Source organism: Chanos chanos, chromosome 4 (assembly GCF_902362185.1).
Source record: "Chanos chanos chromosome 4, fChaCha1.1, whole genome shotgun sequence".
NCBI lineage: Eukaryota > Metazoa > Chordata > Actinopteri > Gonorynchiformes > Chanidae > Chanos > Chanos chanos.
In genome coordinates, this window is record NC_044498.1 from 24,792,063 (window position 1) to 24,928,360 (window position 136,298).

A 136,298-nucleotide genomic window follows, 5' to 3' on the forward strand; every position below is an offset into this window, starting at 1 on the left:
ATACAGCTAAAATAACTTGAGTGTGATATTTCAGTGAGAATATCTTAAAACTTAAGTAACTAATACTGACTGTTAAGTGGAGTCATCAAAAATGAACAATAATTTAAAAAAAAAAACCCTTGCTGATGTATTGCAATTTTTATTTCATTCACTCAAACAAAACAATGTTAGCATGTAAGAAAATTGTAATTAACGTGAGAACAATATGGTACAATGTGAACGTTAAGAGAACAGAAAGAAAAAAAAATGAATAATTGCATTTCATGGCCATTCAGCTGACTTTGACCAGCACACAGATGAACAATTCACCTCACTTCCTCACCAGTAGATGGTAGAGTCAGCCCAAGGGTGCAGACAACAGTCAACTTGCAGTTCACTTATCAATCTGATTTCATTATTTAACTGATTCCCACTGGAATCTGCCATATATTCTTTAGATTTTCCAACACCAATGACTTCACCTTGTAACAGAAAACCATACTCTAACACCATAGCAAAGGGCATTATGAAAACTAAAATAAATGCATTTGTTTAAACAAACATTTCAAAAAATCTCCCTTTGAAATTCACTAAAGCAACGATGCAAACAAAATCATGACTGAAGTTATGATAGGACCTAGAATTATAATTAATCATTTTTTAAAATCTTTGACATATTTTTAATGCAACTTCAGAACAAGGCACAAACCATTAAGATCACAAACAGGTTTATCCATATATGAACGAATCAACCCTGATCAAAATGTTTCACTTCCCCAACCAGCGGACTCTCTCTCTCTGTCTTTTTTTCCTTTACTCCAAATGATGATGAAACAAAAGTGGCGTAGAAGAGTGTGATGTGTAGGACCTTGACTGTTTGACTTTGGTGAAACTGCCACATTCCCTGGCGAAAACTGCTTCTTGTAAGCAGTATAATAATCGTTTCAGTTTCTATGGGTTATTAAAGTGCGATCAATGCTGTAAACACACATAAAAACGTTCAGATTCTTTCAGAGATGACCATGGATGATCAAGAATGAGGAATATATCTGTGTGGTATGACACCTAGGGAAAAAAAGACTTCTAAATGTATTGATAAGGACTTAGCATTACAAAAACCCTGCCTGAAGAAACCCTAGATACATAAAACCACATACACAGAGTTTCAACAATGTATGTTTACATGGTTTATAATTCATTACACCAGCCTCATCTTGCTGTCATTGTTTCCCATCATTGATTGTACATAGACAATTTTAAGTTTTATAGGACCAATAAAAAACATCTTCATCGAAGTAACTTCTCACAAAATGAAACCTCTGTGAGAGAACACAAGCTGACAAAGAAAATGTCTCAGAAAAAAAGAAAGTCCAGAAAGGAAAGCAATGCAACAATACTTTGTCAGTTACCACATGTAAGAAAACACTCTAAATGGCACAAACTAGTCATGCTGTCTCTAATCCTTATGCTTGGGTATTTCTCAGTAAATGATCACTTTTGCCTTGGCTATCAGCAGGTGAACTTCAAACGGAGAGGCAGAAACATTATGGAAGCTATACTGAGAATGAACAAAATATTGTCCAAAAAACCTCATAAAAGGACCATTGATCAAGTTGTTGCTTCTATAAAGTCATTATGACTATAACAAAGTGGGGGTCATCGCATGGCTCATTAGTTGATTCTAGTGTGTGGGTGCAGTGAGGGAATTAGTTATCCTCTCTGTTAAGGGGAAGGCCCATTAAGGAGAGGGGGAAAAAAAATCAAATGTGGCAATGCTACACTTATTGCTTATAGAAAATGAAAATCAATTTTTAATTTCGTGGCAGCCTTGTGTCCCTCACAACAGGAAATAAGATACACACCAAAACCACACAGAAGAAAGAGCCTTGAACTGAGTTGAAGAGAAATTTGGAGTTCCAGAGAGAGAGAGCACTATCTACAGATGTGGTCTTGGTAATATTGGTGGTTACCCATCCGTTTGACTGACAGCAGGTTTTGGTAAAGAGCTACACTGATTGACAGTAGAAAGGCATAGTCCCTCATCACTGCTCCACACAGTTTGCAAATAACACACAAAACAGACAAAGGAAATACAAGACAGTCTCTCAGAGGAGTCAGGCTTTTGAGGGTTCATCTCTGAAAAGAAAAGATATTGGACATTGATCTAAACTGACCCGGAGACTCACTGTCCCAGGATTACTGGATGATTAAGATTACATACCTGATATGGGCATGGTGTACAGAGTAGACATGATCGGACAACTTGCAGATCTATATTTTTCTCTTATTCTTTAAATGTACATATTCAGATTAAAATAGTATTTAAGGAAGACAAGCTTTACAGATTCCTGCAGCAATAGACAGTACCCATTCTTAATGTTAGTCACTCAGCTAGACTCAAAGACCCTCTCCATTTTCACATGACAAAATCAAGCCCTACACATCTTAAAACTACCTCCTCTACATTCCCCCATAAACTCAACCTTGGCCAAAAGAAATTTCACAAGTGTGCCAACAATTCTGAATGAATATCATCTGACTTGATTTTACAGTAGCACTCCTAAATGGTTAGAACAGTATGATGATCCATAATTGTGTGTGTGTGTGTGTGTTTCTTTTCTTGCTTTTCTTTTTTTTTTGATGCTTTTGTGGAGAGAGCTATCCTTTTGCATACCGATGGTCACTTTTCTTTAAGACTGTGTCCTGTCCTTAGTGTGGTGCTTGGGGGGGGTATGGGGGGGCGTTGTACTGGCCTCAGTGGCATCACTAGCTCCTTGCTCCTTGTTTTGCATCTGACCACTGCTGCAGTGCCCACGCTTCAAATGTTGTTATTACCATTTTAAGCTCATTTGTTTGTTGTTGGATTTTTTTTTTTCTTTTTTGTAAATTTCCATTCTCAATGCTTCCAAAACAGTGTCAGGATTGAAGGATGACCTGACGTGACAGGCCTTGTGTGTGAGAGATTGCACAGGGTTGAATGATTCTCCTATGCAGAGTTTGATTTACCCAGTTCCTCCCTGATCGCTGTGGACAAACAAACAAACAAACAGGTAAGAAAACAGCTAAAGAAATCTGAGCTTCAAATACTACATAGCAGAGCATGGTTCATTATTGTATTATAATACTTCCCTGATAGTATGACAATCAGTTGAATAAGACGTGTAAAATTAGATGATAAATCTAATGCTAATAAAATGGCTTGGAAAATGAATTGACACACTCAGGATATTCATTATATGCACACTAATGATATCAAATAACAAACATAAGTAAGTAAAGGAAAAAGTACCATCGATGAGTTCCTCTTTCAGCTTTGACAGTTCCTTTCTCATCTCCTCCATTATGTCCTATAACCGCAAGAAATGAAAGTTTAAGTCTCATTAATCTATGAATTTCATAACGAAGAACTCTGTGTGTGTGTGTGTGTGTGTGTGTGTGTGGATAAATAGATAGATGGAAGCACTCTATTTCACGGATTAATCAATTCTCATTTTTTATTACAGCTCAGCACCAAAGATGGAGAAAAGTGTGACTTTCACTGAACTTTTCACAGGGATCCTTCCAGCTGACAGCGTTGACTGACACCATAGTTCTCATCCAGTATAAATGTAACCTCACCGATCAACCTGGTACATAACCACATTTATGTAACGCTTACCCTGGTCTACCACACACAGAATGACAAACACTCGAGAGAAAAGGACAGGCAGACAGAGAGGGAGCCACTGTGTCGACAGATAGGGCGTGTGTGTGTGTGTGTGTGTGTGTGTGTGTGGGGACTCCACTTATCTACCTAATTCATTCAGTTTGGAGAGGGGAGGGTTTGTGTCTGTGTGTAACACTGACTATAGACACACCCTCTCTACAGCACGAGTGTGTACAGAGCAGACATCTTATTCACACTGCTGTGCTGAACAACAGAGTCAGGTTTCTTTCTCTAGAGACTCTTCCAAAGGGTTGCCCTGATCCTGAAACTGATCCAGAGTCAGTTTCCCCTTCTATAACAACAAACATTACCACTATGCATTACTACAGACTAACCGATCCAAGATCTGCATTTTAACATCAGGGGCAGTTTCCTCTGACCTAAATTTACTGTAATTGAGTAAATTCTGGCCCTCAAATAAATGAAAGTCCTTTTGTATTTAATTCGGGGCTTTCAGTTAAGTATTGATATTTAACTACGAAGCCCAGAGATACAACAGAGGAGTAAAAACAAAGAACCACCACTGCAAACTTCAGTACTTTACCTGCTTCAACCTGTCATAATCGAGAGCTTCTGTTGGCACCCCATTGGCACTTAGAGATCCAGTGGGTGTGGGTGTGGACTTTGGTCTGCAGAGGAAAGCAGTGTAAAATGGTAACAGTAAGACAATTTAGATCTATAGAGAGAAAAGCATGAAGCTGCAACGGTCACAGCTGTAACGTGACAATTCATCATTAAAACTGCCACCAATCAAAACATCACACTTCAGAGATGGTTTAAACAATGTTAACTGAGAAAAAACAACCTGAAAACAAGTTGAAAGAAAGTGCAACGAAACCCCAAAAGTGTTTTTTTTTTTTTTTAGATTTCCAAGAACTCAAATGGAGCCAAAAGAAGCTTCATTTGAAAATGAGTACAGAGAACAAAAATAAAATAATAATTGCTAAATATTCAATTCCAAAGCACCTACTCATGTTAGTACATAATTCAAAAAACTGATCCATTAGATTAGGTGTTCACTGTAGAAACTGTAAAGGGAAAAAAGACTGCTACATTAAAATCTACATAGTCATTTTATTCCTTCAAGACTCTGACAAGTTTATGTCACTCAAAGCTTTACTTATGGTTGCATGAAACCTTAAACCAGACACAAAATCAAGATTTTTTTTTCATTTGCAAATCTCATCAGATGGATACAGTGCTTCATTCAGAATTCAGTTTGAATTACATTTATATTGGGCACTTTCATGAACTTGTGTTGTTAGTTTCCTCAATACATTACCCGTTAAAACAGTCGCAACCATTTACGTTACGGAAAACTCAAACAACTCCGAATCTGTTTAGTAGTGAATCAGTGTTTCTGAAATCCATTCCCCAGACCATAGCCCCCGCAAGACAGACACATGCACACGCACACATAAAAAAGGAGGTGAAAACATTGGCTGGTAAAAGGCATCTTCGAAACTCTCCAAACCACAACTTTACAAACAGCCAACAGCTTGCTTGCCCCGCTTAGTTAAACCATGCACACAGTAAATGCACACACACGCACACACGCACGCACACGAATCTGAGGACACAGGAAACCATTGCCAACAACGTAATCGCTAAAGGCTACGACAAATCAAAGAGGGGAAATGATGCTTTATCTGACAATCTGATGAGAAATGCAGGCCAGGAGGAGAAGAGAGCTAGGACATGCCTCTAACAGCTAGTTCATCCTTTTAGTCTTTCTGGAATTTCATAAAATATTTTACATGAGCAGTACTGGTCTGCATTCTTTGTAAGCGAATGTTTGAGGGCCCATTGGGTCAGCAGCAGTTTTAGATTTACACTGAGACAAATACAACATTCTCTGTAATGAGGAGAAATGAACTACGCCCATATGTGCTCTGACACGGGGGGGGGGGGACCTGGCGCTATCTCTGAGGTCCGGCTGTGAGAGCTGGCATGAACTCGCTTGACACTCTCTGATAATCCGCGGCTCTTTAGACCATAGACAAACATTATAAAAAGGAAATTTGACGTCAATATTTTCTGGGTTGGAAACGGAGCTGTGCTACAGTGACGACATGAAGGAATCCCCCTCAGCAATCTCTTTCTGTTGTAACATGGTGGAAAATTTACATGATTCCATGTGTTATATAAAATAAATCATATATACATATATATATATATATATATATATATACACACACACACACACACACATATATATATATGTACACACACATATATATACGTACACACACACATATATATACGTACACACACACATATATATACACACACACACACACACACACACACACACACATATATATATATATATATATATATACACACACACACACACACACACACACACATATTTTTTATTCCTTTTCTTGCGCAGTTCTACAGTATGATACCGTGGTGATTACGTTATTGGCAAATGAAGTATGTGGATGAATATGACCTGGGTGGAGACACTCAATGCACCAATCCTGTCCCCAAAATGAGCACTCTTCAGCACACAGAAGTCTAATAAAGGTACACTACACAGGGTTCCCAAACCCTACAGGCTCCTGTACCTGTTTACGGGATCATAATACTTGTTCTCAATACTCGTCTGTCTCCAGGGTGAGTCTCGTCTGTGAGAATAAAGACACTAGCTGGTCAAAGGTCAAATGCATTACTGACTCCACGAAAAATACACAACAGATAACATGGGCTGTCTCCTGGATGATTTGATACCAGTCCTGGGAAATCAACAGTGAGTCCTGAAACTAAATGATGCAGAACAAAACTGTTCTCTTGAAGAGAGGCTCAGTTATAAAGCTTTGGCTCCACCCGCAGTGTTCTTGTAGGGATGTGCTGCATATTCTACGGAGAGCAATGAAGTTTTTCTAAAGCTCCACTTTACTCACAATAGAATAAACACATAAACAAATGAGGGCTCAGTAACTGTAGCAGCAACAAGGCTTTTGCATTCAAAGACATGACCGACGACCAAATGCTAATGATCATAGACAGATTGGCTGAGCAATAAGCATAGACATCACTATGCTTTAGTCATGTTATTCATTGCTGAATGAGTAAGCCAAGAGACCCCCCCCCGCCAAAACCCTTCACCCCTGACCCCACCTGTCCACCCCCACCCCCGATCTGTCATGCTATGCTGTGGAAGCTCTCAGCAAACATGTGATGTCAAGCGACATGAGGAATCTGTAATTCAAACGAACACGGAGACCTTACAGATCTACGCTGAAGTTTCTGATCTCAAAGCCTGCAGCCACATCATACAGAAAGCCTCTTCCCAAAAGGCATTAAACAAACAGACAAGTGGGGACACGAAACAGCGTAATTACCTTCCAATGACCGGTGATTTGCTACCATTCATAGTGTTTGTCCTCTCCCAAGGCTTTCTGGGCATGTCTGGAAGACACAATAACGACAGTTATCTTGTAATTCAGTACAATGATACAAATACAAATGATACAAATACAATACAAATAATCTCAATACCAATTCAAACTGTACGAGTGGATATTTCTGTTTTCTCACAGCCAGGTAAGAGGATGTGTGTGTGTGTGTGTGTGTGTGTGTGTGTGTCTCACCCGGTGTGCTACAGGCCGACACTTTTGGGGTTACAGTCACCTCAGACTCATCCTATTGAAGAAACACAGCGTTCACACATATCACTGCAGCTCCAGGTCTCATCTCTCAGATGTAAAGAACATGTCAGAAGCATTTAATTTAATGCCAAATGACTGGTTTTTAAACACACTGCTACTCACGGCTTTTTGCTCAGGCTCTGGTGATGATCCCTTTTCAGCAATTCTTCTCCTGCATCAGACAAGAAATGGTTTTAGTTTCCAAGGCTTCAACATTAATCTAGATTTCTAGGTTTATAATCTCAGGAGTTGAGAAGGGTAATGGCATAAAGCCATATACATATATGAATATGTTGCTACTCATTGACACAACAGCTACTGTTACAACTGGGAGTTCTACTGGCTGATTCACTCAAAGGAGGTGAGGGAGAGAGAGAGAGAGAGAGAGAGAGAGAGTGAGAGTGAGAGAGTGAGAGTGAGAGAGACTGATTGCTATTCTTTCTATTGACCCCACATGAGGCCCCTCTTGGATATCTATCCTCTTGCCATAATCTGTCCATTATTAATCTAAAACACCTGACTCAGTTTATCATGCCCCTTTGGACCACTGTATGGACCACTCATAACCAAACTCATGTCAGATGAGGTTTAGAGCCATACTGCAGAAAGAAGTCAGCTGACTTCTCATGAACTTTTGAAGAATCACATGGAAACACTAGATTGCAATTTCACCTTCTGGCCAGCAGAGCACTCATCTCCTCCATCAATCCTCCACCTCCAGGTAGAGGGCCATTTCCTCGTGGTGCCTCTGCTTTGCCGCCAACCACACCTCCAACAGCAGCACCACCTGAGGCTTCATCGGCCTGAAGGAACAACAGCAACAGTCTTTCAGCACACTGACAGTGAACTGGTCACTTATTCAGACTCCAGGCTACAGCAAGGCCACAGAGCCAGCCAGCCAAACAGACAAAGATTAGGTGACATATTGTATACAATAAAACAGTTCAGTAGAGATCTTTTCACAGATTTAATGAAAAAATGTTTGAAAGCATCAACACATGCACCAACTAAATTTGAGAGTCGATATGCACACGGACAGTGGACCCTGGACATGTGACATGGTCTGTCACTCATACTTCAGATGCTTACATAATCCTACATCACACACCAGTCATATTTGGATGTCTGAATTGCTGCCTAACTAACTAGCTGGCCTAAGTCAGAAAATAATAAGAAACAGGAGAAGAATACATAAAAAGACATGCTATATATTGATGAACTGAAGGTAAAATCAGCTTAATTAAATCCTGTATTTGGTCACCACAAATCAAAAATATTTCACAAAACAACATCCATTGAGAAAGGCTGCTCTGAATTTTTCAGAACAGAAAAAATTACAGCACATGTAAATATAAAGAGAAGTGTTCTCTCACTAGAACTACACCAGCCTTCTATTAGCATTTTAGCACAAACTTACAAACTTATGATAATGACCAGTAGGAGGAAAAATTTGGACCCATTCTACTATATAAACCTGACATGATAGCATCTTTACTTATCACACTAACTGATGAGTCTTGACTCCTCTCAGTCCATCTTGTATCGAGTACTGAGGACTGTAAAGCATGATGTGTGGGTTTCAGACTCTCACCCGTGGCACCTTCCGTAGTTTGGCCCCAGCGAGGGCTGCTGCCAGGCCAGACAGGGGCCGGTTCTCATCCGTGGTAGGCGATGGGGTGAACAGGCCAGAGGGCAGAGGCGGCGCAGGAGGCGGGGGTGGTGCAGGTGGGGGGACCTGCCCTGACAGTGGGGGTGGGGGGACCTGCCCTGACAGTGGGGGTGGGGGCCCAGGGGGAGGGGGCGGGCCAGTTGGGGTTAGCGTGGGTGGGAGGGGCGGAGGAGGCGGGGGAGGGGGCCCTGGTGGTGCTGGGGGGCCAGCAGTGGCTGTGGGGGGGGTCACAGTGGAGCCTGGAGGAAGAGGAGGAGGGGGTGGAGGTGTGGGTAGAGTTTGTGCAGCATCTGCAAAGAGAAGACAAAATTCTTTGTTTTGGTTTTCTCTTCATTCATTCGGACATACACCACTGTACCTCTCTTCTTCTTAGGTTTATGAATTTGTATTTCTTTCCGTTTTGCTAAAGATTTAGACTATAATACTTAATGCTGCAGCAGAGATTATTCTTCAGACACAAAGGTCTAGTACACTCAGATACCAAAAAATGAGCTATCACCAGAACTACATCATTTGCATATTTTGGCATGTACAATATGACCAGAATGTCAGAAAGAGGAACCTATCTTTTAACTAAATCACACAGACACACACAAAACAAGTTCCATGGAAAGCTCAGAGTCAAGTTAAGTTTTACTTTAAAACAGTTTCATGAATATCTGACCTTCAGTAGCTTACACAACACCTCTTGTCTCTGTCCTTGTGTTTCTTATGCAGGAGTTGATTAGTGAGTGTTCAAAGCTCATTCAGAGAAGCACACAGGCCGATGACCAGATCAGCACATGATGGGATGAGAGCATATTGACCATTCATTACTGAGCTGTGAACGGACCTTCTACTGCTGGGAAAGGACAACATACTAATGCTAGCAGACTGGACCAGCCTAGTGTTGCTATCTGTACTACTGATCCTTCTTTCCACTGTAAATTAGACTGTACTGTGAAGTCTCCTGCTTCTATGTCTGCTCTCAGCAAGTATGCAGATGTTATAATCATCTATCTGGCTCTATGACAGCTGACTGGCTAACTTTTGAGGACAATGCTGATATTATTGTCCACTGTTCCAAAGAATTATGTGGACTAGACTAGAATTCTGACTGTTCATGTAAAACATGCAATTGTGTTGCTAATATTAGTATGGAAAATACCGCTCATTGACTTCGTTTTGTGTAAACATCATAAAACGAAGACAAAGGAGGTCAAAACCTTGTAAATAATTCAGATTCACAAGTATAAATTAGTCTATTTATTTTTTCCATGGTTCTCTTCTTTTGAAGCATTCCTTGTGCACTGCCCAACACCAGCTTAAATAAACCAGATGAAATGGCTTTAGGATGAAATGGCCCCAAAGGACTATGACAGACAGAAATACTGTTTTGTTGAATGAGAGGCATGCGGTGGAGAAGCTTTGAACACGGTCATTATTTTGTCTTTAAAGCCTGTTTTAAATGGATGGTGACTTGAGTCAAATCACAACAGAGAACAAATCCATGGACCAGAAGGTTCCACATCAACCAGTGTGAACCATGTATAAAAGCTAACTGTGACAAACTCACAGTGTTCTTGTGTTTTTACATGGAAACGAACAATGGCTGAACTACAGGGGATGGTTTCGTGATAGCAAAAACAAACCATAAATGAGTGATACCGCTCTGGTAAACCAAACAAAAGAAAATGACTCAGGACAAAATCAAAAGTGGCCTCAAACTGTCAGTGGCAAGCTGTGAACTTCAGAGATGTAACTGCCACACCACAAAGTCCAGATGAATGGGAGCGTATCACAACCTCAGTGGAGCCCATGCCAAACAAATCCAGACTCAAACAAACTCAAAAGTCATGAGCATCATCATGTATGTATGCATTCAGCACACACATACACACAAATCAACAAACATTAGAGCAAGCACTGACACACACACACAAGCCAACAATCTCCTCCTAGATTTCAAATCAACCAGAGATCAGACTCAGCTACAGCCAATGGAAGCCCCATTCTCTTCAGTGGCCCAGGCCGGCGCCTGTTTCCAGACCCCCATTAGTCGGGTTAGTGGAGGCAGAGACAGACAGAGGAGGCCTTACCCGGCTGGCTGGGGCAGCAGTCAGCAGGCTGAGAGGCCGGCGACGGAGGCTCTGGAGCAGAGGAGCAGTAGTCTCCCAGCACAGAGTTTGAGGAGTGCTCAGCAGAGGCAGGGCAGACTGTGGAGGGAGAAGGCAGAACGGCAGCCCGGGGTGAGGGACAGGACACAAGGGGAGGCGTGGGAGGGGTGGAAGAGGTGGGCGATGAAGGGATGGCAAATGGGTAAAGATGCAGAGGTGGGGGTGGGGGAGTCGGGGGTGGTGGCATGGGCTGACCCAGCACCGGGGATGGAGTATGGATGTGGGAGGGGCCAGATGGCCCATTATGGGAAGTGGGAGAGTGCAGTTTCTGGGTGAGGGGGCTGGGGGCAGGGATGGCGATGACTGGACGAGGGCCAGTGGCTTTGCCCGGTGGACTGCTGATCATAACAGGGGGAGAGGGCGGAAGTGGACTGAAATTAGTGGCAGACCAGACCACAGATTTGGAGGGTGGAGCTGGTGGAGGGACAGGAGCCGGTGCGGGTGCCGGGGGCGTGGGCAAGGGTGAGGCTGGCTGTCGCCGGGGAACTGTGGCATAATGAGGCAGGACAGGTTGAAAGGCGGAGCCCAGCGACGTGGCGAATCGGGAGGCAGAATGACGCAGGGGCGGGGTGGGGGGAGTGGCTGTGGAGAGGGATGAGGTGGACTGAGCGTAGTTGGGGGCTGATGGAGATGAGATGGTGGTCTTGTTGCTGTCTGAGGGTGATGGGGTACAGAGGGTACTTTCAAATGCTGAACACACCAGATGATAGGACAGGAGGGAAGAAGCAGCAACCGTGCAAAGGGAAAGAACACATAAGACAGAGAGAGAGAGAGAGAGAGAGAGAGAGTGAGAGAGAGAGGAAGAGAAGAGAAAAAAGAAAGAGGAGAGAAGGGGGCAAATGAAGCAGGAAAAACAGCACAGACCTACATCTCCTTTCACATTTGTGTTTTTTGTTTTTGTTTTTTTGGTTTTTTTTTAATTAATTAATTGATTAAATTTTTTTTTAGTAAAAATGGTTAGCTGTTGTCAAAACCAGAAATATATTTTGTCATCAAAGAGTTCATGGTGGGAATAACGTTACTGAGAATGGCTGAGAATGGAAAAAACAAATGATCCCACAGTTCAGCAGTAATCTTAGGAGTCAGGACTCTGGTAAAGACTCAAGTCCTGACTCCTGGATGCACACAACACACTCTGGTTAGTATCTGTGGAGTCCATATACTCGTCAGTTACGGGTTAGTCATTCACTCTCTTCATGCCACAACCATACCAACATGTCAAGTACAAGCACTACAGAACAAGCCTTTGGTATATTTTCATACACAGTTACGCTCCACAGAAAGTACTGCTTTTTGGAACTTGAAGAAAAAAAATCAGTCTTTGTTTACCATTTGTGTTAGTTTTAATATCTTAGAAGCAAGACAACGTGATTTCTAGGAGTGACTAAAACAAATCACTTTAATACGCTGCAGTAATACACTGTGTCAACACCAACATCATATTGACACTGTTTCTGTCCTTATCCACGCATGAGTTTGGTCTAATTAACAGATATTCTCATATGAGGAAAAAAAAAAAAAAACTTAACCAATGACTAAGATATAATTCCCCCACAAGTGAGAGCTACCATCTTGCAGAGACAACTGTTTTTATATCTAAAACAAATAAATGAATAAATAAATGTAATACACTCAATAATTCAAAGTTATTTTCTTACCAAGTTATCTACACACTAGACGCTATCACAGAGAGAGAACCAAGAACAACTTTTGACTGAAGTTACAGTAAAGATATGAGATTTTACTGATGAATTAAGTTAATAAGAAAGGCTGAGACAGATTTTGGCCTCCAGCATCAGACCTAGATAGGGATACACACTTTACATTGTGGTGCCTTTAGACAGGCACATTGAGCGGCTGCTCTAACATGGCCATATTGTTAGAGCTGCTAGCTTTGCCATATGTTGACTGAGGGGCTTGGTGCTAAAGTCTTTCTGCTTCAGTGATTCTCTGAGACAGCCTCTAGACACCACAGCTCTTGCTACTGCGCTCCAATCACCTCTCACATTTCACACACACACACACGCGCGCACACAAGCATGCACCCCAGGGCTCGTGTGTGTCACGAGCACATTGTAATTCCCATTTTCTAACACACATACATACACACACACACACACACACATATATGCATGGCTGGGCAACGATCTTGTCTTACATTAGAAATGTTCTCTTCTCTCTGTTTATCAGTTTATCAAACTCTGATTACCTTTCCATATATGACTGATTCTATCTTTCCTCATGACTTCTACCAGGTCCTCTTGTCACCCCCCTATCCTGTTCTCTGACCCCCCTCCCCCCGTCCCCACCCCCACCGGGCTGATCACATGACCCAGGCAGTAACTGTGCTCTTCTGCTTCAAGAGTGAATCCTAATGAGATTCTACAGTTGCATGAGCAGACGAGGAGCGTGAGTGAATGAGTAAGAGAGACAAACAGAGAGCATTTCCCATATCCAAACTACTGGATAAGCTGGATGAGTTTTTAAGCTAACACACTGTCAAAAGCCCAGAGTGCCAAACCGGAGAAAAGAATATGAATATGCCTTCTGGGCAATCAGGGTTTTTCTTAAGGGAACTGTTATGAAGCTAGCTGGTTGAGAGGTTTCATTTGGTCAAACAGCCCTGTGCTCTTTTAGAAATCATACTGCTCCAGCACAGAACACAACACGCCGCACTCTGTGACAGAATACTCACAGAGCACGCACTCAGGATGACATCCTCAGAGCTCAGTCATTCAGAATTCAGCACCAGCAGGTGTTCACAGAAACAATTCAAGGCAAAACTTGGGTTTGATTAGAATTATCTTGCGGCAATAATTTTACTCTCTCACCGGACCAGAGACAGTGGACAAAACTTCCATACAAAACACAAACCCACAAGGACCACATCCAAATTGAAAATTTCACTGGGCCTGATACTCTCAAATGATATTTTCTTTTGCGTATGCCTAGAATCTTGATTTTGAAAAGGGTGCTTACAAAGGTGAGCTCCTCTCGCCAGTTAAAAAGTGACATGCAGGTTTTGGAGGTACCAAAAACCAGGGAGGAGTTTGATTTTGGCACTCAGTCTGTAATTCACCACTAGGGAGTGACTATGAGGGAAACCACTGGACACAACAGGGAAACAACAGGACCTGATCATCAAATTCAGAATTTCTGCCCATATGACTACGGTCACTTCTTCCCTTCAGATTTGACTACATATGTGGCTAATACATGACTGACTGTTCTATTGGCTTACTGGAACATTCAGGTTCCTAGCTTTTATAAACCAATACACATCCAAATGGAAAACACCCACCCCACCCCCCCCCAATGACTCAAGCTATACTCAAAAGATTAGTGGGGCGCAGCATTAAATGTCACACAACATGTTACAGATGGCATCCACAAAACAATAAAGAGATTTTTAACAGCGCTATTGAGATACACTACGGGTGCATTATTTTGAAGGCAAGTATCGGTATAATTTCTGATTTCTTACCTGACTTGAAATGAAAATCTCGCTCATGCAAATGTGAAGCTCAACCCTATCATATGCTGCATTTGTGGTATACACAAGATCCCAGCACTAAAGACCAAAGCGCAAATAACAACACCTATCTCTGTTTTTTTTCCCCCTCCACTCAGCCAGCCTGGTCATCGCCAGAGTGAGTCGACCACAGAGCACAGCATGAAAGAATGCGGTTAGTCGGTCCCATCATCTCTCAGTCTCATTATCTCTCACGCTGTTTTCATCCAGCCTTTCAAATATCTCAGCAGATGGTTACACCAGCAGGAAAAGTCTTAGCGTAGCGTACCTCGGTCATAAGACAGAGGGTACCATAAGAGAGCAGTGGCCAGTGATGGCACAGTTCACACAAACAACTGTAAAAGTTGTAACTACAGCCACACACAAAAACACAGCTAAAAAAAGCATTACTGTTTTGAAAAAAGTGATCAGCTTGCTGCAATCAGTCACAAGCAAAGGGGACATTCCCAAGGTACAGGTATAAATTCATTACTGTTATGCAGTCTTCAGGAAAAATGAGAGCCTAACCCACATTTTTTCACCAATGTTTCATCAGAACCTGCTACAGTGATCATGTTTAAAGCTCATATCTTTAAAGGTCAAATGTCATGCAACTCATTTGTAATCACAGGGCAGAAAATAAAAGCTCTGATTAAGTCAGTGTTAAACATTGTCTTGCACCTGTTGGGTCCTCTTGACTACGCTTTACTACGGTATAGTTTTTAGAGCTAAACCAAAGAAAGAGAGGCCAAAAGATGCTCACCGGCATTGGAGATGCGTCTCCCTCTTTCCCAGTCCATCTGCTCTCTGTCCAGCTGCTCCTGGTGCTCCCTTTCCTGTTTCTCCATCCTCTCTCTCTCCATCACCTCTCGCTCCGCACGCTCTCTTTCCTGCCTCTCTCTCTCTCGCTGCTCCTGCTCCTGTCTTTCCCGCTCCAGCCGTTCCTGCTCGGCACGTTCCTGCTCGGCACGTTCCCTCTCAAGACGTTCCCTTTCCTGACGCTCCCGCTCCCGCTCCAGCATCTCCCGCTCCACGCGTTCACGCTCCAGTCGCTCTCGCTCCTGCTCCTTCTGACGCTGAAGCTCCTGCAGCTGCCTGAGGGTCGGAGAGAGACGGAGAGACAGAGACACAGAGGACCATATGAACACGAATTTGACCAGATGAGCCCTCGACTCTGTGTGATGTCAGTGGGTGAGTTTTGAATTCCAGGGCAGCCAAGCATTCAAATTTATGTAGTGAGGCATCACCATTACATAACTGCCCAGTTACAGATTTAATACTTATTATCTGGTTACCAGAACAAAGCTGGAAACAAAAATCATATTTAGATGAAGAAGCTTTGGCTAAAATTCAAAGGTGTGTCAATATTCATGTGATGGATATTCACTGGTCTAGTTGAAAATTGAATGCTTTACACACTGCACTGATAAACAACACATTTTATAACAGGGTGAGCTTATATCCATTTAAACTAGCAAACAATGCATCTTCTTGAGAATTGAGGATTGATCAAAGCCGCTTACAGTTAAACACTAGAGGGCAGCATCCTCATGCCCTGGATAATGACGAAAGGGGAAACTCAGTGAGTGAAAATGACCATGGCTTTGCACCGGTTTTGTAAGAGCCTGGGGTACAGCTAAGGTCTTGAGTCTTTAACAGCCATCTATGCTTTCAGAGAATCACCCACGCAGCCTCCCTACTAGCCTCATCTCCTGGGTAGACATTAGGAATGGCGACTCAAACAGACTCCGACTTTACTGTACTCTACTGATGATACAGAGATTACATGTAGCGGCTTCTAGATTGTACCCTAGCATAGTATGTCATCCTTTGGTCTGTTTGTAAGAGCAAAAGAATGTATGGCACTATGTGTTTACAAGTAATCCCATCGTAATATGACATTAGCAAGTTACAGTCAGATCCTTGAGTGACCTCACATTTAGCCATGAGTGATCTCACACTTAAACAACATTCTATCTTAAATAAAAATGACCCATTGTATCTCAGGAAACCATTGTATCACTTGCAACTCATCCAGTAAATAGTGACATTGAGAAATGAGAATTGAGACATTTCAGTTATAGTTTGCAACTTGTGCACAACATGAAGTCCCTTTGTCACATGTAGCCCATGATGATCAGAGCATCCTGAGGCACAAAGAGGTGGTTTTAGCTATGGGTGGAACAATGAAATCTTTATGTGATAGCTGGGCCCATGTAACCCCTCACTCTGAATCAGTGCCCAGTCATAAACACCATCCTCTCGCTCCATCTGCTCAGGAGCTACACACACCTTTCTCCACGCACAAAGGGGCGGACATGAAGTCAGTTCCTGGGACCCTGCCAGGCACACCTACCACCCCCGCCGCCCATCCATCATCCTCACAACGGGCGAGCCAGGTGGGGTGCTAGCAGCATGCCTCAGCACGTTCTCAGGAGCACGGCTGGGACGGATGGGAAAAACACACCCCTCCGTGTCACACGCTCTCATGGGGAAAATGACTTCATCGCGCCTGGGGCTACGCCCCTCCACAGATACACCTGCTGTGACAGACCGTTTTGCCTGAGTCCTGTCTCATGACAGAGACAGCCAGTACCTCAGGATCTGTGATGTTGGTTCTCATGCAAAGTTTCAATCAGATCAAATCTAAGATCAAGGTTAAAGACCAGATTAACTTGATTAGGTTAGCTGCGTCCTATACGTGTGTATTTGCTCGTGCCTTAATCCAGTACACCTGATCTTGCGATTCAGATGCTTGTTAAAGCTGTAATCTGCTGAATGCAGCACAACTGTATGAGGTTGAGTGAAGGAAAGGCCTGCATGTGATGTCTTTGCAGCAACAAGGTTGCTAAAGCCTGATTTGGACTCCAGGGGGTTTTACAGTCTTACACACATGAGAAAACTCCATTCGACATCCTGGAGTGCTTGCAAAGCACTTTTTCTACTCGACTAAGTCCAAGTCTGGAAGCAATCTCTCCATCTTAAGATTCAGCTGTTCCAAAAATCCCTTCACACTATTAGATTTAAAATGCCAAATCAGGAGGTTTTTTTTTTTTTGGTCCTAGTCCTGTTTCTGGTCAAATCTCCACTCCCTGTTTAAAGATGTTTACACTTCAGTGGTTTTAGTACTTCATGCATTGAACACATCATCCCAATATACATCTGTATGGATAAACCAATAACTTGATTAAACTGCAAATGTTGTTCTTTCAAGGCTACATCAAACCTACATCAGCTAATTTAACATTTTCAAACAAATTACATGCATTAAGAAATCCACGATCCCTTTTCACTAAGTGTTGGGTGTCCATGAGAAAGACTTGGCTGCAGGCTTTCTCCAGTAGGCTTTCCCTTGGCCTATTCCACTGCCCTCATTCTCCACATGTACTCTTTATAGCTGACTGACACAGGAGGAGTCCCCCCACCTGGGCTCCCAGAGGATCTCCTCAATGTAGGAGTATTCCATTATAATAGCTGGTTTAGAGCAGGGAGTGCCAAGAGCGCGTCCCAGTTTCCAGATTACCCAGGTCTCAGGCTCACTCAGAGAGGTAATTAAAGAGCACAGGGTCCCTCCTTACTTACTTACTTAAGTCTCTGAAAGACTCAGAGAGAGGGATCTAGAGGAATAAAACAAAGCAGATGATCTTATCATAGAGTGAGTAATGGAACCGAGTCGATAGAGTGGATGGGGTGTTTAGTTTCACTCAAATTAATGGAAGCTCTGGCTTCCAGTGTTGTGCGTCACTCCCTTGACACTCTTAGTATATCCTCTCCTTAAGACATTGTGCTTTAAGAAGAAAGATGGGTGCTTAGTGGATGGGAAGGATATAACACTCCAAGGTACAAACAAGTCATAGTGAAGTAAGCCATAGGCCTGGAGCACGAATTACAAACCTCCAAACCATAGAACAGAATTTTGAAACACCACAACAGAAAATCCCAAGACTATATGCATCAATGCATCAGCCAGTGCTAACCATACATATATACATATCAGTGTTGTTGATGCATATATATATATATATATATATATATATATATATATATATATATATATATATATATATATATATATATATATACATACATACATACATACACACACATGTAAGAGGTTATGATGCAATTTTGAAGCAACCCTGAAAAGTCTAGAAGGCTAACAACCATAGCACTGTTGATGGATGGGCCAAAGAGGCCAGAGGAATACATGAGGATTTACGTATGTCAGGTTGTCAACTCAAGATAAAAATACCAATCTAGAATAGCCAGACACGATACTAAAAACCGATGGTGCCTGCTGAGATCAGGATGCGCTAGTCTCTGGTTTCTTTTAAAAAGGGTGACACACCGAATCTGTCTGCCAGGGGCAACTCACGCCATTTCCACTGAGGGCTTTATTTGGTGTGAGGCATTATCTGACATGAACACAGGAATGATCTTTGGCATACTAGATCATAACATCCCAGAACAAGCATGCAATGCAAACAATTACAATTAGAAGTTTCCCCAGTCCTGTCAGGAGAAAGAATGGTGAAACCAGAGCTGTGAAGCTGAAGATTCTGTTCTCCAAGCAAGAGAATCAAAGCAGAGAAGATCATCCTTGGAGAAGGTACCCGATTTCCTTTCATTAACTGACTGCACTGTAAGAGACTGCAAGCTCAAAGTAATGGTTGAACCAGGACTTTTTGATATTTGTCATTATTTTGAGATAGTCCTGAGAACCCAATCTTCTCATGCTGAATGAATCTGAATTGCTGAGTTTGCTCAAACATCATCAGTGGCCAAAAGTGAAGTTGCCACGCAAAGCAATAAAGTATAGGGGTCTACATCGGAGCAGGACTGAGATGGAGTTGCTTTGAATGTTCTAGTCCATTTACAAAGGTAAACAGTGGAAGACAGACATCTTAAATTTGTCTTGACATGTAAGTTAAGGACAAACAAAACAGAACTTTTTTACATTGGTCCAGGACTTTCAGATCAATGTAAAACATACAGACAACAAACAGACTAGGATTTGCTCCTGTGCATCTTTCTTTACCCACACACATGGGCAAGAGGATTTCAAAGATGTGAAACATGCAGCCAATCCATTTACTGGAGTTTTAATTCCTGACAGTCGTTGCCTGGGAAACAGTTGCTAAGAGAGAGTAGGCGGCACACAGCCTGAATCGGAATGTCTTCCAGCAACTTACTACTATTGATTCAAAGGCGTGGAATGACTTAATTTTCTTTAGAATAAGCCTTTCTTTCTTTTTTGAGGTCCAGGAGTCTCAAAGGCAAAAGGCTCATCGTCTTAATGAAAAACACAAAGAGCCATCCAGTGCTACACATGAAAAAGATAAAAAAAAAAATCAATAATTCTAATAACAGGGTGCCAAGAAATCACATACATAATTGGAGCCAAGATTAAGAGAGGTTTAACTAAGACATAAAACCATGCCTGATTCTAGATCGTTGTTGAAAGCAGTTAATCAGCCCTCTAGACTGGCAAACCCAAACTTGCATCTATATGTATTTCACTGTAGTAAAAAATACCTTTCTACAAATACTGAAATTTAAAATCAAATGTAAACTGTGAAACCTTGTTTTGTTTCTGCAATTCCTAGATACCAAATTCTTTTGTATGTGGGCATGTGAGTGGGCTAAGTAATATATAACTTGGACTGGTGTACTTAATGTTGCGTATTGATATGGTGTAAGCCGAGGCAAAAGAATTAAAATAATCACAGAAGAAATATCACGGCTCAAGTCCATTTGGTCAAAGTACCCTTCCCACTGGTAGTGGGGGGCTACAGCACAGAAGGTCCATATGGCAAGCCCCTAGTCTCCACAGTTTTTGAACAAATGCACTGCTTTTCTGTCACACAGGTCCTAGCATGACATCAAAATGACTACTGACTTATTCCATAACAGATCCTATGAAGACATGCATAGATAGACACTGTAGAAGAAAAAACAAAAACCCACATCCAGGAGTATTTCACAAATATACAACTGAAACACAATTTGGCAGAATTGTAATTCAATTTACAAGACATTGTTTTGTTGATACAGCATAGAGAACAACACTGACAAAACCACTCATCCTCAAATAATCCTGTCAGTTGGTTAACAAATTAGCACCCCTACCTTGCTATCCATCTCCTCTGGAGACTGGTGTTGAAATGGGCCAGCATCTTTCCACCTGGCACATGTGCCCAAGGCAAGTAGACTGGCAAACCTGAACAAACCTCCAATCAGCTATTTATATCCAGCCCATTATGCTGCTCTACGTCTATTTAATCAAATAGTAATTCTGGATGATTCTATTTTTGGAGCAATGATTAAAAGGCCTTTCATTCCCCCCAGAGCTCTGGCTGCCTGGTCGGAGGAGAGGATAGGATCTGAAAGTCTGATGAAGCAGAGGGAAGAGTCATAGAATAAAACAAAGCCAAACAAAGCAAAACAAAACAGAAACCTGTCACACCCGTCTCTCTCTCTCTCTGTAATGTGTCTGGAAACCTTAACACCCAAACATCCTAACAATGACAGGATCATTCAAGGTTTTATTTTCCCATAGCAAATCTGTGAGGAGGTCTAACGAGTGCCAAACAAAACAAAATCATGAATAAGTGTAATTCAAGTGAAATTTAAAAGAGTCAGAATCAAAGTATTTACTTATTTATTTCAGTTATTCTCTTTCTCTTATGGGTGACCAGGTGCCAAAATAAATAATAAATAAATGTCAGTATTAAGGGCCTTACACTGATTTTGTGCAGGAGTGTACAGCCTTCTCATCTACTCTTGTCGACTGATACGGCTGTGATGGTGGGGAAATTTTAACATCAGACTGAAGAAGCCTTTCAATTTATTCTTAACTCTGTTGGTATTACTCAAAACCTGGTAGGACCCACACTTTGCTGTAATGTGATACTAACCTATATTATTTGTGTTAAGAAACGTAACAATTTTTCCTAAGAATCCTGTTATCTCTCCCATTATTAATACCTTATTTCCAATGAAATATAGCCCGGCCAATGTGCTGTAAGGATTTCTAAATGTTGCGTTAGTCACACTGTAAGTTCATCTACTGCTGTAGACTGACAAACTCCCAGACTTGTTCTCATGTATAGATGAGCCATCTGGTGTACTCTGTGTGATTACTCAAGGCTCACATGCTGCTTAACATGAGCTCACAGGATACGGGTGCTAAATGCTTTACATGAGAAGAACATGGATTGGGGTTGCACCATAGGGACAAAGGAGTTAGGTCGAAGAAGTGTACATGCTGTTACACTTACTGTAATGGACCTAAGAAAAATTACAAACTTAAGACCAATAGATATAGAGATAGACGGTGTTGAGATATTGCCATAATTTCTATGGAGAAAGTTTTCAAATTACAGGCAAATACTCAGTACCACTATGTTAGTATATCTGCCCTGTCTGATAGAAAATGAATATAATAAACTCAGGTTACTATTTAAGAAAGTCTCATAACAATCATGAAGTAAAAAGATTTGTGTCTCTGGAGGAAAAAAAAAGAAAAATCACTGAAAAAACTCACAGCTCTTTATCATCTAATAACAAAGTTCATTGTGTTAACCACTGTCACTAAGAACTCTATTCTTTTAGTTGTATGCATGGTTTGGTGTCACATCCTGGAAGCCATTCAGATATTGGCTTCATACCACTCCCACAAAGGATTTTAAAGAATCCTAACCCTCATTCAACAGAAACCACTGTTGAGTATGATAGGTTTACCTCAAAACCCTGTATATTTACCCAGATTTCTCTAAGCGATGGTTATCAAACCTCTGATGAAGAAACCAAATCTAGAACCAAGTGGGTTGTCCAATTTCAGGCCCATTCCTAGCCTATTTCCAGTCTTAGAGAAAACTGTACTCATCCCATCAGGGGCCCATTGTCTAGGGCCCCTAACACAAATAAAGCATACGTGACCTGTCAGTCATAGCTTGACGATCCATTTGCCAAAATGATTATCTCACCTTCAATCCTGAAATGACCTCTTTGACCCCGCATGCCAGCCAGTCTTCCTGGCCGCCTGTTCTATGCCTCCCTACCTCTAGCTCTCCCATCCCAAAACCACCCTGACCTGTTGACGTTTCCAAACACAAGCCCTGTCTGACCTCCTGTCAAAATATCTGATGAACTCTAACCCTCATTGACTCTGCACTTACACAAGCAATGTCCCTAAGATGCATCTCAATCCTCCAAGATTTTTATGTCTGTTCTAGATTTTCTGCATCCTCCCTCCTAAAATGAAACTAATGACTACAACTTCCCCATTTTGAATATTGGTTTCTCTAAATGTTTCTTCCTATTTCAGCCAAAAGGAGTTTTTCCATGCCACTGTGACCTTAGACTGGCCCTCTGAGGTCCAGTATCCTATAAAGTAGCGTTATGACAATTTTCATTGTAACAAGCCCCATGTAAATAAAATCAAATGGAATCCAATTAAGAAGACTCAATGCAATGGCCAATCTAACAATTTAACTGAACCTATTGTACATTTTCTTTAAAATGCAAGGAAAAAGCAACACAGCAGTGGCATTTCAAGATCACAGATCTACAACTGACCATTCAGTCAACTTGTGGTTGTAACTTAAAATGAACCGCCACACAAGCAGCTAGTGATAGTGCTTATTGTCCAAGTGTATGGTCCACCCTGTAAATACGGTAATACAGTTTTGTTCATTGGGGAGAGAACAGGAGCAGAATAATAAAATCTGGTCCAGTCACGTTCTGATCTATATCTGTGACTGAAATGCATAGACAGAATTCTAATTTGGACACATTTTAATATGATGCGTAACCAAGGTCTAATATGGCCACTTTCAGGCACTGCAGGAGACATACAGAAAAGTCCGGAAAACTTCTGTCATTTAGTGCCACAGTCCCACAGAGTACGAGAACCCCAAATCTGGCAAGGTGCCCAAAAAGCTTGTTCTGCTAATGTGCTGTCAAGGAGGAACTGAAGCATTTCATCATCCGTGTGAATCATAGGCACAAAATAACTGTGACCTCTGGAAACACTTCTCTTATTTTTGACAGGGTTAATGATGGATCATGTGAGGTTCAGTCCATATCCAACAGCTAATTATAGCACCTTTACAAAAGCCCTCAGCATAAACAAATCCCTGGCCCCGACGGCCTCCAGATACCGTGGTAAGTCCTTGATTTGCCATTTGTGAAGTGTGTGAACAACCTGGCTGCATTCCCCTCCTCTTCTCTCTCTGAAACTGACGTTAAAACACCTCAGCAGGATTGGCCAGAACAGAACTGTGAACCAAGCCTGCATCGCAGGATGACATCAGTCTCTAAGCATCCCATTCCATTCACTGCAATATCTAAATATGGAAGTGATGTAGGGGAGTGCTGGTAAAGGCTTTAGGCCAGCTCCATTACATACACTCTGAGGCATTCTTTCAGGGGATCTAAGCCCAAGCACATTTTGGCAGATCCTTCGGAGATTTAGTAAGATATCCTTAAAAGGGACCTTAGTTTTATGTACAGTGGCTAAGGAGCAGAGGCAGTTATTGCATCCACAAGTGACACATATTGTGCTCCTCTATGATGACATGTTGTTTTGAGGGGTTTCCTGCCAGATGGATGTGCCTGAGGCTTCCATGAGTCAGAACAGTCATTTTTCCCAAAAAGACAAGAGGTCAGCTTCATTCTGTAAAGGGATCTCTCTGCGTCTGTAGCAAACCATAAAAAGATGCGATGTGTGTTGATCAATCCTGGTGCTAAGTACGGCAAAAACAACTTACTTAGCTGTTTAATAAGAAGATGATCATTAATCTGTTGTACTACTAAAATATTTATGATCTAACTGGCTCTATTGAAGCTAAATACTGGCACCAGCACAGTCTCACTCACGCTAACGATAAGAATCATAAAAATTGTTGAAAATCATAAGCAACATTTTGACGTCAAGTCACTTGATCTAATTAAACAATTCAACTAAAAAACATCAACTCAATTCAAAATATAATAGACCCATCTTAATTTGTGAACAACCCCTCCAAGACTGTCATTCTGACAGCCTAAATGATAAGTAACAGATCAGCTTTTTTGAGAATACAATCAGGGCCTCTATCCACTGTAAATTAGCGTATGGCTAATTTAACTTGTGAATGTCTACTTTGTCTCTATCACCAGAGACATCAGCCCTTTCTAAGCAGTTGTGTGGTTCTATTATGGTCCTGATCCTGTGATCTCATCGCTCTTTGGTAGCCTACTATTTTGTTTTTGTTGTTGTTTCTTTTTTCAGACCCATATTGTCACTCAGCCATTTAAAGGGGACATTTATCCTTGTTGACACACAGGCTCATTTTTGCAACTGCCTCTTTGTAATTAAATCGTTGTTACAGTTTTTTTCTGACAAGTTATCTCTGCAGATCGGATTTACTGAATTCTGATTGCCGACTGTATGAAAATAGCTCTACATTCTGTTTGAAACCAAATAAGAGATGCTGCTATATTGAGCCTCCTGTGACATAGAATGAGAAAAGTATCACCAAAATTACACATCGCCAATCAAACCCTCACAGGTGATAAACGGGGCTTTTTTTTTTTTTTTAAACAAGCATTTGAAATTTTAGAAACCACACATTTTCTAAATCTCAAACTGTTTTGTGGAATATCTGCTAGAGCTGACATCATTATTACAGTGTTTTTACTCAAACATTTTGTTAGTAACAGTTTTGTGGTCCGTTAACTATTCTACTTCAACCTGGTGTGGGTTCAGTTTCCGAGGCACATATGTATTCACCTTCACAATCTAATGAAGAACATTTGGCTTTAATTGTTTACATAAAATGAAAAAGGTCCTTCATTTGAAAACCATAAAATCTCTCCCTGTTAAACGTTCTATTTTAATCTTATTTCCACAAGATTGATTTAAGAGTTTTACATTTATTTCCTATCCCAAACAGGAACAGCTTAAACTTAATAAGGGCATAGGTAATTTGTTATACACTTTATATGAAAATGACATGCCCTGGAGGGCACCAGGAAGTTTCAAATTATTCAAATCTTCCTGCTTATTCCCCTGATTGCCCAACATGAGGTGTCAGTTAGTATGACTAAGTTTAGAGTGGTTAAGGGGAGTAACTATACCCGCTTGATACTCTGGAAGTGCTTTGCATGATTTACCTGGCCAAAGCTAGAACCAACTCAGGAGACAGGGCACGTTTCTCTGGCTGTTTCTATCTAACTAATGCCAGCTAATGCCAACTTCCTACACAGTAGAATCTTTTATCTTCTGCAGCTGCCAGGCTTGAACAAAAATTGATTGTGACATCTAGTCTGAGAAAGTGACTGCCATTTTCAAGCTGACTCAGTTTTCGATAGAAGGCATCTAATGAATGCATCACTGGGACTATGACACTGCACTGTAAATTTAATGGGGGAATGAATTGAATGAATTTTGCAAAAGTGCTAATAAGTAATAATCAGTGAAAATAAAATAAAATAAAAACTACCCACCACACTCGAAGTCAAAGAAGCTAGACTGTGATCCAGGGTAAGCAAAGAAGCAGTTTCATCTTCCCCTGAGTACAGCTTTTGTGTAACAGTGGGCCGTTAAATGTGGATGCCGTAAGAATGCTCATAATTACAGAAATTGCGTTCTGTTTTAGTGCTTAAACATGCTCTCCTAAGAGAAATACAGACTAGGGAAAAATCATTAACAAGACCTCAGTGAGTATTAGCTTTGAAGTTTTTAAAAAAAAGAAAAAAAAAAAAAAGAGAGAGAGAGAGAGAGAGAGAGAGAGAGAGAGAGAGAGAGAACAATCCCAAACCACTATGGTCAGAATTCACACTGATGCTAGGAAGGTTTCCTGGCTTCAAAGAAGGTGATGGATTTGACCACAGTCCAAAAGACTTTAATAGTACGTTCAGGCCTGGAGATGAGGAATCTGTGTTTTATTGCACTCTGTAAGAATTCAGCTGTTTCACATTCCCACCTCTACTGTGTCTCACACCCAGAGGTAAGTCCGCTCTGGCAGATAACACCAGATCTGTTTCAATAAACAGCTGGACCTCACATAGCCTACCAACATCTCAGTGGTTGTATTTAAGACAATCATTAGCAGCTAAAAAGGCAGTGATGAAAACTCCTTGTGTGTTTAATAGTAATACATGTGTTAGCAGCAGTTAGCTTAATGCTTACCTTCTCTGCATCTCCAGCTCCTCTGGCGATGGACCATTCTGCACCTGATTCTGTCTTGGCAACGTGGGGCCTGCAGGGGAAGAAATCAGGGAGATTAATGATCTCTGACCATTCAAAGAGTTTCCAACTCAGTCATGGACAATTTTTAACCTGAAGTGTAAGATTGTCAGTTTGAGCTTATAAATGCATTCACTTCAGTTAGTGTATCTAAACATAAACAAACAGGATGGACAAAGAGAAACAAAGACATGCCTTCACAAAGACATTTAGACATGCAAAGACCACGAGACCATAAATGGAGGGTCTTACAAATGAAATCAGCCAGTCAACAGCATTGAGTCAAAAGCCTGTTCAAAGACCATTAAAAATCAGTTCAGAGACAGAACAGTTTGAACTGAACTGCCACAAATAAAATCATTCACAAATGCTATCTTGAAGTATTAATCTCTTACAGACTGTCCTTGGACACGAAGATCAGCTGTGTCCATTACAAAGAAAACGAGTTCTCTTTTTTACTTTCTTTGATCTCGATGTCAAATTCAATCTCATCTAGCTGAGGTCATGACCTAATGTCTTCTTAATAAAGCACCAATCCTCATGCTGTCTCACAGATCACTGACATTTCCCTCGATCAAACAGCCCAACTGCACCTTGATACCGCCAGAGAAAACAAACGTCCCCCCTGGACCAATTCAATTACACAATTCACCAAGAAATACAACTCTTTCGACTTTTGTTCTTGTTCTCACCAAAAAACAACAACAACAAAAAACGGGTGAACAATATGCCCTAAAGGAAGAGAGTGACATCAACAGACAACAGAAGAATTTGACCAGTCTGCCCAACATTCCTACAGATTCAGCAAAAACGACTCAGTGACAGGTGGCTGGAATATTCTCAATTCTTAATGACAAATTATTATGAATAATGCAGAGAATGAAAGTCAGAGTTTCCTGGGTTTGATGGCTGACATCTCTCTCTGATCTTTTGTGTCAAACAGGATTGACAGAAAACCCGGAATCTCAGGCACAGCGGAGGCTTTTATCTGAAACCAGAACCGTCAGCACAATGTCCGACTTTACAAAGGGCTCTCTGGTAAGGACACGAACAGGACAGGCTCTGTCTACATCTAGGGCTTCCTCCAAACCAGCACAGCCAGAGCACAGAGATATTTTCTCTGCTCAGAGAAGATAAGGCATGAGCTTGCTTCTTCATAATGGTAGAGACTCGGGGGGAACTGATAAGGAACGACTTGAATGGGTTCTCAACGCCTGGGAGTGTCACTATCAGAGATCCCATAACTTTATGTGCCTTTAGCACAGCAAAATTAAATAAATAAATAAATAAATAATTAAAAAAGGGTGAAAAAAAAGAACAATTTAACCTTGACATTTCTGTCTGAAATGCAACCTCACATCCAGTATGGAATCGCTCACTCAAAGGCAGGGAGAGCATGCTGGAAAAAGAGCCAGAGGACAGAGATGGCGGACGGGAGGTCTAATAAAAGCCAACCACAAACACAGGATGGCTCTGCACTGCACTCCCACACAAGTTGTGGATCAATGCAGCATTCAGCAGGTGAGAAAGGTCTGTTTACCAACCATACTTTCTTACCACGCCACCATTTAGCCCTCTGACATTTCCTGTTTATTCTCTTCAACCAGCAGGTCACCCATACAATTCCCCAGAAGGAGGTGTCACAGCAGCCAGCAACCCCCACCCAGACACTTCCCACTGACTCTGACCGCTTCATAACTGGAGCACAATGACCCAGTGTGTGCTTACAGCTATGCACAGAGAGAGAGAGATGACAGAGATGGTCATTTTTCATACAAAGAAATGACATGGAGGCAACTCATCAGTTTATTTTCACCAAAGCCAGTCAAAAAGACAGGAGAGGCTGATCAACAGGCCTAATACTGAACTACTGTCTATAGTAATAGAGCACACAGGCTGTAAAGGTTTCTACAACACACACTTCTATGTTTCAACAAACCAAACAAACTCCTGTGTGTGTGCATGTGCGTGTGCGTGTGCGTGTGCGTGTGCGTGTGCGTGTGCGTGTACGTGTACGTGTGCGTGTGCGTGTGCATGCGGTTCAGTTTGGTTTCACAGATTAAGAAAGACTATAGAGCGCATATCTTTTACAAGTCACAACACAAGTTAGACTGGACAGAAAACACGACCAAATCCAACACAGATTCCTCAACAATGAGAGTACTTATGAGATAAAATGAGAGGTTAGGCAGTAATCAAGTCTTAGCTGTCAAGCTGGATGCAAGCAGGCTCTGCCCAGTCCACTGCATGCCGTGCCTGCATGTGTTTAGATCAGAAAACAATGGGCAGGCCTCTAATCTACAGAGCATACCCTGCGGACCCGTGTACAAAAGAACTGCTGCTATCACAGATAAATATTTAACACCTTCCCATCACATGAAAAACAGAGGCAGCATGTTTTTGTTTCCATTGTGGGATAAAACCTCACAAAGCAGAAGGCAGATATGAGGACTTACTATGTTTTCCAAAGCAGGGCCAATCGTGCTTTTGTTGAAAGTTTTTAATTAAACAACAGATGCCAAAGCAGAAAAGTGCATCTAAACCAGAATAATCAACTTGAATGTTTGTGTTTATAATATGTATTATACAAGCAAAAGGGCATTTATTTATTTTTTAAACCCTAAAACATATGCAATCGTTACTCCCACAGTCAAAGTTTCCATGGTGGGGTAGCTGCTAATTATTGGGTCCATTAGCAAACAGGAAACAGGCAATTAGTTAGCAGAATTAGCTATGTGGGCCATAGCCCTTTCTACTTATTGACTGCCAAAGACTAAAAAAATGTGGCCAGACTGACTGTCTCTCAATGCAAAGTCTGGATTTGTCTCGGAGACGAACTGAGAAAAGACGTCTACCTGTCATGCAGCTTTGAAGACATGTACCCCATGAACTGGCTCTTTGTGAACTGACACAACGTGGCCATACAAAAGCACTCTGAGATTGGCCTGGCTCCAGAAGCACTCAGTGTCGACTCTAATATGGACTGCATTTCCATCAAGTTAATGTGGTAATACACACCCATTAGGTCATAGAGATATCCAGATGTCCAGCCTTGTGGTTTGCACAGCCTACATCTTTATCCAGTAATCTTGCAGTACAAACCACAAGAAAAAAATTCCTCTTTCTTAATTCAATGAAAAATTCCCCAAATCACATTTAACACAAATAATCGCCACAACAGACATTTTCATTGTGGAATAACTATTTCATCAACAATTCACAAAATACCCACACACCCAGATATTCTGAGCAATATTTTGACCAAAACATCAACTCCATGTTCACCTGCATCCGAACAGAGACCAATAAGCATCTCATGCGCTTCAAGGCAAAGCGAGGAGCGTGAATGTATCTGTCAGTCTAAGAACAGAAATACAGCGAGAACAAGAGAGAAAGAGAGAGAGAGAGAGAGAGAGAGAGAACCTACATGAGAGCAGTGGTATTCGGAGCCTCTTCGGACAGCAGATGTACTGAAACAGTCCATCCCGGCAGCCTTTGGAAGCTCCAGTCGCTAGCGTGGTAGTGCTGTTAGCATTAGCACAAACGCTAACCCCTAAACCCCCCTTGATGCCATCCGGGGGCTTCAGAGAGAGAAGCATGTCGCCCAAGGCTGCCTGGAGGACCGAGACTCGTCTGGTGGGCAGACCCTGGCACACAGAGGCACGCGTACAGAGCCCTGATGTTCCGGAGGGTTAACAGAGAGTTTACAGTGCAGGACACGGTCTGCTCATCTCCCTGGACAACATTGATTATTCGTCTGTGGACAGATGAAGGGCACAGCCCTGCCGTCCTTCACATCATCCGATGGGTGGGGTGGAGTATGGGGGGGGGGGTAGAGAGAAGAATTCTCTCCTCTCATAATGCTACTCCAGACATGTTTTCAGGTCTGCAACCCATCAGTGAAAAAAAGACTAGTTTACTTCTTGCAAACTGGTCCGTGAAACATGTTGGTTTGTTTAGACTCTATCAAAGAGGATGCAAAGGAAAGAGATTGCTTTGGATATAAATTTTCTCTTTGTGTGAAACGAAACATGTTTTGTGTTTCAGTGCGCAAATGCCTTTTTCCCACGCAGGTTGAAAATTCTCCCTGAGAAAGTATTGTTTGAAGGTCATGTGAATGCCACTCACCATCACACCAACCACAGAGCCGATCAAGACTCGTTTTTTGTTGTTCTTCTCAGTAAAACACAAACAAACTAACAAAAAAACACAGCCATGTTTTAAACCTGGAAGCCTGAAGCTTTCAAATAGTGAATTAAGGGCCTTTCTTATTTTTTCCATCTGCCTAATAGTCTCACTAATGATGAATAATGAAGACAAGGAACACTAGGATTTGAAACGACACCCAACCGAAAGGACACGTTCCATAAGACTTACTGCTCAATCATTTTAGGGGCTTAGACCCTAGACCGCTTTCCCATTGACTGTTCAAAGAGTACTTTTCTGCACTTACCCACTGACTGTTCAAAGAGCACTTTTCTCCACTTAAGAGGCAGTTACTGATGGAATTTACATGCCCTATCTATTATACATATACATTCATATATATATGTATGTATATGAGTGTGTGCGTGTGTGTATATATATATAAATTCCCCCTCGCCTCTGTGGGCGGTCTTCTTTCCCCTCCAAGCTTGGGTCCTCTACCAGAGGCCCGGGAGCTTGGGGGTCCTGCGCAGTATCTTAGCTGTTCCTAGGACTGCGCTCGTCTGGACAGAGATCTTGGATGTTCTTCCTGGGATCTGCTGGAGCCACTCTCCCAGTTTGGTGGTCACAGCTCCGAGTGTTCCGATTACCACGGGGACAAATCTTACCTTCACCATCCACATCTTTTCTAGCTCTTCTTTCAGCCCTTGGTATTTCTCGAGCTTCTCATATTCCTGCTTCCTGATGTTGCTGTCGCTTGGGACTGCTATGTCTATCACTACGGCTTTCTACTTCTGCTTGTCTAGTACAAACACACACACACACACACACACACACATATATATATATATATATATACACACACACATATAGATAGATAGATATGTGTGTGTATACACATACATACACACATGTATATGTGTGTGTGTGTGTGTGTGTGTGTGTGTGTGTATATATATATATATATATATATATACACACACGTGTGTGTGTGTGTGTGTGTGTGTGTAAAATCACATTTTATACTCCAGGTCCTACTATCACATTAATATTTAAAATGTCTAATCAGATTTGTTCTACTTAAAGTGATTATTTGGTTTTTTTGCCTCACTTAATGGTTAGCATGTAACCATGACAACAAAACAATGACAACAACAACAACAACAACAAAAATAATGCTCCTGTCAGTTCTATGAATCGAATATCTGTCCTTGTCCTGTGATGCTAACACAACAGGTTAAGTTAGTTAAGCCTATAATTGAGGCCCATGATTATGCTCAATTAAGTTCATTTCAGCAGCTGAATTCCCAATTAATGCCATCACATCTCAGCACCACTCAAACATCTTACATCTGAGACTCCACGTGGCTGGCAGACATGGTGTGATTTGTGGCAACTTACACACACACACACACACACACACACGCACACACACACACACACACGCACACACACGCACACACACGCACACACAAAGTGTTAATTCTCTGGAAGTGTTACGCTGACATTATCAGGGCATTTACTAACACCCACTGGCACTGTGTCACATTACCTCACCTATCGTGTTGTCACGCCGAATGTGCAACACGAAAATGACTCCCTAATCATTCACAAAAGTCCCCCATCTCAATGCTCTCCTTTCCGCCTTCTAGGTCTTTTTCTGTGAGCTGTGACAGTTGTGACTTCCGCTGCTGTGAATGGGTAACACGTCGGTACAGAACCGCTGAATCCGACAGGAAACAGAAAAATGACTGCATTACACTCTGAAAGATTACCCTGCAGTTCAGCAGAGCAAACAAATGGGCTAGGATGGGCTGTCTGCAGAAACACACCACACAGAGAAACTGCTATGAGAGAAAATATGCGAAGGGCTGACGTCAAAAACCTTGTTTTCCATAACATCAACGAACCAGAGAGTGTGTTTAAAGAGCCTGGTTGTCTGCATTTACAGACATGCAGTGACGCAGAAGCTATCAATACCCTGTCTCTCTGTCTCTCTCTCACACACACACACTCTTAACCTCCTCAGACCTAATGTAACCCTGAGTCTTTAAACTGGGGCAGCAGGGGAGACACAGAGTCTGGGGCACATCTAGGACAAATAAATGACCACACATTTCATCCATGAAAAAGCGGATCTCCCAGTCAAAAGTTATTCAGAACCAGTGCACTCCTCACCTGTCAGGACATTAAACACTCAACCGGACAGCTAAGCATCAGATCAGATGCTGGGGGAGGGGTTAAAGGTTACTAGTTCTGCCTGTCAGAGCTCAGGTTCTCCATCACCCGAGGAATGCTTCATAACACGGTCCAATGGTGAGCGAGATCTGGGTCTGTGGGGAGGCAAGATTCCTAATAAAAGACACACTGATGCCATAACTGGACACCCTCTGATGGGAAGAGAAACATTTTATTTTTGGGGTCCAAAAGCGCTCCACAGAAGGCTTTCCAGCACCTGTGGCTGACCACAAAAATGGCCATCCACGCTTCATGTAAGACTGTCATCACTCAGGGAGAACAGTTTTCACATGTCAACAGCAGAATATAAATATCCACTGTGGTATAATGCTCTAACCTATTTTTCTTGCTAACGTTTACAATGCTTCTACTGGTAAGTTTTTCTTTTGCAAACTCACCTACATTTTAAGTTCAGCATTAAAGGAGAACATGCATCGGTAAAGTGTTCTGTTCCAGTTGTGCAATGGAGAACTATGAATTCTTAACATTTACAGCCCTTTTTCCAGTTCTGCTCTTATTTCTACATGAGGACAATGCATTCTACATGACAAAATCTTGAATGAATGCATGAAATAAAAAAAAAAAAACACTGCAAGAACTGTGTGTCTAGAGCATGTGTCAGAGAGTACACAAGGTCAAAGTGCAGACAGCTACGCTCCTGTTCCTAGGAATGGAAGGAAACAGGAAAAAGGCAAAAATCTACTGAGTTAGCACAACTGAAACAGAACTGAAGAGAACAGAGACAATGACTCAGCTATCAGTCATGGACATACACATTTAAGGCAATAAACAGAGATCACAAAACACACTAAACAACAACAGCAACAGAGGGAAACACACTGACAACCAATAAGACAAGAGGGAGGAATATGATAGAAAGTACTATAATGCAAGAAATGCAAAACACACAGAGAACACATAGATGTACATCAAGAAGATGTACAATAAGTGTGTCACTGATTTGAGAGAAGTCAGGGTGTTCAGGGCAACACAGAAAACAGATCTACCAATCAGAGCACTCCAGCACAAATTCACTTGGCCTTCCTAAACTCAGCACCCAGACAGAACAGAACAGTCTAAAGTTAAGAGAACACAGTCTAAAGTTAACAGAACATGGTCTAAAACCACACTCATAGATAATTCATAGAGAAACATATATAATAAATATGCGTATATGGGTCTGAAGATACATATGTTTGTCTCAGCCTCTGTGTAAATAAAGGGCAAACACACACACACACACACACACACACACACACACGCATGCGCGCGCACACAGATGTGGTTAGCTGACATAAGCAGATATAAACAGGCGTAGTTAGTAAAGGTTATGATGAAAAGGGAAGGGCCATAAGCCGTCGTGTTTAGCAGAGCCCATCACACATTGGTTTGTCCCTTTTGTCACCTCAATGTGACTCAGAGGTTAAAACAGACCAACCCTTGCCTTAAGACATACTCAACCTCTATCAAAATAACACCTGTTTTACAACACAGTTTATCTGGGCTGAATATGACAGATCTAGCTGACTTGAGAGATACACCCGCACCCTTATTGGTTTAAAACGTACTGCATTAAACTGTAGACACTGACAAGGATTTCCATATACCAGTTTAATAAACCCTTAATGAGAACTTAAAAACCAACAGCCAATTTATGTACTGTGTTAGTTTTCATATTACGTGAATCTGACCTTTCCAGTCAGCACCATCCCTGCCCACCCCTCCCTTCCTCTCCCGCCCAGACTCACTCCTCAAGAGGATCTCCGCACGACTGATCTTCTGCTGTGGAAACCTGCTCACTCTGGGGGCCGGCATGATGGATGATACACCTGGTGACCTGGTGTCTGCACCAATCCTCTCTCACAGAGAAATGAGGGGGGAAGAAAAGACAGCAAGGCCACAACCTCTCTGCTACGGCAAACTGTTACTGTGGTGACTTGATCCTTCTCTGCAGTGCAGACCACTTTAGTCCGAGTCCAGTCCCACAACAGGGACCACCTCAATCACAAAGTCCAGTTCTGTTGCAGAATGATCCACAGTCCAGTTTCGATGAAAGGGACGCCCTCAGCAAGTCCAGCTCTGCAGAGGGGACCACTGCAATTCAATCAAGTTCTTCAGTGCACCTGAATGTTTCTCTGTCTTCCTCTTAGTAAAATACACCTCCACGACGTAGACCAGTCCTAAATATACTAGCACCTGCAGGGTGCAGGGTGCAAAACTGGAGACAATTTTATGGCAGGGACCAGCTCCATGACATAGCCGTAAAAGTGACACCTCCTTTCTATCGCTCAATCTCTCTCTCACTTTCTCTCGCTCTCTCTTTCTCAGCTCAGTTGCCTTGTGTTTGGGTAGTGGAGGAAGCCTTCTCAGCAGCCAGCACATTCATGCTCTGGTGCCAGGGAGGGTGAGCTTTCAATAAAAGAGGGCCAAGAGACAGACGAAACATCGCCCACCCTCATCTTAACTGAGACGATGATGCAATTAAGGGCATGCTGGTCACGAGATGTCACAAGTCAAGAATTAAAAAACATACCAGGGACGTGCCAACCTTCCAAAAAAAAAAAAAAAAAATCCAAAAACAAACCCCAACAAAACTAACCGCAGTATCTGGAGGTAGTTAAAGAAAGCTCCTTCTGGCTCAGGAATGCATTGGGTTTCTATGAAAGACATCCTTTGGGAGAAACCAGGTCTCAAGGCGCCGTTGGCCAGAAAACACTTCAACACCTGTCCTGACACCTCATAAGATCTCGAAATGAAGAATGACCTTCAAATAGCGCCCTAGACGCCAACACAGCAGGTGCCAAGAAAAGCAGTGAGGTTGTCACAGAGCTGGGGTGATCAGCTTTGTTCTGACAAGGATGAGGTCATCTAATCTCACACATTTGACCAGTGTACACCTCTGTCAACATGCCATCACAACAAAGTATTTATACCTCCAAAAGGATATAACTTTGACCTGACAAGTGACAGGCTCGGCTGTATGTCTCCGATGGACAGTCACACAGAACTGGGGGTCTATACAGGACCCACTAACCCCTCTTCTTAAAATAAGACCCCCCCCCCCCCCGTGTTGCTATGCTGTACATTCAGCTGTACAGTTTCACTCCCCTACACAATCTTTCAACAGTGGCAGACGAACAGACAGCACTGCCAGGCCTTGCTGCCAGACACCCAAACCTCCTCTTTCTCCTTCTAGCCATACATGGCTCTATTTCTCTCCACTTCTCAATTCCATTCACTCTTTTCATTTTACCCTCTCGCTGGTGTTGAAAGCTTACAAAGGAACTGGAACGCCAAATTGGATGGGGTTTCTTTTTTTGGCCATTTTAGGAAAAGAGAGGTGAGGCTGAAGGCATTAGCCCTATTGGATGTGTGAGAACAGAAAACAGACGAGTAAGGGAGTGTCTATCAGTGACTTCCTGTCTGAGAATTCAGCTCATTCACATCCTATTCAAAAGGAGCTTTTTTTTGTAAATAAGAAAAAAATAAGGACAGAAAACGACGAGGTGTTGTTTCTAACATTCTTCTTTTTGGGAGAGGACACAGATGTCTGTAGTATAACAAAGATACAGGGAGTGACTAATCCAGAATCTTCCAAATGACATTCACCATTAATAACACTGGTTTAATCTCTAATCTGCATGCCAGACCACAAACACCTGTTCATCTCCAAGGTGAATCTATCAGTCTTTTATACATGTTGTACATTCAATTCTACCTGTTTTCCAATGGGCAACACATAGACAATGGCTCTATTCAAGCTACCTGCCAGACACACACACGCACACACACACGCACACAAACGGACAGACACAATTAAAGCTCAGGTGTGCCTCAGAGGTTGTGTCTTTCTGGTTTCGGTGAGAACCAAACCCAGCTTTGACCATTAAAGGACAGAGAGTCAAACTCATGTAAGGCTTTTGCTCTGGCCACACTGAAAAACACAATGGATTCCCTATGACTAGAGTGGAGGCTGGGGAGTGCTGGATTAGGTCTGGAGCAAGCGCCTCTGTGTAAAACCTCTGAGGAAACCCTCCTGCATCTGGGCTCCAGGCCGTGAGACCGCGGTCACGCTGAGGAAACATCACCTTTCAACTGGAGCCAGCAGGAGACAGAGCCCCGCTGCTCTGCAGAGCAGACTGGTGACATGGCAGCAACAGCGTTTATTTTAAAAAACGCCAGAGAGCATCAAGTCTTGCTCTGCTGGTGACTCTAGTGTCAGCATTACATGCTACCATGTGACTCCAGAACACATTACACTCTGCTAAAATTAGGCAGACACACACGTAGACACACACACAAACACATACACACACACAGACAAAGACACATAAACATACACACACACACACACACCGGCACAGGCACTTTCAGGGTTTAAAGAAAAGAGAGGCCCTCAGCAACAACCCCCCTGGTCTGCACCCCTCTCCCCCATCCCAAGTGTCTAGAGAAATTCTGCATATAGAAAAACCAATCCTACTCTTTATTTTCCTCTCCTCCGTGTCCTTTTTCAGGGTCAGCTGACAGTGCCAACAGTAGGGGGTTTGATGACATTAGAGAAGCATATGCGGAAAGTGCCGGAAAGCCGTGCATTGTAGTAGGGTAACACAAACAGGCACCGCTCAGTCCCATGTGGACATGTAAACAATTCAGACGAGGTAAACACATCACTCAGATACACTCCAATGGTCACGTCCAATAACGCTATTCAAAGTATGAGATGAGAACACTGCTATGTTTCCTGTGACCACGATTAGAAACTGAGCGAGGAATAAAAAGAACATGGCAACAGACAGGTCTGATACTACAGTGTGCCACTAGATGAAAATTGAGAGAGGGAGGGGCTGAATGAAGCCACCATCAATGGCTCCACCAATCCTTATTCCCAACACCAGTGCAGCAGTTCTTCAGTCAGCCAACAGGGGGAGTCAGAGAGAGAGAGAGAGATTTCATCCTTGATTACTGGTCAAGGCACTTTTGTAAACTGTTGAGGTAGAGAAATCAGTTTTTTTTAATTATTACTTTATTATTATTATTATTATTATTACTGCAGATCCATTCCATATTAGTATATAAAGTAAGACTACAGCTAATCAGTTTCTATAAGAACAGAGAAAACTTGAGAAAGAGAAGGAATGCTTTGTTGAAACCCTACGTATAGTTTGTCTTTAGTCAAATACTGTTGCAGTACTAAAGAAACTTGTTCAAAGTTCGATTAAGCCTTTGGAATAACTCCACAGCCGCAACAAGCTTTCATAGTCCATACTGCCAAAGCCGGCACTCCAGGGACAGCACGGCCTACATCTTTAACAGGCCTTTGATGATAACTTTGCAGACAAATTGCTGAACACACATCTTTTCAAAAGGAGAGGAAACGTAATGGGATTCCATACAATCTAAAAAATATCTCGCTTTTTGGGAGAAATTAGTGAGAATATGCATGAAAAAATCTTTCTTTGGAGGAGATTAAAGGCCATATTTAAAATAAAATATCTCTTCGGGACAACTTGGAGAGCATAAAAACTGTCTCTTTGGAAAAAATCAGTACGCACATATGAAGTGAAAGAACTTTACTTTACGTTGCACGTTACCTGTTAAATGTGTCATTATATTACACATCTTATTATAATTATATACATGAGCTTCCCCAGAAAAAAGTGATGTGAGTCTGTGTTTGTACATGTTTATGAGAGAGAGCAAGAGTGAGAGAGAGAGACTTTTGACTTTTACACTGCCTTTAATCCATCTTGATTTTGTATATGTTAAGTGATGCACCGCATCACCCCCAAACCCCTCCCCTACAGACTGAGAGAGAGGGGGGGGTAGAGACATAGGGAGAGAGAAAGACAGAGAGAGAGAGGGTAAGACAGAGAGAAAGAGAGAGATAGAGAGATAGAGAAAGAGAGAGAAAGACAGAGACAGAGAGAGAGAGATTCATTCTCTTTCTCTAAGAGCTTTTGGCCCAGAAGCAGCCTATAGAGGAGTTCAGATTAGCATGACGGTCAGCTGAGGACAAGGATTTCAGGCACAATAGAGAGGGAAATTTGGCCGCAGAGCAGCCGCAGCTGACCGGCCTGTTCCAGCGTGCACAGCACAGACTCATCAGGGCCTGTGTGCAGCTTAATGCTCACTGTGGAGTGACAGGAGGGCAGAGCCAATTAGGTTGCCTGCACGGAGCTCAAGCTCCCGGACACCTCACTGCTGCCAGCACGCCTGGACCAGTTAACGCTCCCTCTTCAAACGCATCCAGAACCATTATGCTAACTCAGCAGAGCTCAAATGGAGAGAAAGAAGGAAAACAGAAACAAAAGAGACAGAGAGAGAATGGGGGTAGGAGAGTGAGAGAAAGGAGAGGAAAAACAAAAAAAAAAAGAGCTTTAGAGGAGGAAAAGATAGGAGAAAAATCTTTAAGCTGAAATGTCATACAGACAACTGGAGATGTATCTTCCTCCCTGCTCTGACATGCCTTCCCCCAACCCCACCATCTCACCTCGACACAACCACAGAGAAACTCCACATTAAACCACAGCGTGAAAAAATGACACCAAACAGCTCAGCTCAGACGCTATGCATCTTATAAAGTATTTGAGGGGATTGTGTGAGTGTGCTATGATGGTGAGATAATCAAACACAGTGAGGGGGGTGGGTGGTGCACATAATTAACATTATTTACATCATGAAGCATGTTACTATCAGGTAATTAATGGATGGAACTAAGTAGGAATGGAAACTAGCGTATCCAGCAGTGCTATGTAGAGCGCAGCGGGGTGAGGAGTAATGGCCGCAGGGGGAGAAAACACAGAGAAACTGAACTGAAGGTCATAAGACACGGTACTTTGCCAACGGCCTTTTTTAAAAGAGCCCATAATCAACCTCCATGACTCAGCACAGACTAACTAGTCTCATGTCCTTGAAACAGCCCAAACAGAGCGGGGGGGGGGGAGTGAGAGAAGTTGAATTTGAAAGAGAGTTGTGCCTACACATAATCTAATTCAAAGCCAAAACCATTAACACTAGCCTGTTATGGCCAGCTGTACAGTCTGTGTCTGCTCTGATCAGAGCCATAGGGCTCATCCATATGAAAAAATCCACATAATGCTGCGATAAATCTGCTGGCTAACAGCCTCTCCTCCAGGACAACGCGTCATTGTTAGCCTCCGTCTCGTTCATGCTGGTTTCGTTTGAGGTTTAGTGTACAGCAAAACACAACCCAATCAGCTCTGGCATGTAGGTACCAACTAAAACCACTGAACACAAGTTCTTGTGAATGCTTAGCACTTCTTAAGAAAAAAAATCTGGTCAAAACTGTTCACAAATAATACAAGAAGCAACTTTAACAAACTACATCTGCTGAACCAGAAGAACGCTACAAAGATGGTTTCACAGAATACACGAGAGAAGCACTGCAGTCTTAATCTGTGAGGGTGTTACCAACTTGTCACATTTACTGTGAACAGGTAAGGTAGCAGCAGACGGACTGCCTGAATATGCAGAGGAGAGCGTGCTGATAATACAAGAGGTTTTTTGTTTGCATCTCACACTACCTCCAAACGAGAGTTTGAAGACTGTTCATACTTTTATCTCAGGTAAACGTAAGCCCTTAAAAAAAAAAAAAAAGGGAAGGGAAGAACATGAGCACTTCTGGGTCAGAGTTGAATAAGTCTGTGATAAAAAGAAACAGGAGGAGTGCATTCTGGAGAAACACAACCCCATCTGTTTCCACTAAAGCAGTAGCTTTACCATAGAGCTGCTGCTGAAGTGTGGTCAGCACAGAGAACTCTCCTTGGTGAGAGAAACCCCCTGCCACTGGTCTCAGGAACCAGAGAGCACAGACATGAGGTACACACACACACACACACACACAGGTACAATTTCCTCATCATGGAGGCTAAAACCAGAACACCGTACACACAAACAGTCTATTAACATAAACACACAACGCCCTAACACTCTCTCTCTCTCTCACACACACATAGAACCCAAAGCCCCAGTGTTTGGCCCCAGTGTGCTTAATTTTAAGTAATTGAGCATGCCATGCTAAGGCAGCAAAACAGCAAACACATGGCCTCACCAGAGACAAAGGAGTAATTCTACTGTGTAAAGAACACCCATGGAAAATCACAAAAACATTAACCAATCATTGAAAAAAAAAGTCAAATTTACAAGCTTGGTTTATTGAGATGCAAAAACGAGCAAAAAGAGAGAAAAGGGTCTTGATTATCCAGTTGATCTTAAACCACAATTCAGGCCCAGAATCAAAAATGTCACTGTGGCTCCTGCTGTTCAGTCAACAGATGCAGCTGAAACCACTGCTCCATCCACGGAGAGAGGCCGAACTTTTACTGCTCATCCTCCAGAAACACAGTTTACCACCCACCCCACATGCAGGGCCGTTTTAAAAAAGTCAAATCCAAAACATCTCACTTGGTTTAGAAGAACGTGACTGGCAAAACTGATTTAATAACAAATTGGAGTGCATTTAGCACCGGTAAACAGTTTTGGGAGGAATGCTCTAAACCAAGAGACTCAAGTGAGCCACTGACTGACACATAAGTAAAAATTCATCTCATGCGTTGTTCAGCAGACCTGACAGGAGGAAAAGGGGCGTCTTACCAGCGTCCTGAGAATTCAGCACCTCCAAGGCATGCATCATGGCACTGGCAAACACGTTGGCATCCTCTTTGCTGCCAAAGTTAAGGCCATACACCTGCCGGGCATCACGCCACTGATGGAACGTCTGTGTGGCCTGGTTGTATTTGAGCCCCTTCGGAATGGCACAGTTTATAACCACCTACAGGGAAACAACAGCGGACATCAGTAAACAGCAGGGCAATGCCCCGACACCCCGACAACAATACAAATGTACTCTCACTGCCTCGCCTTGTTTGTGCATTCTCTGTGTATCAGCTCGGATGACTGAGGAGAGAGAAATAATTATATCTGTTATTTTATTCTTACTTTCAATGTGTTTGTTCTTCCATATTCTTGTGCGTAACATGATATAAATGAAAAAAGGATGCACACTGTGTGTGAGCAAACATATTCTATTATTGTGGTAAAACACCCTCGACAATCTTAAATATTACTGGGCTTAAGTGAGTATTCTTAAAGTAAACGCTTTATTATTGGGAGAAACGGAGAGAAAACCGTCAACCAACATGTAGTGAGAGCAGTGGCATGGTGTTTCATCACTCTGACAAAACAGGTTAATGAAAAAAAGTTCTGGGAAAATGTCGTGTCTAAATCTTTAATTAACATTTGAGGTTTATAGAAACTCACAGAAATAAAAATTAAGACCTACAGCCCTAGTGCACTTATTAATCCACGGGTCCCTTGTCATCGCTGTACAAAAGACTATTATATTGGCGCAGAACTCGGTTCTAAACCATTCAGCACCACAGAAGACACATGAACAAAAGGGTAAAAGGTCTCTATAAACATTACCTGCATCACCCTAAGAAAAGGAAAAAAAAAAGACAGTCTGAGGTGCTGGCCAGATGTGTGCACAGAGTGCAAAAAAAAAAGTCCATTTCAATTCCAAAATGCCACGGTGTGCGTGGGGAAAGTGTGAATGGATTAGCAATGTTTGGAAAGGCACTCAACCTCAGGTTGCAGTAACACAGCTGTCTATGGATCTACAGGGCAGACAGCAGTAATAAGAACCTCATAATACTGCAATGAGTCATGTGCAATGTCACTAATGTGTGTGTGTGTGTGTGTGTGTGTGTGTGTGTGTTAGTCTAACGAGAGCTATCAGGCACTACAGTGTGGCTTGAAGGCTTTTAATTGCTCGACCTTAAGCCTATTTAGTTCCTTCAGCAGCATCCCCGTGTCTCAGTGCAGGGGAACATATGAGCTTGGAAACAGGGTGGGAAAAAATTCCTTTTACATCAAATCTAGTTTCATTTCACTTCATTTATTTAATTCGAATGGGATGCATTTAAAAAATAAATAAATAAATAATCCCATGAGGAGGAAACTGCAGGAGAGCGCCACCCGGAACTGTCTCACTAATTAAACTTAATTTATTGAGTGCGAAAGAAAACAAAAAGTATGTCAGTCAGCTGGGTTGGTTTGGGAGGGAAGGGGGGGGTTGCTCACAGGAATGAAATAATGAACACAAGCATTGGTAAACCTCCTCTGCGACACTTTCACCAGCACCTGGGGCCAGGACGCAGTGTGAGCGAGTGTGAGCAAGTGTGTAGTAAACTCTGGCTCTCAGCAGTACTCCCAAGTCTGGCTGAACCTCCAGTCCATATGGAGGATCCTCCTGATCTGTCAGTCACCAGTGACCCGGGCCAGATAGAACAGACTGCAGTCAGGGGAGACGGGAATGGAATATCAGCTACATCAGCTTTAAAGCAGTAAAAAGAAAAACACCCTAGACCTGAGCTATAATACAAACATACTGTCTGAAATATGATACTGCAGCATTTCTATGTACTCGTCATCTTATAAAATAACGTTCAAGGGAAGAGTTGGAGTATGAATCAGAACGTGACTATACCAAGCATTTCTGTAATGCAGTCGGGTTGGAAGGATGACATTTGATTCAGGCCAACCAAATACCAGCTGTAACCATGAACATTTTCATGCTTGTGTTTGAAAAATTATATTTAAAAAAAAAAAAAAAGAAAAAAAAAAAGAAAAGAAAATCATTATTTTAAAAAATTTCCCATAAAGTCTCTGGCTTTTTACAAGAGCTGCCAATCAAAATATGTTCAAACTAAAAAGCAGAGGAACAACGTGGACTTTTGAGGCTGTGTTTGATACTTACTCATTTGAGGAAATTAACACACATGTAATAAAAAACAACAAATGTGTCATTTTTTCCCCATTCGTTTGGTGAAAGGCATTTGACGATGATTTATCTTTTATTCCAAAGCCGTGATACAAGGGGTGGCTGGAAACTCTGGGGATTATGACTCAGATTATAATCTGACACAGCTGATCCTTGTCTATGAGAGTGTGAATTTCAGACTGTGTGTTTCCAGCGTGCTGCCAAAAATGTGGCCAAAGAAATTTTCCCCAGACCCATCCCAGGAGGAGTACCAGACAGCTCGGAGAATGCTGAGAAAGCACATGCGCTAAACCAAAAGAAAAGAAACGTTGTGGAACAGTACTGCGTCAACGTGCCTCCATCCACCATCTGACTATCCCTCTGGATATTACTGGAGTAAAACGAGCACTTGGAAAATCTCACAGATCAGTCCAGAGACAGAAACGCTTCTGATCTCTCACACTGTCCTAACAGTGGCAATGAACTCACTCCCCACAGTCTTTTCACATGGTCAGACGGCCAGCAGGGGTGTGGCAGCTTTGATTAAGTCTGAATGATAAAACTTTATATATGTGGTATGTGTTCACGTGTGTGTGTGTGTGTGTGTGTGTGTGTGTGTGTGTTTTTATGCCTTCCTGCCATATGCCTTATTTCTCTTTTATTTTGGGTCATATTTCGTTCAGGACAAGGAGAAGGCCAAGAACCAAATGAAAATTTATTCTGACAAAATACAGGAACACTTCTGGCAGGCTGTGTCCCTCCCCTCTGCAGCCCTGTATTATTTAGATTTCAACCCCTATGCCCCCCCCCCAAATGTCTGAGATCAGGAGCTTCTGGAAATCTTAACTGGACTCATGACCCCTTTTCCAACCTTGTCTTAGAACATAGTCACAGCCCCTCTCATTAAAGCAGGCACTCGAACAATACATCACCAGTCTCTTGATTTTACCTCCATAAATCTCTCACTAACACTGATTAATCACTGCTCATTGTGCCAAAGGTAAACTTGCATCCTTCAAAAGATGAAGAAAATTTTAAGTATTTCTGGACCATACCATGTGTGAATTGTGTATTATAATGATAAAAGTGTCTGAGACTTAGGCAGGCTGAGGGCTGGGATGACTGCAATGAGGCCTGAGGCTTTAGTTTCTCTTGGCCTGGAACTGTTTGGGATGTGCTGCTGGTAGCGGATCCATTCCAGGAAAGGGGATTGTAGATCTAAGGCCAGAGTTGTTTGTCAAACACTGGCCCATAAACGATCCACGCATTCCTTTTGAGTCTTTCCATCAAAAACACCTGGCTGCACGGCCTCTTGGGTATTTACACTGTTCAATAAGCCAATGGAGTCAGTTCCTGAACACAGATGGGACCAAAGCACAAAGTGTGTCGTCATAAAGCACAGAATGCACACTGAACACACTGAACGCTGGAGAAGTCCTGTCTCCGTTTCTCTGATTTAGTGTGTGCATGTGTTCAACCTTCCACTGCAGTCGTGGAATGCGAGAATTGGACCAAATCTTACACCATAGTTTTTAGCACTCAAAAACTCTGTCAATTTTGTTGGAAAAACAAGGTCTGTATAAAATGTAACCTAACTTCTAGCGTGGTCTGTAAATCCAGGCTGTTTTCTGTCTTATAACACAGCTGGAGTAAGTAATGATGAGATTCTCAGTCACTTCATAAAGGCAATATAAAGAATAGCTGAGAGAGAGAGAGAGAGAGAGAGAGAGAGAGAGAGAGATGTACCGCCACCAGAAAAACACCACCACAAGAACAGCTAACAAGGTCCTTAGCCTTGAGACAGAATCAAGTCACTCGTCTTCCTTCAAGGCAGGCATACTCTGTTTTTCAGCGGTTATTAATTTGCTCTTCAGCTCATTACTCTGGTGTATGTCCTCTCTCTCTCTCTCTCTCTGTACTGTAAGATGGGCTAATGCTGAGGCGAGAGTGTAATAAGACACCTCTTGACAGTGGAGGCCAGTGGGGCTCAATCACACAGGAAAGCTCCACTCCATCTGCCCAGAAACAAAATAACCAGTCAGAGTCATCCCTGCCTGAGACCCCCCCAACTCCGCTAGACTGTGACCACGCCCAACCCCGGCCCCACCTCCATTAGACTGAGACCCCCCCCAACCTCCGTTAGACTGAGACCCCCCCCAACCCCGCCCCCACCTCCGTGAGACGAACAGAGACGAGATCATGAGGGAGTCAGCGATGCTGACTTTCCCCAGGTTAGGCTTTTTTCCCAAGGAAACACACTCCCTAAATCAAACTCGTCTCAGTGAGGCTGGTTTCACTTCTAATGAGAATAGCAGGTCACAAAACAAAGACACAGTCCAAGCTTGTCATAGTTTCGCTGACACAACGGAATTCACAGGCCTTGGCATGAGGGAGGGATGCAGTTAAAAAAAACAAAAGCAGACAGACTCTTGCTTACAGTTCATTTGATATGTTTAGATTGTGAAATCACACTTCCTGAGATAACAGCGAAATCTAGACATACAAGAGCATCAAATCACAAAAATACATCATCAAGAAAACAACAAAAACACGACAGGAGTGTGGAATAACCTTACACAGATAATAAGGGTCACGCTTCTGTCTCTCTCGATCCTCTTTGGTCAAACCAACCTCTCATATGTACAGAACACATCGGTAATTAAGACTGTTCCAAATCAAACATTAGAGAAGTTAGTAATTGGGTGATCTTTGTGTGACATATGCACAGGACAGATCACCTCAAAGGCTTTGAAGCTTTGGCATCTCCTTGAAACTGTGTCGAAACATATTTACACCTCTACAACAAAAACCATCATTCATGCTCAACTTCTCTTCACATCATAAAGCATAAGACCCAACCAAAATGACATCACTTTTTCATCCAGGTCGATAAAGGCAACCTCACGACTACATAACAAACAAATATCACTGCAGCACTCAGCTGTACCTATAGTTCTCACAGAAACCCTATCGACAGAGCGATCTTATCTGACCGCCTGCTGACGTGATGAAACGCTTACTGGTCTGACTGTACAAATCTCACAGAACTGCGAAATCCCATTCCTCTCTCCTGGGCTCTGACCAGAGACAGGAGGTGGCCGGTATATTGAGCCTGATTGGCTGTGACATAAAAAGCCCCATAACACCTTGCAACAAGGTCTATAAAGGTTTTACTCCCAGATCTAAAAGGGGCACCGGACAAATGACCGGTCCAGTTTTAAAAGAGGCTGTAAAATTGACTCACCTGATGGTCCTGGATTTTTCGTCCCACCACTCGGAAAGCGTTGTTGCCGGTGTGGTGGTAGATATGCACTCTGCTGAAGCCCGTGGAGCCGCCCGCCGGAACCCACTTCTTATTGGCGTCATCATAGACCATGACAGCCGCCCGTGCCTGACAAATGCTCTGCTCACTGTAACAGACCACAGAGACACGCACAGATGAGTAAAAAACAGACAAACGATAAGGTAAAAAACACACACAAATACACAAAGAGTGGACTACATAGAGAACAGTAATCCTTTACCGTTGTTTAGAAGGCCCTGAAGCGGTACACCCCCGTAAAACAAACGCTATACGTTTTCTCAAAGCCCCATGGTGTGAAAAGTGACAAGAGCAGCTTTTCCAACCCCCCCACTCCTTATCCATGCATAATTGCCACCAATCAAACAAACCAAGCAAGTAGGCCAAAGGCAGCACTGAATACTGTAGTGAATAATTTACACTGAATTCTGCCCTCCCACGCTCAGAGATCTACACACACACACAAACACACACACACACACAGAACGATAAAGCACACTTCAAACACGAATTCAGAGGAGAAGAATAATCTCCTGGCTTGGTTGGTCAGGTTTCTCCCAGACCTCTAAGTCCAGAAAGCTTTAATCACTCTTTGGCCAAGACAAAAGAGGGATTGTCACAAACAGAATCTGTAAGATGCCAGGTCATGTGACCAGCTTCACAGGTTTGATCAATATGAGTGGACGGTTCTGATACATATTATCATGCATAATCAGGACAAATTCTCGTAGGCCGAACATACACAACTTAATAGGCTGGGGTTTAAAGCTGAAGGTTAACTCGCTCAGTTCAGAGAAAATCTTTAATGAATTCAGTCAGTGGAACACACTGACCATTTTCCATGAAAAGTTATGCATCACCTCACTTAGACTTCCATTAATTCCGTGAACTGACTGAGTCAGAATTAAACTGATCTTCACCTGTACAGGTATAAATGAGAGGGATTTTATCCTGGTTTGAAGAGGGATCATTTTTAAAGTCTTGGCCAGACAGGTCACTGGCGACATCAATGACCACGCTCACGGTCACCGCTTGATTATCGGTTTGTGTTGTGCTGGGGATAAATGAGATAGAGTGAGAAAATCCCAGGATGATCTGCCAAACAGATAAAGGCTAATCTAACAGGATTGGCCACCCAGACCAATCCTTCCACTTTCATTAAGGAGCGTTTGCGCAGTGCGTTGGCACATAGCGCCATAAGAAGAGACTCCCACACAATCAGTTCGCCTCTCTCCACAGTTTCCACTACCATCGGTACGATGACCCTGATTCATCTGTGATACCAAAAGCCAGGCTGAGTCTAGAGTAGGACAGCAGATACCTGTTCTCTCCTTTCCAAAGCTGGATTCACACTCTTACTCAGCACAAAGGGATCTTATGATCCCATCCACAGAGGAGAGCCAACACGCTCCACAATTCCCATCTATCACCATCTAATACTGGAACTCCTCCTATTCACAATGCTGAGGTCAAACAATTGAAAGCCAACCTGAGCTCTGTTTACTGAGATAAGCATCATTCTCAAACACAATCCTACATGTGTAGACACAGGCCACGCATAGTCAGTGTTAGTCACTCGTATAGCTAATGCAAACAGCTTTTCTACAGCGCCATGACACTTCAGTTAAATATAACTTAATACCTGGAAATGGCCTTATGAACAACTGAAGGCTCTTTCCTCTCCCAGGCTTAGAGTGGCTAGCACCATAGCCTTCTCACGATTAGTGGAGGCTGCACTTAGATACTGCTAGCTGGAAGGGTTTTGAATGGCGGGGAATTTAAAAAAAAAAAAAAAAATCATAGTAAACTGCAGGTCTAATCTGATTCAGGCATCATCCATTCTTAGGATGAAAACAAAACAGCTTGGGAAAGCTTCTCTCTGTCTTTTCGGCATCATATCCCAGTCAGAACACACACACACACACACACACACATAGGCCTGGAGCACAATAGGCTTCAGTAGAAAATTCGAGCACTGCTTTGTAGTATTGAGTCTTATTGGGAATTTATGGTAATGAAAGCCATTTCTTTTCAAGTAATTGGTATACGCTGAATTTAATAAATGATGAGTTGCTGTTGAGTACAGCTGAATGATAACTGTCTGTAAGGCCACCGTCACACGTCTGACATGTTTCCCTTTAAGACCACTGTCGTCATATAACTTATTTTTGGTGAAGCCTGAATAGAGATCTTCTCTGTGAGGGACAGCTCAAACTGTCATCCCAGTTGTCTGCAGAGCTCACGCATTAAGTAATGGATCAAAAGGGGAAAAGGGATCGATGATGTCTCCCCATTTATCAGACAAGACGACCCTATAAGGAAAGAACTCATTCTGAAAACAAAGCGTAACCTGGAACATTGGTTAAATTTAGAAACTTCATGGATAAAAAAAAAAAAGACATTCCAATGACTACAGGACATTGCACGTAACCGAAGAGAGTTTGTTCCAAGGCAATTTACCAAAGCCACATGCACAAAAAAAAAGAGAGAAAAAATCAAAAGCATAACCACTCAGAACTTGGCTCTTGCCCTATACAACCTTAGCCACAAACATCTCGAAACTTCAGTCTTGAATGATATGTCTACAATATCGAAAGTCCAGAAGGGAACACAAGAGCTATGTTAAGGTTCAGCGTGAGGTGTATCACGGAAACATTAAACCTTTTGGCTGAGAGAACTGGGGAACTCCACAAGAGTTACATAAATTTTTACAGAGTGTTGTGTTGTCTATAGGGCCCCACAAATACCTCTGTCTTATAAAGTCAGCGGTCTCATTTAAGACTCCTTGGTCTTATATCGCACAACTCCCTTCAGTATTATAAATCTCAACTTCAACATAACATGGTGGTACTCCAGTTTACATATTTCCTACATGAACACTACGAGAGGGGCAGAGTGGAGGGAATAGACTGACAATCTGGGGTTTCATTCAACAGCTTCATTACCACTTTTTTTGTTTGTTTTTTTTTTTTTTTTTCTTTTCTTTTTAAATCACAACCCAAATTTACAGTTGAATCTACATGCCTAGCCAACGCATCTGGACAGAAATCTGGGGAGTGTTTTCAAACAAGCATTTCCTGGAGATCTCTGGAGGTACAGGCAAATTACAGACACCAATCGAGGTGGCAATCTGCTGATAAAATAAGCGTGCAGAACATCGGCAGCAGTGAGAGATTGGACACACACCGTGGCACGCTCATAAACGCTGTCTGCTGGAGTGACTCACATATCTCCGTGACAGAACAAGGTTGTTTGGACGAACTGGAGCATGACGGAAATGCACAGCTTCTCCAACAAGTCTTCATCGATCCACTTTTGTCCCAAACAATTATCGAAATATCGATATCAGTCACACTTACTCACCATTAGCAGTTTCTCAGGCAAGGACACACTGCATTGTTTTTGAACAGTTTTCAATGATAATTACCCTTCTATCCAGTTTCCCTCCTTTTCTTGATTTTCACAGTAGATAATGAACACTTTCCAGTACATTCTGCTCAGTCTGCATTTAGGAAAACTGACATCAGCACAGAAAAGAATGTAACTTAAATGATAAACACAGTGACAAGAAATGATAAAACTTTACAAAAAGCTCTGGAACATTCTCAGAGTGATAAAATCTCTCTCTAATTCTCTGATTCATACAAAGCCCTGTTCAGAATTTGAATCCTTGAAAGGTACAACCACCAGGCAATACAGATCTGATTGCATAATAAACGAAAGGAGAAGTATAGAATCAATCACTACAACGTTTTCATCTGTCAGAGGCAGACTGTGTTCATATTTAGTCTCAAAGACACCCTTTGACCTGAACTTAACAGTCAATGCAAGTTCACATTCTGCATTCAGGAATTCTGCTCTCTCACCATCTGTCCTACAATGGATGGTGGATAATTACTGTACATTCACACAAACATCTGCAGTGATGCTATGGTACAGCAAATTAAAAAAAAAAAAAAAGAAAGGGAAAGGGGTGTGTGGAGGGGGGGGGGGGCTTTTTCACTCCTTTATTAAGTTAATGTCTCAACACAAATATACAACATCAAAGGAAGCAGCGGTGACGTCAAAGCTGAAGTGCTCTGCCTGCAAAATGCCCCTGAGGGGGGGAAAGGGAGAGGGGGAGCTCTGGAAAAAACCCCAGGCCTGATTATGCAATTCAACACCAGCACAATCAAGAGGAATAATCATCAAGTACTCTCACAGTCTCACAGAGCCAAATATCCTGAGAGACTGCTCCACTGTTTCTAATCGGACATGTACAGATTGACAAAACACAAACCTGTCAGAAATAAAAAAAAAAAAAAAAAAAAAAAAGAAAAGGAAAAAAAAAATCTTGCTGATGTCAGCAATCCCCATCTAGTCTTGTAAACCTTTTACAGCACACATACAGACATGAGCAAAATCATTTGGGGACAGCTGTACAATGTTAAAGCACTGTCACAGACATTCACAGACTGAGCAATCACCAGTAGTAGCTTCCTAGCAGGTGTGCAGAAGACCGTGTCATCAGGATTTTGACCCTGTCGGAACAAAGATCGGCTGCTTGTTGAGTATTTACCGCTTTCTTTTCTCGCTTGTTTTTATCTCACAAACAGAGCTGCCTCTACAGGGTGACAGAAGGAGAGAGAGGGGGAGACAGAGAGAGAGGGAGAGAGAGAGAGGGAGCGGGAAAGGAGAGGGGGGGGGGGGGGGAGCGAGAAGAGAGAGAGAGAGAGATGGAGCAGGAAGAAAGAGAGAGAGAGAGAGAGAGAGAGAGAGAGCAGGAAGAGAGAGAACTACCACTGAATCCAGACACTGAAGTATGGTGATGAGATCTTAACACGTAGAGGAGCAGGGCTGATGGACTTTATTACTAGCTGTCAGGAGTTGGAGCCAGCCACTTATACCACCAGAGACCACACTCATCCATCTCAGCTAAATGAGACTTAGACTTGCCTCATAAACACTGCAAACCTTTCACATTCATTACAGATGTCCCACTCATATTCTCACACACTGTCTCTCTCAGACACACGCACACATACACACACACACACACACACACAAATAGACGCACACACAGACACACACGCACACACACAAACATACGCGCGCACACACACACACACACACACAAACAAACAAACACAAACACAAACACACTTTGTCTCTCACGATCTGTCTAACGCCTCCTTACATTTCATTTTCTCTCCCAATGTCAGGCAGTCCTGGGTAACTTAACATAAAACCCACTGAGACTCAAACAGGAGGGAGGAGTCCAACCCATTTCAAAAGATAACAAAAAAGACAAGGAAAAGTTCTGGGAAAGAAAGAAAGAAAGAAAGAAAGAAAGAAAGAAAGAAAGAAAGAAAGAAGACCACATTCTCCATGTGGGTCTCTCACTGTGTCCATATAAGGCGCTTTCGGACCAAACAGTTCTAGGGTCTAATTTGATAGGAACTACCCCCTGGGGAGCTTCCCCTAGAACTACATACGTTCTAGGGCTTTTTTCTGTTTGCATTCGCACCGCCAGTAGGAACGCTGAAGTGGCGTAAGGCAGCCGACGGTACAGCAGCTAAGAGCTGTTGTTTACGACTAACCATGGATAGCTGCACATTTTTAAGTACAAATGTACTGACTTTTAAAACCTTTTAAATACTTCCAAAAGGAAAAAAATGCCATTACTGCAGCAAAAGAAATCGACAAACTAGACTACAGTATACACAATTAACCAGTTTTATTGAATTTGAATGACAGAAATATTGAGTGCACATTAGATAACATATAACTGCCTTCTCATTAACGAAAATGAAACTGTATGGCAACAGACCCAGTCCAATGGAAAAAAAATGTCTCCCTGCATTTATGCATTTACCACCGCAGCAGCAGTGAAAGACTCGATGGGCATAGTACTTTTCGGGTGCTAGCATAGCACTTGTGCCTGATGCTTACTCGCAGCATCATGTCTTTTTTTCTTTTTCCCCGCTGCAGCCCTCAAATCGTTAGCTGGATAAACACATTTTCATTTTAGGTTAAAATGCGGCTCACAGCCACATAAGCAGACACACAAGCACCTACCAAAGCAGAGTGTACGCTACCTCTTCAATGCACAAATATACATTGAACGTTGCAGAAATGGTCATTGTTGGGGGATATAAAATACCGGTAAAATAAAACATAAAACCATAGGCGCTTTCGTACCGGAGGAACTTTTCCATAGTTCTTAGAACTGTTGGAGAAAGTACCCCTTTTTTCGCGTGTTCGCACCGCAGGAACTTAGAACGATTATAGTTCTTAGAACGCCGTTTTGAGGGGCCTTTTCAGCTCCTACTTCAGGGTAGGTACTTTCTCAGTGCAATAGGAACCTTGTGACGTAGGTGTACAGCCATTGGTCCAGACGCAGGCATAGATGATTGCAACCGCCATTTTTAAAGGACCCATGCAAAATATAAAGTCTTAGAACATATTACATTTAGTTTTTGATTTTCATGTCTAAAATGTCTTAAACTGTCTGGAATTGTAGGAGGGGAAACGTGTTGAGATCTAAAGTTCCAGGGTCTTCAGTCTACTGTTACATTGATCTTCAAACACAGGTGAGGGCAGATTTACTCTGAATGCTTGTCACGGTTGATGAACAACAATGTTAAGATGTGGTTCAGAGGTTTCATGCAATTTTGTCATATGGAGGAAAGCTGGCTAAAAGCCTCTCTCAGACCCTTTAATGGATGACAACATGTGGAAAATTCTCCAAACATGCATGAAACAAGGACCACAAGCTTAAGAACAGCATTATTGTGCATTTTTGTGTTTGGCTTGTCCATTAAGAGCATGTTCCTTTGGGGCTGTGAATCAGTGGAGTGGAGTCAGGGGGTAAACCACTGCATTTCCACGCACAGCTGTGTGGTGTTTCTCAAAGCGTCTATTCTCAAAGAGGACCAGGGGGAGGAAGCCAGGGTTACCACATCAACCCGGCTCTCCGTCTACCCTGGGACAGGCTAGGAACAGGCCAAAAGCCACCCACGCTGGCTGCATCCACAGCCCCAGCCAATAAATCAACAGATTTACGACACGCAGCAGAGAGGTAGGACTAGAGTACTCAGCAAAAATGACCAACTCTCCCAGCCTGAGAGTACTCCATAAATCCAATTTTTTTGTGTGTGTCTTTTAAGGCTTTAAAAGTGGGAGACAATGACTGATTAAAGGTCCTCTATGCTTAGAATGAAGAAATGATGTTTGAAAAAAAAAAAAAATTACACTTTATGGAAAATGGTTTTACACTGGGGAAAATGATGTCTGTCTGTGGCATCCTATTCACCAGTAATGTACTCTCAGCAGTGCATGCCCACCTGTTTACCGGTTTAGCAATTGCCAAGTCATGACCATCTGGTCGAGTCTCTGAGTCTCGAATGCTAACCTATACCTATGATTCTAAAGGAAAGTAGCAGTTTTGATGTTTGAGGAAAAATGCACATGCACAATAAACTGAATTTAGCAGCGATGAATATGCTAACCTAATTCCTTCAACCACAGAGGAGAGGAGAGATAACTAGCTAATCATTAAGAAAGAGAACAAGGGCTCAAGTGGAAAAGGGCTTTCCAAGGCAAGCTTCATTAACATGAATGCAAAACATCTGCTGATTAAATATTGATGAGTACCCGGCATTCCGGCTGGCACAGTTACATGTAACCACATGTTTGGGGAAGCAAGAGCATCCTTCCAATCTGCCCAGAAAGAATTAAAATGGAGACAGGGAGGGAGAGGGGGACATAACAGGGGGAAACCATGAGCTCGTCAAATCAAGTGGACTCATACCAAGCAAGCAAAGGCAATACTCTTGGAAGCACAGTGCAACACATTAGGACACCAGGACAATGCATTCCCATTGGCTATCCAACTCTCCTTGTCTAGAGTAGGGCTGAACGATTAATCGAATTCAAATCGAAATTGCAATTTGAAACAATGCGATTAGCAAATTGCAAAAGGCTGCAATCTAAGATATACATTCTGCTGAGCATCTGACCCAGGGCTTAAATGGTCCTGTCAATGGTTTTACAAATTCATGCCATCCTCCTTGTGTGACAGTCATGCTCAACAATCATAAGTGCCGTGCTCCTCGTATACCAGCCATGCTCACCAATCAGAAGTGACCCGAGGCGACTGTGTATACGCCCCACCAACAACAACAGGTGAAACCCAAGGGAAACGTTACATTCGTGATGCAGAAAAATGGCCTCCAATGAGTCAAAAGCAACGTTTGAACATTTTTAAAAATTTTTAAGATTATTATTATTACCTTATTTAGGTAACTTAACACAGTCACAGCTTTTGTGATAACTGTTCTATGTTAGATTGTTCTATGTTTTATGCCAATTGAGTAAGGGATAATGTAGAGCGAGCTGGTCATTATTGCGAAATAAACCCCGGCAGGGTCAGGGCCCTGCATCACCCTGTTGAGTTTATTTCACAATAACGACCAGCTCGCTGTACATTAACCCGCTTGTTTCATGGCTACTTACTAAAGAAATAAAATTGTTTTGCACAAAATATTTATTCAAAAATTATTTTATTGCTTCCGTTAAAAAAAATTGTCCGTTATAGATCAGAACTGCGTCTATAGCAATGATCTGTTATTCACTGCAGCCGTCTGGTAATCAGAAATAACAGACCGTAGAATGCTGTACCTGACCACTCAGAATCAAGTATTCAACAAAGTCATGTAATAAAAAAAATGTAATACATAGGCCTACATGTTGGAAGCAATATCTTTAAGTTCTCATCCTCGCATTAGAATATAGAGCAGTTAATATTTTGATAGTATCTCATGTGGTAATGCTCTATCTCGTGTTTTAAATCTGTTACACAGTGAATACTGAACTGAAGCTTCACTTTAAAAAATTATATCCAAAATCAAATCGTAATATCTGTCAGAAAAATCCCAATTAGATATTTTTCTCAAGTCATGCAGCCCTAGTCTAGAGAGTTCCAAACCACTGCAAAAAAAGGCTGTTCCAAATAGAAAAACTGTAGGTGAAGGACAGACAGTACAAATCATTTACACTGAACCTGCAGACAGGTGGAAGAGTACAGCTTCAAAACCAGGAACAACTGCCTTTCAGTTTAAATGTCTAAAGTTTAAGCTGACACCGAAAGTAGTATTGTCACAATATTAACTTTAGGATCGCAATATCGGTACTGAAACCATACCCCGATAGAATACCAATATAACAAGACTCGTCTGCATCTTGAAAGACCTTGTACAGCCTTCAATATTGTCCAGTACAGAAAAATGGAGCAATATGTGCACGTGTAACATATTTTGAAAACAAACCATGGTAATTAAGTTCTGATCACAGTACAGGTCTGTTCTCACTTTGGCCTGTGGGACTACTTAGCCTGGCTAGAAACCGCTTGGCCTGCTACAAATGGCCAATCAGTGACTAATATTTCACTATTCCCACTGGTCATATTTTCAGCTCCTTGTGAATGTCAGGACAGTAACTAATAGATCCCTTATCCTTTGTAACATGGCTTTGTGCCGTTGCTGGGCACACTTCTATCTCTGTGCAAAACAACGACAAGATTTCAGATCTGGCTCCTAGTTTGTGGACAGTTTGGGGATGGCCAGGATCAGCATTTTTAATGTCTCGTTCATCCAACTTGCGTAATGCACCATAAATAAATTTACACAAATCCTCTCAATGCACTGGACCCTTTGAAACAACAACAAAAAAAGTATCTCTGCTGATTTTTACCTGCTCCACAAGGCACAGGAGCGTGAGAAAGTATTCTACGGCTATTTTTAAACAACTTTCCTGTAACGTGGGACTCGCGTCGGCAGAAGGCGGCTGGCTTGCTAGAAGTGTCCAAGGCTTGGTGTAGGTGTAGTATGGAGCTGGAAATAGGCTTGGACTCCCACAGAGAGATGGAAGTCGATCTATCAACTCAAAAACAAGTGCTACACTGACTGGTCTTGAAACCTTCAACCTTTTTTTAGTCATGAAAAGAAAGGAAATAATTGAAACGCACGCCCATACAAACATCTGAGGCATAGGAGGTACAGCTTACTACATAAGCTTTGAAGACTGTTCATAGTCTGAGTGGATGAGAGTGTTTAAAGAAGAGAAGAAGTGTGAAAATGTTAAACACTGTACAGTATGTTAACGGTTTAATAGGATCAGGGAGTCCTCAAACACCAAAACGCAGCAGTAAACCCACTGATTTTTCTCTTCTTTTGTTTGCTTGACAGGTATACCTTGAGGCACAAGTGCCCTGTATATTGATGAGTTTTTTGGGGGTTTTTTTCACTATTCTCACCTCTTGCTCTGCCTTTTCCCTTGAGCAAATGCATATCTGGGCATTGGAAAATGTACAAAATGTTCCCTTTTGAGTCCAAAGCTAGGTTGCTCCCTCAGCTCCTGTGAATGGACAAACCGCGGCCACGTGAGAGGATAGTTTGCTTTGTGCAGCAGTCCAGCGATCATGACTTGATCTGCAGTAAACTGGCTGTCCTTGGTAGCCAGAGTAGCACTTCACAAGCAACAAGTCACAGTCCTTCATTGGCAGTTTCTTGCTCTCTTCTGGTCTTTTTATAGGCTGAGGAGTTACAGCCATCACCTTAGCAACACTGTGTACGTGGGCGGGTTTCATATATGGCTCTTCTATGATACAGGGAGAGGGAGAGTGAGTGAGAAAAAGACAAAAAGGTAGAGAGAGAGAGAGAGAGAGAGAGAGAGAGAGAGAGAGCCATTCAGTCTTCTTTTCCTCCCCTCTTTTGGTCTGGATCATCCCTCTATCCCTCGGAAATACACAAGTAAGCACACACTGGAGAGAAGGACAACTGACACTGTGTGAGTCTGTGTGTGTTTGTGTGTGTGAAAGAGAGAGAGAGAGAGAGGGAGAGAGAGAGAGAGAGAGAGAGAGAGAGAGAGAGAAAGAGAGAGAGAGAGAAAGAGCGAGCATGTGCATAAGGTGGTGAAATTTTCTACAGAAATAGCGCCGGGTGTTGCATGTCTGTATGAGAAAAAGGTGTTTGTGGGTCCAGTCCTTTTGCTCTACCCTCGGCGTGTGGGCACGATAGCCACATTAATAGGCGAACAATTTTTTTTTCTCGCGCAGTGATTACACGAATGGTAGATGCGTCCGAGGCCAGGCTGAAAAGCCCAAGGCTGCCAACACCTCAACTCCTCCACACAGTGACAGCTCAAAATGGGCTTAAAAATATACTCCACTCACAAACCGTGAGTCACGCACAATACCAATCTGGTGGAAGCCGGAGTGCATTCATTCATGCCACGCTTCTGCGGGACAATGTGAGGCATTAGTACTATAAAAACAGGCCCTGCAACATCCTCTGCACACAGAAGAGCTATTTACAAGACCACAGCTGCTTCCAGGCATGGACACAAAGAGACACGGACATGCTCGAAAAAAGCCAGTGGCCAATAAGAGCGATAAGATACTAATTAGTTACTAACGATGCCCCCCCCCCCCCCCTCCTCTGTTTGGGACAAAACCATGCCGCTGGGTGAGACATCCCAAAAACAGACATGCCACAATGAACAAGACACAACTGCACTCAAGCTTCTTTTGAACAGAGACATGCCATAGCAATACAATGCCTGTAACCCTAGGACTGTTTCAGCATTATGGAACAGGGTACACTGCCATTTGACTCAAGGATGAGAGACCAAGAAAAAAGACTAACCTAATTTATTAGTAATGACAAACATTAAACACTACGTGATTTATGATGTCCCTCCCACACAGTAGATTATTCTCTTAACATAACTCATTGTTAATTCTACAAAACTGATGGCAATGCTATGTCATAACATAATCTCATTGGACACTGAAATTAAATTCTCTCACTAATAACCAATAAAAAGAGTCACATTAGGGCAGTCACCCCACTGGAGTAATCAACGAATGACAGTTGCCTTGGGTTCATAAGCAGAAATTCATCATTCTCAAACAGTCTTTAAGGAAATCAGATTCAAATCTGACTAGCCGCAAGTAAAAGTATGCTCCTCACTCTATGATAACACAAGGAGGAATAAACTTCACTGTTGGTCATGTTGTGTAAGCCACCAATTAGCAGTTCATGAATAGGAAGAACTTTAACCATGTCTAGCTTGTCTAATACAGTACTTCCCTGTATAAACATTCCCTCTCGGATGGGAGAATCAATCAAGTGAGGGGTAACATTTGGGAAGAGTGGAAATAACTTTAAAATCTAACATTCTCTTGACCTGCTGTGATTCAGGTCTCCCATGAAGCTCATGGTCTATTCAGTGTTAAATCACTGACGCTGTGAGCAATTAAAACAACAAAACTGAAAAATATTTGTAACATGCAGCTGTGGTTCCTAGGCATCAAAAAAAAAATAAAAAATACCAGCGTGACCAGTTTTCATCTACCCTACATCTACCCTAAAACACCTGCTCTTTCTGAGGACTCTGCCACCTGAAGTCCTCTAGAGGGCGGGACCGGAGGGGCAGTCACAGGAAGGCCAGGGAGGCTCTCATTTGCACCAGTGTCAACATAATTTACAGTTTCACAAAGTGGCGGGAGTGTGTGAAAGTGGCAGGTGAGTGCTGACTTTGGCTGGCTGCTTTTGATGCCAGACATTTTTTATTTATTTGTTTTTTGTTTTGTTTTTTTCAAATGAGAAACTGCTGAGACACCATTAACACACTTTCTCATTCCTCATAACTAATCAGGGGCTCACCTTTAAACATGCATTCATTTTGTAAGCTCCGGCCAATACGTGTCAGCACTGATCCTGGTCAGCTTTGGCAGTGAGTGAAAGAGCAGTCTGTTTGTTGTTATGGCAGAACATCAACACAGGAAGAGTAACCTTTTCCCTACAACTGACCGCCACTTAAAACGACTTAACAAATTAGAAAAGGAACACCACAGTTATCTAAGAGGAAAAAAAATCCATAAATAAGTAAATTGGCACATGATATTCATTCCTTTCCTATGTGGCCACATTTGCACAGGTGGGAGGGGATACCCATCAACGTGGTCCAGTGTATGTAAAATGTTGCAGACTGCCAAATGTTTATAGCAGGCTTAATGGTTTAAGGGCCAATCAGTGCACGTCTCCACTACTCTGCAGGGAGCCATTTGAGTAAATGTCATTGTAATCATACCACAAACACCCTCAGCTACTCTCTCTCCCTCTACCACTCATATCCCCTATATTCCATAATTATAACTGGCCTAGTCTATGCTCCTGGATTTGTTTCTGCTTTACACAGTTGGTACTGCTCACAGCAAATTAAAGCAGTTGCACTCCAACATTGTACCATCTTCAATATTTCACAAGGATATGCAGCAGATGATTCGTGAGGCGATGCTTCCGCTCAAGCATTCAAGTAGCATTACAGATTCAACGTGCCAGATGCTTCTCTCTGAATATGCAACAGTTGCTTTGATCGGCTTTTGCAAACAGATAAAAGAAGACGACCGAAAACAAACAAAACACTCCCCCCCCCACAAACTGCCAGAGCCTTACATACCGATGGACTTCCATTTTCGAAGACAAGGCGCATCGTTCATTGAGAATGAAGCCAGACACCTTGCAGTGTGTTGCAGATTGGAGCTGCATGGGTCCTGGGCTCTCTTACGTGTTCGGCGGTTACTGCTCCCGAATGCTGCGGATTCGAGCCTGATCACGCTCGCCTATTCATCGTGTTCCCCGGGTCAGAACGCATCGGTAATTCATTATTTAGCGATGGGAGCAAGTCAATGGTGCTTCTCCATGCTCCTCGCATATACGATGGTCCCGCTTTTCACAGTGCCGGACGGTAACCTGGCAACAGGCATCTGAGCGCTCGCAGTTGTTAAGGAGGATCACGTTTGGGGAAGATGAAATCGCAACACTGTGTTATTACTGCTAAACTGAGCAAGCTTTTTTTCTCTCTCTCTCTTTCCTCCCCTTCTCTCCCTACTAGCACCCTCCCCTCTCTCGCTCTCTTTCTCTCTCTCTCCAACCACACTCTCTATCTCTATAGAGAGACTTCTCAATAGCAGCTAAACCGCATTAGCTTTGCGCGCAGGAAGATTTGTGTGGATGCGATGTGACAGAGGGAACTTCCCCTCGGTGGTGGGTATAAAGATGCTCTCAGCTTTACTGAGCTACATTAGGAGACACTAATAGCCAGAGAAAGGCCATTTTAAGACTCTTTGGATGTGCTGGAGTTTGGACTGATCCAATGAAACAGGACCTTCTTTCCTTCCCTTTTTATGCCACTCTGTAGCCTCCCCTATAATACCATCATTGACCTCTTTCCTACACTCTCCGAGTCAGAGGGAGCTTTTGATAAGGTGAACTCCCAGAGGTCAAGGGAACTGAGTGAGAGGTCTGGTCTGGCTCAGCGAGTCGACACATAAACGCCTTTCAGCTAACACACCCAAACCCCCCACGCCACTCCACCACTCTGGCCCTCTTATCAGCAAATGTTCGCAGGAAGAGAGACTCAGCAGAGACCAGCCACACGTCAAGAGAACTGAAAGCCAAACTACCACAATCTCCTCATACTCTGACATCCAAACATTATGATTAGGGACCAGTCTAAAGAGCCTATGGGCAGACACACACACAACCAAGCGTTTCAACATAGGTTACACGTCAGTCACTGTTTCTGCCAGGACAGGCTCTCTCTGCACTTATTTATCATATTAAATTATTGTTATATTGCTATTCAATTTCTCTGTGAGAGGAGCTTCTGTAATACATGATGTGTTGTCTTTAAAAAATGAACAAATTAAATCTAAGGATTGGATATTACAAACATCATCTGTTTTACAACTGTTCAGTGTGAATGGAGTGGGAAAAAAAGCGCTTTAATTTACTGACACCATTAAAAAAAAAAACAGAGAGCATGCCATTCATTTGAATTCTGTGTGAATCAGTCATATTAAAAACAACAATTGTAAAACAGCTGTTTATCTTTAGAGCACGGCAGAGGGAAACTGATCTCAGATCAGTAATTTCATGCCTGCCCCCCCCCCCCCCCAATAGATCTCACACTGACATGGGGAGGTGGGAGGCAGTGAGGAATGTCTCCAGATTGGGTGGTACAAAAGTGGCCTGTCCTCCTGTCACCACGGGAACAGATGGGCATGATTGACAGGTCAGATGCGGGATGAGGACCTTATCAATGTGAGAGGCAGAACAGGCTCTGCAGAGGTGCTGAGATAATGACCAGCCCCTTTAAAAAACAAAACAAAACAAAAAAACCCCCAAAAAAACCAAAAAACAAAGGGGTTTAACAAAATAGCCTGGAGTGGGAGGAATTTGCTCCCTGCCGAGAAAATACATAAATAAATTAATGAACGAATAAAAATAAGGGCAGTGACATCATAAACAACAATTTTAAATGATGCACGAGAGTGTGTCCAGCTGCTTGACTTACTGTCACTGATAATCACAGAGAGATTATTAGAATATTCTGTTCGACCACTCCAGACATGGATATCACACAAACCTGCATGAGAGTGGATACTTACGATGGCTCCAAACAATCGGGCTTCTGCCACACTGGAAAGGGTGCCAAAACAAAACCAGAGGCTGATGTTTTTCAGACTACGTGTCTTTTCAGACATGTGTTATTAAACGCACTCACACAAACCAGCACACAGCAGATTCTCTTCATCTCCGATGGCACAGTTTACACAGGAAACAAATACTCATGCATCTGATAAGAGGTAAATAAACAGTGAAACTTCGTTCCAGCCCATTCAAACCTATCCTATTGAATTCACACACGCACACACACGCAACGTGCCTGTGCACGTACACAGTGAAGCAACACAGTCTGGTACTGGTATTTAAAGCACAGATATGTCCTAGATTGCGCCCGTCATCTGAAACAGACAGGTCCGACACTATGTGTGTGTGTGTGTGTGTCTGCTCCAAATCTGAACAACTCAATCCATCACAACATTCTCATGTACACCAGCATCTGTGACGTGAAGCACGACCCTGCAACATGGCCCTTAGCATGTGATCAGGATGACAGACGTCTGTCTGCAGAGGGCTGGCTCCAAAGTGTCAAACACCACATCCCTCTGAATATCACTGTCAGATAACTCTTTATTCCTCAGCAGTCATATACCACAGACATGCATCTCCCCACCGCAAACACTGCTGGGACGCCCACAGGACCTTTGCCACAGTTAAAAATGCAAAAACCACACTGAAATTCTACTTTGAATTCATTCTGGGTTCACATTAAATGTGGTTTGTCACAACGCGTTGATGTCTGGTTGTGGAGAGGCGCGAAGGGGAAACAGATAATCTGAATTCAGATTATCACAGATTATTATAAACAGAGCATCTGAAGTCTACCGTCATCGGTCTGAAATGTCACCATGTTGTTGTTTCTTTTCAGACTGCAGTGAATTCAATATGACCGTGCAACCCTAACTGCTGTGGAGGACGCAAGTCAAGTCGAGGGGCACTGGAGACAATCTGTCTTCCTGTTGAATCTAACTCTGGCTGTAGCCATGAACACACACCTTCAACAAATCAACCACAGTCAGCACTCCAGAACAATCCCCGATAAAGAGACACACACACACACACACACAACACAAACACACACACACACACACACACACACAGATACACTCAACACAAACACACAACACAAACACACACACAAAACCATACAAACCTGCCTTAAAAAGAACAAAGAAAAAAAAAACAAACTTAAATGTAGCGCTTGTTTGAGTATAGCCTGCTGTTTGGCGGTATCTCAGTCCTTTGTCTTTCATTAAGGTTAACATTACCAAAGCCATTCCACTCAGCAGGTCAGCACATGGCATGCCTGGGTGCAGAGCATTTTGGCATTACTAAATAATGAATGAGGCACAATGAGACTCAGGTGTGATCCTCCCTCTCATTGGTTTAAAGAAACAGCCCGTGTGTCTACCGGAGGACTGACCTGACAGACACACAAATACACACAAACTCACGTGCGCACACACAGACACAGACACAGACACAGACACAGACAGACACGCACAGAGAGAGAGAGAGAGAGAGAGACGCACACACACAAACAGACACACACACACACACACACACACACACACACACAGACAGACAGACAGACACACGCAGACAGACACACACAGACAGACAGACAGACAGACGGACAGACAGACAGACAGACAGACAAACAGACCGGGGGGGGGGGGGGGGGGGGGGGGGGTTGGGGGGCTGTATTGCACGTGCCCCTGCTGAAGATCAGCTGGGCCCAGAGAGAGAAAAAGGATTAAAGCAAACTGTTTATTGTGCCGCCACAATAAATGATCTGCTACAGCCACACACACACACACACACACACACACACGCATTCACATCTAATGCCCACATGCGCGTACACACACACACACACCTCCAGAGGTTACCATATTCAGCCATCATTTAAATCGGCTTAGTAAATGGCAATGAATGCTAGGCCTGGCCCCAGTCGCCTGCTCTATCACACAAAGTCAGCACTGTTCACCAGGGCAGGACAGAGAGAGAGAGAGAGAGAGAGAGAGAGAGAGAGAGAAGGGGGGGGGGTCTGGCAGTGAAAGAAAAGATGAGGGAGGGGGAGAGGGGGTGTATGAGTGGGACGAGAATATCTGTTGGGGAAATATGAATGACAGGGTTGAAAGTGTGACCTTTTCCCCACCATATCCAACAGTCTTTCCCTATGGTACATTATAACAGACTAGCATAGCTAGGGCATTCCATAAAAAAAAAAAAAAAAAAAGAAAAGTAAAACAAAAATAGAATGAGAGCAGAGAAAGAGGAAAAAGAAAGGAAGACCCCCCTCCCCAACTCCAAAACAAAAAAGTGGATGAGAGGGAGATATAGAGGAAGAGATCAACGGGGGCTCCACCATGCCCAAGCCTCAAACCAAGCTCTGGACCCACACATGACTCACACCTCAATGCCTTCACTGGTTCAAACAGATGGAATAGACATCTGCAACACTTACTGTACACACACATGTACGCGCACACACACACACACACACACACACACACACACACACACACAGAGAGATGACTTGTGATCCGATGACCAAGCAGTGCCAGGAGCCAAGACACAGTCCTCCAAGTCACAGGAGCAGGAGTGTAAAATACACCTGTGCCATAGTGTTTGTGACATTATAGCTTGACTGACAATGACAAACTGCAAACAGCTGGTTTAAACACAGGAAAAGGACAAAAGAAAAGAGTGTCTTAGACTCAGCTATCACTCATCTCCCGTCTCCTTGACGACTTCATGTCTTCACCTAAATGGTGGAGAACATAAAATAACTGCGAGGAAAAAAAAAAAAAAAAATAAGTCGTTAGCGATAAGCAGAGAATAATTTATGCTTCTGAGTAACATGCATGTACATGTGTTGTTGCAAAAGCATCAAATGTGAACATCGTCTTTCAGATAGTTTCCCACGGGAGCGCCGCAAATCCATCAGCAACACAACAAACAGCTGAGGATAAGCACCACAGTTTCCGACTATACACATATGTAATAAAACATATGTATAATTATTATTAACACATACATTTTTTTTTTCTACTACAACCTCCCAGCCTTGCAAAGTTTGGTCAAGTGCAAGACAGAAATGGCTTCCTTTTCCTAACTTAGGCAAGTAAACATCTGTATTTCAGGGAAAGCCAGCCTCCTGACGCACATGCTGAGGGCTCGGTGGCACCTAGCATGACCTTGGCCATAGACTGAGACTGGCGCACGGCTTGTGCACCTCTTCCTCACCAGACTGGCACTACCCCTGAGAGGATGTGTCCACACAGCTCTGCCAACAGGTGTGCCATCCGCCTGCACACAGTGTCTCACACAGAAAACTCACACAGACACTAACTCGCCAGTACGCCTAATGAGAAGGTAGAGGGGAACCAAAAAAAACAGAAAAAAACCCCAAAGAAACAAAAACGCCCGGGCAACTGGAGGAAGGGAGAAAGCGACTTTGAGGGGAACGGTGTGAATAATGCAGAGGGAACAGTCCGAACAATCCAGACGGGAGGAGTGTCCGGAGACAAGCCCGTTACCAAACAGTTACACGGCACTACAGGTGACCGGAGAAAACAGGCTAGACAATCGCACTGCACAAAACAAGGCCAGAATGATATTTCATCCAATATCTGAGTCATGATGCTCACATTAAAAACGTGCCTGTGCAAGCTTTATTCAGAATTATGCACAAATTTCTCAGCCAACAAAAAAACCCAAAACTTTTCATCTCAGTTCCATCTGTGCAAGCAAATGGCAGAAAACCTAATCTATCACTGAATAGGTACAGAACATGATACAACGGAGGCAGAACACAGCTGGTCAAACAAACAAACAAATAAATAAATACATAAATAAATAAATAAATAAATAAAAGGGACTGTATGCCACAGCAGCAATTAAATTCAATTGATTTTTATTAACCTGTGAGTAATGCAATTAAGTTTTAAAACAACTGTCTGTGACCATACACTGTCTCCTGGGTAGTGTTCAGCTGCATTTTCACTGCACAGGCTCGATAAATTTCCCTACAAAAGCAGCACACAGAAAGAAAAAGTGCTTGGTCATGATCTATTACAGAATATGGCATCTTCTAAACTGGATTCAGCATTAGGATGAATGAGTTCTGGAGAAGAGACACTGTACTAAAATATTACAGAAGATGGTCTATAAATACTGCCTCACCGTACAGAGAAAGTGAGAGAGAGAGAGAGAGTGGAAGAGAGAGTGAGAGCAAGACAGAGAGGGAGAGAGAGAGAGGGAGAGAGAGGGGTTGAGGGAGAGGGACAGCAAGAGAAAGAGAGGAATTGCAAAGAGATACAGAGTCAAGAAAAATTTGAAAGTTCAGCATAAAATGGCAAAAAAAGTGATAAAAGTGATTGGTAAAATTAGATACCACTGAAACAAAGGGGAAAAACCTCCCCAAGGACTTCTAACAAACACCCAGGTTACCATTCCAGTACTAAAGCTTCCCAAAGCAATCACTGCCTCCAACTGATCAAGGCTCTCAAAGAGTATTACTATATCAAAAAAAAAAAAAGAAAAAAGAAAAAACCCCACTGCTATAAAGAAATGTAATCATCCCAAACACACACACACATCCCCAATTCAGAATTCTCTCCATCACAGACTCACACATCACGCGTCATGTCTGCGTCTCCTAAATCTCCAGTGACGGAGCCGTTCGTCTGCTCCTCCTGGTAAACGTCTCGACTGTGTGTACGTGTGTGTGTGTATGGAGGCTGCGTGTGGTAGACTGTGAAGACCCAGACTGACGCTCCAGCAGGCCTGCGACCCAGGCTCCTCCTTCAAGGGCTAAATGTGGCCTGTTAGGCAGTGCCCCAAAGAATGTCCCCCCTCCACCCCAAAATAAACCCGCTGACCGAAAAAGAGTCATGAACTAAGTCTGTGTGAACCCCTCTACCTCAAACCCTATACTAAACTACATCCCCCACACACACACACACACACTCTCTCTCTCTAAATCCCTCCACCTCAAGCCCTATACTCACTCACATCCCAACACACACACACACACTCACACACACAAACACACACACTCTCTCTCTCTCTATCCCCAGTTCTTCTCTTCCTAAATCTGTCTCACAGCCAGTGAATATGCGTTCACCTTATGTAAGGCACTACCAACTAGAAAGGAAATCTGGATTACAGAAGTATATTATAACACATACACAGTTAAAAAAAAAAAAAAGGCATTGAGTATCTCAATACTTACTACACACTGAAAAAGTATTTCAACATATTACATCTTGTCTTTATTTAAAAGGCAGGCAACCAGTAATACAGATTATAGGAACAAAAGAATTCCCAGTAACTCACAGTTATGTATTTTAATAAAAATATATCCATGACTATCGTACTTATGGCTGAGAGATTGCAGTGGAACTCATTGAATGTGCAGTAGCTTTTAGAGTCAAGATTTCAAATGACTGCTGTTCCATTTCTGAGTAAGAAGTCTAAAATTTGGAATTTGAGAAATGCAACAAATCTATGGTATCCGGCTTTCCTTTCCTGACACACATAAGCCGTGATTGGGTTGACGGACCATCCATGCCAATAAATCACCTCTAAAATAACTGCAGGCAGGCACCTCAGCTTTCAGATGTACGGAGCGGAGATAGACGTAGGGGTAAGGACCATGACCCTGACCTCCAGAGCTATTTTCAGGACCACAAGTACTGTAACTTCATCATTACAGGCTCACACTGGAACAGAGACACAGAAAAGCCGTGGGTGTCCACCCTTTTTTTGTTACAGTAAAGAACAGTCCTCTATGAAGGTCCACTATAGGAGAGCTGAAAGATTTCGTAGAAGAAGAAAAAAATAAACAAACAAAATAACCGCAACAGTCAAACAAGCCAAAACCGAGAAGTGTTATTAAACATATACTTCCGCAAACAAAGACAGCTGTGTCTCTCTGAGATTCACTTTTTTTCCAGGTTGTTTGTTGGACACCGTCTCTATGGTGACCTGGCTTTCTACTGCGTTGTGGTGATTTGGGCCAGTGAATTTAAAGGATTAGTGGAGAACCCCTTCCCCAGTGTGACATTCATATGTACTTCCACACACCACTTTAAGAGACCGGGTCAAAGTGCTCAAGGAGACTAGTCTAGTCCCCACGGTCCCGTTTCTGGAAGCTTCCATGGTTAAGTGGTCTAGGCTGTTCAAATGGAATGACCCTCAAAAGATTCCAGATGCACTTCAGTGAAAGCCCTAGTTCGTGAGTATTGTGTAGGTGTGTGTGTGAGAGAGAGAGAGATAGAGCACTGGAGAGCACTGGTGCAGTCAGAATTCTCAAAGTGTGTAGTTCAAGAGTGTTGGTTACAAGATTGTTGGTTATGACTGAAACTTGGCATGAGCCGAGGCAGTTCTTAGCCGCAGGAGGCCTCTGTTTGTTAGCAAAAGTTCAGTTGCTACAATAACCAATGGAAAAGAGCCACTGGAAGAAATGAGGTTTTCCTGTGGTTGAGAACACAGCAGTGTAGCCAATGAGCAAAAGCTCCAGAGAATACAGTCATCACTCCAGTAAACACAGACCTCAGTGGTTCATTCCTTTAAAAGAAATGTCTTACTTTGGTACTCAGTGGTTCCTTCCACACATTTGCCAGCCATAAGAGTTTTAGAGCTCGTTGACAGTACCCTTCTTTGTGTGTGAATCTCCTTGTGCTCCATTTTTGTTGTAAAACCCACGACCACAGAAAAAGTGGGACTTTCCTTCCCATCTTCTTGTGCTTTGCAGAGGGACAATCGGGCTTCCTCCATGTCTACGCTGGTTCCCCCCATCACTGCTCCCTTGTCGCTGGTCAGCTGGTCTCTTTGTAACGTTAAAATGTTACAAAGTGAATATCAAGCATGTGCCGTCTGCTCAGAATCAGGAAGGCAAAAGCATCCTTATGACAACTCCTAAAAAAAACCTTCACTTTGCTAAGTCATGTTTAGAGATCGAAATTAATCCATCCACCCACCCATCCATTCATTCATTCATTCATTCAGTGAATGATGTTTTTCAGGGACATCTTCATAGCACAGGCTGGCTCAAGTGCTTGGCATTTAACCTCAGATTATGATGCTGAGATGATAATCCTTAAATCTATAAATCTATTAATTTCATGTCCAAAAACTTTGATACATGTTGCAGACAACTTTATCTTTAGGAATCCACCAGAGATTTCGAAGGTTTCAGAATCAAAATGATAATTACAACAAAACAAAACCTTGACAAAATAAATATCAAATTTTCCATACTGATATATGCAGGGTCCTTCCCTCGTAAAAACAGATCACGCCTGTATATATGAATCTCTCTTATTTACTTATTTAGTGTTCAGTAAACACAGAAACAGGTTGGCCTAGTCCTGCCTTGCAACTCAACGAAACCAACTGATTGTTGTCCCAAGACACTATTTCTAGCTTGACACTTCAAAATCAACGCCCATACTACCTTCATTAAGTCATAAATTCTTTATAGCCTTTTGTCAGCTATTCATGGACCTGTAACACAGCAAACACCATCTGATGATGACAACTTCTACTTATGCGCCTGGTTTTGCCACGGCACCCAAACATGTATGCTAGCATTCCATTGTGTCAGCTCTGACTGCAGCAGACACTAGGCTAAAAATATCCCCAAAAAGGGCCTTGAAGAAGGCCATGGAAGCTAATTCCACTGATGAGCTCAGTGTTCTTAAAAGATTGGATATTGAGTTGACCTCAGAGTACACGTTTAAGTCGGGATGCAATCTCTATTGATGTGTCAAAAATACCAGCCTATGAGCGAGTAGCGACCATGGCGGCAGGCTGGCAGACGCGAGTTATTCAAACACATGCTGTACATTTCATGACGAGCATGACACACATGATATACATGAGTAATATATCTGCCCAACCTCAGGGCTTTAAACTGAGGCCATACATCAATATGAAAAGTCATAAATCTTTCCATGAAATAACACACATACTCAAAACCAGGGAGTGGACCTACTGGGAAACCTTTCAAAGAAATTCATAAAACAAGGCACCTGATCGTGACTACAGGAAATCATGAGGTTTACTCGGATTCTGGATAATGTCATTGACTAGATTTGCTTTGGAGACAATTTGCATGGCAAAAGACTTGGAGGAGATTAAGGCAGTAATCTGAATAGAAAATGACTCTCCGTTCTCTCAAAATAATGTTCTCTTAAAAGGAGACCAGGCTTTTACTGATAAGATTAGTGGTCAGCAAGGTTAAACTTCATCTTTAAGACCACCGAACAGTCATTCCTGAGAATAAAACTAACTGTAAACATCATCAGAAAGATAAAGAAGAGAGGAATAAGAAAAAAAAAAATATAGAGAGTAAAGACCAAAGGAAGAAACATTGGTGGGGGGAAGAGAGAGAGAATCTCCTCTCTCGTTGAGACCTAAGTTCATTCGTTTAAATTCCAGGGATGTGTTTGAGTCTTGCTCAGAGGTAATGAAGTCCACATGGTGGTGAAACCAAGCCACTGTGGTACCAAACATGGCAATCAGTGAAAGATGAGTCAGGCGCCTGGGTAAGCTGCTCCAACCCTCTCTGCTTGCTCTCTCTCTCTCAGTCTCCCCCTCTTTCTCTCTCGCCCTCCCTCATTCGTGCACACTCTAATCAGAGTTGTGTCTTTGTGGGAGAACACATACCAGTGAAAACTCGCATTAAGTCTCACTGCCATCTCCAGATACTCCTTAACCTCAAGAACACTCTGTTAGAGAGGCCAGACTGTGGTTGTGGAAAACAAAGGGAAACAGAGAGCCCAACATTAAAACCCCAGAGCACAAACGGAGTCCATCGGCTCAAAACCACCACATGTTACACAAGCTCCACAGAATCTTAGAAACAGCTCAAGCAAGACTCCATTCCTCCACAAAGACAAAATGAGCCTCTGTTTACGTTTGGCATCTCACAGAATCAAATCTGTTCTGCGTAAAAGCAGTGCTGCCTTTTTGTCCAATTTTTGGTTGAAGGTTAAATATGAGGTCACTGACAAGTTACAATCAGGACAAGAGACTGGATTCCATCTGCACTCAGACAACACATCACTCCCATTAACATCAACATGAACTGGTCCAGTACTCTGTACAGTGTCTGTCCTACTCTGACTTTTGTGGGGATTCTAAATTAATGTGTTCACGATAGCTACTTTGAGATGACTGGCGGTCAAAACGGTTCACAAACACCCTGACATGTTTTTGAAGGAAACACGGCGGAAAGGACAGCGCTGTTGTCTTTGGAGCGTTTTGACGCTAACTGCTACTGAGTGGCGGGCTGCCAGCAGTCACAGCTCTGAAGCAGTCAGACTGACCAGAAGGCAGAGCCTTCACCGTGAAACAGTAGCCGACAAAGACCATGTGACCACAGCAGCACTCTGAGCCAACACATCACTCACTGCAGAGATCTTCAGGGAGAACCGCGTCCTGCCAGCGTGTTATTAAACACACACATTACGGTGAAAGTTAGTCACAGACTAACACTGTGCACTGTGCTATAACTATACAATTCCTAAATCAGCATATGAGTGTGTGTGGGTGTGATTGTATGAGGGAGTTATATAGTTGGAAAATTGATTTGGAAATGAGAAAAGTTGGAAATGGTTTCACTTTTGGAAAATGATTCGTTGGTTTAGTAAAAAAAGAAGTCCAACTGAACAAGAATGAAGTGAGGGGACCGCCAGCTGTCCAGAGGAGGTTGAGCGGAGAGATCTGGTTGGAGTGTAAGGAGTGATCACAGACTGAAGGTAGGATGGGGCGGAGCCTCTTGTGGCCTGGTAAGCCAGCATCAGTGTCTTGAACTGGATGTGGGCTTCTACCAGAAGCCAGAGGAGTGTGGTGAATAGTAGAGTGACATGAGAGTGTTTTGGGAGGCTGAACACCAGACGTGCAGCAGTATTCTGAACCAGCTGAAGCGGCCTGAAAGCGCAGGCCGGTAAGCCAGCCAGTAAGGTGTTGCAGTAGTCAAGGCGGGAGATGACAAGTGCTTGAACTGGGCTGCACTGGTATATAGGAGAAAGGACTTTTGGATGGTCCTTAAGTGTAAGGTGTAAAATCTACGCCGTAGCTGCGTACCTTATGCTATAGCCTGACATACACCTCCACATAAATGTAACTAGACATTGCGGCGACGTGGACCGCAACAACTGTGATTGGTCTGCTTGGTAGCATCACATTTCCTCCTATGCATTTTCGGCTGTGTTCTGGTGGTGTAATCGCAGAACAACACAGACACACCAGCACACAAGTATAAATGCTCACAACGGCATATGCCACTTGCGTAGGCTACAGTGTAGGTTCTGCGTAGAGCCTATGCACTATAAATCAGTCTTTACTCTGAACAGCACATAGCTGTATGTCATCCAGCTGAGAAACATCATGTGATCCAATGCCTCTTAATGTTCCAAACTCGTGCTTCTTATCAGTTCTAAATCAGCTTTAAGACAGGGCCAGAGAAATCAACCTTCAGTGCCCAAAAAAAACCAAAAAAAAAAACCCCAAATAATCATGTGTATCAAATGTCTCCATGTCCCTTCAGCCCTTCTGATCTAGTCTGTTTCACAGGGCGCAGACTCTGAGGCATGGCTCTGACACATACACACACACACGCACAGGGCTCAGACTCCAACACACACACACACACACGCATGCATGCACAGGGCTCTGACACACACACACACACACAGGGCAGACTCTGACACACACACACGAACAGGGCAGGCTCTGACAGGCACACGCAAAGGGCAGGCTCTGACACACACACACACACACACACACACACACACACACACAGGGCACACTCTGACACACACATGCACAGGGCAGACTGAGGCCTGGCTCTGGCTGTGACACACACACACACGCACAGGACGCAGACTCTGAGGCCTAGCTCTGACACACACATACAGAGACTTCTTCCATGCTGTGTCGGCTCTTAAACATGGATTACAAAAATAAACTCAAACACACTATCCACGTATTGCTTCCTCAGGTGTTAATTGCGTATTAAATATGGGTGATTTTTCATGAAATTAATGAAATATTTTTCAATGTAGGGCATGAGAGTCAAACACAAGAGTAAACCAAGAAGTCGTCTTTAAGTTATTAGGGAGAAAGGCAAAAAACACAAGTCTCCAGTGAGTCACCAGCGAACAGTAACATTCTCTGAGGACTCATAAACCAAGTTTCAGACTGAGAACTTTCCTCTGCTGGAAAAAAGGGACACTTCAGCACACCCCAAATCTCTCAGTGACAGTGAGCTTTACACAATCAGGTGACCAAGTGAGATGTTCGCCACACTAACAGGTTCTCAAAGCTCCAACAGCATTCTGTTACTCATGCCAGTCAACACCAAGGAACAGATTTAACAGACTGCTGTGAAAAAACAAAATGGTCATGTTTTTCAAAATGGATCAGTGCACTCTCCCGGTGGTGTTTAGAGCGAAGTTTTGATAACAGATAAGGCGCAATCTTTTTCATGTGGTATAAAAGACATTGTTACATGTTCTGTTTAAACAGTAAATCTTTTTTCAACATTCCCAAAACCTCCTCTCTCTCACCACTCTCCTTCTCCTTCTCTCTGTCTCTGTATTAGGTGTAGCTTTGAGCTGTGCTTCGAAAGAGAAAGATAGTGAATGAAAAACAATCAAAGAGAAAAGGAGAGTGAGAAAAAACAAATGCACACTCTTGACATGTTCAGTCTATAGGGCTGGCTTGATGCCATGAGAATGCTCCTAAGGCCCATTCAGTGCAGAGCCAGGGGCAAAACGGGCAGGGAGGGACCAGAGGCAGAGCGATAGGGTTAGAAGAATGAGAAAAAGGTGAAGGAGAAAGAGTAACTTTGTTCATATTCGGACCGAATTACATGGGCAGACCAATCAGAGATTCAGTCTGCTGTCATCAGCACAGAACCGCTACATACACGGATCATGAAGCAGACAGAACCTCAATACATACACACAAACAATCACACGTATGTGTGACATTAAAAAAATATATAAGTGGATCTTGATGAAGTTCATACATTGGAAGGACACATGAATAACCGTATTAAAACAACCAGAAAATAGCATCTTTAACACTCCTAACCCTAGTCTAAGCATTAAGTAAAGATTCAGTAATCAAGAATCCCATACATCTACAAAGTATATATAATCAGATCTGCATATACATAAAGATATGCATCGAAAACAAGAGGTAAAATTAACTTAAAATAACATTGTAAGTTTCATGAATTTATTTAACTAAAATGGTATTATGTCTAAGAAATTAAACCCAGAACACTTGTAAGTGGCACCACTGCTGGGTGATTCTAAACAAAACATCAAGAAGGAAGTGGTGCAACTGACTGGCTATCTACACTGTAAATATAGGGGCTCATTTGGTATACATATATTCTATTACTAATGCAGCTTTTCAAACACGGGTCACTTGCTCTGCCCATTCTAGAATCTTCTGAGCATGACCTGGTTACTGTTACTGAACCAGGGTGTCGCCACATGATAAGATCTGATCAAACACTCACACTGCAGCAAAGGGATAAGAAGGAAGAAGGAGAAAAAAGCCTTTTGTAGATAAATAGAGATAGCAGATAGAACTTAAGATTTGAACTGTGCGACAATAAAGCAGTTCCTGCCCCGCAATCAGACCCAGTGAGAGCAGCAAAAAGGTCCAACAACAGCATAGCAAGTAGACCAATCAAGGCAAGGAACCAGTTCCTGATAAATTTCATGAGAATCATTTTCACTCATGTGAACTGTTCACACCAAGCCCACATCCATATCTCTTATCTAGAGAGCCTAAAAGCTCAAGAGGTTTAACAGGGGTGTGTGTGTGTGTGTGTGTGTGTGTGTGTGTGCGCGTGCATGCTGTTCCACAGATGACAACATGATGGGGTGTGTGGTGTTTCACCTGTCGGGCTGGTTCCATGGGGGTGGGTGGGACGACAGGGTGCCTGACAGGCGAGAGTCAACAGCTGAAACCTCCGTTCGGGTCGTTTGTTTGAACTGCTCCAACAGTGAAAACTACACTCCTCAGGATTAGTTGCCGATCACCAATAGCCAGTTTATCAAAAATTTGCTCAGTCAGTTCAGAAAATGAACTCAAGCAAAGTGACAGATTCCAGGTGGAGGCTACATATGAACTAACCCTCTGCTATATTCAGCAGCCCTCTGCTATTCCCCATTACTGGCAAACAGGAGAGAAATCCCTGTACAAAAAGGTAGAGTGAGAGAGGAGAAGAGGAGAGAAAGACTGAAAGGGTAATAAAGACACAGACACCAGAGGACAGCTGCTCCATTTTGGACAGATGGGTTAACACAGGGGCCACCTGTTCCCCCAACACACACACACATACACACATACGCACACACACATGCAGCTTAGAACCCAAGTAGTACCAGGGGACAAATTAGAGGAGAAAGGGACCAGTCAATGAAAGCGCCTGAATGGACAGTGGAGAGAGAGAGGGAGAGAGAGAGCGAGTGCAAAAAAACATATTACACGGCCTTTCAGAAAAGGCTCACCGAGATTACTTACTAATGCCAATCCATGACATGAGTTCAGATGATTAATTCCAAATAAAAATAACCTGCTCCAGATTAGGTAATTCCAGAGGTGGATTATGCACTGACGATCACACTGGGAACGAATGATGTTTTTAAAAAAAAGTGAGATGTAGCACATATGTGCATTTCAGCAGCAAACTGCTGTGTTCAGTTGGCCCAGGACAGAAATGAGTGCTGCAACACCATCCCCCCCCGTCTCTTAAGCCTTCCATTTTTCACACACAACATCTGCTAGCAAAAGAGCAAAAGCCTGGCTCTTTTACTCTGTGCATTACAAACTGTCCAATGACACTTCAGCTTGGATAGACCAGAGCATCTGGAGGTAAAATTAACCCTTCAATGGCATTAAATAGATCAAAGTTCACAGACACAGCCTGTGTGCTGGACGCTAACTCGTAACATACTGAAATCTACTACAGAAATCTTTCCTGCCAACTGCCATAAAGCTATACATTAGCACTATGTGATGATGCACTCTAATTGTGTTAATGTTTCTTTATTCATTTTGCTAATATCTTTATGAGAATGTCTTAATTTGTTAACATGTGGCTGCTGCATTTTGCCTAAGCTATGTTGTTTATACAAACCTGTATGACACATTCTGTACCAAGAAGACGTTACATGAACAGAAAGCCACATAACATGAAACATTAACGCGATTTAATTTTATACAAGCAAGTGTTTTGGGGACCTAAAATCAGTTCTGAAAACCGAAATCATGACAAACGGCATACAGGCTAGTACTCACTAGCATGCCTTTGCTATCATACACGCTAATCATTGCTAAGAAACTGCTAATGGACCACGGCTGAGCGATATTTTAAAAAGTGAGCAATGAACAACAGTCTGAGCAGCGGATGGACAGAGCATTGTCTCACAGCACCATGGTGATATAATGCAGTGATGTATGGGAATCACTGCCCAATATAAAAGGAACTCAGCCAGATATATCCCACAAGTCTAGGAACTCCAGGCTAATGCTAGCAATCAGAAAAAAGATCAAGTGTTAAAAGCTCCTTACATTGGCTTTGCATTTAGTCTAGACTAGGGTTTACCCTGCAATCTTCTTCATTTCTCTCAGCGGAATTTAACAAACTTAAATAGCACGTCCTTGTATAGGCCTTTTGTACACAAACACAGACACCATGAAAACAATGTTGGGAAAACATTACACATCTGATAAAAAAAAAAAAAGACCTAAGCTTTCTCTTCAGCATTATTAGACCAAGGAGAAGGGCATTTAATCTAATCTAATCTGTTTAATGCTCGCCACCAGGATTAAATGCTGACCTAGAACTGAAAATTAAATTAAAAGAAAATAAAGGAATGACCTCAGGAAAAGTAGAGAACAAGAAAGAAAACAGAGCACTGGGGGAAAGCAGGAAATACAAAAAGCTAATAGCCAAAGCTAATTAGTGTACTCAACATTAAAACACAAACCATGGTAATCTCTGGTGACCAGGCACGGAGAGGTACTGAAACAGACAGACAGGTGAAGCAGAGAGGGTGTAAATCTATAAAGGATACTCAAATGTGTAGAGACAGAGAGTTTTAGACTACTAGAGGGTTTCCCTGCAAAATCTGGAGATTTGCTCCTCTACTGCTAATAAACATGGTCATAGCATTGCCGTAGAGGCTAGATCAAGCTTTTTTTTTTCCAGCCCCATTCAGACACACTGTACTGCATGTGGTTGCATTCCATACCTTGGGAAAGTAAGTTTCTCTGTGCGAAACGGTTATCAGCTGAAACGGAGCACAACCAGCGATTGTTAATATGTGTATATGCACATACATTCTTTGCATATCAAACAGCGGAGAGCTCCATTTTATTGCCTGCTCCTTGCCAGTGACAGCTATGCACAAGCTGAGAGGAGGTCAGAGGCCAGCATTCACCTGACAGCTGATGACAGCTAATCCGAAGACAGCCCCACAGAGCCTGTTTCTAGCCAATACTGCCAAAGGTATCTGTCCCCTCCGACTGCACTACAAAACAACAGAGCCAAGTAGAGCAACCCACATGTGATTTATAATCAGTGTTTCCACACATACGCCATCTCCTGAGAAAGGTTTAGGCCTATATGTGGCATGATCTGGCTTTTTGAACCTTTCGAGCTTAAGTTAATAAAGCAGAAGAAAGTCGACAACAAAAGAGGCAGAGGATGTGAGTGAGCAGTGTCATTTTTCATTGCTGTCTGCTGATTGAAGCCCTTTTATTACAACATTTCAACAGAATGAAACCAAACACATGGCTTAACGCTGCGTTCGGGAGGTGATAAGAGCACTGGAGGGCTACTGATCCATCACCTACACGTCCTTGATGAGTCAGCAGCTGATGCAGTCATGTGGCTAGTGGAAAAACCACAGAAAATAAAACCATTTCCCTAAACCAACATGTTTATCTCAGTTTTGAGGGTCAGAGCCAAACCGGTTCTGAGGCCAATTCCTTCACCACACAGAGAAAATATACATCCTCAGATTCACAGCCTCCGAGTTTCACACAATGAGACCTTTTCTCTGGTCAGAAACCTCAGAGGTCATATTTAAAAGTAATATCCTGAGCAGAGTTTGAACAGTATACTTGATTACATGGGTGAGAGTCTTAGGTGATTCATGAGCAGTGGATGAATTTTAAAATGTAGTTACTGGTGATATGTGATTAAAAATGAAAAACATTATGTATAGTGCAATAACTGCAATTTATTACAATTAACTATTGCTACCACAAATGTAACTACTGACTGTTTCAAAAGGATTTGAACATCAGCGCACCATCACTGCGAAACAGCACTCCCATTAGGGCTGAACAGTTAATCGATTTCAAATCAAAATCACAATTTGAAACAATGCAATTAGCAAATTGCAAAGGCTGCAATTTAGGATATATACGATATGGAGCGCATCTGACCTAAGGTTCCTCAGAATGCTGCAGAAAGTTCCACTGAACTGAATGGGCCATCCCAACGTTTGGAGGTCTGATATTTCTTGACAGAAAATTCATGACCGCTGCCACCAGCAACGGGTTTTGTGCTTCTGATTCACATCTTTATATCATTCCGCAAGTAGTCCATTCACTTATTGTAACGGAAATAAACAGCCTATCTTCATCAAGATTACGAGTCTGCAGGTAGCCTAACACGTTGCAACACTTGCAACTTAAAAGTTCTGTTTGCTAGAAGGACTATTTTTCTCATTGGAAGCCACGAAACAGCAATAAAATCATTCAAATGAAACATTGTGTGAAGTTTCTTTTATCATTTTGGCAAGTAACTGTATAATAAGCGGGGTCCTGTTCTACCTGTCGGGATTTATTTTTTGATAATGACCGGCAGACTATACATTATCCCTTACATGTTTGATTGTTCTATGTTCCATGCCAATTACAAAATGTAATAAATACATGTTTGAAGCAATTCCATATCTTTGCATTAGAATATAGAGCAGTTAATATCTTGATGGTATCTCATGTGGTAATGCTCCATCACATATTTTAAATCTATTACACAGTGAATATTGAACTGAAGCTTGACTTTAAAAAAATTATATTGCACATCAAATCGAAATCGCAATATCTGTTATAAAAATCGCAATTAGATATTTTCCCCAAATCGTTCAGCCCTAGTTCCTGTGCAGTTCCATAGCCCTGTACTCTAGGTTCAGCTCATACATGCTTTTGATTTCACACACAGCTAGTTTTCCCACCAACAGCCCAGCATGTTACAAACACAGCATGAGACCCCAGATTTATTCTCACTGGTCAATCAGCAGGGTGGGGGTGGAGCATGTCACAGACAGATGTGATTTGAAATAAACATATGGTTGCAAACTTGGATGGAGGAAAAAGAGTGATGTTGAGTGAACCGACTGAAAGCGAACTTTTGATAGGTGCTGACATGCCTCAAAATCTCTTGAAACCCTATTTTCCATATAATTTGGGGGGTTTGAAAAATGTAAGACTTTTAAGGGCCAAAACATAATCAATAAAGAGCCACATGCAGTTCATGAGTCTTGGGTTGGGGGTCAAGTGTCAAGGGTCTTGACTATTCCAACAGCAGCACTTGTGTTAGAACTGTGGGTGTAATGGTTTAACCAAGCTCAAATGACTACGATAGACGTGGAAGTTGGTGAAGGTCGAGCCGAATGCTTAATCGTGTCCCTGCAGGTGGATTAGTGCTGTTCTTTTACCAGTCACTGGAGCAGCACAATCCAGTGACACATCAAGACACTTCATACCCGTATGAATTTTCCAACAACCCTTCACTCTGACGGAGACTGACTGACAGAGGGATACAGGACATACGCATGTATGTGTGCATGTGTGTGTGTTTGTGTGTGTGAGTATGTGTGTGAAGCTGCTGACTGGGCAAAGGGGGGAGATTGCATCTTTCAGCTGTTGTTTCAGTCGGGGCTGTTTGTCACTTCATCTGTGCGTCTGATGAATTATCTGAAGCAGCAGTGGTGTGAAGACAGTACGATCAGGAATCAGGTTCCTTTATTTCCTACCTTTATGTTACTCTTAAAAAGTTTCTGAAACTAATATCTCCACTACAAATACTTGCACTGCTCCTTTTATGAAACTAGTCTTCTTCATCCAGATATGTCTCAACACTTCAGTTGGTATAACCTGTGAAGCAATCCGTCAAATATGTTAGTTTAACATATAACCTAAAATTATCAACGACATAAACAGTAAGCTAGACAGGCTATCAAAAGAGCACACTGTTAAAACGAGCTAAACACCAAGATTTTTACCTTGCCATCATTTCATTCTTATCTTCCATGTGTCTGAATACTGCCCAGTTAAGCAAAGTGTTCAAAAGCCTTCCAAAATATGCAAAAACATATTAGGTTGTAAACATTCAAAATCAGGCTCTTGAATAGATAGTTTCTGCATAGACTGTGAGGATTTTTTTCCCCCAGGAAGTTGTTTTTTTCCAGCATGAAATGAAGACGAGGTGAGAAACAGGCAGTGCCAGGGTTTCGGTCACACCAAGACACCCTAATTTGTTCTGAACCCACTGGGCCTTTTTTGTGTTGTTTTTGGGAAACAGTTCACCATTCAGGGCTTGTGCTAGTCGGCGCCATTTTCCCACTCTAAAAGTTCGGTTTAGTTTACCGTCCTCCTTTTTCGTCTATCACAGCGGTCAGACTGTTGCAAAGAACAGTTACAAAAGCAATTCTTTTTCTCTCTCTCTCTCTGTCCAGGGCTTTTTTTTTTTTTTTTATACTCAGTGTCAAATGATCCACTCTCTGGGACCGGCTCTATTGTTACCCAGACAAAAGGGAAATGTTTATTGAAGCTGTTGTATTATTTGGGACATTTGGGGAGGGAGGGGACATGAGGAATGCCTTCTTGTTGCCTCCCAACCTTGAATGCATTCAACAGTGGTGCTGCTTTGGCTACAGATGAAGCACATCATTGTATTTCAACATCCCTTAACGTTTACAGTCTCCTTGGCAACACCTTCACAGCGGAGAAATCGGAGGAATGAAAGCTTTGTAGAGTAGACTGAACTGCTGGACAGAATTTTTTGTCTTCCCTCACAACTCTCCAGTCACATTTCAGGCAATGGTGTTCTCCCTGAGCTAACTGTAACTGTGCATGCTCATCAACATCCAACCTGTTATGATGATGTTTTGCATTTTCTTCTTCCCGCGCAGCACCACATGTAAGCAGAGCACGGACGGCAAAGCTCCTCACAGAGAAAAAACAGTGTGTTCTGATAGTGCTATAACCATCAACAGCAGGTCTGGGAGAAGTTTCATCACTGTGATGTGGATCCTGTGGCGTGAAACGCTCCGAGCATTCACAGCACAAAGAGGAGGATGGGAAATAAAAGAGGAAAGTGATGCAGTTGCTATTTGCGCTGCCTCCAAATGGACTGGCATATATAATTCTGCCTTCACGCAGATCTTTCCTACCAATACCTACAGCCCTGTACGCATACACACACACACACACACACACACACAGAAGAAACATTTCAGGCTAAATGCAGACTGGAATGTAGTTCATTGCGAGGGAAACACCATTCATAATGTGTGTGCATTGAACACACACACACAAAACAGACCAGAACATGAAGAAAGCAGTGCCCACAGAGGGGGCAGCATTGGCACAATGCATGCAGGGAAGGCACCCACACTACAGAGGCAGGGGTTAAGAGCCTGTGGGAACACAGACAGAGCCAAACACACAAAGTGGGTCACGTGTGACGAGACTCCGCCGGTCAGGCAGCCATTGGAGTGGAGGCAATAAAGGTCTTCAGGGAGCTGGGGCTGAACGCCAACACTTTGGCCTCTGGCCTCCTTCTGTGATTCTCTGGGACTAACCCTCAGATCACAGCTCTCTGCTGACAGCGTCATGTAAGAAAAAAAAAAGTAATCTTTAAAAAAAAAAAAAAGATGACGATTAAATATTTCTCTAATTCTGATGAGTCATGACTATGGACGTCTGCTTTACAAAACAGGGAGAGAAGATGATTCAGGGTGGAGAAAAAAAAAAAAAACACAATCAAAACACTGGCCTCCAATGAAAGATCAGGCATGCTGAAGTAGTGGTATGTGTGTTTGTGTCCTGTGGCTGTAACGGACATTGACCCCAGGATCGTTAAAAAGAGGTCTGACAAGTGATTTAGGTTAATCTGCTCTGACTGCCCCGGACCCTCACTCATGTCATGCTCCTGATTCTTCCCAAAATGACACACTGCGAGGATTCTGCTCTCTTCGGAAAACAACAGCAGATCGCTCCTGGATTATTCGACTGCTGGAGCACATGTGTCCCAGGGCAGTGGGGCTGGGTGGCAGTCATTGAGCAAACAGATCCTCCGCTCCCATCAGGAACCCACAGCTCTGTGTTAGGTAACAGCAGCAGGGTTTACCGAACACAAACCTGGTTTACGGAGGGTGACAGTGTGCATCTTCTCATGAACTGTTTTCATCTGTCTGCTTTCCTGTCTCTCTCTCCTTTTTTTTTCCTCTCAAACCCTGAGAAAGTAAGATGTCTTCAGATTATTGCATAAGCTTTCGTAAATTTTTTAGGTCACAGTTTGTAGAGCTTGAATGAATTTTTAAACATAGCAATACACAACAGGTCCAGAGAAATGTTATCATTCTGCATTTTACACAGTTGGATTACAGATTAGGTACACTGAAAACAAGTGGTCAGATGCACTTGGCCTGAGGGAGACGTAACAAGAGAGGTAAAATTATTCAGGGCAGTGGAGTGGCATGATCCTGTTTTCTATAAACTGTTATATTTCATCATTCAAAAGCAACACGAGTAGCTCTATGCAGTATGACTCCTTGGGATTTTTTGTTTGTTTGTTTGTTTGAGAAACCTGGACAGAGGTATGCAGAGAAAACCATGCTCAGCATAGAGTCTTTGAGGAGTCCTGCAGAAGCAGGGGAGAGGACTGGAGGCACACAGGCACAGACAGACATCAGATCACCAGGACTCTGTTAGCTTAACATAAGGATCAGGTTCACATTATGGTTCTGACAAAAGACTGTGCTGGTTTTGAAGCAACCCACAAGATGTCACAATTTGTTCTAGTTATACATTATCATAGTTATACTGATTAAGCTGATTATGTTTAAGAGAGGCTAACAGGGACTGTATATAAATGAAGGATGGGTCCTGAGAACCATAGTGATGAAACAAGAAGAGGGCACTCCAGTGTGAGTAACAGACACTAATCACTGGGGACCTGGGGGAGCAAGACCAAAAAAGAGCAGATTCTTAAAGGTGTGCTGGTTCTGTGACCTGCCACAGCAATACGTCACTGTGGTCTTACACAAGCTACTTCAACCAATATTTGCTCTAGCTGGGTGCTACCATACGCTTATTCAATCTTTGGGTTAAAAAGAAAGAAAGAAAGAAGGAAAGAAAAAAAGAAAGAAAGAAAGAAGACTTTTTCTTCCTCACAACAGACTTACTAAGTCAAGAAAGATTAAATATCACAAAGCCTCCAAACCCCCCCCCCCCCCCAAAAAAACAATGTTTGATAAGGTCTGGTTGCATGACAAATGTGAGAAAAATGAAGACCACATGCCAGGGGGACGAGTTTGTCCTCAGAGTCATCTCGCCATATAAAGCCTAGGAGGAAGAGAGAGACTGACGCTGTAGCCCCGGGGCTGACAGTGAACAGGTGTCCGCTGTAAACATTTACAATAACGCTGGGAATCTGAGCACTTCATAAAACAAAACATATGCCCAGATAGTTCCACTTCCTTTCAAAGATGCTTGTAAGACTCTGTGATATTATATCAGTTAACCACCACAGCTAGGGCACTGTGGCACTGTTAAATGGAAGCCAGAGGGGGAGGACATGTTATTAATTTGGGTAAAATTGTTAAAACCGTGATAACCAAGATATAGACCTGTAGGTTTAGGGTTACTATCATTGTGAGAAACAGTGCATACTGTGGTGTACTGTTGTAGCTATCAAGCCCCTCAGAAGTCGCATCACCCACGCAGCACATCACATCCATATTTTCATTCCTAGCTCATCTTTTGAATTTACTGTAACCAGTGTGACAATCACTTTCCAGTCTGATTTGGACAGCTGACAAGACAGAACAATGTGCTGCTTTTTAGACACATGTTCCTCTCTCTTAGCGCAAGAGCAACTAGCAACAGTAAGACTTAGCTTGGAAATACTAACTATTTTGTTAGTAAATATCTAACCATCATTTTCACATTTAACCATAATCTGACTCCATCAACTTTATTCTGAGAGTTACATTCCCACTGAAACTTGGACCCCTGTGAGACCACGGATGATGGTTTGTGCACAGTAATGAGATTCCGCACTGACTTGACAGTGCAAACAAAGAAACGTATTCCTGGAACCATATCCAGAAAAGGACAACAGACGAATACTCGTGAAGCAATTGCATTCAGCACTGGATTAACGGACATTTACGGAACTAAAGGGGGGGGGGGGGTCACAAATATTCCTCAGAAGCAAATAGATCCCTCGCCACACGCACATTTTCTAGATCTAAACCCACAAAGAGTCACTCCCAAAATGAAAGCATGAAACACAGTCATGAGAATGCACAGTTCCCTGAAAAGCACTCAAGAGTTCCCACTGAGGAAATCAGCAAATGTATGACATCGTAACGCCACATATGACATCATAAGGACATATGCTAATTCCATTTATTGCAGGTGTTCTTTCCTTATATTTTCTTAGTTACTGAGTGTTGATGTAGGTATTTTTTTCTTGCTTGGGTCTGTCTAGTTGCCTCCTCTCCAAGAACATGCAAGGCTCGCTGAAACCACTGCCCCAGCCTGCGAAGCTGCTTGGAGTTGATCTTCAAAGTTCGCCTGCTTTAATATTACTCAAATCTGTAACAAGGTTAAATTACTCTGAGAACACTGAATCTTTAGAATTACACAGGATTGGTCATGTTACAATGTTAAACCAAGTAATTTTTATTAGTCCGAAAGGGGGGGGGTACTATCTGAATCTATCTAATGTCAAGTTTACATCTCCAGACAACTGTTCAGTGGAAGCAGCTGAGTCCACACAGATCATCTGTTCCCTACCTGCCACCACCCAATTCACAATATGCATCAAAATTCAAGTTCAATTAAATAAATATCTGAGTACATGCAACTTACAAAATAAACATGACAGAATTAATGGAGATATTTTATACTTTCACAATCAATGTTGGCAAGATATTGTTGTAACTTTACTGAGTGTAACTTTATACACCTGAAAATGTAAGTGAAACAAGGACAATAAACCAAGTGCAAAGTTTCAATCTATTTGAAACAATGTTTGTAAGTGACAGTGTATTATTGGAGTTTAGAGAATGTAGCCAAAGGTTGTCGTCATCTAGAGATGAAGCCACAGTTAAAACTGTCCCTATTCCAGGAACACTCACAGTGCAAATGAATCAAGTTTTTCCACAGTACTAACGAGGTGATTCCTTATGAGAATAGATAATGGGAAAGAAGCAAGTAACAAGTATGACGTCTGTTAGTCCAACTGAGGTAGTGCAAACAAAGAACCTGCTTTTAAAACAAAGTAATTTACAAGTTCACAAGAATCGACCATTTGCAGTACAGTATTAAAAAGTAAAACACATGTTAAGAGTTGTAATTATAAATGGCTGCTGGATTTCTATCTACAGTTTTGTGTGTGTGTGTGTGTGTGTGTGTGTTTAAAAGTTTGCAACTCTGAGAAAACATTCTTTTTTAAACAAATGATGGAAGATTGGCAGAGATGAAAAGTAAAACAGTGAGAATGAGGGTAATCAATTCTCTGAAGCGAGCGGAGCAAGAAATTAAAAAAAACAAAACAAAACAAAACAAACAAACAAAAAAAACTCTGGCTCCTAATGTCACCTTGGGCTGCTCTCTAGTTCCAGAGTACATAGACTAAGCCTATTATTTCAGTCAAACAGCCCTCACAAAGGTTTTCTTCCAATGTACTTTCCCACACCAGCCAATCAGGACTCAGAAGATCCAGTCCATTCACTCCCACTGACCTGTTCTGATTTCACAGCCAACACAGTTCAACGACATGTCAGAGCAGCACTGTTAAAGCAGTACTTAGGAAAATGAGGATGATGTCATAATGATTATGACTCCACAGGGTTAGATTTTAAGCTAAACCAACACAATGTACGATGTGTCAGCAGAAAAAAAGAATCCTCTCTCTGTCTCCATCTCTGTCTCTCTCTCTCTCTCCCACACACTCCCACACACACACACACACACACACACACACACACACACACAGACACAGACACGGATCAAGACCAACACTGAGGGCTACAAACTCCCTTTCAATCTATACAAAACCATGCGCTGACTTGTCAGGTGAATAAAAACACTCCAAATTTTCTTTTTTTAGTGTTGAGGATTACATATTACGCAACATGATTTTAACATCACTGGTCACTGGTCTCCTTTAATGCGTGAATCAGCAGTAATCCTGGGAGATCAAACATAGTCCTGATTGCTTTTCTCTTTGGCCAAATTCCCTAGCAAAGAACAATAAGGTCTGTGTAAAGTGAAGTGCACAGGGTGAAAGATGAGTTCCCAGTGCAGTGGCATCAAAGCCAAGACAGCTCCAGAAAAAAGAAAGAACGGTCAAACTGAGAGCAGAAATGGAAAAGATTAGAAGGCAGAGACAGAAACATGGGCAGATGGTGATGGGTAGAGCCTAATGATAAAAAGCCAGACTAAAGTTCAAAAAGAAATTACTGGGACAAACAGATTGGAGAGGAAAACTTGAAGACACTGCTGGGAGATGACACTACTGGTTAAATGAGACTGTTGATAAGATAGGATGGCACTCTGTGTGTGTGTGTGTGTGTGTGTGTGTGTGTGTGTGTGTGTGTGTGTGTGTGTGTGTGTGTGTCACCATGCACATATGTTTTGGACACCAGGAGAGACGGGTGCTTTTCAAAACACCTCTTTAGCACCTTTTCATACACACCATGAGCCATTTGTGCAAGTCAAGCAAAGATAAATATGGAACGCATAGAGATGCAACACCCTGTGAAACTGAAGTTCAGTAGAATACAATATGTCTAAGGACATCCATCTTGGGCAATCTCTAGACTCACTTGTCTATTTCTTTACAACGGACATTTAACAAAGACACACATCATGCAATGTTACACATACCCAATGCTCTCTTTGTACATTTATTTACTTATAACAAAACTGATGTACAGTTATAATTTCAAAGCAGTTTTTACCTCACACCAAAATACTTCATAATTCTACTTTTGAGATATAACATCTACAGCTATACTCCCCAACATTTGAACAATAATTAAGTAATTAAGTAATTTTCTGTTGAACCCAAGTTTCTACACTTAACCCTAATGAATTGTCAAAACGCAGTTTAAAAGTTTTGACAAGCTGTCAAAAACCCAGGTACATGCATGGCCTGTTTTGAGTGTTTGAGTCAAGACAAAGAAAGTCCATTCAGAAAGCAAAACAAAGACACATTCATAAAGACATGCCACATCCATGGGATCCATTTTACACTTCCGCAATCAAACATTCCAAGACGACAAAATACTCATTGTACATTAGGCACAGAGTCACAGGTGTCTGTCATCCTGATAAACGGTAAAGAGTGAGACTGGGACACACCTGTCACAACCCTCCCCACTCAAGACAACAAACTCTGTCTCTATCAAAGCCTGGGATCTGGTGTCTTCTATCTAATGGCATGGCCCTCATGTCAGTCCATGGAAGAGAGTGACTGTATGTGGAAAGAGAAAATGTGAACTAATACAACATACAGACAGGGCTAATATAGGAAATGGGGGGAAATACTGTTGAAACTCTACAAGGGGCGGTGTTAAAAGCCATCTCTTTTACAATCACTCTTAGTTGTTTGTGTGGCCACTCATTCTAGTGGAAGGGGCGCCAACAGCTGGACTTGTTTAGGCTTTTTCTTTTTTTGGGGAGGGGGCAACATTCATTTGTGAATCAGAGATGGGGGTCACATGAACCAAGTCTCTGTGGGGCATCTACTCACCTCTGACCCCTGACCCCAACCCAAGAACAAGTCATCTCTTTGTAATGACACTGAATTGACACATAAATTGTGAAACACTTCAGAAAAGGCAGATTTAACTTGGTCTGAGTGTATGCTCATAGCAACACGATAAGACCTCAGGCTAAAGTAAACAACATCCTGACAAAAATCATCAGCAGGGACAGTCTGTGTACATCAGTGCAGTTTCAGGACAGATCTACATGTATTCCTATGAGATGGAACAGAAAAAATCAGCTTTGTGTGGAGTCCTATGCAACTGCTACCAAGATCATGATGAGTTATTTACTGCAGCCAAAAAACACAAAGCGATAAACAGAAATCCAGAACAGGAAATAAAGAGCACCACATAAACAGGCACAAGGATCTGAGGATTACGCCTTGATATTTGGGGAAGGATATGAAAGAACGACATGGTGTATTATTGTGGGTGCACAAAGTAACATGAATCTGATATTCGGAGCATTTTAGAACTGGTTATGCCCGTCATGTACTGTGCGTTTACAACGTCTGTCTGTCTAACAGAACCTACATTTTACCGAAAGATGATTTCATTGTACGACAAAAGCTCAAGTGTCATCCACTTAATAAATATTTTCAGTATTCTGTGGGCAAAACTTGCTGCATTGCAACAACTAGCCAACAGTACAGCTTAGTTTCTGTGACATAAATCTTACATTTCATTCAATGTGTCAGAACATCTTTTGTCAACAACAAATTTCCTCTTGACAACATATGAGAAATTCTAGGGCTGTTAACGAGTAGTCTTTTAACACGAAACGAAATACATCGCCCGTTAGCAGCAGCGACCAAATGATTTGCATGCACAGCATCACCATCGACGCTGCGGCAATGCAACTTGCTACAGACGAAAAACAGACCGCTTAAAAGGTTTAGTAAAGGCAACAATTTCAAGAAAATAATACAACAGTAATTGCGACCAATGCAGAGTTTTGAAATCAGTCTGTAATCTTGAGTCGTATAACCTTTAAATTTTACTGATTAAAACAGCCATGTTTCTTATTTTCTTTTCGTATTATTACTGTTATTATTACAAAGGAACAAATAATAATTTTACTGTTCAATTCCTTACCTCATGGTGATACCGTTTACAGTATGCTACGATGAAATTTGTGTTCGTCAAGGACAAAGTAATTTGATGACTTGCGATAGTTCGACTCAGCTAGTTTTTGGAAAGTTCGCAGTTGACTGCAGCCACAAGGAATATCAATGAAACCCCGCAGGAGAAGACAATGACTGTTTAAATCCACAAAATAAAAAAAAATAAAAAACGAAAAAATAAAAAAGTGCTCCTACATCATCTACAACATCGCACAACAGCCTAAGAAAACCATATGAGAGGAAATAAATTACGACGGGAGAATTTTTCGCTTTTCCAAGACCGTTTCAGCTCCTTTAGCGGCAACGTGCCGCCGGGATCCCTTCTTTAGCTCCAACACTGACGCAAGGTTTCTAAACTACGTGAGTCACGTAGAAAACGTAAGGAACCATATGCCACACCCCTTCACAAATTTGTCGGGAGCGAGATTTTGGCAATACAAATGAGCGCACATGTTTAAGAAGTAATACATGTAGACAAGAAGTACTGTTTTTGATGTGATCAACAATGGCTGATCATGTTACTCGATATGCTGTGTTTCATGCTGCAGGTATTTGCAGACGTAAAAATGTATATTTGCTGAAAAAAGTTAATTTTACCTTAATTTGTTTTAACTTATAATTTCGTTGCAAATAAACTGAACTCAATGTTCTACACCAATGACATTCTCAACCTAAACAGAAATCTGGTGTAAACCATTTAAACACGTCGACCGTGTGTGAGAGTGGTTGAACGGAGAGGTTGTATAGAGTGCTGACGTAGGTCGCGGGTCATATCGTTGATGGTTCAACACAGGTGGTCAAACCTTGTGACTTTAGATCATTCTGTGACCCACCGTAAAGAGGAGATATCAGTGCCACACATATATGACAACATACAGTGTGATGTACAGTATGTAAGTACAAATTCAAAACGTCAAATATGTACTTTACTTTATATCTTTCATTAATAAATAAGATTCACATAATGAAGTTATAGCACCTAGATATTTGTAATTATTCACAGTTTAATCTCCATTCTGTCAAAATAAACACATTTCACACATTTCTGTGACACTGTTTACTATTTATGTACTATTTGCTAGAACTGGTTACTGTAATACTAGACTGTTACATAATGGTCTGTTGTGTTCTAAGCATTTTGAAAGCTGCCAAAATGAAGGAAACATCTGAGTAAAAGGGTTTACACTCTATATTGAAAAAATCCTCTCTTTACTCAGGTGTGTTCCTTGAGTTCGTTAAACAATTAACATCCCATTATGCTTGGGGTCATGTATAAATACACCATGGCATGACCAGCAAGACCTTAATGACTTTGAAAAAGGAGGTGATTTTTGGAGCTCATTTTGCAGAAGCATTGATGCAGGCTGGTCAACTTGCTGATGAGCATGTTTTGTCATCTGGGCAGAGATACCATCAAGTAGGATCAAAACCAGATAGCCCTCAACTGTGACATACATGCACAGCTTCAAAACACAGTACAAAGCAGACAAGCAACTCTGAATCAGCTAACTGCAGATGTAAGATGAGTACAAGACCAGCTAGTTTGGCGCTGCTGCTTGCAGGTAAAGTGGTGCAAAACTTACATGTAATTGTCTGGTGTGGAATGAACAACAGTCATGTAGTAAGATGGGTCATCCTTCACTCCATTCATGATGAGCACGGGGCATCTGTGGCACATGAGCCGAAAGAAACCTACAGGCCCGAGTGCTAGGGCTCCATGGTGAAGGACTTCTGGTGGGTTTCTAGTTATTGTGCTTGGTGCATTGTCCTTACAAGGTTTACTTCCACATAGAGCCTCTGAAGGAAAAGGAAACATCAATGAATACAAAGCCGTCATTGGAGATCATCTTCATCCTGTGGTAAGGCATGTGTCTCATGGTGGGGAAGGTCGTTTCCAAATAACGTTGGCCCCCATCCACAAAAATTTGGCTGATCATGAAAATAATGAAAACCCAGATTCAACCCAAATGATCATTTAGGGGAGATTCTGGAGCACTTCTTGAATGTTATCTAGTCTCCTCAACAAAACATCGAATGACTGAATTTCTGGTAGCTGAACAGCATTTGCGCCTCTCCCTCTTGCAGATTTTGAGACACTTGTGGAGTCTATGTGAACATGCACCGAAGTTAAGTTGTTCTGGAAGCTATGGTGTCCCAATGTTTTATTAACACTGAAATGGATGTTTCCTTTATTTTGACAGTTATCCTTAGAACTACAAATTGTATGAAATGCAGTGGCAGGTTCTGCCATCTGCTGGACTGTGCAAGAACAGTCATCAAATTTTGAATTTATTTCATTCACTTTCATTTGTTTGTATTCATTACATGTTATAACGCGATAACACATGTATTTATTTTCCTAATTTGTGGCATATCAGTTATCTTCATAGATTGCCACATTCAGAGACACTGGTTCCAAATCTAAACTGCAAGTAGACTTAATTCCAGGGCAAACATGTAAAATGATGGAAACATATGTTTTTTTGTTTGTTTTTTTTTCTGGATGATGTAGCTGAAATGATTACTTTTAGGTGATATCGCGTTATGTATTACATTACTGTAGTATGTTTAACGTAAAGTATTGGCTGAAAGTTAAGTAATTCTTGTCTCGGGCAGTAATCTGGGCAAAGCCTGAGGCGTATCTTTATCTTACGCTTTGAATCTTAACAGCCACATTTATGTATAATTTTTACGTTTTGTTTCATGATCAATACGATTGATAATTTATTTTCCACATTACGTAAGTTTAAGATACGGTCAGCAAAAAGCCAGAGAGGTAAGTAAAGTAGCTGCGCCTTTTACTTTTTTCTTAAGAGCAACATAAGTAATTTGGGACTCTCTCTATTACTTGTAACTCTGTGCTGCATGTGAGTTTGCTTAGTAGTATCATGACCTCTGATTGGTTGCGTCGGAAGTTGTCCAATCAGTGCACAGATTTTTGAATAAATTCGACCATCTTTCCTCACCACCTGGCTCTTCGCTGATGTGTTGTAAAGTAGACGTAGCAATAGCGGGCTGAAGACTTTATTATCATAGTCATTTTTTCCTTCGGGTACACAACACCATGCCATATTATCAAACATGGGAAGAGTTTGCCCGGGCGGCGGAAAAACTTTATTTGGCAGACCCAATGAAGGTATATATCACGATTAATTTAAAAATTAGCTAGCTAGTCGTCTTACAAGCTAGCGAGTTTCACGTTAGCAAACTCTAGATTGCATTAGGCATTTTTCTCTGTTGTCTAATTGATAGTATGTGAAACGCCAACAGCTAAGAACATTTGAAAGTGTTATGTGAGATGGGGCAAGATAGAATATCCAGCATCATTAAAGGTAACAAGTTTTCGTGGAAGTCCATCAAAGTTACATGGTCTCATGCTATCGGCCGACGTCATGATTAGACGGAGTGCGTGCATTCCAGCCGGCGTCTTTATGTGTTTATTCGTGCCGTGTTTTAGGATTGCAGAATTGTTGATATACTAGCCTGTAAAATTAACACGCTCATTTTTTGACAAATTCATCGTAGGTTTCTGAACTTTAAAGCGGTATGTTTTCATAGGCCATGATTCATAAGTCTCACGGCGTGCTTTTTGTTTCCAGGTCAGAGTGGTGCTAAAATATCGACACTGTGATGGCAACCTCTGCATGAAAGTCACAGATGATGCTGTTGTAAGTGTACCGTTTCAAGGCTATCTGTTTTCTGTTTGCTGTCTAATATCTCATAACTAAATGTAATCATCTTGCCTTTCAGTGTTTACAGTACAAGACAGACCAGGCACAGGACGTTAAGAAGATTGAGAAGCTGCATGGAAAGTTGATGAGATTAATGGTCTCCAAAGAATCGCACAGTGGTGCCATGGAAACGGACTGAACTATTGGTCTCGTCACATTTGTATTTTTGGACAATGGTTTTAGTGTCCGCTCCATATTCACCTATGGAATCGGAAGAGACCTATGTTTGGAGAATGTCTGGGATGGGCCTGGTGGGGGGAAATGGTTGGGGGAGTAGGTTTAAAAAGGAGAATGACAAGCAAAGAACTTGACTTGCTAGGAGAGCATGGGACAAGTCATGGGACCTATCTATTTATTTCCAATCTCAATGTGGATTTAACCGGAATGGAGAGACAGCAGCCTACATTAGCAAGATGGTATTATATATATTTTTTTCTTCCTGTTTTATGATTACCTCATTTGTTCGTAAGAACCATGTCAAGAGACATATGAAGCAGGAACCTCTAGGTTTTCTTTTAAAAATAAATGTTCAGTTCCCACAACCCAAAATAGTGTCTAACAAATCTGCAATGTAATGAATAAATATATTCATACATCATAACTCTGTTTGTATTGTTCTTTCTGACAGGAACTTTCTCAAGCAAAAGATTTTGAATAATTAGATATACTATCTTTTCTGTCAGCATTGGTTTAACTGAGGCCTGTCTGGGCTCTGTGATCAGAAAGTCCTCCCTGCTGCTACCTGTGAACCTGTGGTGTGCTCATGCACTCAGTAGTATCTTTACTAAGCATTCTGTACACAAAGGAACACATGGAAATGTGTCTATTACCAGCAGCAAGGTCTCCCAAATTATTTAAAAAATTAGGTGCTTGTCTTTCCAGGAAACAGAGCAGCAGCTATTAGAAAACAGTTGTACTTAAACACACTTCCTAATGGAAGCTGCCTAAGTTGCTCAGGTACTGACTGAAATGGGTAGTTTTGTGATGAGGGTGTGTTGTATTTCATCGCATCTGGCAATTTTAGTTAAGCAAAATGTGCACATTGTATTCCATATGTTTATTGGACTCTTTCATATGTTCATTTTAGATTCTGCTCTTTAATTTATCCGGATGGAGGTACTATTATTACCATGCAGTTTGTCAGATTAATTGTACACAGCACATCGTCTTTCCTCTTTATTTTGTGGCTTCCCATATTAATTTTTTTCTAAATACAACCTTTCTGTATTATAACCCCAGCTCCCTTCAGCGTTTCCCGTTCATAAAGTTTGTGATGTTTGGGGAGAGTGGGGTTAATTTGTGAGTGACTACAAATAGCCTACAACTTGTTTGCACACTGGGCTGGGGACACTGAAGAAAACTACGTTTCCCATGAAGCACTGGTCTCCATTTCGTTGCATAGAGTAGGTTGTGCATGACAGTATTGAAAGCAGTAAATAGAATACATCGGAAGGTAAGTAGACTGCTTAGGTTTCATGATTGACTTAGCTCTTTTAGCAGATTCCATGTATTTCTTACAAACTGAACAAATTGTTCCTGAACTTTGGACGAATGGGATTTTTTTCTGGTCAGTAGTCTTAAGATTTGTATTCTATGCACACTGTTCCAAACTTAGCACGCACTTGCAATGCTTAAATTATGATGTTTTACTGAACTTCCAAACTACGCTTAATAATGTAGAGCATTACTTGGCTTTTAGTACCATGCAAACATTACCTGCAACAATTCGAAACATTGTTTCTGTTACAAATCAGCGCTTACTTTGAACGTTTGAACAGACGTGCGAGATAACATTTTATTGCTGAATTTATAACAAATTGAACATTTTAAAATGCATATTCCAAACTGAAGTGTGGTGAAGGCCAGCAAGAAGTTCCTAATTCTATGGCTACTTCATCTAACGAGCGAGAAGGCAACTTTAACAAGTTAATATGGGCCGCATTCGCCCAAAAATGAATCACATTTAATTTATTCATGACCCAGTAGTCATTTCAATGGCGCACTTTGTTGCTCCTGTCGCTACATAAGCAGATTAGCGCATAAACGCTCCCTTTTTTTATCTCGTGGTTCGTTACTGCATCTTACATCTGAAATTGCGGGCAATGCAATCGTCCGAGAATGCGAGACTCCTCTTTAACTCAAATTATGCACATCTGGTCATAACGTCTGCGGCGATATCAGTTTTCGTGAAGGAGCTCTCGGGTCACTACCGTCTGTCGTATGCTCTGGCCAGTTGAGATTGCTGCCAGCTCGATAATCACCGTTATAAAACTGAAAATCAACGCGTATACACACATCGAAAGCGAGAAATTCTTCTCATTATATTCATGCGTAGAGTTAGGCAGTGTCAGTTGTTTCACGTGAATGCAATAAGAAAAGTGCAACAACACTGTATATCAGACGTCAGATATAAAAAGCTTTCTTCACAGAACAGGTGAGGCACGTGTGCCTCTCTTGAAGGCACGGCATGTTAACAGTCTACCAGCGTCTTGTCGTGCATGTCTCTCGTAAGGGAACGCTAAGGGCATTGTCACCAGTCCATATCACAAATAGGCCTCACATTTCTAAGTGTACAAACGCATATACAAAAAGAACAGGATTAATGTGATAGCTCTGTTTACCCCATTTAACTGTGTGTTTGTGCCCAGACAGAGAAAAGCTTTGTCATGCATTTTGGCCTACATGGGTTTTAACCATGGGGCCTTGTCCACCCTATTCTTTACCTAATCCGTTTTCAGTGTAAGGAATGTTGTGCAACGACATAGAAACTTTGTTCCACTTTCTAACATTTTTCCCTGCAACATTTTTCCTGCTTTCCTCTCTGTAATGTTCACGGCCAGTGAAAAAAATCTTTATGTGACTGCATTTTTATGGGATCTTTCTGTTGCAACATTCAGTTCTCATTTTGTTTAAACTTATTCATCATTAAATATGTTGAAATGAAAGGAAAATTCTGACCCTTGAAAATGTGAATATTTTTTTTCTCATACATTTGGGATAAAATTTTACATTTAGCCTAAATGACAGAAAGAAAACTAAAAACAATTATTGCTTTGACACCCAGGGTATTTTAGGTCTGTTCGGCACACATGCATTGTTTTATTCGTTAATTTCCATTATCTGTTGAAACAAGTACTTTGTGTGTTTGAATTCAGGAGGATGATGAAACTTTCCTAACATCTTTTCAGTTTAGAGCAATTCGATGATGTAAGTCAATCATGGGTCAGACAACAGAGGAATTTTGTTGCGATAAGATTCTGTCCCACTCTGCCTCATTTTGTGATTGCACCCAGATGCCAATGTCCAGCTGGAATCTGTGGAGACCATTTATATTGTGGGAGTCTGTACAACATGTGGTTCTGAAGAATTGCAAGATGTACCGTATCTGTTTAATGGATAGTATTTAGTGGACATCCTGTGACAGATGTTTCAGTTATCTGGCTAACTGAGCAATCCAGCTGTGCACAAATACCTCCTGTCAATGCTTTTGCCAAAGAAGAGACAGCTCAGGTGGTTCACCTGGCACATACAGAGGAGCGTTCGGAGTGCTTCACTGTAGTTTTCTCTTAGGTCCCAGCAGCATGATCACAGAGGTGCTGTTTGCTTTGGTCGTGGGGGCCTTGGTGGGCTTCCTGATCATGAGGAGGAAGAGTGAGGTACTGAAGACAGAGGACGGCTGGTGGGGCGTTGGAGCGCCCCCTGAGGGTCCTGAGGATGATAGCATACGGTCCTTCAGAGTGGACGCCACACAGGAGGAGATTGAGGTGTGTAAGATGGAACAGGTGTCAGTCAGAAGGGGGCTCGGCAGGGGCTGGTTAGCAAATCAGTTTTTAGCTTAAAATGTTTTTTTGTGGCACTCCCTCAAAATATGTTCATTCATTCATTCATTCATTCATTCAGAAAAGTAAAAATCACCAAAGAGTTATTTCGCATAAATTTTAAAAGCACAGTCAGTATTTCAGAAGTATGTTTTTGTATTCATGTAGTCTCTGAGAAAAGTGTAACAATTTGAACATTTAAGATTATTGTTGTATTGTTCTTTATGACATTTTTCACCTAGGCTACTAAAACAGAATACCAAATTCCTCCCAGTTTGATAAAATGAGCTTAAGAACATCTGTGTTGCGGCATTTTTCTCTCCTTAAAGAGCATTGTTTCTGTCAAGAGCAGGCATTGATAGACAACGGTTGTGTTGCAAACTCTTTTAATACAGAAAATACATTCAAGCATAGACAGCCATATTACATTTGGACACACTAAGTTAATTAGCAATTCAGACTTTACTAATGGCAATGTCAACACATGTATCACAAGCATGTGCTAGATGAATTAACTGAACATAATTAAGACATAAGTCCAGTGACCCTGAAAGCAGTCTTCAGATTATCCATTAAATCAGCCTGACAAACTGTCTAAACCAATAAATGATCCAACATTCACTGAAAGCAGTGAAACTTCAACAATGAAGAGAGCCCAAAATGGAATTGAAATAGAATGCATGGAATTTTTTAGCCTAAAAGCTATTTAGTTGTTCTTTGTTTAGCTGCTGTCTGCTGTACTGATGGGCTCTGATTAGCTGACAAATTAGAAATTAAATCATGTGAAAAGTTTAAGCAGCTCAAAACCAGAAATCCAAATGGTACAGTGAGTGAACCTTTCACTGTGCTGAGGGTCCATCTGGGCCATCACGCATTGATTGTCCTTGGCGTATAAATTGCTCAAATGATGAAACCTTACTTGGACTTATTCCTCAGGATCTGCACAGAAGGATAGACCAGACACGTTCCTTCCCCTCTCTGGAGGACAGCCAGTTCAACTATGGCTTTAACTCCAACCAGCTGCAGAAAGTGGTGGCCTACTGGAGGAATACCTTTGACTGGAGGAAGCAGGTGGACAAACTCAACAGATATCCACATTTCAAAACCAAAATTGAAGGTGAGTTTTGATTCAGTTCACAAACCTGAGCCTAGTCTTGCTGATTTTTACAAACTGTTTGAAGTTGGAACTCTATTTTTCGTTCTTTTATAGAAATCCCAGTCTCGAGTTCACAAACAGTGAATAAAATCGTAACCACCAGCCACTGATATATTTTGTGGAACTAGAAACCCCCCCCTTTCTTTTACAAATATAGTTAATCTTACATTTAAAGTTGCAGCACAGTTAAGGCATGTGTTGAATTTTCTTTCTTTTTTTTTTTTTTTAGTAATCATCAATCTTGTCTAAATTTGTAACTTTAATGCCATGTAAAAGAACTTATTGAAAAGAATCAAAACTACTAAATATTACAGAAGTTATTGTCCATTCTGCAAGTAGAAAAAAAAGTACTTAATCACTCAGTAACTCTTAAAATGCCTCTGGCTAACACCTGGTGTCATAGAAATGAGACTGATTGCAACTCTGGGCACGTCACTGTAATGTCCCAGGTATTGACGTTCACTACGTCCATGTGAAACCCAAGAACCTTCCAGGAGGGACGAGTGCCGTACCTCTGTTGATGGTACACGGCTGGCCAGGTTCCTTCTATGAGTTTTACGGAATTCTGCCGCTGCTCACAGAACCTTCCAATCCGGATGACATTGTCTTTGAGGTCATTTGTCCATCCATACCTGGGTATGGCTTCTCTGAGGCTCCACGCAAGAAAGGTCAGAGGTCACATGATTAGGCTTCTCTTTCTCTCTTAGACTCAAACACTCATAGGAGCAAATTTTCTGAAGTCTTTTCCTTTGTGTTAAAGATAGTACGTTATAAAAGAATAGAGAAACTTAGGGTAGGGTTGGTTATGTTGTGTTAGGGATAGGATGTGAATAGTGTAAAACCGAACATATTTTCAGCTCAGAAATATGATATTATGGGACCTAATTTTATACCCTCACCTTGTTGCGGTGTATCTTTTGGGTGCGAAAAGAACTTGTTTTATTCAGAGGAAAAACAGGGCCTAAGAAACAATGATGACTTGTCAGAGCATTTTATGAAGGTAAAAACAGACCAGTGTGAATGGTGGCTCTTGTATCGGGGCAGGTTTTGACTCGGTGTGTGCAGCTCGAGTGTTCCATAAGTTGATGAAGCGTTTGGGATTCACACAGTTCTACGCTCACGGTGGTGACTGGGGATGGCTTGTCACTACAAACATGGCCCAACTGGAACCCAAGTGAGTTTACTTACATTTAGTTAGTTTGTACTTTGTAAATGTAATTGTGTTTGTGCTCTGAGTGAATGTGCCTAGACCTGAAACGCAACTCAGTTTTCCAAGTCTAAAATGAATATTTAGTCTGATGTTATGTTTTTCCATTGCAATAGATAGTTCAAAGGTTATAGGTGAGGACGTTCTCTATTTCTTCTCTTACTGCAAACAAAACTTAACCTTTTTGTGTTGCCTGCTATAAAGCTTTTTAACATTGGATTGACTACTGTTGTCATTGTTCTCTTTAACCCAACATTCTCTTATTCCTTATTATTGTTTGCTCCACTGTAATAAGCCTGTTAAAACTCACACACATACACCAGAGAGACACATGTATGCAGTATACTCATATTCCAGGAAATTACACAAACTAGTCATGACAAAAACAATATTCATATAACAGATAAACTTTTTTAAAACTCCCACATGCTCTCTTTAATATGCTCTTCAACAGCTTTCATCTGTGCCCTCCTTTCAGTATTTTTCATACATTCTTTCATTCTTAATAGTCTGTGAGGTTGCCATGGTAACCATTCCGGCACAATAAATATACACACGCCAAACGCTTTACAGACTATTAAATGACCTTGAAGACCGGAGTAAGAAGACTATTAAAACACATCCAAGTGTACACTTTACACACGTCCACTCACAGGAGATACAGGATGCTCTCCTTAAAGCCAAATAGACCACACAGAAACAATACAAAACACACACTCTAGTAACACTAAATACAACATGTATACATACATCCAATCCTACAAATGAAAACAAATACACACAACATGTACAACACACACACACACACACACACTATCAGAGCTGCCATTCAAGAGTAACCATTCAAAATACCAAGGTATTAAAATAGTCAGTCCTTCAACACTGCGTATGCACTGCTGAAGACTGAACGCACATATTACATACACATACGAGGACAACTGTAACTGCACGGTTATGTTTTAAGACTGTTATCGATTAGTAGTAGTAGTAGTAATAGTAGTAGTACTGTTATCTTATTTTCCTTCAACTTTTTATCTGGTCTAATACTGAACTGTGCAGTGGCACTTATGTGACAATCAGCTCCTTAATGGCTATATGCTTGGTTTGCATTCTGCCTGTCTTGAAAGTCGCTTTGGATAAAAGTGTCTACTAAATGAATAGATGTAAATGTAAATATAAATGATGATGATGATGATGATGACTGTTGTTTATTTATTATTATTACTGTTGTTGTTGTTGTTGTTGTAGAATTGTTAAGGGGTTGCATGTCAACTTTGCGCCTCCTGATAAGCCTGGCCTTCTCATGGTACTGTCCATTCTGCTGGGTCGGCGGTTCCCAAAGTTGTTTGGCTTCTCCGACCACGATGTAAAGCGTCTCTTCCCCTGTATGGAGAAGCTTGTGGTGGAATCAGTGAAGGAAACTGGCTACATGCACATTCAGTCCACCAAACCAGATACAGTGGGTGAGAGTAACAACCAGTAATGAACAGTGAGAATGAAACTGTGGTAGAAACTCAAATGGCAAAAAAAACCCTTTGATTGTTGAGTGAAATGTGTCAGTTTTGTACCTAATAATCCCCTTAAATCTTTCTATGTGTCTGATAGCCCAAACATTTTTAGTAGTATCTCTCTGTTCCCCCACACAGCAAACATGAATGTTATGTTTTGTATCTTCTCTTGTTAACTGGTCTGTGTATGTGCAATAGGACGTGGACTGAATGACTCACCTGTGGGTCTGGCAGCCTATATTCTGGAGAAGTTCTCCACCTGGACTGACCCTGAGTTCAGGAACCTGGAGGATGGGGGGCTGGAGAGGTGACACAAAATTAATCAATCTGTTATTCTGCTCAGGCAATGAACTGCCATGTGCTGTGATCCTTAGCAGAACTGTGTAGGGTTTTATTACAAAGTACAAATACATGTTATTCTTTCACTGTGAAAATCCATTTATTTGGAGAACTACTGGCAGGGCAGAATGAAGGATTTAACAGGATTAACATGTTAAGAGATTAACAAGAACCTACATGGTTAATTGTGCAAATGTACATTCTTTTGCACATGAATAGCACAACAAAACAGAGATTTTTAACATAGTTAAGTATAATTCAGATTTTTTTTTCCTGTTGTCGCAAATTGACTTGCAGGAAATTTTCTTTGGATGATCTCTTGACGAATGTGATGATCTATTGGACATCGGGCTGCATTATTTCCTCAATGCGTTTCTATAAGGAAAACTTCAGCAAGGGGCTGGACCAACCACATGCAAGGTGAGAGAGCTGTTATTTGACAGGATGAGGGACAAGGAGGATCCTCATAGACGAATGTTTCTCCCTACATCTCTATAAATGAAGAAATTTCTCCCACAAAGCAGTTTATGTAAAAGGGAAGGATTTAAATGGTGTGATTTGGGGTCAGTCTATAATACGGTTACTCAAAAATCATTCATCAGAAGCTGACTTTGCAGCATTCAAACTTTTTAAAAATCTTTTAACCATCCAGTTATTTCCTTGAAACTCTGCACACCTGAGTTTGACCTGCTTCCGTGGCTGTCATTGCCAGGTTTAAAAATGCTAACATTAGCGTGCTTACCTAGAAATACAGCACTGAAATTTGAACAAGCTTTTCAAATGGAAATCAGTGATCATTAACATGTTTATCGTGAAAATTGAAAGGGAAATCTTGGACTCGTGCACTCACATTTAACTCACTGTTTTCATTTAAGACTGTTAATATTAGGATCAGTGAACAGGCCTCTGTACAGCGATTTTCAGATGAAACGATGAAAAATTGGCAAACATTTCTTACAAAACTCTGATTTTTTTCTTCTTCCTTCTCTTAGGATCCCAGTCTATGTACCCACTGGCTTGGCATCGTTCCCGAATGAGCTGATGCATACGCCTAAGCTATGGGCCAAACAGAAATACCGTAAACTTAAGACATACACTCCCATGGCGCGGGGTGGCCACTTCGCTGCCATGGAGGAGCCAGAGCTGATGGCCCAGGATATTCAGAACTTCATTAAGATTCTGGAGAAGAGAAAGTAGAAATGAAGAACTAAAGTTAGATTTACTATATCAGCCCACATGCTGAACCAGCTGGCCTTCTTTTTCAGATCCACGAGTTATCCCCAATGAGGGATGTTTATAGAAGCTTTGCAACTCGTTTAGAAAGACGTTTCAGTGCTTTGTCAGGCACAGTGACAAGCACTATCATGATTTTTTATGATGTTGTAAAGCTCCTGTGAAGAACCCTCAAAGACACTAAAACCTTTATGTGTTCTTGTACTGCAGGTTTGGGTTTTTAAATATTTTTAGATGCCCACATTATGCAGAAATCTAAGGTGTTTTTTTTTTGAGAGGTAGTTTATAGAAGATGAAAATTTTGGTGCATGGACCAAGCTACTGGTAAAGTACATGTAGACTTAATTTCATGGTTTAATCACTTTTAAATGGTTTGAATTGAGAGTGTGTCGTGACCTCTCCAAACTGATAATGCCCAGAGGGCCCAAGCTGTGATCCTACATCAGAGAAAATTTGTTTCATATTATAACAAGGATCACTTGCAATGGTATTTTTTCTGAGACCATAGTTCTCACAGAAGCTTTTCAGCTCTTGTACTTTCCTTTTTTCCTGACATAGAACCAGTGTACTTCAAGTAAAATAACCTTTTTCCATATCATCTCATTCTTTCCATTTCTTTGCCTTTTTGTATCGGTAGGGCTAATTATCACTGGTATATCTAGATCTGGGTCAGGTGTGTTTTAACCGTTATTTGAATATTTGTAAGAAGAAAATGTATTGCAACTGTTTTATTACACATTTACATGTATACACATAACACTAATGCATTATATTTTCTTGCTTTATGGTGTATTCAACTTGGGCATCAGTTTTGTTGTTACGCTGTAGAAAGTAAAACAGTAATTCAGATTGGCTCTAGGACTGATTCCTGAGGGAAACCATATATTACAGAGCAGAGCAGAATGCTGTACTGCCTGGCCTACTATCCGTACAGAATTGTTCTTTGGTAGGGAATGACTTGCTTGATGTGCACTGTGATTCAGAAAGGACACAGTGAGAGCCCAAATCTAACTATTGAACACACACACAGTTTTCCTCTGATTAATTTTACACCTGATATTTGTAGCTCTGCTTTTCATTTGATAAACAATAAAACCATTAACATTCTGTCATTTTTGTGTGTCTCTGCCACTCTACTTCTCTCTGTGTTCCATTTCCAATGATATCAGGATTTTATGTCAAAAAAAGCAAAAGTTGCTTGAAAACTGTTAATGTTGTGTAAGGAGAAAATGGGTGTTGTCACTATACACATTATGAATTGATGAGGTGAAAAAATTTCTGTCTCTAATGCAGTTTTATGCTGATTTGAGTGGATTTGACTCCTCATTAGATAAAAAAAAAAGTCAAATGATCAAAGCAGTTAGCTTAGCAGGTTATCCATGTCGATTTATACACACACTCTCCTTCTAGAGCAAGTGTACAGAGATCGAGGCTAACCATTAACTTTGCCTCACTGCCCAACAAAACCTGTTCATGTCAGTTAATAATTAAACTTGCCCCTACCTGTTGTCACTAATCCTACATGCTCTGAAAATCTTCATTAATGTGTGTGAGTAGATTTTCTTTTAAAATATTTGTGTTCATTCTGTGAAATAAAGGCATTATTCAAATCAGTAAACTTCAGTTACTTGATGAAATCAGTCAATTGCAGCAATTTGCAAGTCATGAAGACTAAGGATAAAAGATCAGACAAGCTGTAGCACTACACAGAACAGGACTCAAAAAACAGGTAATAAGTTAGTGTTTGGAAATCTGCATCCTTTTTAGAGTTATCAGTGACATATACACATATTAAAAAGACTAGAGGCACAAATGAGAGTTGGACAGATCTTTTTTATTATTCAATAATGAAAGATAAATTTACGAACAATTATTTCATCGCTTTTTTTCTTTCATTACAAACATTTCATATCAAGAGGACAGTGAATGTGATTGGAAATAATGCCCACTAGAGTGGCAAGAGACAGAAGATGCTCCATTTGGCGTTTAACTGTATTAAAAAGAAACTTTTCATCGCCATAGACGCTCCCTGGACCAATAAAATAGCCTCTTCTTGGTGCGTTACAAAGTTCAAAGTCAATCATGAGAGCTTTTGAACTTCTGTGACCAGTCAAAGAAAGAGACAGTGAATGAAGGCACGCCCAAAGCAGTGAAGCTGGTCACACTCCATTGCTTATGGTTTTTGGAATGCATAGTAGGAAAGACTTACAAAATGAGAAAGCAAATATCTATCAAAAAATAAATATTGTCATAATATTTATTTACAAATAAATATTATGTTAGTCTAATATTTATTTTGATTGTAATCATGTGCGCACTATGATTTCTTTCACGGCAGAAAAAATACTCATAACCTCTCTCTGATTCATCGTCAAGTTCACAGTGTTCATGTCGAAAAGTTCTGTGCCTCTATAAGTACCATTTCTTGAGTGTCAAAATTTCTCAGCTGAGAGAAAGCACTAAACATTATTCAAATCATAAGTTCTGACTCTTACTCCAAACTCCTCTGATAAGATTGTCAGAAGGAGCTGAAATCAGTGAGTACCTATGTGCTCTTGGGTCTTCACAAAGTAGAACAACACACATTGTTCTGAGGAACAGAGTCAGGGAAAAGAGCTGTGATCTGAAAGCTAGAAACACTAAAACAAACAAGCAAACAAACAAAAAAACCCTCATTTTTTCAAAGAAGTGCATTACATGATTTATATTCATAATGAAATAACCCATAACTCTTCCATTTTACATTTTATGGGTATTTTCTCACGCGGCTTTCACTCAGGCAGGAAACAGTGCTCTAGGATAAGAAACACAATACTGCTAGAGCACTATTCATTCAGGTTATTTCAGGTTCGATGGGAATGAGAAAAATCAATATCAAATGTTTCACCCAACATTACAAGACTTTTATAATAAATATATATATATATATTCCTAATGTTTCCAACAACAGGGTGAAATTCAAGAAAGGACTATCCTGAGACCTGTGTCAAAACATTTAAGTTTCTCCAGACATAAAAAGGACCTATAGCGATAATATGGCTACCACAGATGATCTCTGATGGGAAAAATAATTTTTCCGTTTTACGATTAATTGTTGCGGGCCCTTTGCTGAGACAGGAAGGTCCATGGTACCATGTGCTGAGTGTAAGGCAGAAGATCATTATTACTTCAAAATAACTTACAATATTGTCATCTTCACAGTAAGGTACTCATACAGATCAAACAAACGGATAAACACCCCCCTCTTCAAACATATATTTTACAAGTTGATCACCGTACTTCTCTTCATTAATCATAAATCATTTTCAGTTGAAGTACATATTTCATAACCGGTGACATCTTACCATCTGACTGAAATGACAAAACCCTAAGCTCATGAAAGTACTCCCCCCACTTAAAGAATTTATGCTTGAAATGATAAAACATGATCAAGCAGCTTTCTTCCACTTAAAATGGTTTGAGGTTTCTCCTGTCACCATGTTTGCATATATTCCCAGGGTCGAAATTTACAATTTGATTATGGTTCAAAGGTTGAAAATATCTGTAAATATCACTGTTTCTCCAATACTATCTGTCCCAAATATCAGGTTTTGCTCATTTGGTGTTCCTGTACCTCTATCATTTCAAGCAGCTATAGACTGATTTCAAGTTTAGGAAATCATGAACCTTTTTTTTTCTTTATTTTTATGAACTATTTGGAGCCAAAAGTCCATCCAATTTTCAAATGCAATTTAATTATTATTTTAACTTGCTTTTTGGTGGGGATAAGAGAGTGTACTCTTCTCCTCCAATGGTTAACACAAAAAGCATCAACAGAAGATAAAATGTTACCAAAACCGAATGAAATCTAGTCAAATGATGAAAAATCAGTCAACAGACATAAGGCCAACATGAGAAAGTTTCTTTGGAGAGAAATGTAAAGCTGACTGGGTTGGGTTTTTCTGGAGCTTTCTCTGGAGCCTAATGAAACAGTAACATACAGCAACTCAGGGAGAGGAAAAAAACAAAACAAACACTATAAGACACTTTTGAACAGGCTGGGCACTAAGGCTAACCAAAACAAACACTGTCCAGAGACAATGTAGTTGGATTCGGAGATTGGCAATATGGTGGAAGAGGCATAGGTTACGATTAAAAACTATGAGAGTGAGAAAAAGGAAACGTAAACCTAACCGCCACCAAGACATGGTATGGCTTTAATTCAGATCAAGACTATGGGACACTGACACCTGCACTGACAGATCAGAAGTCACAGCTCATATTTCTGTGTACTAATATATAAAATAACTTAATGTTATTTTAGATTTATATAACTATTACAGTAACAATAAATCTTGATATAAAATATGAAAGAACTTGGCCAATGAACTTTATCTCAGATAATTCCACATAGGTTCATCAAATCAACAGATCCAACAGTGAAGGTAATGATTTCTGGTTCTTAAATCTACTTATATTCCTAAAGGCACACAAAAAGACCCTCAGTCACTCCATGTTGTGCAACAATGTTCTGTATTCAGAGGTTAAACATTTCTCAGCTTAACTGGGCTAAGACTCTTGAAAATACTATGAGGTCGCATTGTTTGTGCTCTGGTTGTTTCAAATTGGATCCAAGCAGTTAATAGCCTCATAAAAAGGAGCATACCTTGGTCCTACAGACAGCATAGTGACGCTTGACTTTCTGAGGTGAAGAAGACTGCCTTTCAGACTATCCATATTAAGCTCAGGGGAAGGAAATGATCTTGTAGGCAAAAAGAGGAACATACGTCAATACTGAAAAACAAGAACCTTTTAAATTCAAGGAGAGAAATCAAGCGCTTTCCATCGTAATCCAGAGACATTTACCAAATGACAAGATTACAAGATGACCACTAGACGCTCTAAGCATGTACATCTCAGATACATCAGTAATGAACATTGTGTTCTGTAGGTCTTTTCCAATCACCAAATTTCACGAGAAGAATGCAAAACATTCACTTATGGAGGCACTTACTACAGACAATGGGTTCTCATGAGCAATGAAGACAGGAACACAACAGATTCGACATGCAAGGCTATCACAACATTTCACTAACATGGTTACACCAAATGACAAACCAACATCTTAGAAAGAGATGAAATAACACTACAAAAAAAAACAAAAAACCCTATAATGTCCTTCTCCGTAAGTCTGTAGTGTTATGGCATGAGTGGAATTCCAGATCAACCTCTGCACTTTTGCGCTTAGGCAATACATCACTAAACAAAATCAGCATCTGCAGCTTTATCAAAAGGCAAACAGAAAATAAACAGTCAACGTTTAATTTGATGGGGTACACATGAAACATTTTGGGGAAAAAATTCCAAATGCATCATTACTGGCACCAAGTCTCATACTTTAGTTGGTTTTTGAGGAATGAAACAATGTTTTGGTGCTCTTCTACAAATGTAATGAAGACTGAAAGTACCATCTTCTATTTAGTCAGAAATACTAAAATTGAACTGTAGTTATCATTGTAGGTTATATTACAGAGGATCACTTCCTCACTCTATTAGAAAACCTAGAGAAAGAGCAGAAATGCACAGGAAATCAACATCTAGTCATGTCAGTCATTAATTCCAAAGTTTCACTTTATAGGCAGGATAACTGTTTGTTTGGCTTTCATCAGTGTTTTCCAGTTCCCTCACAATGGCCAGAATAGCTAGACAACTTCTCCAGTGAGAAAACTACCACCGGTACAATAAAGTACCAACGTAATCAAGATGGATTTCACCATCCATAGACAGCGTAGTGCATTACTATAGAGAACAGCAGAGACAACACTAACCAGCACAGCACCTCTCACCCTAACCAAGAGGCAAGAGCATAGAGGGTCAAGCATTATGTTTCACTATCACTCCGAATTTTTCATCCATACACTCCTATCCTGACACTGACACCACCTGATTCTATCGGTCAACTAATCAAGCAGTCAGGAGGAGGATCTCCATTCATTGAATCTGGTGCCTCCCAAGTGTTGGGAAAGAGTAGAAAAAATAAAATAAAAAAAATTAAAACAAATTAAAACAAAACAGAGGTGCTGTCCTCCCTTGTTCTTCAGGACTTGTGTGATGGGGGGTGGGAGGGGTCAGGGGTTACAGGGGTGGTCATAAGGTGGTCTCCTGCAGCACGTGACCCAGGCGATGGGATGGTTGGGCGGCATTGCTTTCTTCTGTTGGTTTCTCGGAACTGTCCTCTTCTTTGGTATAGGCAATGCCATTACTCTCCTTCTGCGCCATCTGGTACGGTTGTCCGTCAAAAGCTTTGGACTACAGTGGAGACATGACGAGGCAAACAAACAAATTAACACATGCTCAAAGCCTTTTGGAAAAGTCTGGAATGATAAGAATATGTGAAACACATTGAGCGTACACCACACTGACTGTAAACTACAGGTAAGGCTACCTTGTCCTCCAGGGGGGTGACACAGCACAGCTTCTCCTTGTACTGTTCAGGCAGGAAGAAGAGCAGTTTCCCCAGGACAGGGTACACTGTGCCGGGGGTCAGGTCCTTCTCCTTCTGTGGGCCTGAGCAAGAGTAAAAACATACAGACAGTCCCTCCAGGATTAGGGATGATCAAAAGTCCATGTCTGCCAGTACGAACAACTAATGTACTAATCAGGCTGCGTGTGTGTGTCTTAAAGCAGAGTGCGATTCATGTGCATCTTAATGAATATTAACGGAGGAAAAAGGAATGATGAATCTTTTCAATTGTTTTCAGAAAAACTTTGGAAGGACAGTTACATGATTGAGGTATGTATGTGGGTATTTATTACCTCCACTTTCACAGAGTAATATGTCTATTTTGAAAGATAAAAATACAAATCTCCACAATATCAAAACTAGCCATTGTCAAGTTGACTAGCTTGCAAATTTTTTAATCAACATTCATACCTTGATAGCTATACCTCACCCTAACCTTACATCATGTGTGTGCCAATTCAGTCCTGGAGGGCCGAAGTTTTACTGGCTTTCACATCAATTTCTGATTGTGGAAACATGTGTTCCCAGGGTAAAAACAAGCCTTTAATTAAGAGATGCCAACGCAAACTGCAGGACTTTGTTCTCCCAGAAGTGGATTTGGGAAACCTTGCTTTACAATCAAATTAAGCACATTTCTCCAAAGTGTCTCCATAGAAATACAAAAAAAGGGATGAAAGATTCAAAATTCAAAGAACCACACTATAAATCTTTTGCAGATAAAGGACAGTTTAACTGCTGATTTTCACACTTAGCCCTCCAATGATTAATTCATGTCTACCTTGAAAATTTGTGGTCATTCACCAAATCAGTGACGCTGGTTGAAATGAACAAAATCCGGGACACTGAATTTTGCGGGCGAGAGCAAAAAATTCTTGGACTAGAGCTACTCTTTTTGTTGTTGTTGCTGTCTTAGTGTAGATCTAAAAAAGATAGTATGACACTCCAGTGGTCTGAAAGGCAGTCAGACTCAGAACTTGTGTTTGCATGACTTAGAATGCGTGTTACAGAAAAGGCTGGGTTTGCATTGTGTTTTGTAAGTTTTTTTTTTGTTTTGTTTTTTTTTTTTTTTTTTGAATTTTGAATCTTTCATCCCTTTTTTTGTATTTCTGTGGAGACACTTTGGAGAAATGTGCTTAATTTGATTGTGTTTTGTAAGTTACCTGGAGACAGAACCTGCCTTACCTGTGAGGAGACTGACTATCAGACCAACTACTACAACAGTAGTAGAATTATGGGCACTGTACCACATGTATGACAATGAATACAGAGCCTGCAGTCCCGTGGGCCTGTTTAATATGAGAGAGAGAGAGAGAGAGAGAGAGAGAGAGAATGGTTAGTGACACAGTATTTTCACAACTAGTGTATACAACTCCATATTAACACTAAAAATCATTTCCATTCTAAATATGAATATTTTTTCATTGAAAGTTATCTTTTCAGCTGGTACTGAGAAGATCTTCTTCCTGCAATTTTTTACAAATAATTTATTGCTGCTGCTTTGAAGCTGTAAAACGAAGCTTACTAGCTGTAGTTTACTCATGATTAAGTAGAAGTTAACCTGGGTTTGGTGGTGATGGAATTTATGACAGTTGTCATGGCAATGGTTGTCATGTTTCCCATGTCAGGCAGAGCAGTGGCATTCAGCACTGGAGGGGGGGGTGCAGCAGACATGCGCATAACTATACTTCCGATGCCAATCCAGAACGCCATGATCAGGCCAGCGATCAGCCCTACAATTGCACCCTGGAAAATACACACGACCCTGGATTCAGCCCTTAACAATCCCCATGGAAACACACAGCCCAAATCACTCTCCCTGCCGCTCATCACATCTTAATGAAACAAGGATCTGGTATAAAGCATTTTCACTATTTCTCATTTAGCTTAAGGCATACTGAATCCATATTTAACTATGGATCGTTAAAATCAAGGCCAACTGCCATTTTTTTGTCTGAATAGTGAAAAATGCTATGAAATGCATGTGAAATCGAACAAAATATCAAACTTCACAGGTAACCAGCCTTCAAGTTATGGACAATCACCAAACATGGCATAATTCTTTGGAATCACATAGCGAATATGTGTTGCCAGTTTGGTGACAACTGCCCTGTGTGCTCATGAAATAGAGATATTTTGATTATAAGCAGCCACAGTCACAACACACAATTGACCTGTGCTGAAAATACAATATTAAAAAACTTCAAAATTCTTTTGAATAGTCATTAGGTTTGGGACTCTTGACATTCTTTAGAGCCAAGACTAGTATGCGTATCTAAAAAAAAAAAAAAAAGTGTCATAAGATAAAAATGTTTGGTATTAGTTCTTGGGCGAAGCTGTTCATTTCTAAAAGGGGAAGTTACCAACACAAACTACATAACAGTACATTCAATACAGCCAGAAATATACTTGCCATGCTACAGCGCCCCCTAATGGACACCTCATCCCCCATTTTGCTACTCTATGGGCAGGCATGTCAAATAAAAGCTGAAAGCTGAATGTGCATAGCCTTTAGAATATTTCTAACTGATGCAAATATTTTTGGAACTTCTGGCTGACTTAAAAGCTTTAACTTTACCATTTGAACCACTCAGGCAACCATTAACTATTTCCCTTTTTTAATGCCACCCCCTGGAGAAAAGTGTACCAAATTTTGCATGAATTTTGGAGCTAAACTTTTGACTTCCTGATTGGACGACTAAAAACAGAAACAACAAAGACAACAGGGTGCCAGGAGTTTCATTCTTTGGACCCGTAACAATCTTACTATGGAGTTTGCCCAGGGGAAAAACATCCCAAGACAGAAGAGCCCCAGCAGTGGACCCCCCACCATCCCAAAGATACTGAGGGCTGCCTGTGGAGAACAAAGGGACATAGGGATGAATGAAACAAGACAAAGCTGACTCATACTCCTCAGGTTTGACATTTTTACAGAAGTAATAAAACTGAGCAAAGCCATTGTTTAGAATGGGATTTGCATTCTGGGTCTGGAAAAAATTTGTAAAGGAATATATGTGTGTGTGTGTGTGTGTGTGTGTGTATGTATATATATATACATACACACACACACACAGTATATATCTATTTATATAAGCACTTTGATAAGAAATCCTGGCTGAATACAGGAGCCATTCTTTACCTGTAGAACGGATCCCATTAGAGAGGCAATGTAGGCCATAGCTAAACACACAAGACCATATCCTAGAGCTGCAGAAAAACAAGAGGTAAACACACATTTTAGTCATATAATTATGTCCAAACTGCTTGTCAAGGATCAAGATTCTCCATATCCTCATGTTTAACATTATGCTCTGAAATATGTTCATTCTGATGTATTTTCCACCCCTGATGCCGTGAGAACAGCATGTCATACGGTAACATTACCTGTTGTGTGGAAGGTACCGGAGTGACAGGGCTTACCGAGGCCTTTTGACAGCCATGTGGCTCGAGTTTCAGTCATTGCAGGAACATGAGGCTTGATCAGGTCCTCCATGGTAACCGTTGCCAGGGAGTTGAAGGCAGACGATATCGTACTGCAAATAAGCAGGTGAACAAACCATAAGGAACTGAAAACTACAGCAAAAATGCAATGTCATAATGGTTTCTTGAATCAATAGAACCAATCCTGTTGTGTTTCAGTTTTAGTGCTCTATGTTACCTGAGCGCTCCACTGAACAAACAGGCCACAAACAGTCCAGGGAGTCCGGGCAGGTCTCTCAGCACATCCATCACAAAGTACAGCACCATCTATTGACACAGAAAATGTCTCTCAACCACAGATCAGCCAGACACCAACAGGCAGCTCAGTTTTAGATGTAGCTCAATGCTACTATGGCCTACATCCTGTAGACTGCCTGAATAAGGTGCTATGTGAGGTGGGGTTGTGACACAGACCTGGTCGTTGGTCTTGACGTAGCCTTTGTCAAGGGGGCTGTCCTCCCCATAGCGAGCGTACATGACCAGTCCCATTAGACAGCTCATTGTGAGAACAATCTGTTGGGTGGGAAACACTGCGTAGCAGGACCTAGACAATGCAAACACACACACACACACACACACACAAATGAATGCCTGAGAGCACATCACTGTGCTCCGTTCAGCAGAAGAGCAGAATTATCCACTCAATATGCACTATGACTGCATTTTATTCTACAGTGGTTCTTTTTAAGAGGACAAAGTAAAGACAGGACCACTGGAATGGTCCTGTCTTTACCACCTAAACAACAACAACTGCTAACAGGGCAGAAGGCATCTTCAGAAAAACCACTGACTTTTGAACAAATTTTTACTGAACTGTTGTACATTTACCAAATCAGAAGTTTAGAGCATCGTCAGTTTCCATGACCATACTGATGATCTAGTTATCCATTTGAAAATGTTATTTAACCACAGTGAACTAAACCAAACTAAAATACATTAGTTCTTCAGAGATCTCCAGCAGCCATGCTTACATAATGGCTTCCCTCTCAGTCCGGGAGCTGAGGTACCTCTGGACCTGAGCCTGGTTCACTCCATACAGAGCCAACATGAGAAAGACACCACCCACGGCCAGAGTCCAGAACGTGTGTCTCTCCAGGGGGTCAGGGTTTAGACTGCCGAAAACACAGAGGACCAGAGTCACACAACAGGCAGAATCATAAGACAATCACAAAGGGATGGAGCAGAGTATGGTGTTTCACAAGGGGATAACACACTGTCACTTTACTGCGTTACAATGTAATATCAAAATCTACAGTGAAGAAAGGGTAGTGCAATATGTAGGTATCCTTTCTAGATTAGTGTACCAGCAACTGTTAAAAGACGATTGGTTTGATTAGTTGGTCCCAGAGCAGTGAACACTCTGGAGATGGTCAATATCAGGACTGCTCTTTTCTGGCTTTAAAATCATGGTATCTTGCTGTTTTTTCTTTGTTTTTTTGTTTGTTTGTTTTTGTTTTTACTATCTGCTGTTCCTGATTGGATGAAGGGTTCACATACCTGTTTCCATGTGATATGAACACATTAAGAACAGCATGTGATGACCAAATTTGAGCAGCCAGAGTAAATATATCTTAGTTTTGGGAAAGACAGGGGTATTGACTCACTCCAAGCCTGCGATGCGACTGCCATTCTCAGCTTTCCTCCACACCTCAGCGATGCCCCCTGCCTGCTGAGTGCCCACTACTATCACTGCCAGCTGCCCAGCGAACATCACCACCGTTTGGAAAACATCCGTCCAGATCACTGCCTTCAGCCCGCCCTGGCACAGGTGGAACAGGTCAGCAGGTCATTCCGTCAGGTCAACAGGTCAACTCTCTTGGTTCCAGTCAGTTCAGATGATTTAGATTTCTAAGTGTGTGCACTACCAGAAGTCATCACTGGTGAATTGAGGGGTCGTTGTGAAGTCGTTATGAGGCCTTACCAATGCTGTGTACAATGTGCACACCAGTCCCATGGCCAACACTGCACCCCACAGGTCAAATCCAGTAACTGCAAAGAAAACCGAACAAACAAAGAAAAAAAATCCCCAAACATTCACAAGGTTACAAAAGGTAACATTTACATTGCATGTCTCTTTGTTACATATTGACCTAACTGGTGACCTGTAGGTTGTCTCTGTGAATATTCTCAGTCTCATTTACCTGCATTGAGAGCCAGGGCAGGAGCATACAACACTACTCCCATATAGATAACCTGCAGAAACACCAACAGCAGCCAATCACTTCAGAACAACAAGTACATTTCATCTGGAAACGGATAGTTATGAAATAATACACAGCCATATAACAGTAACACAATAACACACACACAATAACACATAGCTGTGCAACATCAACTTTTATTTTGTGTTCCTGTTTTTTTTTTTTTTCTTCTGTTTTGACCCAGACTGAAGTAAACAATCACCCATAATCTCCCCGCTGCTTGGCAGTCTCCTGAGTCACAGTGAATGAGTCTGTCAGACAATTCCTCTGTCATGTGTGAAGACAATAACTTATTTTTCACACATCACAAACTGCAGATTACAGTCATGTGGTGAAACATGCACTTGACTCTACTTGTAAGCATATAAGTTCATGACCACTGCTAGGTCACAATGGGGGGGTGCCCCATGGATGACACACCCGCCAAATCAGCACATTGGATTTATACTGCTGTGAACTCTGGGTTTCAGTCAGAAAGTGTATCTCGGTGCCCTTAGCTGGGCACACCACTCGGGAGCCCAAGAAACATCAACATGTGTAGAGAGAGAGGGATCACATTACTGAGAAACATTTGTGTTTTATTCATGTCTAAGCGGGAATCCTTGCGTAATGTTATTTCTTAAACACATAGGAAATACTGATCTATCTCCTCAGGAGGTACACAGATACCCTGGAAACACAACCTCTGCTGTTCTAATGTTTCAAAAGCAATCTCAGATCAAACACTGATACATAGTCAACATATTTCATCTGTGGTTTGTGTCTTTCATGAAGAAAGTGCTGATGTCACAGGTCACGCTGAGAGAGAGAGAGAGAGAGAGAGAGAGAGAGAGAGAGAGAGAGAGAGAGAGAGGATTTACTGACCATCTGAAAAATAAAGGTGATGGTTCCACAGATGCGAACGCTTTTACTGAAGCGGAGCTCCAGGTACTGTTGAGAGACAGAGGAACAGTGAAGAATGACAACTGAGTGGGTACTGATTTTACTGTTACTGTTAAAATTACCATCATTCTTTTCGTGTGGATACTCATATTACCACATTGTATAAGAGTTGAATGAGTGCTTTGGGCTGTTAGCAGCTGATAACCATGCACTACCATGTCCCCTGAAAGTTTGAGAAGTAAGCTGAAGTACATCTGCTGGATTCAGAACTGAAGTCTAAAACATTGAAAAGTGTATTTCATGTATGAACTTGCTTGTGTGTACTGTCAGTCATAAACAACCATGAAATAATCCATTCAGACCTACTGAGACAAACACACACATACATTCTGTCCTCTCCCCTCTTCACACTGGTGAGTCTGAGAAACACACACACACACACACACACCAGTAGTGAGCACACACAACCACTAGGTGTAGCAGCAGTGGGCAGCACATCTATTCCCGGGAGGCAGTTGGGGGCTAAGTGCCTTGCCCAAAGACACTTCAGTGGTGGATATTTTCTTGCCGGTCCTAGAAATCAAACTGACAACCTTTCGGTCACAACCGCACTTCTCTAACCCTTAGGCCCCAAGTACCAGTGAGTCTGAGACAAACACACATAACACATACATATTCTATTCTCTCCTCTCTTCACTCTGTCCATTCCACCCGATGGGCACCAGTGTGTCTAAGACAAAGACTCTCCTCTCTTCACCCCGTCCACTAGGGCTGCATGATTTGGGGAAAATATCTAATTGCGATATTTTTGAGAGATATTGCGATTGTAATATAATTTTTTTAAGTCAAGCTTCAGTTCAATATTCACTGTGTAATAGATTTAAAACATGTAATGGAGCATTACCACATGAGATACCAAAATCAAAATATTAACTGCTCTATATTCTAATGAAAGGATGAGACCTTAAAGATATAAATTGCTTCCAACCAGGGTTTCCATGACCATAAAAAACCATAGAAAACGTGGCTATAACGAAGGCTATCCCTAAGTCGTCTGGAGGAAGAGAGAGTGACGTGGCCTATGCGCATTGCAAGCTGCAAAGACACATTGGGCACGTTTGATTTCAAGTCAGCAGCAGAGGACTTTGTCGCAATAAAAAAAAAGCATAAAATAAAATATTACCTAGTAGCCTATAGGCTATATTAGGCCTAGTCTTTTTAAAAAACCAAAACAAACAACCAAAAAGATAGATGACTGGTTTGATTAGTTAACGGTTAAATAGACTGTTGTTGAAATGTGACCAGTAAGTTTCAAATTTGTCTGTTGAAATATTCTTTCTGGACACCGGACTGGCAAGAAAAAATCAAACCCTGCTTCTAAGATTTATACCATTTTTTAATTGGCATAGAACAATCAAACATACAACAATTATCACAAACGCTGTGACTGTATTAAGTTAAATAAATAAAGTAGTAGTAGTAATATATTAATAATAATAATAATAATAATAATAATAATAATAATTATTAAATTGCCCAGCGTTGCTTCTGGCTCAGTGGAGGCCTTTTTTCCACACCACAAATGGAAAGTTTTCCTTGGGTCTCACGTGTTTGTTGCTGTTTGGCGTATATGCAGTCGCATTGCATCACTTCTGATTGGTGAGCATGGCTGTCACACAAGGACAGTCATACATTTGTAAAACTATTGTCAGGACAGTTTAAATTCTGGGTCAGTCACGCTGCATAATGTATATTTGCTAATCGCATTGTCTCAAATCGCGATTTTGATTTGAAATCAATTAATCATTCAGCCCTGCTGTCCACTCTACCTGAAAGGCACTGGTGAGTCTGACACAAATACACCCACAGACACACACACAGACACACTCTCCTCTATTCACTCTGTCCACTCTACCTGATAAGCACTGGTGAGTCTGAGACGGTAGAACACAGGGATGAAGATGTGGGCTGGGATAAGCAGGCCCAGGAAATAGGAGCAGCCCAGGAACCAGTACTGCGTGCCGTGTGCGTAGATCTCTGAGGGAGCACCCAGGATGGCCACGGCCGACTGGAAGGTGGCCAACAGGGACAAGGAGACAGGGAGGCAGCTCATGCTTCGGTCCGCCAGCAGGAACTCCTGCGTGGTTCTTTGGCGCCCCCCGGAGAACGCGTAAAACAGCCCGATCCCAGCAGAGGCCACCAGGAGCACAGCGAAGATGACGTAGTCCACCGTACCAAAGTGCATCTGGACCATTTCCCCCATGATTCTGGGTAGTGTGTGTGAAGGAGGTAGCACCAAAGGATGACACAGCACAAAGTTCAAATCAGGGATGGGTCAGAAAGGGCCACACAGTCAGTCTGGCCGTAGGCTCTCTGCAGTATGCTGGATAAAAGAATAGAGCCCTGTTCACTTAATCAGGTAAGATATCAGAGATCGCAAAGAGGAAAGTGAACAATAAACAGTCACTGCTCACCATAGTTAACTTTCACAGACTAACACAAGAAAATCATGAGCAGCATTTTTTTCTTCTCAAAAATGAGACCCAAGTGGAAAGATTATATATATATATATACACACACATACACACACACACACACACACACACAGTATATCACCTTCTTTAAACATGTAACACATAACAACTAAGAGTGCAGATAGATCAATTTCATACAGATCAATTTGTGGACTTTGCCAGTGCACTCATGGAATTTTGGTTCATGCCATGCTCTGTAATAGAGCCTGACTGATATATCGGCCGATATGAGCTACTTGCTGTTAAATTGGTATCGGCGTTCATAATGGCCGATAAATGACAATTAAAAAAGAAACAGAATATGCGTTTCTCAATATGCGTTCTTCTCTGTGCTTGCATTCGCGTGGACTTGTGAAACGTCATCAGTCACGGCCGAAATACTGTTCCATTTCAAAGTTCACATCTATCCAAGAACAGATCAAATACCCGGATGTGTTCTTGATTCATGGGTTTTATCAAGGATGCATCAGAAGATGACTTGTGGAGTCAAGTTTCCCAGAATTCATTTCACCCAAATTTCCCAAAAATAACCGCAATGGCGCCAGGCAAGCTACCACATCACATAACTATAAGTTTCGTATTCTGACTGTTGTTCTGTCACCAAATGTTGTTACGATTTTTCAGGCGAGAAATTAATATATATGAGAATGCGAATATGGGTCGGTAGCACCTCCTTGAAAGTCCTAAACGTTTGGAGATGTAACATCTATTAACCAACCGAGCTAGCTAGCTAGCTCCAGAGCCTGTAGTCAGCAAGAACGCTGCTGTTTCAAATGCAGTTTGAGCGTACTGCATCATCCTGCGTCATCGAGAGTCCAGACTCCCGACTTGAACTTGCGAGTCCGAACTCCAAATAACGGGAGTACTTACTTGGCGTACTTCGTATTGAGAAACGGTTAGAGAGACGGAAGATAATGAGTGTTGTCGTTGCGAAGTTTGTCCTTTAGGGAGCACACTACAACTCCATTATTGGCCACATACGTGCGAAAACAACAAATGACAAAAATTAATTGACTCAAGCAGAGTAGCCCACGACGGAGATCATCTGTGTTCATGGTAAGTTGATAAGTGCCGCGTGAAACACATTACTCAAATAATAATAAACATCCCCCATCACTTATCCCCTTAGCCCAAATTGATGACATTCATGTCTGTATTTGCTGCAGTAATGTGAAAGCCCGTACTATCAGTCAAACATCAAAATAACGTTAAATGTTAGGGTATTTGAGTGGTGTAGGCTAAGCTGTCGACAGACATGATTGTAGGTTAATTTATTAAACAGTGCGGCTGTTCTAGTAAACAAATAATGGTCCTATCATTTCTCCCTCCTCCTTTCTAAAAATGTTCTGGCAGCATCGCTTACAGCAGGTTATAACGCTATCCAACGCTAAATGAGGTTACCCACAAAGCTAGCTAATGCCATGTATATCAGTGGAAGACCGATAATGTTAATGCACGGTTAAACTATAGCGTTTATCTAATTCTGCCTAAATGAAGCAATAGTAAATATGTGCGACTTGTATGTCGGTCGGTGCATTGGAAATTATTAAACCAGAGGGGACACGTAAATAAACGTGAGCTGAACAAGCATCTAACATGGCTTGGTAGCCAAACAAAGTTATCTAGCTTCTCTTTCAAATGTGTAGCGTGAAACCCCAAAGTCGCAAGTCCTCGTTGCAGTCTTGTATTAGATGCATTCAAAAGCAGCGTTTGCTCTACGTCACTATCAGTTTACTGCATAGGGTCCGTGTACTTTTGCGTTCATTCATTATTCTATTTTTGAACGTGAAATCAAAGTCCGGAAAAGGTGTCAGTTTTGTTTTCTGATTTATGTGAATACAAGAGAAAAACAGAAATGTCTTTATTTTGCTTTCATAATATATTGTTTAAAACTAGAATAATGGACCAATTCGCCACGTAACTCGAAAGCATATCTGTTTTTGTTCTGAGCAATGTGACAAATCAGACCCTTTGGCGAAGGGGAGTATCTCACTCCAGCAACGATCTGACGTGTTTTCGCCCTGCCCCCTAATATCATTCACCGCAAATAGGTGGCATTTGCAATAATGGTAGGCCTATTTCATTAACCCTTCTATTTCCAGCTGAGCATCAGGTGTTCCCCGCTTGAGTTTGTGACCATCTCAAAGTCTTCGCGCACTCATCACAGAGCATCCACATCCCACGCCAGTATCCGTAAGCTGCTATGAACTGTGTGCATTGGTCACTAATTACCGGTACATCAGAGTACGTCTCAAGAGAAGACACGATAGTCGTTCAAATCACCCCGTCGGAGAATTCGCAAAGATTAACGCACCACGCTATAGTCCTTCCTGGTCAATAACATAACCAGGCGGCCTAATCTTGGGAATTCGTAGGTTTTTGGTTTTCCATTTCACTTCCAAAAATAAAATAATGAATGAGCGCGAAAGTACACGGACCGCATAGTCTAAGATGGCATGTTTTAGACGGCGCCAAATGGTGGTTGAAAAATGGTTTCTGGAGGCTTGCACAGGACAGAATTAAAAGTTAATTGAAAAAAAAAAAAAAAAAAAATATATATATATATATATATATATATATATATATATATATATATATATATATTCCCCCCACCTTTTTTGTATTTTTATACATTTGCATTTTATTTATCAAAACTTTTACATATTTTGTTGTACCTTTGTTCAAAGTACTATTTATGGCAACAAAACAATTTTGTTTTTAAACTGCATTATGTCTCATTATTTTGGTGAGGACCCTTAAATAACCACACTAACAAATGTTAGGGTAAATCTTTGTTTATGTTAACTGTTTCTGAGGGAAAAAAAAACAAAAAACAAACTGATGATATCATGGTCAGTTTTTTTAAATCCTCAAATATCGAAATCGGTATCGGTCTTAAAAATCCTGTATCGCTCAGGCTCTATTCTGTAACACCAGTAATGCAAGAGCAAGTGTATTTTTGCTAATATACCTTTGCTAAATGAAACCTAGGTGCACAGCAGTCCACGCTGCCCAACGGTGGAGAGACAGAAATAGGTATATGGGCACACGTTGTATAAATATACGTTCTCTGCATGACCTAAAACATTTTCATTTGTTAACTTTTTCATTATGTTCAAACCTGCACAATTTTAAGGATTTGAGCTCTGTTGCTATGGAGACTGATAATTAAACCCCAAGGCTGGAGTACAGCATTCCTGTAGCTTTGACATAGTTGGCTGGCCTCAGAGAAAAGTTGTAGTTCTCGAGGTGTTATGGAAAGTCTGGCATTGCTTTCCCAAAGCTCTCAGATCTGACCTCCCGGCATGTTAAGACACCGTGTGCACCGAGACATTTAAAGCCAGACACAACAGCACGAGCTTAATAAGAAACCAAGCAAATGGATTCTCCAAGTCTGGCAAAGTCCAAGCTATAAGTCTTCTGTAAGTGTGCCGAGTTCTAAAGCTGGACAAACTGACTTAATCAGAAAAGTAAATCATCTAGCAACTCTTAACCTTCAGCGTCCTGCTACAGTATAGACACTAAGGTGCCAGGCAAAACTATGCTACACTAACAGAGCAAACATATTAAGACTTGGTTGGGATAGGATTCTGTACTGTTCTGCCAGTCCCACTGAGGAAACATCACTCACATTTTAACAGCGTGTCCTCCGCCCCAAAAGACAATCATGTCATAGAATACATGCAATAACGACAGAGAGGGATAGAAAGACATTTCAGGCATCACTAAAAAAAGGAGAAGAAACAAAACAGCAGTGCTTACCGTCTTGACACTTGTATGAGCAGATAACAGCAGTTTTCACAGTCAGACGCTTATCTGTCAGGAGATAGGTGTGCCTCACTCTCGGGTGACCAATAGCGACTGCTAAAGAAAGGGAGATAAGAATAGCTCTGGTAAACTGCAAGAGACTTTAGCCAAAAGACTTTGTAACTATAAGACTTGGATGACTTCATAACCATGAGAATGAGGCAAGAGTAGTAAAAATGACTAACTGAATAAAAATACACAAAGGACTGAGGTTATCCAGTTACTAACTCAATATATGAAAGAAACGTTGCCCTTGACACCACCACTCACCTCCTGTCTGACACTGTGTCATATAGACTCTAGTACAGTGTAACCAGTGAGAGGAGAACTCTGCCCATGTGAGAAACATTTCAGCCCTCATTAGATTATAGCCCAGCGGTCATGTGTCACTCTCTTTAAAACAATCACAGGGAATTGGGTATGATAAGAGACTTCCCCGTGGGATGTGTCCACGTTACAAATGAAACACATTGTTTGGACTCTCCTGGTCAAAGTATTCTTTTTCAATGAATTTCTAAGTGATCAGACAAGAACTGGACTTCTGCATAAGTTTGCATTTACATTTAATCATTTATTCAGTGAAAATGTATTTTCAGTGTTCAAAGTGAACCACCATTAGCATTATATTATATTAAACTACTGCATATTATATTATTATATAACTGCTTTATGTTATATAATAATAAACTTCTTACAATTTGGCTCCAAGGCCATTTGCTCCCTTTCCCTACAGCACTCACCCTCGTGAAATATAAAATGCATGTGAAGTTTTATGAGAACAGGGCAATTCACATCCAAGGCTGTATTTTACACCCATAACCAGCTTCAAGCATGAGCCAAGTCCATTTACGATAGTATTTTATTTTATCATATGTTTCATTGTCACAGTTACTACACTGAAACATTAAATAGCTTTTTCAAACCAATGTGACAATCAGGACAGTGAAGGAGTGAGGGGGGGTGGAGAGGGAGAGGGGGAGGGGGCTTCCACAGAAGTTTTCAAAATGACAACATACCAATGGTTTCTTACTGTAATGTATTAAAACCTCTTTTTTATGATTATCCACAGATTAAAGTAACCTGATCCACTGCTTTTGTGAATGTAAAAAACAAAGAGAATTATGATGTTCACAGAGTAAAGAAAGCATAACATGCTAACCAATTTTTTTTTTGTTTTATTTTCATTAAAAAAATAAAATAAAATTACAGAATAAACAAACTGTGTGAAGGCCTGTGCTAAGAGCTTTTCAGCACCCCTGACGACCTGACAGCATGAGAAGGAGGTGGTCCTTCATTCTACCATTTATCTGACTGGAAAAGGTCACATTACTCAAATACAGTGAGTGGATCACCTGGTGATGCTGCCAGTCCTCAAACATATATCTGTCACCCTCTGGTTAGTACTTTATATTTTTTGTGTTCCAGTCCAACACCGGTGTGTCTGATTTAACTGACTAAACACCGGGCATACTTGTGTTGGGCTGTAAGAGGAAGCACAGTTACCTCCAGGATAAACACAGGACTGGAAAAAACAGTGGTTCATATGCAAACCCTGTTCTCCACTCAGTTACCACAGTCTCATGGCATGGCCTCAATCTCAGCATGGTGGCATACTGACAAACAAAATTATGGAATTCAATATTGCTGAGAGAATTTCTTGAAAAACAATTTTAAGAGGAAAACAACATTTTTCTTCCAGTGGGGGGGGGGGGGGGGGGGGGGGGGGGGGGGGGGGGGGAATTCCAAGCCTGATTTTTTTTTTTTTTTAATTTAAATTTGAGAAGCATGGTCAAATCTAGCAAAACAGCACCTCGTCAAACTTGTTACATACAACTGTGGCATCAAAAGAGAAGGAGTGTTATAATTCACAACAATGTTCATACATAAACATATTATTAGATTATATTTATCTAAATCTACATTTATCTAAATCTAATCTCTCTCTCTATATACCATAAATTCTTAAATAGTGGCTGGGACCTTTATTTACTTGAACTGAAGAAAGAACCCAGCCTTCATTTGAAACGGGTTACTATTAGAGACAGTTCATTATTTATAATTTGTCCATTTTTAGTCGTTTAGTATTAGTAATTTTAGTAATTTAGTATTTTGTGATACTGTAATACTGTTTAATTTCTAATTAATCCTTTAAGGATTTATGGGTATACCTACTACTCGAATATAGCCTATACTGTACTGTATTTTAAGAATAAAAATATTAGGTCTACTACAGGCAGCTTGTGTCAGATTATAATGATATGGTGCTGATAATAACAGCAGGCAAATAAAAAAACAACATATGGTAATATCTACAAGATATCCAATGGAAAAAAGTCAAACAAAACAGTCAAGCCTCGATCTCATATAGAAATGTCCACAAATAATAACATACTGTATCACGGTAACAAACGTTTTAATTATTGGGAAAAATAAAAAGCATGTCAGATATACCATTACGCTACTTGTAGGCAAAGGTATATCTGACAGGTTTAAAGGTAAAATTTGTTCCTCTGTTCCCTGCTCACCGGCCGACATGTCCCTACCATACCTACGCCATCTAAAGTCAGACATTTCTTCCCTTCCGTGACTTTTTCCAAGTACCGTTAAGATGTGCTGTTATATGAAATGACCCATAGAAATAATGAAATAACAAAGAAGGAATAGGAAGCACAGTGCACAGTGGGTAGTGCTGTTGCCTCACAGAAAGAAGGTCCTGGGTTAGATTTCTGGCTGGGCGGTCAGGGTCCTTTCTGTGTGGAGTTTGCATGTTCTCCCTGTGGTTTCCCCTGGGAGCTCCCGTTTCCTCCCAAAGTCAAAAAACACGCAAGTCAGGCGACTTGGAGATCTAAATTGCCCCTAGGTGTGAATGTGTTTGTCCCTGCAATGGACTTGTCCAGGGTGTTTCTCTGCCTTTTGCCCAATGAACGCTGGGATAGGCTCCAGTATCACGCGCAATCCTAACTGAAATAAGCGTCTTTGAAAATGAATGAACGAAATAGGAAAGAGAGAGTTTTGGCAGTGATGTCCCTGAATACTAATAATGGGCCATTAACACACATAGTCTTATAGTGACCACAACCCATGTGAGTTATGACACTACTGGTATGTTAAAAAGTGAAACTAATAGCAACAGAGTGGTGAGCATAATTACCATATGTTGTTGTACTGATGTAAATAATGCTGTGGAAATATGATGAATTTACATCCTGAGCCTTTCTGTAATTTATGGGTTTTTTTGTTGTTTTTTTTCTTACCCGGTCTGTATTTGGAACCAGCTTTTATCTGCCCAGACAGGCAGCACCCCAGCTATAATTTGAAACCCAGCCATTATATGAGACCCGGTTTTTATTTGAGAATTCATTTGATCTAGGCTACTTTCTCCTAACCCACCAAGGCTCTGGTGGCACACACACCCCCACCTATACACAGCCACACACACCCCTGGAGGAGACAAGAGTCTTGACTGATCAGTTAGTGTTCCAGTGGTGGTGATAGTGAAGAACACCAAAAAAAGCCAAGCAGGCAGCTATGTTTCAAACATAACTCAAAATGACCACAGTTATTCCATATGCTTTGTGTTGACACCAGCTGTTACAGTGTGGGTGGACTGTTTTCTTTAGTATGTCTACTTTTATGGTGTACCATACCAAAACACTGTTAATTCATTCAATGCACTTCAGTTCATTTATCTGCTGACCATCAGAGACAACTTGTCCTAAGAATCTGTTTTATAACTGCAGGAAAACCCTGATACCTTTGCCAATGAAGCCACAAGGTTGACACCTTATGAGCACACCACACCGTCAATCTTAAATGAATACAATCATATGGACTGTGCTGCAGTATGTGCCTGTATTTACATACCCACAAAGATCAGATGTTCAGATGTCAATCAGCAGTGATCTCAAACACGTGTTTTTTTTGTTGGTTTTTGTTTTGTTTTAAGGTCACAGAAATTAAACAACAAAAAAAAGATAATTATTTCCACCGGTATATAGAGGTGGGGGGTCCCTTGTACTTTTGCATTCATTCATTATACTATTTTTGGAAGTGAAATGGAAAACCCAAAACAAGTGGTATATGACTTTTCAGAATTCTGTAGTCACTAGGTAAATGAAAAGTAGATCCTTGTTTTAATAATTTGGGGTTTAAAATAAATCTTGACCCCTTTCTCGTTTCTGTTTATCAAATTAATATCACCTTGGCATAATATAAAAAGCAAAAATGTAATAATTAAAAAATGTCCTTCCTACGAATTCCCAAGGATGGGCCGCCTGGGTATGCTATTGACCTGGAAGGACTAACCTATAACATGGCGGGTTAATCTTTACGAATACTCCAACAGGGTGATTTGAACGATCATCATGTCTTCTCTTGAGACGTACTCTGATGTACCGGTAATTAGTGATACGAGAAGGCATGCGACGAATGCACAAACTTCATAGCAGCATATGGATATTGGCGTGGGACGTGGATGCTCTGTGATGAGTGCGCGAAGACTTTGTGATGGTGGATTATGAAAGCAAAATAAAGCCATTTCTGTTTCTCTTATATTCATATGAATCAGAAAACGAAACTGACACCTTTTCTGGAATTTGATTTTACGTCCAAAAATAGAATTATGAACGAACGCAAAAGTACACAGACCTAAAGGCCAACCGATATCGGATACCGATTACGATATTTCAGGATTTAAAAATCCAATGATGATATATTGGCCAACATTTCCTCTCGCTCTCTCTCTATTTTCAAACACATGACATAAACAAAGATTTTCCCTAACATTTGGTATGTGTAACGGTAGCAATCGAGTAGAGTGCTGCGCAGTGAATATACCTCACTCCCCCGAGCCATAGTGATTGATGCTAGCGCCCATGGGTTTTAGCCTCCTTGCTAGCACGCCCGCCTCCCATCCCGAGTGTCGCCAGTTCGAGTCCAGTGTGAAACACAATGCAGAGCGGTAACATTGGTGCCTTGACCCGGATGGGGGTGAGTGTAACAGTAGCAAGCGAGTAGAGTGCTGCGCAGTGAATATTCCTCACTCCCCCGAACACCTTAAGAGGTGTACTAGCAATTAACACCCATGGGTTTTAACCTCTTTGCTAGCACGCCCGCCTCCCATCCCGAGTGTCACCAGTTTGAGTCCAGTGTGAAACAATGCTGAGCGGTAACATGCAGTTTAAACATAAACTTGTTTTATTATCATAAATAGCACTTTGAACAAAAGTACAACAAAATATATAAAAGTTTTGATAAATAATGCAGCAAACTGATGCGTTGACCTACAGTAAATGCTGCTGTTGAATGCATCTAATACTATACGATTGTCTGCAACGAGGACTTGCAACTATGGGATTTCACACTACACGTTTGAAAGAGAACCTAGAAAACTTTGTTTGGCTACCAAGCCATGTTAGATGCTTGTTCAGCTCACGTTTATTTGCGTGTGCCCTCTGGTTTAATAATTTCCAATGCATCAACTGTAACAACAGATATGTGAGTCACAGATATATTTACCATTGCTTCATTAAGCAGAAGAAGTTAAACACTATAGTTTAACCGCTCAATAACATTAGTGGTCTTCCACTGATAAACATGGCATTGGTTAGCTTTGTGGGTAACCTAATTTAGCAAGGGGCAGCCTTAAAAGCTGTTGTAAGTGATGAATGATCACAAATGCAAATGCAGTCTAACACAGCTGTTTACACAGCCCTAACAGTGATAACACCTCTCCACCACAATCACTGTCATAAATACCCAGACTGCTAACTATACAAAATATATGTCTATAAAAAGCATTCAGAATCTCCCAATAACTTTTACGGTATGGATATTCCATGATTACTGCCTTCTAGTTCTAGTGCTTGGTTTTATCACCAAAGCCTTCAGCTGTGACATCAGAGGACTCTCCTGCTAATGGCCAAAGAAAGAAGTGCTTTATGGGAGACTGAAATTATACGTGCAGCTCTGTTTATGTCAAAACGTCTTTTTAAACTTGGGATGTGCATTGCAATACTTAATTGTTATTGTGACAGCCATCAGTTTGAAATCCTTATGTTAATGTGTATCAAGTTATTCCACACGACAGTTCACAGAGAAAAACAAATAAAGTGACCAGAATTGAAGTTTCAAACAACAAAACGGAGTGGACTTTTGGAAGTCATGGTCAAAAATCACATGGCACTGGCGTTTTCCCAGCTCAGTGCAAAAAATATGCAGTTGAACATCTTTTGACTAGCCTAAATCAAGAGTTCTTTCTCTTGATTGACATTGTGAGTGTTTCAGCTATGAGCCCTGACAGTGAAAAGCTGGAAAACACCGAGGGTGAGTGCAGGTCAAAACCAACACAACATCCCAGTACAGATGTTTACAAACGGGTTAGACATCTTCAAATGCTAATATTACAGCTCTACCAAGGATAGCTTTTTGTATGGTTTTATAATTCATTCACAGAAGTCTGTGACTTTGCAGAAAGGTTAGCTCATGCCACAGGGTCCTTGACCACAAATCTGATGAGAACCATGTAGCAACACAGTACCCATGTACAAAACATGTATTTCTGTGAACTGGATGCTGAATGAAGTGGTTCTGTCTAAGAAAACCATGCAGAATTGACTGATTCTAGCCATTCTACACCCTGTTTTCAGTACATCTGTTTTTAGTTCAATTTTCAGTTTTTTTTTCTTTTTAACAAAAAAAATGCATTAAGATTAAGATGAATTTAAATAATAAAATAATAAATTGTTTATTTATATAAAATGTATTTATGTAAAATGTAAGACCACACAGTTTGAATGTAAATAATCCCTTAACTAAAACCTAAAAGTATATTCCTGAAATGATCAAACATTGTTAGAGAAATTAGGACAGTAAGTGTTTGGATGTCTATCACTTGGTTGCCTTAATGAAGTATTCTATCGGGACCAGCTGTGGCCTAGCCTAATGGAGAAGCAGGCTTGCAAATGGAGGGTTGCCGGTTCAATTCCCGGGAAAAAATGTTGGCAGGGGGAGTGGGTGAACAGCGCTTTCCCTTCCCTCAGCATTCACGGCTGAAGTCCCCTTGGCAAGGCACTTAACCCCAAAACTGCTGCGATTGTGAGGCTGCCTCCTGGGCTCTGGGTGTATGTTCACTGCCTCCTGGGCTCTGGGTGTATGTTCACTGCCTCCTGGGCTCTGGGTGTATGTTCACTGCCTCCTGGGCTCTGGGTGTATGTTCACTGCCTCCTGGGCTCTGGGTGTATGTTCACTGCCTCCTGGGCTCTGGGTGTATGTTCACTGCCTCCTGGTGTGTGTACTCATTTGCTCATAGAGTGTGTTGTGTGTTCACTGCTTTGGATGGGTCAAAACGCAGAGATCAAATTTCCCCATTTGTGGGATCAATAAAAGAAATAAACAGGAGCTCAGGAGGAAAAGTGGGAAAATTTGTGTTTTTCCTTTATGGTATAAGGTGTAATATACTGTGACACTTTACCCATGTTGCCAGCAAATACAAAAGCCTTCGATCAGAGTTCAGTCACAGTGTGTAGTGAAATAATTGAAACATACTGTGGGGTAGCAATAATTCAACGCAAAAACACAAAACCAATCGATGTCTTTTTTTTTTTTTTTACTCAGCAGAAGGTTTAAGCGTCTGGGCACCAAAAGCATAAGGATCACTAATAGGGCTACTGCTGGGCCTATCACAAACCAGAATCAGGACCAAGCCCTTCCCAGAATGGGACACATGATATGACATTAGCGTAAAATGTCAGCAGTCATGTACAGTGTCTAAACCTGGTGGTACGCCCCTCTGCTAAAATGTCATAGCCAGGCTATCTGAAACCAGCCAATAGTTCCACGCCCACACAGTCCACTACTACTTTTGTGGAGGCAAGAAGTGAATCAGTAGCTCCAATTCAGATTATTTTGACATTTTAAACACTCTGGGGAAATGCACTTGGCTCCTAAGACAAGATAAAATTTAATTTTTCTCCGAGGAAATTGTTGTACACAAGATTGTCTTAGTGATGTTAAGCTGCAAGTGGTTCAGCCCACACCACTCAACAAAGCTGTCCACATCACCTCTGTATTCAGCATGCTGTCCCCTGTCATTGTGTTGTACAATAAGGAGTCTGCCCACAATGGTAGAGTTGTCTGGGAACTGCTGCAGGTGGCAGGATTCAGAGTTATACCTGAAGTCTGAGGTGTAAAGAAGGGAGAGAAGACAGTCTCCTGTGCTGTCCACCACAGTATCTGACCCACAGCTCTGGAGTCGAACCTACTGTGGCCAACCATTCAGACAGTTTGTAATCCAGGCCACTGGTGGAGCCCCCACCTTCATTTCCAAGAGCTTACTTCCCAGTAGAGCAGGCTGCATGATACTGAAGGCACTAGAAAATCATAAAACATGATTCATACAGCGCTGCCTGTCCAGATGGATACAGGCACGGTGAAGTAGGTAAATGATTCCAACCTGTGGCTGGTACACAAACTTCAGATGGCCCAGTGATAACTGTACCTTGGATCAGAGGTTTGCTAGAACCAGTCTTTCCACTGTCTTCATGAAATAGGACAGAAGCCACTCCTTCAGACCAGCAGAGGGACTGACTCCGTCTTTACAGAAACTGGATGATAGGATGTTCATTCAATCAGTTGGGTGTTTGTATGCCGTCAGTTTGTTTTGCAAAGTGCTGGGGCCAAAGACAGGTACGACGTGTTCACACCTTTTTTCAGTGGTGGGGACGAAATGGGCCACCACAAAGTGGTGGTGACATGTCTCCAGCATCCCCAGCGTAAATGACGCCTATGGGTGTGTGGAAGTCAGTTCTCGCTTCTTCTTAAGTCCCCCCCCCCCCCCCCCCATCACGTTTGATGCTTACTTCTTTAATTCCAACAGACGTGCAATCATATGTTGTGTCTCGGATACTTTACAGGTACATTGGGTTGAAATTGAGGTCTGGGATGAGAATAAGACTGAAGGACAATATTAACACTTTTGCTGTACATACATGAACAAATAGATCATAGCCACTTATAATGCCCGTGGATTGAATCATCTTATTAAAAAAAAAAGTATATAGTCTACTAAAGAAACTGTTCAATTGCTTTACGACAAGAAACTCACTTATCAGAAGGAGAACATAAAAAATTAAGAAAGGAATGGGTAAACCAAGTATACAGTGTTTCATCTGGTAAAAAAGGGGAGTAGCAGTCTTAATTAATAGGACACTGGCCTTTTCTTCAGAAAAAGTCATTCAGGATAAACTGGGGAGATTTGTTATGGTGGTAGGCAGAATAAGGGAGGTGGAAATGTCTATTTTGAACTTGTATGCCCAAAATGAATATGATCATAATTTTTTCAAGGAAATTGCAAACATTATTGCTGATAATGCCAAGGGCATGATAGTAGTCGGGTGAGACTTTCAGTGCTGTATAAGATGGAAGATTAGACAGAGCACCGCCAGAGGAAGGACCCCAAACTAAAAAAAACCCAAAACACTTAATATGTTTTCAGAACTAAGACTTGTTGACCGATGGAGACCTAAAAACCCTGAAGGGAAAGACTTTTTTTTTGTTTTTTTTCCCCTTCCCCCCCAGTGTTCATGATAGATATTCCAGGATTGACTTCCTCTGCCTCTCCCAAAAGTATATGTATTAAGTAATAGATTGTCACATTGAGTAACCATGCCCCTGTCATCTTAAATATATATTTAGATAAAGAAAATTTCTACAGATACTGGAGACTGAGTGTCTCATTACTGACCAATACAACAGCAGCATAAAACTACAGGAGCACATAACATCCTACTAGAACTAAAAGAAACTAGGAAGGCTTTGGATAAGCTCCTCCCATATAAAGAGGAAGGAGCCATAAGATTTTCTAAACAGGTACTAAGAGATGGGGAACAAATCCAGTTGTTTGTTAGCTTTTCAACTCCGTAAAGCTAAAGCTAACCGTGTGGTTCCTAAGACTGTACATCCCATACTTAAAAAAATAGTATCTCATCCAAAGGAAATAGCAGATGCCTTTGCATCATTCTATAAAGAGCTGTACAAAGAGCCTAAATCAAAAACAACAAGTGACAAATCCGAGGCCCTTCTTGCCAGTCTACATTTACCCTCATTGTCCGAAGATGAAGCATTGCAAATGATATCGGATCTTACAGAATCTGAAATACAGGAAGCCATAAAAAAAAAAAAAAAAATCTCCAGGGACAGATGGACTCCCTGGAGAGTTTTATAAATGCTTCACTCATGATTTAGTACCAATATTAACTAAAGTTTTTAATTATCCTCTCTTCAAAAGCGACCCACAAATTACATGGTCAGAGGCCATTATATCAGTGATCCATAAAGAAGGTAGATCCAACATTTCCCCAAGTTTGCTATGTAATGACCAAAAGTTACTGACCAATATTCTGGCAAAAAGGATGCAAATAATTATAGCGAAATTGATTAATCCAGATCAGACAGGCTTTATCCCTGGCAGATGACGAGCTAATAATATAAGGAGAATGCTAAATATTATTACACGTGCAAAGAAAAAATATGCAAAACTCTATGTTAATCAGTTTTGATGCGCAGAAAGCATTTGACACCGTGAACTGGCCATGTTTGTATAAAACACTGGCTGCTATGGGATTCCATCCGATGTTTGTGGATTGGGTAAGGCCTATATATACAAACCCAAAGTCACATGTTAGAGTGAACGGATGCTGTTCGGATTTTTTTTTACCTGAAGCGGGGGGTCCAACAGGGAGATTGTCTCAGTCCCTTGCTCTTTGCTATAAATATTGAACCTCCAGCAGCATTAATAAGAAAAAAATCATAGTATTAAGGGTATAAAAGATGAACGTCAAACAAAACACAAGATTTCACTCTATGCAGATGACGTATTGACGTCCAGCCTATTAGTGACCCAGTCTCCTCGGTCCCTGCATTGCTAAGAAATTTCAGAGAATCTGGAGAACTTTCAGGTTATCAAATTAACCAATCAAAGTCTGAGGCAATGATGTTGGTAGGGCACCGGCCTGCACAACTAGCAGGAAGATTCAAATTCCACTGGTCTAACCAAGGATTCAGATACATAGGAGCTGTCATAACCTCTGACACATCACAGTTGTTCAAGGCCAGCTATGGGAAACTGATGGGCGAAAGCTGATCTTGCAAGATGGGAAGTCCTCCCCTTATAGCTAATAGGGCGAGTGGAAACAATATGAATGAACATATAGCCAAGGTTGCTCTTTATGTTCCAATCTCTACCCTTAGAGGTCCCCACTTCTACATTTAAAACAATTAACAAATGGCTATCTAAATTTGTTTGGCAGAACAAAGAATTCTATGCTCAAAAGAAAAGGAGGGCCTGGATTTACCGAACCTGAAAAATATTATTGGGCAGCCCAGCTCAGATAAATGGTTGCATGGATATCTCAAGATCAAGATACCATATGGGTCAAGATGGAACAGAGTGACTGCCCACATGTGCCCTTAGACACAATCCCATTTATGAATTAAGATACCTGGAGAATAATTAAAATTAGTAATCAATGGGTAAACATCACTTTAAAAGTATGGTCTAATGTGAGAAAGTTAAGACTCCCCATGTCAATATCTAGAGCAATGAAGATTGCATTTAATAAGAGACTTTTTTCCATCCAAATTAGATGCAGGGTTTAAATATGGGAGGAAATAAAAAGAAGTAAAAAAAAAAACAATCGTGTGATGTGGTTTATTTGTGGATAATTTAAAAGGTCCACCCCTACCCACACATGGAGTTAGAAGGTCAGAGAGAAAACAGAGAGCCGAAGCTTTGTGGAAATGAGCACCAACCAGCCCAACTCATAAAAGTACTGTTTTCCTTTCAAAAGTGCTTGAAAAAGCAACAGAATACTGTCTTCAGTTGAGCCTATTTTTACTGAGAGACTAACTCATCCACTAAACTCACCAAAGGAAACCATTCTGCACTTGAGAGCTCCTAACTGCCAGGCTTCATGGATGGAAGACTCACATGTTAAAAAGGTAGATTACCCTTAGCTGTGTGCTGCCACACCGATTTTTAGAGATACCCATGCATCAGCTATGTCTGAGTCCCTTTTTGTTACACAATGCCTGATACATTTCACATGACTCATACCATTTCAGCCTCTTAAAACAGAAGACGACGGAATGCATGCAATAACCGCCTCTATGAAAAAGTGCCGATGAGAAGCAGGCGTTTGGTGGTATTTAGCCACGGTCATATTCACAACACCAACACAACACCGTCAGTGCATCTGGCGGCCTGTTGGGTCTTCATTCTGACCCTCTGCAGACAACACAGCGAGTTTATCAACGCCACTTACATTCAGAAAAGCTAAGCTTCACCTTGAAATTCGCAACTGACAACTCTAAATATGAACAATCTGTCAGCTCTCGTGGTACCAACAAAATGTAAACCATACGAACAAAAACTAGGAGGCAGGAGAGCCAGATGTCCAAATGTGTGATACGTTACTCTTTGTACCTCGGGATGATTGGATAGGCTAATGAGCTTGGTGGTTTGGCAAGATCTTGCTGGTCAAGGGTTAGTGCAGGCAACCATGTGACTGCATTTTAACTGCCTTACATACGCATTTCGAGTGATGGGCAAAAGCCCCCAGTCATTAAAAGATCATTGCGAGAGCTTTGCTTCGCATTTCACCACAGATATGTCGGGGGAAAAAACGAAACAGATACTGGACATTCTGACAGCCGCGTGCTCAGCTCAACACAGACCGGGAAGCCACACGTGAATTCGTGAATACGAAGTGTAAATGAAGTCGAGTATCTAACTGCTTTTTGCCAACGCGCTCCATATACGTAGACCGTGTCAACACACATACACATTCCAAGCTGGCTTCATGACTACGGCCAATTACTGACCGACACCGAATTCATTCAAAAATCGTTAAGAGAGACCCTTACCTTTGGCTAGTGTCTTCTCTGACTGCTGCTCTAACATGCACAGAGCGTGGGACGAGTACCGTGACACTGTTTGCGTATCTTGACGAACCGCCCAGTCTCCTTGACATCACTAAAACTGGCTCCGCACGCCAATAGCATGTCTGTATCCTTCCGTCGCAAACGAAACACATCATCTTTTTTGGCCTAGAACCCAAACCTTTGGAACAGCCAAAGTTGACCTCCTGTTTCATTCAAGCGTTTAATTGTACGGGGTGGATTCCTTGCTTGTTGAGTGAAAACACACACTGGTGAAGGACAAATACATAGTGTGATACAAATGAACATTTTTCTCGCATGACTCAATGACCACTTAATTTACATAGCACCTGTTAACTGACACAAATTTTAACACGTCTGGGGCTTAATTCTTATTTAGTAATATGTTAACAACGATACATACAAAAACATGCACATTGGCAATTTCGTGGGTTTTTTTTCTTTCAAGTCGAGGACACGACTCATCTTCCAGCGAAATGGTAATAACGTCAAATAGTAACCTTGGATGCATTATGTGAGGATGTGAACACGTGTGAGTCACTCATACGTAGAGCTAATATAATGTAGCATTTGGCTGCACTGCATTTACGGTGCACGCTCTGGAGTGACGTATGCACAACTGTTACAAAAAAGCGAACGCCCTCCCAGGCTGGTGAAAACACTGGTCTTATTGGAGCACAACCCTGACCAATCAAACCGACCCTTGCGACGTACGCCAACACGGCTCGATTTCCTTATAATTAAGCTGCATTTAACCTTCTGTCAGCCACGGGATTCTAGTCTACCGTGGATAGTTACATAGGC

General features: G+C 41.5%; 4 protein-coding genes across 6 annotated transcripts; 2 read left to right on the forward strand and 2 right to left on the reverse strand.

Annotated features, from left to right (window-relative positions):
* Positions 1-2,741: 2,741 nt before the first annotated feature.
* enah (ENAH actin regulator) lies at positions 2,742-90,434 on the reverse strand. 2 transcript variants are annotated; one of them, XM_030771438.1, is made up of 14 exons: positions 60,881-60,969; positions 47,321-47,486; positions 41,910-42,087; positions 26,856-26,925; positions 15,441-15,772; positions 11,089-11,856; positions 8,933-9,300; positions 8,014-8,144; positions 7,465-7,513; positions 7,285-7,336; positions 7,036-7,102; positions 4,230-4,314; positions 3,269-3,326; positions 2,742-3,003 (listed from the first exon to the last, which is right to left on the reverse strand). In XM_030771438.1, exons 1-14 carry the CDS (start codon positions 60,967-60,969, stop codon positions 2,966-2,968), a joined length of 2,451 nt encoding a protein of 816 aa, XP_030627298.1. In that variant the 3' UTR covers positions 2,742-2,965. The 2 variants fall into 2 exon arrangements, with proteins under 2 accessions (XP_030627298.1, XP_030627299.1); XM_030771439.1 differs by lacking the exons at positions 11,089-11,856; positions 60,881-60,969 and adding an exon at positions 90,114-90,434.
* Positions 90,435-93,116: 2,682 nt separating this feature from the next.
* On the forward strand, positions 93,117-94,417 carry srp9 (signal recognition particle 9). The gene is made up of 3 exons (XM_030771970.1): positions 93,117-93,278; positions 93,742-93,810; positions 93,893-94,417. The coding sequence occupies exons 1-3, from the start codon at positions 93,207-93,209 to the stop codon at positions 94,010-94,012; spliced, it is 261 nt and encodes an 86-aa protein (XP_030627830.1). The 5' UTR covers positions 93,117-93,206; the 3' UTR covers positions 94,013-94,417.
* Positions 94,418-95,287: 870 nt separating this feature from the next.
* On the forward strand, positions 95,288-104,246 carry ephx1 (epoxide hydrolase 1, microsomal (xenobiotic)). Of its 2 annotated transcripts, none has more exons than XM_030770915.1 (9): positions 95,288-95,326; positions 97,444-97,637; positions 98,628-98,808; positions 99,297-99,515; positions 99,892-100,021; positions 101,303-101,517; positions 101,761-101,869; positions 102,199-102,321; positions 102,894-104,246. In XM_030770915.1, exons 2-9 carry the CDS (start codon positions 97,455-97,457, stop codon positions 103,096-103,098), a joined length of 1,365 nt encoding a protein of 454 aa, XP_030626775.1. In that variant the 5' UTR covers positions 95,288-95,326; positions 97,444-97,454; the 3' UTR covers positions 103,099-104,246. The 2 variants fall into 2 exon arrangements, with proteins under 2 accessions (XP_030626775.1, XP_030626774.1); XM_030770914.1 differs by lacking the exon at positions 95,288-95,326 and adding an exon at positions 95,410-95,440.
* Positions 104,247-109,250: 5,004 nt separating this feature from the next.
* On the reverse strand, positions 109,251-118,573 carry slc5a6a (solute carrier family 5 member 6a). The gene is made up of 15 exons (XM_030771145.1): positions 118,112-118,573; positions 116,179-116,244; positions 115,255-115,306; positions 115,035-115,102; positions 114,718-114,872; positions 114,085-114,225; positions 113,528-113,657; positions 113,292-113,380; positions 113,054-113,166; positions 112,773-112,840; positions 112,401-112,487; positions 111,195-111,379; positions 110,819-110,922; positions 109,559-109,680; positions 109,251-109,422 (listed from the first exon to the last, which is right to left on the reverse strand). Exons 1-15 carry the CDS (start codon positions 118,457-118,459, stop codon positions 109,261-109,263), a joined length of 1,890 nt encoding a protein of 629 aa, XP_030627005.1. The 5' UTR covers positions 118,460-118,573; the 3' UTR covers positions 109,251-109,260.
* Positions 118,574-136,298: the final 17,725 nt, after the last annotated feature.

Excerpts from the sequence above, each read along its gene's own strand:
- enah (XM_030771438.1), bottom strand. The coding sequence starts at position 60,969 with ATGCAGCTCCAATCTGCAACACACTGCAAGGTGTCTGGCTTCATTCTC. Across the intron at positions 42,088-47,320 it reads GAAAAATCCAGGACCATCAG|GTGGTTATAAACTGTGCCAT; the intron begins GTGAGTCAATTT and ends GTTTCCCTGTAG. Across the intron at positions 7,103-7,284 it reads GTCGGCCTGTAGCACACCGG|ACATGCCCAGAAAGCCTTGG; the intron begins GTGAGACACACA and ends TGTGTCTTCCAG.
- ephx1 (XM_030770914.1), top strand. Across the intron at positions 97,638-98,627 it reads CCACACAGGAGGAGATTGAG|GATCTGCACAGAAGGATAGA; the intron begins GTGTGTAAGATG and ends CTTATTCCTCAG. Across the intron at positions 99,516-99,891 it reads TGAGGCTCCACGCAAGAAAG|GTTTTGACTCGGTGTGTGCA; the intron begins GTCAGAGGTCAC and ends GTATCGGGGCAG.
- srp9 (XM_030771970.1), top strand. The coding sequence starts at position 93,207 with ATGCCATATTATCAAACATGGGAAGAGTTTGCCCGGGCGGCGGAAAAA. Across the intron at positions 93,279-93,741 it reads ATTTGGCAGACCCAATGAAG|GTCAGAGTGGTGCTAAAATA; the intron begins GTATATATCACG and ends TTTTGTTTCCAG. Across the intron at positions 93,811-93,892 it reads AAGTCACAGATGATGCTGTT|TGTTTACAGTACAAGACAGA; the intron begins GTAAGTGTACCG and ends CTTGCCTTTCAG.
- slc5a6a (XM_030771145.1), bottom strand. The coding sequence starts at position 118,459 with ATGGGGGAAATGGTCCAGATGCACTTTGGTACGGTGGACTACGTCATC. Across the intron at positions 115,307-116,178 it reads TCACCTTTATTTTTCAGATG|GTTATCTATATGGGAGTAGT; the intron begins GTCAGTAAATCC and ends GTGTTTCTGCAG. Across the intron at positions 112,488-112,772 it reads TAATGGGATCCGTTCTACAG|GCAGCCCTCAGTATCTTTGG; the intron begins GTAAAGAATGGC and ends TGTTCTCCACAG.